Source organism: Sus scrofa, chromosome 14 (assembly GCF_054392235.1).
Source record: "Sus scrofa isolate SSC_HxYL_T2T_F1_AM1 chromosome 14, Sscrofa_HxYL_maternal_Yorkshire_Landrace_v2.0, whole genome shotgun sequence".
NCBI lineage: Eukaryota > Metazoa > Chordata > Mammalia > Artiodactyla > Suidae > Sus > Sus scrofa.
Genome location: NC_139396.1, coordinates 26,907,240 through 27,049,077, shown reverse-complemented (window position 1 = coordinate 27,049,077; position 141,838 = coordinate 26,907,240). Strand labels below are relative to the sequence as shown.

Sequence of the window (141,838 nt, the reverse complement as noted above, 5' to 3'; positions counted from 1 at the left end):
GAGAACTTTGTGGAACAGAGAGACGTCGCCAGCAGCTTGAAGCTGCGAGCAACGACCGGAGGCAGACACCCAGCGCTTCACATCCCGCCTGGGCCCTTCGCAGGACAGACAGTTGCCTCTCAGGGGCAGCCGAGACAGTCGTGCCCTCCACACTCGGCCCGGGTCTTTTCTTAATTTATTGTTCTTCTTTTCATTACTCAGATGAATTAATCACATCTGTTGTTGTATAATGATCATAACAATCCAATTTCACAGGATGTTCCCTTTAAAACCCAAGCACATCCCCCACCCCCCAAACTTTCTCCTCTGGAAACCATAATGTTTTCAGTATCTGTGAGTCAGCATCTGCTCTGCAAAGATGTTCATTCTGCCCTTTGTTCAGATTCCACATGTCCCTGAAAGCATTTGATGTTGGGGTCTCATTGGATGGCTGACCTCCCTTAGCATGCTAATTTCTGGGTCCATCCATGTTGCTAAAATGGCTGGTATGCCATTCATTTTAGTGGCCGAGTCACATTCTGTTGTGTGTATGGACCACATCTCCTTGATCCACTCCTCTGCCGATGGACACTTAGGTTGTTTCCATGTCTTGGCTATTGCAAAGAGTGCTGCGATGAACACCGGAGTACGGGTGTCTCTGCGAGTCATGGTTTTCTCTGGGTAGAGGCCCAGGAGTGGGATTGCTGGATCAAATGGTACTTCTAGGTTTCGTTTTCTGAGGCATCTCCATCCTGTTTTCAACAGTGGTTGCACCCGTTTACAATCCCACCAGCAGTGTCCTAGGGTTCCTTTTTCTCCACACCCTCTCCAACACTTACTGTTTGTAGACGTTTTGCTGGTGGCCGTTCTGGCTGGTGTAAGGTGGTACCTCATGGTGGTTTTGATGTGCATGTCTCGAAGGATGAGTGATGCTGAACATCTTTTCATGTGTTTTCTGGCCATCTGTATGTCTTCTTTGAGAACTGTCTGTTGAGATCTTCTTTCCCTGTTTGGAAGGGGTTGTTTGCTGTTTTGGTGTGGAGCTGCAGAAGGTGATTATAACCGTTAGAGAGGAACCCCTTGTCAGTTGATTCACTTGCAAAGGTTTTCTCCCATTCTGTGGGAAGTCTTTTCGTTTTGTTTAGGGTTTCCTTTGCTCTGAAGAAACTTTTAAGTTTGCTTAGGTCCCATTGGTATGTTTTGGTTCTTAGTGTCATTAGTCTAAAAGGTGCATCTGAGAAGATGTTGCTGTCGTTTATGTTGGGGAGTGTTTGGCCTATGTTTTCCTCTAGGCGTTGCAGAGTATCTGGTCGGCTCACTAGGTCTTTAATCCATTGGGAGCTTGTTTTTGTGTCTGGTGTTAGGGAGTGTTCTCATTTCATTCTTTTCCATGTGGCTGTCCCGTCTTCCCGGTACCCTTTGTGGAACTGGCGGTCTTTTGTCCGTTGCATAGTCTGGCCTCCTTTGTCATAGATGAGGTGGCTGTAGGTGTGGGGTGGGTTTCCTTCTGGGCTTTCCATCCTGTTCCACTGATGCATATTTCTGTCTTTGTGCAAGTAGCGTGCGGTTTTGAGGATTGTTGCTCTGTGGTATAGTCTGAATTCCAGGAGCCCGAATCCTCCAGCTCCCTTTCTCTTTTTCAGGATGTCTTTGGCTCTTCTGGGGCTTTTGTGCTTCCAATCTAACTTCAAAATGCTTTGTTCCGGTTCTGTGAAAAATGTCCTTGGTAATTGGATGGGGATTGCATTGACTCTGTAGCTTGCCTTAGGAAGTATAATCAGGTTGATAATATGAAGTCTTCCAATCCACAAGCATGGTATAGCTTTCCATGTATTTGTATCATCTTTGATTTCTTTCATCAGTGTCTTAATGTTTTCAGAGTACAGGTCTTTTGTCTCTTGAGGTAAGTTTCCTCCTAGGTATTCTATCCTTCTGGATGCAATGGTAAACGTGAATGCTCCCCTGATTTCTCTTTCTGCTCTTTCCTTGTTCGTGTATAGAAATGGCATCGATTTCTGTGCATTAATTTTGTATCCTGTGACTTTGCCAAATTCACAGATGAGCTCTCACAGTGTTCTGGGAGAGTCTTTAGGAGTCTCTAGGTATGGTATCATGTCGTCTGCAAACAGGGATAGTTTTACTTCTTCCTTTCCAATTTGGATTCCTCGTATTTCTTTTACTTCTCTGATTGCCATGGCTAGGACTTCCCAAACTATGTTGAGGAGTAGTGGTGAGTGCGGACATCCTTGTCTTGTTCCTGATCTCAGGGGGTATTCTTTCAGCTTTTCGCCATTGAGCATCATGTTCGCTGTGGGTTTGTCATCTACGGCCTTTATGATGTTGAGGTAGGTTCCTGCTATGCCCACTTTCTGAAGGGTTGTTATCAGAAACTTGGGTGTTGGATCTTGTCAAAGGCTTTTCCCGCATCTCTTGAGAGGATCATGTGGTTTGTCTTCTTCGGTTTGTTAATGTGGTGTATCACACCGATGGATTTGCGGATATTGAAGAACACGTGCGTCCTGGGGCTGAATCCCACTTGATCGTGATGTACAATCCTTGGAACGTATTGATGGATGCGGTTTGCTAGTATTTTGTTGAGGAGTGTTGCATCGATGTTCCTCAGTGAAATTGGCCTGTAGTTTTCTATTTTGTGGTGTCTCTGTCGGGTTTTGGTATCAGGGTGATGGTGGGCTTATAGAAGGAGTTTGAGAGTATCCCTTCCTCTGCAATTTTTGGAAATGGTTTCAGAAGGATAGGTGTTAGCTCCTCTCTACATGTTTGATAGCATTTGGCTGTGAAGCCATCTGGTCCTGGACTTTTGTTTGTTGGGCGCTTTGTAATAGCAGTTTCCATTTCAGTTCTTGTGATTTGTCCATTCATCCTTTTCACTGGAACTGGGCCACCTTTGGAGTTCCTGTCATAGCTCATCGGTTAACAAAGCTGACTGGTATCCAGAAGGAGTTGGGATTCATCCCTGGCCTCCCTCCGTGGGTTAAGGATCCGGTGTTGCCATGAACTGTGGTGTACGGCCCAGGCGGGGCTCAGATGTTACCCCCTGGGCAGGATAACCCTTCAGCTGTTCCTGCAGGAGGCTCAGCCCCTCATTAGGAGTCACCCCCCGGGCAGGGTGAACCTGGTGCTCCTCCTGCAGGAGGCCCAGGGCCTCATGAGAACTCACGAGCCCTGCAAGGAGAATCTGCCACCGCTCTGGAAGCTTCCCCAGACCCTGAGGAGAGGTTCCCTCTGCTGGTTGGAAACCTTTCCCAGGCCTCTGCAGGAGAACAAGGGCCCGAGGAGAATGCAGCAGCCCTGCAGGCAGAGCGTGCCCTGACGGTTCCAGCACCCCCTCTCCTGGGTCCTGGCCTGCCTGTGGCAGGAACCCCAGGCCACTTTAGAAAAGCAACTTCCCAAGGTCCCTTCAGCTGCTCGAAGGGCCCTCCCCATCAGCTCACCAAAAACCCCAGCCCCCTGCTCCCCCCCCCCGAAATGTCCTCTCCTTCCCCTTTCCTCATTTGTCTTTGGATGTCTGCTCAATTTCTGCTCCTCTTCCATATCGTTTATAGTATATTTGACTTTACGTTTGAAGCCTAAAAGTTGACCGATGAAGAAAAAATCAAACAAAAAAGTAGTTATGGTCAGGAAAGAAAAAAAAGCCACAATAAATCAAGTAAATCACAAGGAATTCAATCATTGAGCAGAAAGAAACGATGTTTTGGTGTGTCTTTTGTCTTTTGAGGGCCGAACCCTGAGCACGTGGATGTGGCCAGGCCAGGGGGTCCATCAGAGCCAGAGCTGCCGGGCTCCACCACAGCCACTGCAACAGGGGACCTGAGCCACGTCTGCGACCTACACCACAGCTCACGGCAGGGCCGGATCCTGAACCACGGAGCGAAGCTGCATCCTCTTGGATACCAGTCGGGGTTGTTACCACTGAGCCACGACGGCAACTCCCAGTGGATGATGACTTGGTCGGAGTCCTATGACACCCACAGCATCGTTTGATCCCCTCCACAAACCAGTGAGGCCAATAGCACAGGCTGTTTGGGTCCCTTTTGGTAATGAGAACTTTGCGGACTAGAGCGACGTCCCCGGCAGCTTGAAGCTGCGAGCAACGAGCGGAGGCAGACGAAGCCAGACTCCCAGGACGTCCCGTCCCACCTGGGCCCTTCGCAGGACAGACAGTTGCTTCTCAGGGGCAGCCGAGAGAGTCGGGACCTTCACCCTCGGCCCGGGATTAAAGGAATGGTCGCCAAAGCTTTGGCAGTCTTTTCCCCCTTGCAGGGTGAGGGAGGCCCGTCGAGGCCAGCCCCTGGTGTCCACGGAGCCCTCAGGCTGCTGGGCGCCCATGGGGGCCCAGGAGCGTGTCCGCTCACTGCGCACTGGGGAGTGTCCGTGCCGGGGCAGCCCAGGTGGGAGGTCCTACATGGTGGAATGTCCTGGGAGTTTGGAGTGGAGTTCTGTCCTAAGCCAAAACCTTGGTCGAGAACTAAGCCGCCCGAGTTTTCCAAGTCTTCCTCATGGCCAATAATTTTTCTATACTCTCCTGAGTTTGGGTGAGGTTTTTTTTTTTTTTGTTTGTTTGTTTGTTTTTTGCACTGGAGGGTCCACACCCACCGCATGTGGAAGTTCCCAGGAAGGAGTGGAATTGGAGCTACAGCTGCCAGCCACAGCCACAGCCACAGCCACAGCCACAGCCCCAGACATGTGGGATCTGAGGCACGACTTTGACCGACACCACAGCTCACGGCAATGCCCAAACCCTGCCCCCACTGAAGTGAGGCCAGGGCTCAAGCGTCCATCCTCACGCATCCTAGTCCCATTTGATTCTGCCCCACCAACAGGGGCATGACACCAGTCTATATTTAAAGTATCATACATGTACATACATACATATATGTATATATATGTATGTACACGGATATATGTATATATGTGTGTGTGTGTGTGTGTACATTCATACATACGTATATATATATATGTATATATATATATACATATATATATATATAGATAGAGAGAGAGAGATAGAGAGAGAGAGAGAGAGTTCTCAGCTGCATCTGGGGCATATGGAAGTGCCCGGCCAGGGATGGAATCTGAGCTGAACCTGTGACCTACACCACCATTGCTGAAATGCCAGATCCTGTCCCCACTGCACAGGGATGGAGATCCAATGGGTGCCTCCACAGACACGACGGGATCATGACCCCACTGAGCCCCAGTGGGAATTCCAGCCAATGTTTTTGGAAGGAAGCTCTTCCTATTAGGAAGGAGAATATGTGCATATGTCGAGGTGGAAAGTTCATTGCTATGAGGGGTTCCCGTTGGGGCTCAGTGGTAAGGACCCTGCCTAGTAGCCATGAGGACACAGGTGTGATGGCTGGCCTCACTCCGTGGGTGAAGGATCCGGCATTGCCGTGAGCTGTGGTGTAGGTCGCAGAGGAGGCTCGGATCCTGCACTGCTATGGAGGGGGTGGAGCGGGGGAGGCCAGCAGCTGCACCTCCGATGCCATCTAGGCCCGGGTACTTCCCCTATGCCACAGGGGTGGCTTTCAAATGCAAACAGAATTAAAGAGAGCTAATGCTTAGGAAATCCCTCATGGAGAACAAGGCAACTTTGGGGGTGTGCGTGTGTCTGGTGTTGTTTGTCTTTTCAGGGCTTCCCCCTCGGCATGTGCAGAGTCCTGTGCTAGAGGTCCTATTCCTAGTCGACATAGTTTTGGAAGTCCTAGCTAGCCGGGGCCCTCAGAGAAGCACAAGACACAAAAGGAATCCACATGGGAAAGGAAGAAGTCAAGGGATCCCTATCCGCACACGACATGATCCTATCCCCGCAGACCCCTCAAGACGCTCCCAGAAAACAGTGAAATCGCCTCAGTGAATGGGGCCAAGTCGCAGAAGGCACCATGAAGGCACAGAAATCAACTCCCTTTCTATACCCTGGGAACGAGAGCTCCCAGAGAGACATCGGAAAAACAATCCCATTTGCCGTCACCTCCCAAAGAATAGATGATTGAGGAAGAGACCTCCCTAGAGAGACGCAAGACCAGTCCTGGGAACCCCCCAAGAGGCTGATGCAAGCAATCCAAGAGGACACAAACCGATGGCAAGACACACCTTGCTCTTGGATTGCAAGAGCCTATAGCATCCCAAGGACCATGCTCCCCAAGGCAATGCGCAGAGTCACCGCCATCCCTGTCAAATGCCCAAGACCGCTGTTCACAGCACGAGACCATGGGGTTGGTGGGGGAGGGGAGCTGGAGCAGCCCAGAGGGACCCTGGGGGAGACATGGGGAAGGAGGAAGGCCCGTTGGGGGGACCCCAGGAAGTGACCTCACTTCCCTGGCGACAGAGGCCAATGGAACTTGGAACCTGGGGAGCCGGGCACCTACTGGTCCAGTCCAGGAGAGGACGGAGGAGGGATGGACTGGCTCTGCTGCATCCCGCTCTCCCGAGGCCGAGGCCGAGGCCGCAGGCGTCGTCACGGCAGAGATGGCCTCTGCCAAGCCTGCAGAACCTGGATGAGAACGCGAGGCGGACGCCTATGGGCCGTTGCCCGCAGGGACCCAGAGGTACCACCGGGAGAGGGAGCTCCAGCCAAGGGCAGGGACCTCTCGGAGCCCACACGGGAGCCCCAAGCCCCCTCCCTGGATGACTTTGTGCAGAGGCGCGTGGTGAGGGGTGGGCCCGCCTCAAGCAAGAGCCGGTTGACGCGGGCTTGGAGGCCTGCTGGGCACGGCCTGTCCACACCCCGGGACCTAGCTGGCTGGGGAGAAGCAGGGGGCTGAGGGGGGTAGGTGTGGAGTCAGGGCCAAGCCCTGCGTGCAAGCGGTACCCCCAGCCCTCCAGGGGGCTCTCGTTCCTCCCGGGTCAGGGGGGAGCCACTGGTGAGTGGCAGGGGTGTGGTGTTTGAGCAGGCAAGGCCTCCCCTGATCTGGGAGCAGAAGGTCAAGGGGGCAGAAGAAGCAGCGAGAAGCTCACAGCCCCACAGGGCTCTGACGCCTCGGGGCCGGGCCCTCTGACGCTCACTGTCATTGCAGAGTCCCCCACCCGAGACCCGCCAGGAACAGGGTGAGGAAGGCAGAAGGCCACCCGAGGAACCTCCACACAGACTGCTCCCCGGGGTCCTCTGCCGGGCTGGTGGGGAGCACAGGAGCGCCAGCTGTGGCCATGAAGACACCGTCCACATGAGCCTGACAACCCAGGAAGGCCTGGCCCCTCCTGAGGCCCAGCCTGAAGGTGAGAAGAGGGGGCCGGGGCTCTGGGCACGTGGGGGGAGCTGAGGTGTCGCCGCACAGCGGGGAGTCCCCAGAGGATGGTGTTGGGCCAGGAGCCAAGACAAAGGCACACGCCCCGCCTGCAGGAGAGCACAGCCAGCAGGTGCTGGCTGGGACCTGTCGGGAAGGCTCTGGGAAGACTGCTCTCCTTGGAAGAGCACATGGCAAGGCGGGCAGGCACCAAAGCTCTTCCTCTCTCACACCTCCAGCAGGAGACCTGGAATCCGAGGCCAAGACGCCAGCCGAGCCGAAAGACCCTGAAACAGCCCCCAGAGGAGGTCCAAGACCACAGGAGGACTCAGCACATGGGCAGGGAGGAAATGTAGCTCCTTCAGAGGGACACTCTTGTCCACATGGGGACTCACATCCCGGGGAGAAGGAACACTCTGCTCCTCTCCCATTAGGCCCAGCTCCTCCTGAGGAGTCACCACCCGGGCAGGGTGGAACCAAGGCGCCTCCTGCAGGAGGACCAGGCCCCCATAAAGACTCAACTCATGGGCAGGATCAAACTGCTGCTCCTCCAGAAGGAATTCAAGAGCCTCCTGAGGTCTCACCTCCCGGGCAGGATGAAAATCCTGCTCTTCCTCCTGGAGGACAAGGCTCTCAGGAGGACTCACGAGCCGGGAGGGATGAAAATCCTCCTCCTCCTGCTGGAGGACGAGGCTCTCATGAGGACTCACTAGCTGGCCGGGAGGAAAATGCTTCTCCTCCTCCTGGAGGACAAGGCTCTCAGGTGGACTCACCAGCCAGGCAGAATGAAACTCCTGCTCCTCCTCCTGGAGGCCAAGGCTCTCAGAAGGACTCCTCAGCCGGGAAGGATGAAAATCTGGTTAATCCTCCTGGAGGACGAGGCTCTCAGGATGTCTCACCAGCTGGGCAGGATGAACATTCTGCTCCTCCTACAGGAGGACAAGGCTCTCATGAGGACTCACCAGCCGGACCCAATGAAAATCCTGCTCCTCCTCCTGGAGGACAAGGATCTCAGGTGGACCCACCCGCCAGGCAGGATGAAAATCCTGCTCCTCCTCCTGGATTACGAGGCTCTCATGACGAGCCAACAGCCGTGCAGGATGAAAAACCTGCTCCTCCTCCTGGAGGACAAGGCTCTCAGGTGGATTCACCAGCCAGGCAGGATGTTAATCCTGCTCCACCTCCTGGAGGACGAGGCTCTCATGAGGACTCAGAAGCCAGGCAGGATGAACATCCTGCTCTTCCTCCTGGAAGACCAGACTCTCAGGAGGACTCACGAGCCGGGAAGGATGAAAATCTAGTTCCTCCTCCTGGAGGACGAGGCTCTCATGATGTCTCTACAGCCGGGCAGGTTGAACATCTTGCTCCTCCTACAGGAGGGCGAGGCACTCATGAAGACTCCCCAGCGGGGCAGATTGAATATCCTGCTCCTCCTCCAAGAAGACGAGGCGCTCATGACGTCTTACCAGCCGGGCAGGATGAACATGCTGCTCCTCCTACAGGAGGACGAGGCTCTCAGGAGGACTCCCCAGCCGGGCAGGTTGAAAATCCTGGTGCTCCTCCTGGAGGACGAGGCCCTCAGGAGGACTCACGGGACGGGAAGGATGAAAATCCTGCTCCTCCTCCTGGAGGGCGAGGCTCTCAGGAGGACTTACTAGCTGAGCCGGATGAACAACCTGCTCCTCCTCCAGGAGGACCAGGTTCTCAGGAGGACTCACGAGCCGGGAAGGATGAAAATCCTGTTCCTCCTCCTGGAGGACGAGGTTCTCATGATGTCTCGCCAGCCGGGCAGAATGAACATCCTGCTCCTCCTACAGAAGGACGATGCTCTCGGGAGAACTCTCCAGCCAGGCAGGATGCATATCCGGCTCCTCCAACAGGAGGACGAATCTCTCATGCAGACACACCAGCCCAGCAGGAGGAAAATCCTGCTTCTCCTGCGGTTGGACGAGGCTCTCAGGAGGACTCAGCAGCCTGGAAGGATGAAAAACCTCCTCCTCCTGGAGGACCAGGCTCTCAGGAGGACTCACTAGCTGGCCGGGAGGACAATGCTTCTCCTCCTCCTGGAGGACAAGGCTCTCAGGTGGACTCACCAGCCAGGCAGAATGAAAATCCTGCTCCTCCTCCTGGAGGCCAAGGCTCTCAGAAGGACTCCTCAGCCGGGAAGGATGAAAATCTGGTTAATCCTCCTGGAGGACGAGGCTCTCAGGATGTCTCACCAGCTGGGCAGGATGAACATTCTGCTCCTCCTACAGGAGGACAAGGCTCTCATGAGGACTCACCAGCCGGACCCAATGAAAATCCTGCTCCTCCTCCTGGAGGACAAGGATCTCAGGTGGACCCACCCGCCAGGCAGGATGAAAATCCTGCTCCTCCTCCTGGATTACGAGGCTCTCATGACGAGCCAACAGCCGTGCAGGATGAAAAACCTGCTCCTCCTCCTGGAGGACAAGGCTCTCAGGTGGATTCACCAGCCAGGCAGGATGTTAATCCTGCTCCACCTCCTGGAGGACGAGGCTCTCATGAGGACTCAGAAGCCAGGCAGGATGAACATCCTGCTCTTCCTCCTGGAAGACCAGACTCTCCGGAGGACTCACGAGCCGGGAAGGATGAAAATCTAGTTCCTCCTCCTGGAGGACGAGGCTCTCATGATGTCTCTACAGCCGGGCAGGTTGAACATCTTGCTCCTCCTACAGGAGGGCGAGGCACTCATGAAGACTCCCCAGCGGGGCAGATTGAATATCCTGCTCCTCCTCCAAGAAGACGAGGCACTCATGATGTCTTACCAGCCGGGCAGGATGAACATGCTGCTCCTCCTACAGGAGGACGAGGCTCTCAGGAGGACTCCCCAGCCAGGCAGGTTGAAAATCCTGGTGCTCCTCCTGGAGGACGAGGCCCTCAGGAGGACTCACGGGACGGGAAGGATGAAAATCCTGCTCCTCCTCCTGGAGGGCGAGGCTCTCAGGAGGACTTACTAGCTGAGCCGGATGAACAACCTGCTCCTCCTCCAGGAGGACCAGGTTCTCAGGAGGACTCACGAGCCGGGAAGGATGACAATCCTGTTCCTCCTCCTGGAGGACGAGGTTCTCATGATGTCTCGCCAGCCGGGCAGAATGAACATCCTGCTCCTCCTACAGAAGGACGATGCTCTCGGGAGAACTCTCCAGCCAGGCAGGATGCATATCCGGCTCCTCCAACAGGAGGACGAATCTCTCATGCAGACACACCAGCCCAGCAGGAGGAAAATCCTGCTTCTCCTGCGGTTGGACGAGGCTCTCAGGAGGACTCACCAGCCTGGAAGGATGAAAAACCTCCTCCTCCTGGAGGACCAGGCTCTCAGGAGGACTCACTAGCTGGCCGGGAGGAAAATGCTTCTCTTCCTCCTGGAGGACAAGGCTCTCAGGTGGACTCACCAGCCAGGCAGAATGAAAATCCTGCTCCTCCTCCTGGAGGCCAAGGCTCTCAGAAGGACTCCTCAGCCGGGAAGGATGAAAATCTGGTTAATCCTCCTGGAGGACGAGGCTCTCAGGATGTCTCACCAGCTGGGCAGGATGAACATTCTGCTCCTCCTACAGGAGGACAAGGCTCTCATGAGGACTCACCAGCCGGACCCAATGAAAATCCTGCTCCTCCTCCTGGAGGACAAGGATCTCAGGTGGACCCACCCGCCAGGCAGGATGAAAATCCTGCTCCTCCTCCTGGATTACGAGGCTCTCATGACGAGCCAACAGCCGTGCAGGATGAAAAACCTGCTCCTCCTCCTGGAGGACAAGGCTCTCAGGTGGATTCACCAGCCAGGCAGGATGTTAATCCTGCTCCACCTCCTGGAGGACGAGGCTCTCATGAGGACTCAGAAGCCAGGCAGGATGAACATCCTGCTCTTCCTCCTGGAAGACCAGACTCTCCGGAGGACTCACGAGCCGGGAAGGATGAAAATCTAGTTCCTCCTCCTGGAGGACGAGGCTCTCATGATGTCTCTACAGCCGGGCAGGTTGAACATCTTGCTCCTCCTACAGGAGGGCGAGGCACTCATGAAGACTCCCCAGCGGGGCAGATTGAATATCCTGCTCCTCCTCCAAGAAGACGAGGCGCTCATGATGTCTTACCAGCCGGGCAGGATGAACATGCTGCTCCTCCTACAGGAGGACGAGGCTCTCAGGAGGACTCCCCAGCCAGGCAGGTTGAAAATCCTGGTGCTCCTCCTGGAGGACGAGGCCCTCAGGAGGACTCACGGGACGGGAAGGATGAAAATCCTGCTCCTCCTCCTGGAGGGCGAGGCTCTCAGGAGGACTTACTAGCTGAGCCGGATGAACAACCTGCTCCTCCTCCAGGAGGACCAGGTTCTCAGGAGGACTCACGAGCCGGGAAGGATGAAAATCCTGTTCCTCCTCCTGGAGGACGAGGTTCTCATGATGTCTCGCCAGCCGGGCAGAATGAACATCCTGCTCCTCCTACAGAAGGACGATGCTCTCGGGAGAACTCTCCAGCCAGGCAGGATGCATATCCGGCTCCTCCAACAGGAGGACGAATCTCTCATGCAGACACACCAGCCCAGCAGGAGGAAAATCCTGCTTCTCCTGCGGTTGGACGAGGCTCTCAGGAGGACTCACCAGCCTGGAAGGATGAAAAACCTCCTCCTCCTGGAGGACCAGGCTCTCAGGAGGACTCACTAGCTGGCCGGGAGGAAAATGCTTCTCCTCCTCCTGGAGGACAAGGCTCTCAGGTGGACTCACCAGCCAGGCAGAATGAAAATCCTGCTCCTCCTCCTGGAGGCCAAGGCTCTCAGAAGGACTCCTCAGCCGGGAAGGATGAAAATCTGGTTAATCCTCCTGGAGGACGAGGCTCTCAGGATGTCTCACCAGCTGGGCAGGATGAACATTCTGCTCCTCCTACAGGAGGACAAGGCTCTCATGAGGACTCACCAGCCGGACCCAATGAAAATCCTGCTCCTCCTCCTGGAGGACAAGGATCTCAGGTGGACCCACCCGCCAGGCAGGATGAAAATCCTGCTCCTCCTCCTGGATTACGAGGCTCTCATGACGAGCCAACAGCCGTGCAGGATGAAAAACCTGCTCCTCCTCCTGGAGGACAAGGCTCTCAGGTGGATTCACCAGCCAGGCAGGATGTTAATCCTGCTCCACCTCCTGGAGGACGAGGCTCTCATGAGGACTCAGAAGCCAGGCAGGATGAACATCCTGCTCTTCCTCCTGGAAGACCAGACTCTCCGGAGGACTCACGAGCCGGGAAGGATGAAAATCTAGTTCCTCCTCCTGGAGGACGAGGCTCTCATGATGTCTCTACAGCCGGGCAGGTTGAACATCTTGCTCCTCCTACAGGAGGGCGAGGCACTCATGAAGACTCCCCAGCGGGGCAGATTGAATATCCTGCTCCTCCTCCAAGAAGACGAGGCGCTCATGACGTCTTACCAGCCGGGCAGGATGAACATGCTGCTCCTCCTACAGGAGGACGAGGCTCTCAGGAGGACTCCCCAGCCGGGCAGGTTGAAAATCCTGGTGCTCCTCCTGGAGGACGAGGCCCTCAGGAGGACTCACGGGACGGGAAGGATGAAAATCCTGCTCCTCCTCCTGGAGGGCGAGGCGCTCAGGAGGACTTACTAGCTGAGCCGGATGAACAACCTGCTCCTCCTCCAGGAGGACCAGGTTCTCAGGAGGACTCACGAGCCGGGAAGGATGACAATCCTGTTCCTCCTCCTGGAGGACGAGGTTCTCATGATGTCTCGCCAGCCGGGCAGAATGAACATCCTGCTCCTCCTACAGAAGGACGATGCTCTCGGGAGAACTCTCCAGCCAGGCAGGATGCATATCCGGCTCCTCCAACAGGAGGACGAATCTCTCATGCAGACACACCAGCCCAGCAGGAGGAAAATCCTGCTTCTCCTGCGGTTGGACGAGGCTCTCAGGAGGACTCAGCAGCCTGGAAGGATGAAAAACCTCCTCCTCCTGGAGGACCAGGCTCTCAGGAGGACTCACTAGCTGGCCGGGAGGAAAATGCTTCTCCTCCTCCTGGAGGACAAGGCTCTCAGGTGGACTCACCAGCCAGGCAGAATGAAAATCCTGCTCCTCCTCCTGGAGGCCAAGGCTCTCAGAAGGACTCCTCAGCCGGGAAGGATGAAAATCTGGTTAATCCTCCTGGAGGACGAGGCTCTCAGGATGTCTCACCAGCCGGGCAGGATGAACATTCTGCTCCTCCTACAGGAGGACAAGGCTCTCATGAGGACTCACCAGCCGGACCCAATGAAAATCCTGCTCCTCCTCCTGGAGGACAAGGATCTCAGGTGGACCCACCCGCCAGGCAGGATGAAAATCCTGCTCCTCCTCCTGGATTACGAGGCTCTCATGACGAGCCAACAGCCGTGCAGGATGAAAAACCTGCTCCTCCTCCTGGAGGACAAGGCTCTCAGGTGGATTCACCAGCCAGGCAGGATGTTAATCCTGCTCCACCTCCTGGAGGACGAGGCTCTCATGAGGACTCAGAAGCCAGGCAGGATGAACATCCTGCTCTTCCTCCTGGAAGACCAGACTCTCCGGAGGACTCACGAGCCGGGAAGGATGAAAATCTAGTTCCTCCTCCTGGAGGACGAGGCTCTCATGATGTCTCTACAGCCGGGCAGGTTGAACATCTTGCTCCTCCTACAGGAGGGCGAGGCACTCATGAAGACTCCCCAGCGGGGCAGATTGAATATCCTGCTCCTCCTCCAAGAAGACGAGGCGCTCATGAGGTCTTACCAGCCGGGCAGGATGAACATGCTGCTCCTCCTACAGGAGGACGAGGCTCTCAGGAGGACTCCCCAGCCGGGCAGGTTGAAAATCCTGGTGCTCCTCCTGGAGGACGAGGCCCTCAGGAGGACTCACGGGACGGGAAGGATGAAAATCCTGCTCCTCCTCCTGGAGGGCGAGGCGCTCAGGAGGACTTACTAGCTGAGCCGGATGAACAACCTGCTCCTCCTCCAGGAGGACCAGGTTCTCAGGAGGACTCACGAGCCGGGAAGGATGACAATCCTGTTCCTCCTCCTGGAGGACGAGGTTCTCATGATGTCTCGCCAGCCGGGCAGAATGAACATCCTGCTCCTCCTACAGAAGGACGATGCTCTCGGGAGAACTCTCCAGCCAGGCAGGATGCATATCCGGCTCCTCCAACAGGAGGACGAATCTCTCATGCAGACACACCAGCCCAGCAGGAGGAAAATCCTGCTTCTCCTGCGGTTGGACGAGGCTCTCAGGAGGACTCACCAGCCTGGAAGGATGAAAAACCTCCTCCTCCTGGAGGACCAGGCTCTCAGGAGGACTCACTAGCTGGCCGGGAGGAAAATGCTTCTCTTCCTCCTGGAGGACAAGGCTCTCAGGTGGACTCACCAGCCAGGCAGAATGAAAATCCTGCTCCTCCTCCTGGAGGCCAAGGCTCTCAGAAGGACTCCTCAGCCGGGAAGGATGAAAATCTGGTTAATCCTCCTGGAGGACGAGGCTCTCAGGATGTCTCACCAGCTGGGCAGGATGAACATTCTGCTCCTCCTACAGGAGGACAAGGCTCTCATGAGGACTCACCAGCCGGACCCAATGAAAATCCTGCTCCTCCTCCTGGAGGACAAGGATCTCAGGTGGACCCACCCGCCAGGCAGGATGAAAATCCTGCTCCTCCTCCTGGATTACGAGGCTCTCATGACGAGCCAACAGCCGTGCAGGATGAAAAACCTGCTCCTCCTCCTGGAGGACAAGGCTCTCAGGTGGATTCACCAGCCAGGCAGGATGTTAATCCTGCTCCACCTCCTGGAGGACGAGGCTCTCATGAGGACTCAGAAGCCAGGCAGGATGAACATCCTGCTCTTCCTCCTGGAAGACCAGACTCTCCGGAGGACTCACGAGCCGGGAAGGATGAAAATCTAGTTCCTCCTCCTGGAGGACGAGGCTCTCATGATGTCTCTACAGCCGGGCAGGTTGAACATCTTGCTCCTCCTACAGGAGGGCGAGGCACTCATGAAGACTCCCCAGCGGGGCAGATTGAATATCCTGCTCCTCCTCCAAGAAGACGAGGCGCTCATGACGTCTTACCAGCCGGGCAGGATGAACATGCTGCTCCTCCTACAGGAGGACAAGGCTCTCAGGAGGACTCCCCAGCCGGGCAGGTTGAAAATCCTGGTGCTCCTCCTGGAGGACGAGGCCCTCAGGAGGACTCACGGGACGGGAAGGATGAAAATCCTGCTCCTCCTCCTGGAGGGCGAGGCTCTCAGGAGGACTTACTAGCTGAGCCGGATGAACAACCTGCTCCTCCTCCAGGAGGACCAGGTTCTCAGGAGGACTCACGAGCCGGGAAGGATGAAAATCCTGTTCCTCCTCCTGGAGGACGAGGTTCTCATGATGTCTCGCCAGCCGGGCAGAATGAACATCCTGCTCCTCCTACAGAAGGACGATGCTCTCGGGAGAACTCTCCAGCCAGGCAGGATGCATATCCGGCTCCTCCAACAGGAGGACGAATCTCTCATGCAGACACACCAGCCCAGCAGGAGGAAAATCCTGCTTCTCCTGCGGTTGGACGAGGCTCTCAGGAGGACTCAGCAGCCTGGAAGGATGAAAAACCTCCTCCTCCTGGAGGACCAGGCTCTCAGGAGGACTCACTAGCTGGCCGGGAGGAAAATGCTTCTCCTCCTCCTGGAGGACAAGGCTCTCAGGTGGACTCACCAGCCAGGCAGAATGAAAATCCTGCTCCTCCTCCTGGAGGCCAAGGCTCTCAGAAGGACTCCTCAGCCGGGAAGGATGAAAATCTGGTTAATCCTCCTGGAGGACGAGGCTCTCAGGATGTCTCACCAGCCGGGCAGGATGAACATTCTGCTCCTCCTACAGGAGGACAAGGCTCTCATGAGGACTCACCAGCCGGACCCAATGAAAATCCTGCTCCTCCTCCTGGAGGACAAGGATCTCAGGTGGACCCACCCGCCAGGCAGGATGAAAATCCTGCTCCTCCTCCTGGATTACGAGGCTCTCATGACGAGCCAACAGCCGTGCAGGATGAAAAACCTGCTCCTCCTCCTGGAGGACAAGGCTCTCAGGTGGATTCACCAGCCAGGCAGGATGTTAATCCTGCTCCACCTCCTGGAGGACGAGGCTCTCATGAGGACTCAGAAGCCAGGCAGGATGAACATCCTGCTCTTCCTCCTGGAAGACCAGACTCTCTGGAGGACTCACGAGCTGGGAAGGATGAAAATCTAGTTCCTCCTCCTGGAGGACGAGGCTCTCATGATGTCTCTACAGCCGGGCAGGTTGAACATCTTGCTCCTCCTACAGGAGGGCGAGGCACTCATGAAGACTCCCCAGCGGGGCAGATTGAATATCCTGCTCCTCCTCCAAGAAGACGAGGCGCTCATGACGTCTTACCAGCCGGGCAGGATGAACATGCTGCTCCTCCTACAGGAGGACAAGGCTCTCAGGAGGACTCCCCAGCCGGGCAGGTTGAAAATCCTGGTGCTCCTCCTGGAGGACGAGGCCCTCAGGAGGACTCACGGGACGGGAAGGATGAAAATCCTGCTCCTCCTCCTGGAGGGCGAGGCTCTCAGGAGGACTTACTAGCTGAGCCGGATGAACAACCTGCTCCTCCTCCAGGAGGACCAGGTTCTCAGGAGGACTCACGAGCCGGGAAGGATGACAATCCTGTTCCTCCTCCTGGAGGACGAGGTTTTCATGATGTCTCGCCAGCCGGGCAGAATGAACATCCTGCTCCTCCTACAGAAGGACGATGCTCTCGGGAGAACTCTCCAGCCAGGCAGGATGCATATCCGGCTCCTCCAACAGGAGGACGAATCTCTCATGCAGACACACCAGCCCAGCAGGAGGAAAATCCTGCTTCTCCTGCGGTTGGACGAGGCTCTCAGGAGGACTCAGCAGCCTGGAAGGATGAAAAACCTCCTCCTCCTGGAGGACCAGGCTCTCAGGAGGACTCACTAGCTGGCCGGGAGGAAAATGCTTCTCCTCCTCCTGGAGGACAAGGCTCTCAGGTGGACTCACCAGCCAGGCAGAATGAAAATCCTGCTCCTCCTCCTGGAGGCCAAGGCTCTCAGAAGGACTCCTCAGCCGGGAAGGATGAAAATCTGGTTAATCCTCCTGGAGGACGAGGCTCTCAGGATGTCTCACCAGCCGGGCAGGATGAACATTCTGCTCCTCCTACAGGAGGACAAGGCTCTCATGAGGACTCACCAGCCGGACCCAATGAAAATCCTGCTCCTCCTCCTGGAGGACAAGGTTCTCAGGTGGACCCACCCGCCAGGCAGGATGAAAATCCTGCTCCTCCTCCTGGATTACGAGGCTCTCATGACGAGCCAACAGCCGTGCAGGATGAAAAACCTGCTCCTCCTCCTGGAGGACAAGGCTCTCAGGTGGACTCACCAGCCAGGCAGAATGAAAATCCTGCTCCTCCTCCTGGAGGCCAAGGCTCTCAGAAGGACTCCTCAGCCGGGAAGGATGAAAATCTGGTTAATCCTCCTGGAGGACGAGGCTCTCAGGATGTCTCACCAGCCGGGCAGGATGAACATTCTGCTCCTCCTACAGGAGGACAAGGCTCTCATGAGGACTCACCAGCCGGACCCAATGAAAATCCTGCTCCTCCTCCTGGAGGACAAGGTTCTCAGGTGGACCCACCCGCCAGGCAGGATGAAAATCCTGCTCCTCCTCCTGGATTACGAGGCTCTCATGACGAGCCAACAGCCGTGCAGGATGAAAAACCTGCTCCTCCTCCTGGAGGACAAGGCTCTCAGGTGGATTCACCAGCCAGGCAGGATGTTAATCCTGCTCCACCTCCTGGAGGACGAGGCTCTCATGAGGACTCAGAAGCCAGGCAGGATGAACATCCTGCTCTTCCTCCTGGAAGACCAGACTCTCTGGAGGACTCACGAGCCGGGAAGGATGAAAATCCTGTTCCTCCTCCTGGACGACGAGGCTCTCATGATGTCTCTACAGCCGGGCAGGATGAACATCTTGCTCCTCCTACAGGAGGGCGAGGCACTCATGAAGACTCCCCAGCGGGGCAGATTGAATATCCTGCTCCTCCTCCAAGAAGACGAGGCGCTCATGACGTCTTACCAGCCGGGCAGGATGAACATGCTGCTCCTCCTACAGGAGGACGAGGCTCTCAGGAGGACTCCCCAGCCGGGCAGGTTGAAAATCCTGGTGCTCCTCCTGGAGGACGAGGCCCTCAGGAGGACTCACGGGACGGGAAGGATGAAAATCCTGCTCCTCCTCCTGGAGGGCGAGGCGCTCAGGAGGACTTACTAGCTGAGCCGGATGAACAACCTGCTCCTCCTCCAGGAGGACCAGGTTCTCAGGAGGACTCACGAGCCGGGAAGGATGAAAATCCTGTTCCTCCTCCTGGAGGACGAGGTTCTCATGATGTCTCGCCAGCCGGGCAGAATGAACATCCTGCTCCTCCTACAGAAGGACGATGCTCTCGGGAGAACTCTCCAGCCAGGCAGGATGCATATCCGGCTCCTCCAACAGGAGGACGAATCTCTCATGCAGACACACCAGCCCAGCAGGAGGAAAATCCTGCTTCTCCTGCGGTTGGACGAGGCTCTCAGGAGGACTCACCAGCCTGGAAGGATGAAAAACCTCCTCCTCCTGGAGGACCAGGCTCTCAGGAGGACTCACTAGCTGGCCGGGAGGAAAATGCTTCTCTTCCTCCTGGAGGACAAGGCTCTCAGGTGGACTCACCAGCCAGGCAGAATGAAAATCCTGCTCCTCCTCCTGGAGGCCAAGGCTCTCAGAAGGACTCCTCAGCCGGGAAGGATGAAAATCTGGTTAATCCTCCTGGAGGACGAGGCTCTCAGGATGTCTCACCAGCCGGGCAGGATGAACATTCTGCTCCTCCTACAGGAGGACAAGGCTCTCATGAGGACTCACCAGCCGGACCCAATGAAAATCCTGCTCCTCCTCCTGGAGGACAAGGATCTCAGGTGGACCCACCCGCCAGGCAGGATGAAAATCCTGCTCCTCCTCCTGGATTACGAGGCTCTCATGACGAGCCAACAGCCGTGCAGGATGAAAAACCTGCTCCTCCTCCTGGAGGACAAGGCTCTCAGGTGGATTCACCAGCCAGGCAGGATGTTAATCCTGCTCCACCTCCTGGAGGACGAGGCTCTCATGAGGACTCAGAAGCCAGGCAGGATGAACATCCTGCTCTTCCTCCTGGAAGACCAGACTCTCTGGAGGACTCACGAGCCGGGAAGGATGAAAATCTAGTTCCTCCTCCTGGAGGACGAGGCTCTCATGATGTCTCTACAGCCGGGCAGGTTGAACATCTTGCTCCTCCTACAGGAGGGCGAGGCACTCATGAAGACTCCCCAGCGGGGCAGATTGAATATCCTGCTCCTCCTCCAAGAAGACGAGGCGCTCATGACGTCTTACCAGCCGGGCAGGATGAACATGCTGCTCCTCCTACAGGAGGACGAGGCTCTCAGGAGGACTCCCCAGCCGGGCAGGTTGAAAATCCTGGTGCTCCTCCTGGAGGACGAGGCCCTCAGGAGGACTCACGGGACGGGAAGGATGAAAATCCTGCTCCTCCTCCTGGAGGGCGAGGCTCTCAGGAGGACTTACTAGCTGAGCCGGATGAACAACCTGCTCCTCCTCCAGGAGGACCAGGTTCTCAGGAGGACTCACGAGCCGGGAAGGATGACAATCCTGTTCCTCCTCCTGGAGGACGAGGTTCTCATGATGTCTCGCCAGCCGGGCAGAATGAACATCCTGCTCCTCCTACAGAAGGACGATGCTCTCGGGAGAACTCTCCAGCCAGGCAGGATGCATATCCGGCTCCTCCAACAGGAGGACGAATCTCTCATGCAGACACACCAGCCCAGCAGGAGGAAAATCCTGCTTCTCCTGCGGTTGGACGAGGCTCTCAGGAGGACTCACCAGCCTGGAAGGATGAAAAACCTCCTCCTCCTGGAGGACCAGGCTCTCAGGAGGACTCACTAGCTGGCCGGGAGGAAAATGCTTCTCCTCCTCCTGGAGGACAAGGCTCTCAGGTGGACTCACCAGCCAGGCAGAATGAAAATCCTGCTCCTCCTCCTGGAGGCCAAGGCTCTCAGAAGGACTCCTCAGCCGGGAAGGATGAAAATCCGGTTAATCCTCCTGGAGGACGAGGCTCTCAGGATGTCTCACCAGCCGGGCAGGATGAACATTCTGCTCCTCCTACAGGAGGACAAGGCTCTCATGAGGACTCACCAGCCGGACCCAATGAAAATCCTGCTCCTCCTCCTGGAGGACAAGGATCTCAGGTGGACCCACCCGCCAGGCAGGATGAAAATCCTGCTCCTCCTCCTGGATTACGAGGCTCTCATGACGAGCCAACAGCCGTGCAGGATGAAAAACCTGCTCCTCCTCCTGGAGGACAAGGCTCTCAGGTGGATTCACCAGCCAGGCAGGATGTTAATCCTGCTCCACCTCCTGGAGGACGAGGCTCTCATGAGGACTCAGAAGCCAGGCAGGATGAACATCCTGCTCTTCCTCCTGGAAGACCAGACTCTCTGGAGGACTCACGAGCCGGGAAGGATGAAAATCTAGTTCCTCCTCCTGGAGGACGAGGCTCTCATGATGTCTCTACAGCCGGGCAGGTTGAACATCTTGCTCCTCCTACAGGAGGGCGAGGCACTCATGAAGACTCCCCAGCGGGGCAGATTGAATATCCTGCTCCTCCTCCAAGAAGACGAGGCGCTCATGATGTCTTACCAGCCGGGCAGGATGAACATGCTGCTCCTCCTACAGGAGGACGAGGCTCTCAGGAGGACTCCCCAGCCGGGGAGGTTGAAAATCCTGGTGCTCCTCCTGGAGGACGAGGCCCTCAGGAGGACTCACGGGACGGGAAGGATGAAAATCCTGCTCCTCTTCCTGGAGGGCGAGGCGCTCAGGAGGACTTACTAGCTGAGCCGGATGAACAACCTGCTCCTCCTCCAGGAGGACCAGGTTCTCAGGAGGACTCACGAGCCGGGAAGGATGAAAATCCTGTTCCTCCTCCTGGAGGACGAGGTTCTCATGATGTCTCGCCAGCCGGGCAGAATGAACATCCTGCTCCTCCTACAGAAGGACGATGCTCTCGGGAGAACTCTCCAGCCAGGCAGGATGCATATCCGGCTCCTCCAACAGGAGGACGAATCTCTCATGCAGACACACCAGCCCAGCAGGAGGAAAATCCTGCTTCTCCTGCGGTTGGACGAGGCTCTCAGGAGGACTCAGCAGCCTGGAAGGATGAAAAACCTCCTCCTCCTGGAGGACCAGGCTCTCAGGAGGACTCACTAGCTGGCCGGGAGGAAAATGCTTCTCCTCCTCCTGGAGGACAAGGCTCTCAGGTGGACTCACCAGCCAGGCAGAATGAAAATCCTGCTCCTCCTCCTGGAGGCCAAGGCTCTCAGAAGGACTCCTCAGCCGGGAAGGATGAAAATCTGGTTAATCCTCCTGGAGGACGAGGCTCTCAGGATGTCTCACCAGCCGGGCAGGATGAACATTCTGCTCCTCCTACAGGAGGACAAGGCTCTCATGAGGACTCACCAGCCGGACCCAATGAAAATCCTGCTCCTCCTCCTGGAGGACAAGGATCTCAGGTGGACCCACCCGCCAGGCAGGATGAAAATCCTGCTCCTCCTCCTGGATTACGAGGCTCTCATGACGAGCCAACAGCCGTGCAGGATGAAAAACCTGCTCCTCCTCCTGGAGGACAAGGCTCTCAGGTGGATTCACCAGCCAGGCAGGATGTTAATCCTGCTCCACCTCCTGGAGGACAAGGCTCTCAGGTGGATTCACCAGCCAGGCAGGATGTTAATCCTGCTCCACCTCCTGGAGGACGAGGCTCTCATGAGGACTCAGAAGCCAGGCAGGATGAACATCCTGCTCTTCCTCCTGGAAGACCAGACTCTCTGGAGGACTCACGAGCCGGGAAGGATGAAAATCTAGTTCCTCCTCCTGGAGGACGAGGCTCTCATGATGTCTCTACAGCCGGGCAGGTTGAACATCTTGCTCCTCCTACAGGAGGGCGAGGCACTCATGAAGACTCCCCAGCGGGGCAGATTGAATATCCTGCTCCTCCTCCAAGAAGACGAGGCGCTCATGATGTCTTACCAGCCGGGCAGGATGAACATGCTGCTCCTCCTACAGGAGGACGAGGCTCTCAGGAGGACTCCCCAGCCGGGGAGGTTGAAAATCCTGGTGCTCCTCCTGGAGGACGAGGCCCTCAGGAGGACTCACGGGACGGGAAGGATGAAAATCCTGCTCCTCCTCCTGGAGGGCGAGGCGCTCAGGAGGACTTACTAGCTGAGCTGGATGAACAACCTGCTCCTCCTCCAGGAGGACCAGGTTCTCAGGAGGACTCACGAGCCAGGAAGGATGACAATCCTGTTCCTCCTCCTGGAGGACGAGGTTCTCATGATGTCTCGCCAGCCGGGCAGAATGAACATCCTGCTCCTCCTACAGAAGGACGATGCTCTCGGGAGAACTCTCCAGCCAGGCAGGATGCATATCCGGCTCCTCCAACAGGAGGACGAATCTCTCATGCAGACACACCAGCCCAGCAGGAGGAAAATCCTGCTTCTCCTGCGGTTGGACGAGGCTCTCAGGAGGACTCACCAGCCTGGAAGGATGAAAAACCTCCTCCTCCTGGAGGACCAGGCTCTCAGGAGGACTCACTAGCTGGCCGGGAGGAAAATGCTTCTCCTCCTCCTGGAGGACAAGGCTCTCAGGTGGACTCACCAGCCAGGCAGAATGAAAATCCTGCTCCTCCTCCTGGAGGCCAAGGCTCTCAGAAGGACTCCTCAGCCGGGAAGGATGAAAATCTGGTTAATCCTCCTGGAGGACGAGGCTCTCAGGATGTCTCACCAGCCGGGCAGGATGAACATTCTGCTCCTCCTACAGGAGGACAAGGCTCTCATGAGGACTCACCAGCCGGACCCAATGAAAATCCTGCTCCTCCTCCTGGAGGACAAGGATCTCAGGTGGACCCACCCGCCAGGCAGGATGAAAATCCTGCTCCTCCTCCTGGATTACGAGGCTCTCATGACGAGCCAACAGCCGTGCAGGATGAAAAACCTGCTCCTCCTCCTGGAGGACAAGGCTCTCAGGTGGATTCACCAGCCAGACAGGCTGTTAATCCTGCTCCACCTCCTGGAGGACCAGGCTCTCAGGAGGACTCAGGTGGCGGGCAGGTTGAAAATCCGGCTAATCCTCCTGGAGGAAGAGGCTCTCATGAGGACTCACTTCCTGGGCAGCTTGAAAATCCTGCTCCTCCTCCAGGAGGACTAGGCTCTCATGTGGACTCACTTGCTGGGCAGGATGAAAATCCGGCTAATCCTTCTGGAGGACGAGGCTCTCCCGAGGACTCACTAGCTGGGCAGGATGAGAATCCTGCTAGTCCTCCAGAAGTCTCCCGTCCACTCGAACCCTCGCCAGCCCTGCAGGGGGCACTTGGCGCTGCTCTGGCCGAATTCCCGGACACTGATGTGCCTTTCCCTGTGCTAGATGGCAACGTTGCCCCGGCCTCTGCTGGGGACAAAGGGCCCGAGGGGCATTCAGCAGCCCTTTGGGGAGTGCCTGCCCTGACTGCTCCCGCACCCCCTGTACCAGGTCCTGGCCTGGCTCTTTCAAGAACCCTCGGCCCAGTTCCAAAACCACCTTCCCCAAGGTCCCCTCCGCCCCTGCCAGTGCCCTCCCCATCAGCTTCCCCCAAACCCCATCCCCTTGCTCCCCCTCCTGACATGGACTCTCCTTCCCCTCTCCTGATTTCTCTTTGGAGCTGTGTCCAATTTCTCTTTCTGATTCATGTCATTTATGCTATAGTTCACTGTGTGTTTTGAGCCTAGAGTTGTTAGAACCTTGAAACAAAATAACAATAAAAAAGGAAGTAGTTATTGATAGGGAAGTAATAAAAAGCCCAAATTAATAAATAACGCTATTTATTCTCAATCAATCATTGAGAAGAGAAAAGTGATTTGTGTGTGTGTGTCTTTTGTCCTTTGTCTTCTGTCTTTTGAGGGCTTCCCCCATGGCATATGGAGGTTTCCAGGCTAGGGGGTGGATTGGGTCCAGAGCTGCCGGCCTCCAGCACAGCCAGAGCAACAGGGGATCCAAGCCGCGTCTGGGACCCACACCACAGATCACGGCCACGCCGGATCCTTTCCCCTGGGAATGAGGCCAGGGATTGAACCCGCTGCCTCAGGGATACACGTCAGGGGCGAGACCTGCTGAGCCACGACGGGAACTCCGAGAGCCAGGAAACCATTGGAGGACCGTCCAAAAGTCAGCTGGATGGACGGCGGGGGCGGGGGTTTGTGCACTTGGGCACAGCAGCTGCCCTTTCACCAAGCGCAGGGTCGCATTCATTCTTGGATGTGGTTGCACAGTATCCAGATCATGCTGATTCCCAGAGCTGAGGAATGACAAGGTTGCCATGGTTTAAACATGCCCACCAAAGCAAACGGGCTCATTCCTCGGGTTGAGGGGCCCCATCCAGGTCCCATCTCGTTGCGTCGGGGCGGAGGGGCTTGCTCTCTCAACCTGTTTCTTCTGCAGCCGTCTTGTACCTGCCCTCATGCGGACAGGAGGAGAGGTTGCTTCAACCACCTCCCCAGGGAGCCAAACCGGCAGCAGGAGTTCAAGCCATCCGTGCACTCGAACACACATACAAGTGTGGGCACGGATCTGCTTCGAGCATATCATACCAAACTTGAAAGGTGAAAACAGTAGTTCCCCTCCTGGCGCAGTGGAAACGCATCCCACTATGACCCATGAGGTTGTGGGCTCGATCCCTGCCCTAATTCAGTGGGTTAAGGATCTGGCGTTGCCATGAGCTGTGGGTGGAGGTCGCAGAGGAGGTTTGGATCTTGTGAGGCTGTGGCTGGGGCATGGGCTGGGACTGTGGCCAGGAGCTGTAGCTCCGTCTCGACCCCTAGCATGCGAACCACCGATGCCCCGGGTGCGGTCTTCCAAAGCAAAACAGATAAAGAAAGAATGAAAGAAAGTAGAAAAGAAAAGAAAAAAAAAACAGTGAGAGAAATAGAAAAAAGGTAAGGAGTGCCTGTGGCGGCTCAGCAGAAATCAACCCACCTGGTATCCATGAGGATGCAAGTTGCATCCCCGCCTCACTCACTGGCTAAACGATCCAGTGCTGTTTAGCCCCCGAGCCTGGGAACTTCTATGTGCCTGGCCCTGTGGCCCTAAAAGGACAGACAGCAAAACGGAAAGTGACACCAGACAAAAAAGCAAGCAAGCAAGCAAGCGAGACTGCCAATACCTAATGGGAGGAGGGAGAGAGATGGCCCAGATCTCTGCCTCCCCAAACCCTGGGCCAGCAAGAGGGGCCACTCTAGCAGGTCCTGTGTGTCTCCTCCCCTGTGCGGGCTGTGGGATGGTGGCACGTCTGAGGGACAGCAAGGCTTTCCAGACCCCGATACAGGCTCTGTCCTCTAGCCAGGACCCAGGGATACCCCTTGGCAGTCCAGCTCATCCACGGCTGACAGGATGGACCCTTCCGGGCCTGTGACACTCATGGCTCCGGGAGGAGGCCAAACAGCGAGGCAAGGCCCCCAGCGGACGAGCGGGTGCTGAGCCGAGTGTGGAGGGTCAGGCAGGGGCAACGAAGGCATGGAGAAGGGCTCGACGAGATCCCGCAGGAGCCAAGGTCCCATGGAGGCCGAGGGGTCAGGGGCAACGTGGCAGGGCCGCCCGGGGGGAGCAGCCCTGGAAGAGGCCTGCTGAGGCGGGTGGCGAGGGGGCCGGCAGGGCTGGAAGGGCAGAAGGAGACCTTTGGGGACATGTGCTGCTGGGGGTGTGCCAGGCTCCTCTGGCCTGCCCCACATCTGGGTTTGGGCCCCTGAAGAAGGATGCCATCATCCCAAGGACCCGGTGAACTGGAACCCAAGCCTGGACCTGGCTTCTGTCCCCAGAGTGGCTCACGCCTTGTGTTGAAACAAAAGCAAGGAGGGTCAGAGTTCTCCGGAGGAGAGCATGATGTGGATGGGATTTGATTAGATGCTTGTGTATTGAGGGCTGCAACCTTGGCACAGGGAGGGTCCCAGGCAAGGGGTGGAATCGGGGCTACAGCTGCTGGCCTGGGCCACAGCCACAGCCACAGCCATGCAGGATTTGAGCCACATCTGCGATCCATACCACAGCTCAGTGTTCATTACACATTGAATGTACATATGTATATAAAATGTTTTTGGTTCTTACCTGTACCTGTTGAATATGAAGTTCCCGGCCAGGGATGGAATCTGAGCTGAACCTGTGACCTACACCACCATTGCTGAAATGCCAGATCCTGTCCCCACTGCACAGGGATGGAGATCCAACGGGTGCCTCCACAGACCCGACTGGATCATGACCCCACTGAGCCCAGGGGGAACTCCAGCCAATCTCTTGGAAAATAGATCTTCCTATTAGGAAAGAGAATATGTGTATACGTCCAGATGGAACATCCATCCTTATGAGGAGTTCCCGTTGGGGCTCAGTGGGAAGGAAACAGCCCAGGATCCATGAGGACACAGGTTTGATGGCTGGTCTCCCTCCATGGCTGAAGGAACCGGCATTGCCGTGAGCTGTGGTGTAGGTCGCAGACGAGGCTCCAATCCTGGATTACTATAGCTGTGGTGGCGGCCGGTAGCTGCAGCTGCAATGCCACGCCAACCTGGGAACTTCCATATGCCACAGGTGTGGCCCGAAAACACAAATACAAATGAAGAAAGCGAATTCTTAAGAAATCCATTTTGGAGAAAAATGAAACTTTGTGTTTGTGTGTGTGTGTGTCTCTTTTTTCTTTTGTCTGTTCAGGGCCGCTCCCTCGGCATGTGCACCCTCCTTTGCTAGAGGTCCTATGGCTAGTGGACATCGTTTTGGAAATCCTAGCTAGTCAGGGCCCTCCGAGTAGAAAAAGACAGAGAAGGGAGCCACACTGGAAAGGAAGAAGACAAGCCATCCCTATTTTTAGACGAGAGGATCCTATACCTAGAGCATCCTCAAGACGCACCCAGGAAATTGGTAGAGCTCATCAGTGAATTTTGTAAGGCCACAGGATACACGAGTACTACCGAGAAAGAGACTGCATTTCTATATACTAACAGTTAATGATCGGAGAGAGAAATTACAGGAGAATCCTGTTTACTGTTGCATTCCAAAGAATAAAATACTGAGGAATACACCTACTAGAGAGACAAGAGACCCATGCTCTGAAAACTCAAAGATGCTGATGCAATCAATCAAGGATGACACATAACGATGGAGAGACTCGCCATGCTCTTGGATTGGAAGATTCCACATGATCATAATTGCTATCCCACCCAAGCCCATCCGCAGACTCAATGCAATCCCTATCCACGGACCAAGGACATTTTTCACAGAACTTGAACAAAATATTGTACAGTTGGTTCGGTAGCACAAAAGCCCCAGAAGAGCCAAAGACATCCTGCAAAAGAGAAATGGAGCTGCAACAGTCAGGCTCCCTGAACTCAGACTCTACTACAAAGCAGCAATCCTCAAAACCGCACGCTGCTTCCACAGAGAAAGACATGTACATCAGTGGAACAGGATGGAAAGCCCACAAGGAAACCCCCCTCGCACCTACAGCCAACTCATCTGTGACAAAGGAGGCCAGACTACGCAGTGGACAAAAGACCGCCTGTTCAAGAAGGGGTGCCGGGAAGACGGGACAGCCCCATGGAAAAGAATGAAATGAGAACACTCCCTAACACCAGACACAAAAACAAGCTCCAAATGCATCAAAGACCTAGAGACACGACCAGACACTATAAAACACTTAGAGGAAAACATAGGCCAAACACTCCCCGACCTAAACGACAGCAACCTCTTCTCAGATCCACCTCTTAGCACTGACGATAAAAACAACAATACACCAATGGGACTTCAGGAGCCTCAAAAGTTCCTGCACAGCCACGGAAACCCCAAACCAAACAAAAAGACTTTCCCCGGATCGGGAGAAAATCTTGGCAAATGAATCGACCCACAAGGGATTCATCTCCAAAATTTATAAACACCGCCCACCACTCATACCAGAGCAACACAGCAACCCCTTCAAAAAATGGAAAGAAGATCTCAACAGCCAATTTTCCAAAGCAGACATATGGGGGCAAAAACAAACAAACAAACAAACAAACAAAACACCTGAAAAGATGTTCAACATCACTCACTGCTAGAGAAACGTGAATCAAAACCACCGTGAGGTACCACCTTACACCAGCCAGAACGGCCATCCTCAAAAGGTCTACAAACAATGAGTGTTGGAGAGGGTGTGGAGGAAAAGGAACCCTAGCACACTGTTGGGGGGAATGTCAATGGGTGCAACCGCTGTGGAAAACAGGATGCTGATGCCTCAGAAAGCGAAACATAGAACCACCACCCTTGGATCCAGCAATCCCACTCCTGGGCCTCTGTCCAGACAAAGCCATGACTCGCAAAGACACAGGTACGCCAGTGTTCATCGCAGCACTCTTTGCAACAGCCAAGACATGGAAACCACCCAAGTGTCCATCGACAGAGGAGTGGATCAAGAAGCTGTGGTACATACACACCATGGAACATTCCTCAGCCATTAAAAGGAAAGAAAGAAGGGCATTGGTAGCAACCAGGATGGACCGGGATATCATCGTGTTACGGGAAGTCATCAGACAATGAGACCCCAACATCCAAAGCTTTCCGTGACATGTGGACTCTAAAACAGGGCAGAAGGAACTTCTTTGCAGAACAGATCCTGACTCACAGACTTTCTAGAACTTATGTTTAACAAATGAGACAGTTTGTGGGGGTGCGTGGTTGCACTGAGCATTTAGGATGGACGAGCTCTACGAATTGGTTGTGATGATTGCTAGACACCTTCAAACGTAATAAAATTTCTTATGTATTTAAAAAATTAGTAGCAGCGCCTTTCCACCCCACCTGCCACAGGGGACCCTTGAAGATGATCAGGATTTGGGAGCTGACCAGAGGCACACAATTCCCACTTGTGGCCTGGTGATCTTATTTCAGCCACCCAACACCCCAGTCCAAGAAGGTGATGGCTGTTGTTAAGCCTATCTTTTTTCGGTTTCTTTTTAGGGCTGCACCTGTGACATATGGAAGTTCCCAGGCCAGGGGTCCCATTGGAGCTATATCAGCTGGCCTACACCACAGTTGCAGAATCACCAGATTCAAGGCAGGTCTGCCACATACACCTCAGCTCACGGCAATGGCAGATCCTTCACCCACTGAACGAGGCCAGGGATCTCGCCCAGGTCCTTATGGATGCTAGTCGGGTTTTTTCCCACTGAGCCACAAAGGCGAACTCCTCATTAAGCCTGTCTTAGGCGGACAAGTGAACCCAGGACCAGAGAAGTGACGTGACTTGCCCAAGGTAGCACAGTTGTCCGGGAAAAGTCCAAGACCTAGCCCCTCATCATTACGGGGGCTCATCCATGTGATTCTTGTAATTCTGGTTCATTCGCTTTTACTGCTGTGCAGTGTTCGCTGGGTGACTCTCCCAAGCTTATTTCTCCATTTGTCTGTGAAGGTACATCTCAATGTTTTCCACTGTCTTCATTGTAATTCTTGGGCACCTAAGCATCCGTTCATACAGGGAGATACCATCTCCTTCTGCCATGGGTGAGAGAATTTTTCTAAGACGTAACCGGAAGAATCGATTTGCTGGGTTGTGGAGCGTGTGCATCATTTACTTTACACAATAGAGCTAAATCACTCTTCCAGGGGATCTCTCGTCCAACTGTATGAGAGCACCTGTTGGTCCACCCACATTTGACATTGTCAGACTTAAACCTTTGTTCATTTTCCCATTTCGTGAGTATGAAACAGCATCTCCTTGCTGTTTGTGTTTCTTTTCAGTGGCGGTTGGTGAGGTTGAACATCTTTCATGTTGGCTAGCATTTGAGTTTCCTCTGTGAGTTGCCTGTCCATTTTCCTTGCCCATTTTCCCATTGGGTGTGGAGGGATTTCTTAGAGAGCGTGACGGCAAATTCCTTCTCAGTTGCACACTCGGCAACGGTCTAGTCTCAGCCCTTGGCATATCTCTTCATTTGCTCCTGGAGTCTCTTGATTTGAACAGGTCTTTTTATTTTTTGAATTTACATGAACCCATTCCCTTTTCCTGGGGGAAACCAAGGATTTCTAAGGGCCGGTGGTGGGAGAGAGAAAGGCTGTGGGTGCTTGTGGGAGGGGAGGTGTCTGCTGGGAATGAGGATGTGCGTGCGTCTGGGCTGGAAAGCTCTCAGGGCGGGTGGGAGCTGCGTGGTCCCAGACCCCCGTTAGAGGACGTGTCAGAGGCATGTGAGGGTGGTAGGTCCTCCCACCCGGGTGGCCATGTAGTTTTTCATTTGAACTGGGGCACTTTTGGAGTTCCTGTCATAGCTCATCGGTTAATGAAGCTGATTGGTATCCAGAAGGATGTGGGTTTCATCCCTGGCCTCCCTCCATGGATTAAGGATCCGAAGATGCCTTGAACTGTGGTTGACGTCGCAGGTGGGGCTCAGATGTCACCACCTGGGCAGGACAACCCTGCAGCTGCTCCTGCAGGAGGCCTGGGTCCTCATGAGGACTCACGAGCCCTGAGGGAGAACCTGCCACTGCTCTGGAGAATCCCCAGACACTGATGTGAGATTCCCTCTGCTGTTCGGAAACGTTACCCCAGCCTTTGCAGGAGAACATGGCCCTGAGCAGCATTCAGCAGCCATGCGGGGAGCTCCTGCCCTGACTGCTCCTGTACCCCCTATACTAGGTCCTAGACTGCCAATACCAAATTGGAGGAGGGAGAGAGATGGCCCAGATCTCTGCCTCCCCAAACCCTGGGCCTGAAAGCGGGGCCACTCTACCAGGTCCTGTGTGCCTCCTCTCCTGCGCGGGCTGAGGGGTGGTGGCATGGCTGAGGGACAGCGAGGCTTTCCGGACCCTGATACAGGCTCTGTCCTCCAGCCAGGACCCAGGGCTCCCCCTTGGCAGTCCAGCTCATCCACGGCTGACAGGATGGACCCTTCCGGGCCTGTGACACTCACGGCTCCGGGAGGAGGCCAAACAGCCAGGCAAGGCCCCCAGCGGACGAGCGGGTGCTGAGCCGAGTGTGGAGGGTCAGGCAGGGGCAACGAAGGCATGGAGAAGGGCTCGACGAGATCCCGCAGAAGCCAGGGTCCCATGGAGGCCGAGGGGGCGGGGGCAGCTTGGCATGACCCCCTGAGGAAAGCAGCCCTGGAAGAGGCCTGCTGAGGCGAGTGGCGCGGGGGCCGGCAGGCCTGGAAGAGCAGAAGGAGACCTTTGGGGGTGCGTGCTGCTGGGGGTGTGCCAGGCTCCCCTAGCCTGCCCCACATCTGTTTTTGGGTCCCCGAAGAGGGCTGCCGTCATCCCGAGGCCGCGGTGAGCTGGAGCGGGGCCCGAGTGGGAACCCAAGGCTGGACCTGGCTTCTGTCCCCTGAGTGGCTCGCCCCTTGTGTTGATACAAATGCAAAGTGGGTCGGAGTCACTCCAAAGGGAAGGATGATGTGGATGGGATTTGACCGGATGCTTGTTTATTGAGGGCCGCACCCATGGCACAGGGAGGGTCCCAGGCAAGGGGTGGAATGGGAGCTGCAGCTGCTGGCCTGCCCCACAGTCACAGCCACACCAGATCGGAGGTGCCTCTGCGACCTACACCACAGCTCACGGCAGGGCCGCATCCTTACCCATGGAGCGAAGCTGCATTCCCTCGGATCTGAGTCGGGGTTGTTACCGCTGAGCCACACAGGAACTCCCAGTGGATGACTCCGTGGTTGGAGTCCTGTTACACCCACAACTCGTTTGATCCCCTCCTCCAACCAGCGAGGTGTATAGTACAGGTAGTTTTGGTCCTTTTTGATAATGAGAACTTTGTGGAAAACAGAGACGTCCCCGGAAGCTTGAAGCTGTGAGCAACGACCGGAGGCAGACACCCAGCGGTTCACATCACGCCTGGGCCCTTTGCAGGACAGACAGTTGCCTCTCAGGGGCAGCCGAGACAGTCGTGCCCTCCACACTCGGCCCGGGTTTTTATAAAATTTATTGTTATTCTTTTCATTACTCAGATGAATTAATCACACCTGTTGTTGTATAATGATCATAACAATCCAGTTTCACAGGATGTCCCCTTTATAACCCAAGCACACCCCCCACCCCCCAAACTTTCTCCTCTGGAAACCGTAATGTTTTCAGTATCTGTGAGTCAGCATCTGCTCTGCAAAGAAGATCAGTCTGCCCTTTGTTCAGATTCCACGTGTCCCTGAAAGCATTTGATGTTGGGGTCTCATTGGATGGCTGACCTCCCTTAGCATGCTAATTTCTGGGGCCATCCATGTTGCTAAAATGGCTGGTATGCCATTCATTTTAGTGGCCGAGTCACATTCTGTTGTGTGTATGGACCACATCTCCTTGATCCACTCCTCTGTCGATGGACACTTAGGTTGTCTCCATGTCTTGGCTATTGCAAAGGGTGCTGCGATGAACACCGGAGTACGGGCGTCTCTGCGAGTCATGGTTTCCTCTGGGTAGAGGCCCAGGAGTGGGATTGCTGGATCAAATGGTACTTCTAGGTTTCGTTTTCTGAGGCATCTCCATCCTGTTTTCAACAGTGGTTGCACCCATTTACAATCCCACCAGCAGTGTCCTAGGGTTCCTTTTTCTCCACACCCTCTCCAACACTTACTGTTTGTAGACTTTTTGATGGTGGCCGTTCTGGCTGGTGTAAGGTGGTAGGTCATGGTGGTTTTGATGTGCATGTCTCGAAGGATGAGTGATGCTGAACATCTTTTCATGTGTTTTCTGGCCATCTGTATGTCTTCTTTGAGAACTGTCTGTTGAGATCTTCTTTCCCTGTTTGGAAGGGGTTGTTTGCTGTTTTGGTGTGGAGCTGCAGAAGGTGATTATAACCGTTAGGAGGAACCCCTTGTCAGTTGATTCACTTGCAGAGGTTTTCTCCCATTCTGTGGGAAGTCTTTTCATTTTCTTTAGGGTTTCCTTTGCTCTGAAGAAACTTTTAAGTTTGCTTAGGTCCCATTGGTATGTTTTGGTTCTTAGTGTCATTAGTCTAAGAGGTGCATCTGAGAAGATGTTGCTGTCGTTTATGTTGGGGAGTGTTTGGCCTATGTTTTCCTCTAGGCGTTGCAGAGTATCTGGTCGGCTCACTAGGTCTTTAATCCATTGGGAGCTTGTTTTTGTGTCTGGTGTTAGGGAGTGTTCTCATTTCATTCTTTTCCATGTGGCTGTCCCGTCTTCCAGGCACCCCTTGTGGAACAGGCGGTCTTTTGTCCGTTGCATAGTCTGGCCTCCTTTGTCATAGATGAGGTGGCTGTAGGTGCGAGGGGGGTTTCCTTCTGGGCTTTCCATCCTGTTCCACTGATGCATATTTCTGTCTTTGTGCAAGTAGCGTGCGGTTTTGAGGATTGTTGCTCTGTGGTATAGTCTGAAGTCCAGGAGCCCGAATCCTCCAGCTCCCTTTCTCTTTTTCAGGATGTCTTTGGCTCTTCTGGGGCTTTTGTGCTTCCAAACAAACTTCAAAATGCTTTGTTCCGGTTCTGTGAAAAATGTCCTTGGTAATTGGATGGGGATTGCATTGACTCTGTAGCTTGCCTTAGGAAGTATAATCAGGTTGATAATATGAAGTCTTCCAATCCACGAGCATGGTATAGCTTTCCATCTATTTGTATCATCTTTGATTTCTTTCATCAGTGTCTTAAAGTTTTCAGAGTACAGGTCTTTTGTCTCTTGAGGTAAGGTTCCTCCTAGGTATTCTATCCTTTGGGATGCAATGGTAAACATGAATGCTCCCCTGATTTCTCTTTCTGCTCTTTCCTTGTTCGTGTATAGAAATGGCATCGATTTCTGTGCATTAATTTTGTATCCTGTGACTTTGCCAAATTCACAGATGAGCTCTCACAGTGTTCTGGGAGAGTCTTTAGGAGTCTCTAGGTATGGTATCATGTCGTCTGCAAACAGGAATAGTTTTACTTCTTCCTTTCCAATTTGGATTCCTCGTATTTCTTTTCCTTCTCTGATTGCCATGGCTAGGACTTCCCAAACTATGTTGAGGAGTAGTGGTGAGTGCGGACATCCTTGTCTTGTTCCTGATCTCAGCGGGAATTCTTTCAGCTTTTCGCCATTGAGCATCATGTTCGCTGTGGGTTTGTCATCTACGGCCTTTATGATGTTGAGGTAGGTTCCTGCTATGCCCACTTTCTGAAGGGTTGTTATCAGAAACTTGGGTGTTGGATCTTGTCAAAGGCTTTTCCCGCATCTCTTGAGAGGATCATGTGGTTTGTCTTCTTCGGTTTGTTAATGTGGTGTATCACACCGATGGATTTGCGGATATTGAAGAACACGTGCGTCCTGGGGCTGAATCCCACTTGATCGTGATGTACAATCCTTGGAACGTATTGATGGATGCGGTTTGCTAGTATTTTGTTGAGGAGTGTTGCATCGATGTTCCTCAGTGAAATTGGCCTGTAGTTTTCTATTTTGTGGTGTCTCTGTCGGGTTTTGGTATCAGGGTGATGGTGGGCTTATAGAAGGAGTTTGAGAGTATCCCTTCCTCTGCAATTTTTGGAAATGGTTTCAGAAGGATAGGTGTTAGCTCCTCTCTACATGTTTGATAGCATTTGGCTGTGAAGCCATCTGGTCCTGGACTTTTGTTTGTTGGGCGCTTTGTAATAGCAGTTTCCATTTCAGTTCTTGTGATTTGTCCATTCATCCTTTTCACTGGAACTGGGCCACCTTTGGAGTTCCTGTCATAGCTCATCGGTTAACAAAGCTGACTGGTATCCAGAAGGAGTTGGGATTCATCCCTGGCCTCCCTCCGTGGGTTAAGGATCCGGTGTTGCCATGAACTGTGGTGTACGGCCCAGGCGGGGCTCAGATGTTACCCCCTGGGCAGGATAACCCTTCAGCTGTTCCTGCAGGAGGCTCAGCCCCTCATTAGGAGTCACCCCCCGGGCAGGGTGAACCTGGTGCTCCTCCTGCAGGAGGCCCAGGGCCTCATGAGAACTCACGAGCCCTGCAAGGAGAATCTGCCACCGCTCTGGAAGCTTCCCCAGACCCTGAGGAGAGGTTCCCTCTGCTGGTTGGAAACCTTTCCCAGGCCTCTGCAGGAGAACAAGGGCCCGAGGAGAATGCAGCAGCCCTGCAGGCAGAGCGTGCCCTGACGGTTCCAGCACCCCCTCTCCTGGGTCCTGGCCTGCCTGTGGCAGGAACCCCAGGCCACTTTAGAAAAGCAACTTCCCAAGGTCCCTTCGCTGCTCGAAGGGCCCTCCCCATCAGCTCACCAAAAACCCCAGCCCCCTGCTCCCCCCCCCCCCGAAATGTCCTCTCCTTCCCCTTTCCTCATTTGTCTTTGGATGTCTGCTCAATTTCTGCTCCTCTTCCATATCGTTTATAGTATATTTGACTTTACGTTTGAAGCCTAAAAGTTGACCGATGAAGAAAAAATCAAACAAAAAAGTAGTTATGGTCAGGAAAGAAAAAAAAGCCACAATAAATCAAGTAAATCACAAGGAATTCAATCATTGAGCAGAAAGAAACGATGTTTTGGTGTGTCTTTTGTCTTTTGAGGGCCGAACCCTGAGCACGTGGATGTGGCCAGGCCAGGGGCTCCATCAGAGACAGAGCTGCCGGGCTCCACCACAGCCACTGCAACAGGGGAACTGAACCACGTCTGCGACCTACACCACAGCTCACGGCAGGGCCGGATCCTGAACCACGGAGCGAAGCTGCATCCTCTTGGATCCCAGTCGGGGTTGTTACCACTGAGCCACGACGGCAACTCCCAGTGGATGATGACTTGGTCGGAGTCCTATGACACCCACAGCATCCCCTCCACAAACCAGTGAGGCCAATAGCACAGGCTGTTTGGGTCCCTTTTGGTAATGAGAAGTTTGCGGACTAGAGCGACGTCCCCGGCAGCTTGAAGCTGCGAGCAACGAGCGGAGGCAGACGAAGCCAGACTCCCAGGACGTCCCGTCCCACCTGGGCCCTTCGCAGGACAGACAGTTGCTTCTCAGGGGCAGCCGAGAGAGTCGGGACCTTCACCCTCGGCCCGGGATTAAAGGAATGGTCGCCAAAGCTTTGGCAGGCTTTTCCCCCTTGCAGGGTGAGGGAGGCCCGACGCGGCCTGCCCCTGGTGTCCACGGAGCCCTCAGGCTGCTGGGCTCCCATGGGGGCCCACGAGCGTGTCTGCTCACTGCGCACTGGGGAGTGTCCGAGCCGGGGCAGCCCAGGTGGGAGGTCCTACACGGTGGAAGGCCCTGGGAGTTTTGAGTGGAGGTCTGTCCTAAGCCAAAACCTCAGTCGAGAACTGAGCCGCCCGAGTTTGCCAAGTCTTCCTCATGGCCAATAGTTTTTCTCTAATCTCCTGAGTTTGGGTGAGGTTTTTTTTTGTTTGTTTGTTTGTTTGTTTGTTTTTTGCACTGGAGGGTCCACACCCACCGCATGTGCAAGTTCCCAAGAAGGGGTGGAATTGGAGCTACAGCTGCCAGCCAGAGCCACAGCCACAGCCATATCCCCAGCCAGAGCCACAGCCACAGCCACAGCCCCAGACATGTGGGATCCGAGGCACAACTTTGACCGACACCACAGCTCATGGCAATGCCCAAACCCTGACCCCCACGGAAGTGAGGCCAGGGCTCAAGCGTGCATCCTCACGCATCCTAGTCCCATTTGATTCTGCCCCACCAACAGGGGCATGACACCAGTCTATATTTAAAGTACCATACATGTACATACATACATATATGTATATATACGTATGTACACGGATATATATATATATATATATATATATATATATATATATAGAGAGAGAGAGAGAGAGAGAGAGAGAGAGAGTTCTCAGCTTCATCTGGGGCATATGGACGTTCCCGGCCAGGGATGGAATCTGAGCTGAACCTGTGACCTACACCACCATTGCTGAAATGCCAGATCCTGTCCCCACTGCACAGGGATGGAGATCCAATGGGTGCCTCCACAGACACGACTGGATCATGACCCCACTGAGCCCCAGTGGGAATTCCAGCCAATGTTTTTGGAAAGAAGCTCTTCCTATTAGGAAGGAAATTATGTGCATATGTAGAGGTGGAAAGTTCATTGCTATGAGGGGTGCCCGTTGGGGCTCAGTGGTAAGGACCCTGCCTAGTAGCCATGAGGACACAGGTGGGATGGCTGGCCTCACTCCGAGGGTGACGGATCCGGCATTGCCGTGAGCTGTGGTGTAGGTCGAGAGGAGGCAGGGATCCTGCATTGCTATGGCGGGGGTGGAGGTGGGGAGGCCAGCAGCTGCACCTCCGATGCCATCTAGGCCTGGGAACTTCCCCTGTGCCACAGGGGTAGCCTTCAAATGCAAACCGAATTAAAGAGAGCTAATGCTTAGGAAATCCGTCATGGAGAACAATGCAATTTGGGTGTGTGTGTGTGTCTGGTGTTGTTTGTCTTTTCAGGGCTTCCCCCTCGGCATGTGCAGAGTCCTGTGCTAGAGGTCCTATTCCTAGTCGACATAATTTTGGAAGTCCTAGCTAGCCAGGGCCCTCAGAGAAGCACAAGACACAAAAGGAATCCACATGGGAAAGGAAGAAGTCAAGGGATCCCTATCCGCACACGACATGATCCTATCCCCGCAGACCCCTCAAGACACTCCCAGAAAACGGTGAAAGCGCCTCAGTGAATGGGGCCAAGTCGCAGAAGGCACCATGAAGGCACAGAAATCAACTGCCTTTCTATACCCTGGGAACGAGAGCTCCCAGAGAGACATCGGGAAAACGATCCCATTTGCCGTCACCTCCCAAAAAATAGACGACTGAGGAAGAGACCTCCCTAGAGAGACGCAAGACCCATCCTGGGAAGCCCCCAAGAGGCTGATGCAAGCAATCCAAGAGGACACAAACCGATGGCAAGACACACCTTGCTCTTGGATTGCAAGAGCCTATAGTATCCCAAGGACCATGCTCCCCAAGGCAATCCGCAGAGTCACCGCCATCCCTGCCAAATGCCCAAGACCGCTGTTCACAGCACGAGACCATGGGGTTGGTGGGGGAGGGGAGCTGGAGCAGCCCAGAGGGACCCTGGGGGAGACATGGGGAAGGAGGAAGGCCCGTTGGGGGGACCCCAGGAAGTGACCTTACTTCCCTGGCGACAGAGGCCAACGGAACTTGGAACCTGGGGAGCCGGGCAGCTACTGGTCCAGTCCAGGAGAGGACGGAGGAGGGATGGACTGGCTCTGCTGCATCCCGCTCTCCTGAGGCCGAGGCCGAGGCCGCAGGCGTCGTCACGGCAGAGATGGCTTCTGCCAACCCTTAGAACCTGGATGAGAACGCGAGGCGGAAGCCTATGGGCCGTTGCCCGCAGGGACCCAGAGGTACCACCGGGAGAGGGAGCTCCAGCCAAGGGCAGGGACCTCTCGGAGCCCACACGGGAGCCCCAAGCCCCCTCCCTGGATGACTTTGTGCAGAGGCGCGTGGTGAGGGGTGGGCCCGCCTCAAGCAAGAGCCGGCTGACGCGGGCTTGGAGGCCTGAGGGGCAGGGCCTGTCCACACCCCGGGACCCAGCTGGCTGGGGAGAAGCAGGGGGCTGAGGGGGGTAGGTGTGGAGTCAGGGCCGAGCCCTGCGTGCAAGCGGTACCCCCAGCCCTCCAGGGGGCTCTCGTTCCTCCCAGGTCAGGAGGGAGCCACTGGTGAGTGGCAGGGGTGTGGTGTTTGAGCAGGCAAGGCCTCCCCTGATCTGGGAGCAGAAGGTCAAGGGGGCAGAAGAAGCAGCGAGAAGCTCACAGCCCCACAGGGCTCTGACACCTCGGGGCCGGCCCTCTGACGCTCACTGTCATTGCAGAGTCCTCCACCCGAGACCCCCCAGGAATGGGGTGAGGAAGGCAGAAGGCCACCCGAGGAACGTCCACACAGACGGCTCCCCGGGGTCCTCTGCCGGGCTGGTGGGGAGCACAGGAGCGCCAGCTGTGGCCATGAAGACACCGTCCACATGAGCCTGACAACCCTGGAAGGCCTGGCCCCCCCTGAGGCCCAGCCTGAAGGTGAGAAGAGGGGGCCGGGGCTCTGGGCACGTGGGGGGAGCTGAGGTGTGGGCCGCACAGTGGGGAGTCCCCAGACGATGTGTTGGGCCAGGAGCCAAGACGAAGGCACACGCCCCGCCTGCAGAAGAGCACAGCCAGCAGGTGCTGGCTGGGACCTCTCAGGAAGGCTCTGGGAAGACTGCTCTCCTTGGAAGAGCACATGGCAAGGTGGGCAGGCACCAAAGCTCTTCCTCTCTCACACCTCCAGCAGGAGACCTGGAATCCGAGGCCAAGACGCCAGCCGAGCGGAAAGACCCTGGAGCAAACCCAATAGGAGGTCCAGAACCACAGGAGGACTCAGCACCCGGCCAGGGAGGACCCGTAGCTCTTTCAGAGGGACACTCATGTCCTCATGGGGACTCACCTCCTGGGGAGGATGAACCCTCTGCTCCTCTCCCAAGAGGCCCAGCTCCTCTTGAGGAGCCACCACCCGGGCAGGGTGGAACCAAGGGGCCTCCTGCAGGAGGACGAGGCACCCATGAAGACTCAACTCATGGGCAGGATCAACCTGCTGCTCCTCTTGAAGGAAGACCAGAGCCTCAGGAGTTCTCACCTCCTGGGCAGGATGAAAATCCTGGTCTTCCTACAGGAGGACCAGGTCTCCATGAAGACTCAACTCATGGGCAGGATCAACCTGCTGCTCCTCCTGAAGGAAGACCAGAGCCTCATGAGGTCTCACCTCCCAGGCAGGATGAACATCCTGCTCTTCCTACAGGAGAACGATGCCCTCAGGAGGAATCACGAGCCGGGCAGGATGAAAATCCTGCTCCTCCTCCTGGGGGACGCGGCTCTCAGAAGGACTCCTCAGCCGGGAAGGATGAAAATCTGGTTAATCCTCCTGGAGGACGAGGCTCTCAGGATGTCTCACCAGCCGGGCAGGATGAACATTCTGCTCCTCCTACAGGAGGACAAGGCTCTCATGAGGACTCACCAGCCGGACCCAATGAAAATCCTGCTCCTCCTCCTGGAGGACAAGGCTCTCAGGTGGACTCACCAGCCAGGCAGGATGTTAATCCTGCTCCACCTCCTGGAGGACGAGGCTCTCATGAGGACTCAGAAGCCAGGCAGGATGAACATCCTGCTCTTCCTCCTGGAAGACCAGACTCTCCGGAGGACTCACGAGCCGGGAAGGATGAAAATCTAGTTCCTCCTCCTGGAGGACGAGGCTCTCATGATGTCTCTACAGCCGGGCAGGTTGAACATCTTGCTCCTCCTACAGGAGGGCGAGGCACTCATGAAGACTCCCCAGCGGGGCAGATTGAATATCCTGCTCCTCCTCCAAGAAGACGAGGCGCTCATGATGTCTTACCAGCCGGGCAGGATGAACATGCTGCTCCTCCTACAGGAGGACGAGGCTCTCAGGAGGACTCCCCAGCCGGGGAGGTTGAAAATCCTGGTGCTCCTCCTGGAGGACGAGGCCCTCAGGAGGACTCACGGGACGGGAAGGATGAAAATCCTGCTCCTCCTCCTGGAGGGCGAGGCGCTCAGGAGGACTTACTAGCTGAGCTGGATGAACAACCTGCTCCTCCTCCAGGAGGACCAGGTTCTCAGGAGGACTCACGAGCCAGGAAGGATGACAATCCTGTTCCTCCTCCTGGAGGACGAGGTTCTCATGATGTCTCGCCAGCCGGGCAGAATGAACATCCTGCTCCTCCTACAGAAGGACGATGCTCTCGGGAGAACTCTCCAGCCAGGCAGGATGCATATCCGGCTCCTCCAACAGGAGGACGAATCTCTCATGCAGACACACCAGCCCAGCAGGAGGAAAATCCTGCTTCTCCTGCGGTTGGACGAGGCTCTCAGGAGGACTCAGCAGCCTGGAAGGATGAAAAACCTCCTCCTCCTGGAGGACCAGGCTCTCAGGAGGACTCACTAGCTGGCTGGGAGGAAAATGCTTCTCCTCCTCCTGGAGGCCAAGGCTCTCAGGTGGACTCACCAGCCAGGCAGAATGAAAATCCTGCTCCTCCTCCTGGAGGCCAAGGCTCTCAGAAGGACTCCTCAGCCGGGAAGGATGAAAATCTGGTTAATCCTCCTGGAGGACGAGGCTCTCAGGATGTCTCACCAGCCGGGCAGGATGAACATTCTGCTCCTCCTACAGGAGGACGAGGCTCTCATGAGGACTCACCAGCCGGACCCAATGAAAATCCTGCTCCTCCTCCTGGAGGACAAGGATCTCAGGTGGACCCACCCGCCAGGCAGGATGAAAATCCTGCTCCTCCTCCTGGATTACGAGGCTCTCATGACGAGCCAACAGCCGTGCAGGATGAAAAACCTGCTCCTCCTCCTGGAGGACAAGGCTCTCAGGTGGATTCACCAGCCAGGCAGGATGTTAATCCTGCTCCACCTCCTGGAGGACGAGGCTCTCATGAGGACTCAGAAGCCAGGCAGGATGAACATCCTGCTCTTCCTCCTGGAAGACCAGACTCTCCGGAGGACTCACGAGCCGGGAAGGATGAAAATCTAGTTCCTCCTCCTGGAGGACGAGGCTCTCATGATGTCTCTACAGCCGGGCAGGTTGAACATCTTGCTCCTCCTACAGGAGGGCGAGGCACTCATGAAGACTCCCCAGCGGGGCAGATTGAATATCCTGCTCCTCCTCCAAGAAGACGAGGCACTCATGATGTCTTACCAGCCGGGCAGGATGAACATGCTGCTCCTCCTACAGGAGGACGAGGCCCTCAGGAGGACTCACGGGACGGGAAGGATGAAAATCCTGCTCCTCCTCCTGGAGGGCGAGGCGCTCAGGAGGACTTACTAGCTGAGCCGGATGAACAACCTGCTCCTCCTCCAGGAGGACCAGGTTCTCAGGAGGACTCACGAGCCGGGAAGGATGACAATCCTGTTCCTCCTCCTGGAGGACGAGGTTCTCATGATGTCTCGCCAGCCGGGCAGAATGAACATCCTGCTCCTCCTACAGAAGGACGATGCTCTCGGGAGAACTCTCCAGCCAGGCAGGATGCATATCCGGCTCCTCCAACAGGAGGACGAATCTCTCATGCAGACACACCAGCCCAGCAGGAGGAAAATCCTGCTTCTCCTGCGGTTGGACGAGGCTCTCAGGAGGACTCACCAGCCTGGAAGGATGAAAAACCTCCTCCTCCTGGAGGACCAGGCTCTCAGGAGGACTCACTAGCTGGCCGGGAGGAAAATGCTTCTCCTCCTCCTGGAGGCCAAGGCTCTCAGAAGGACTCATCAGCCGGGAAGGATGAAAATCTGGTTAATCCTCCTGGAGGACGAGGCTCTCAGGATGTCTCACCAGCCGGGCAGGATGAACATTCTGCTCCTCCTACAGGAGGACTAGGCTCTCATGTGGACTCACTTGCTGGGCAGGATGAAAATCCGGCTAATCCTTCTGGAGGACGAGGCTCTCCCGAGGACTCACTAGCTGGGCAGGATGAGAATCCTGCTAGTCCTCCAGAAGTCTCCCGTCCACTCGAACACTCGCCAGCCCTGCAGGGGGCACTTGGCGCTGCTCTGGCCGAATTCCCGGACACTGATGTGCCTTTCCCTGGGCTAGATGGCAACGTTGCCCCGGCCTCTGCTGGGGACAAAGGGCCCGAGGAGCATTCAGCAGCCCTTTGGGGAGTGCCTGCCCTGACTGCTCCCGCACCCCCTGTACCAGGTCCTGGCCTGGCTCTTTCAAGAACCCTCGGCCCAGTTCCAAATCCACCTTCCCCAAGGTCTCCTCCGCCCCTGCCAGTGCCCTCCCCATCAGCTTCCCCCAAACCCCATCCCCTTGCTCCCCCTCCTGACATGGACTCTCCTTCCCCTCTCCTGATTTCTCTTGGGAGATGTGTCCAATTTCTCTTTCTGATTCATGTCATTTATGCTCTAGTTCACTTTGTGTTTTGAGCCTAGAGTTGTTAGAACCTTGAAACAAAATAACAATAAAAAAAGGAAGTAGTTATTGATAGGGAAGTAATAAAAAGCACAAAATAATAAATAACGCTATTTATTCTCAATCAATCATTGAGAAGAGAAAAGTGATTTGTGCGTGTGTGTCTTTTGTCCTTTGTCTTCTGTCTTTTGAGGGCTTCCCCCATGGCATATGGAGGTTCCCAGGCTAGGGGGTAGATCGGGGCCAGAGCTGCCGGCCTCCAGCACAGCCAGAGCAACAGGGGATCCAAGCCGCGTCTGGGACCCACACCACAGATCACGGCCACGCCGGATCCTTTCCCCTTGGAGTGAGGCCAGGGATTGAACCCGCTTCCTCATGGATACACGTCAGGGGCGAGACCTGCTGAGCCACCACGGGAATGCCAAGAGCCAGGAAACCATTGGAGGACCGTCCAAAGTCAGCTTAATTGACAGTGGGGCGGGGCGTTGTGCACTTCTGGGCAGTATCTGCCCTTTCACAAAGCGCAGGGTCGCATTCATTCTCAGATGTGGTTGCACAGTATCCAGATCATGCTGATGCCCAGAGCTGAGGAATGACAAGGTTGCCATGGTTTAAACATGCCCACCAAAGCAAACGGGCTCATTCCTCGGGTTGAGGGGCCCCATCCAGGTCCCATCTCGTTGCGTCGGGGCGGAGAGGCTTGCTCTCTCAACCTGTTTCTTCTGCAGCCGTCTTGTACCTGCCCTCATGCGGACAGGAGGAGAGGTTGCTTCAACCACCTCCCCAGGGAGCCAAACCGGCAGCAGGAGTTCAAGCCATCCATGCACTCAAACACACATACAAGTGTGGGCACCGATCTGCTTCGAGCATATCATACCAAACTTGAAAGGTGAAAACAGGAGTTCCCCTCCTGGCGCAGTGGAAACGCATCCCACTATGACCCATGAGGTTGTGGGCTCGATTTCTGCCCTAATTCAGTGGGTTAAGGATCTGGCGTTGCCATGAGCTGTGGGTGGAGGTCGCAGAGGAGGTTTGGATCTTGTGAGGCTGTGGCTGGGGCATGGACTGGGACTGTGGCCATGAGCTGTAGCTCCGTCTCGACCCCTAGCATGCGAACCGCCGATGCCCCGGGTGCGGTCCTCCAAAGCAAAACAGATAAAGAAAGAATGAAACAAAGTAGAAAACAAAAGAAAAAAAAAACAGTGAGAGAAATAGAAAAAAGCTAAGGAGTGCCTGTGGAGGCTCAGCAGAAATCAACCCACCTGGTATCCATGAGGATGCAAATTGCATCCCTGCCTCACTCACTGGCTAAACGATCCAGTGCTGATTAGCCCCCGAGCCTGGGAACGTCTATGTGCCTGGCCCTCTGGCTCTAAAAGGACAGACAGCAAGACGGAAAGTGACACCAGACAACAAAGCAAGCAAGCAAGCAAGCGAGACTGCCAATACCAAATGGGAGGAGGGAGAGAGATGGCCCAGATCTCTGCCTCCACAAACCTTGGGCCGGAAAGTGGGGCCACTCTAGCAGGTCCTGTGTGCCTCCTCCCCTGCGCGGGCTGTGGGATGGTGGCACGGCTGAGGGACAGCGAGGCTTTCCGGACCCTGATACAGCCTCTGTCCTCCAGCCAGGACCCAGGGCTCCCCCTTGGCAGTCCAGCTCATCCACGGCTGACAGGATGGACCCTTCCGGGCCTGTGACACTCACGGCTCCGGGAGGAGGCCAAACAGCCAGGCAAGGCCCCCAGCGGACGAGCGGGTGCTGAGCCGAGTGGGGAGGGTCAGGCAGGGGCAACGAAGGCATGGAGAAGGGCTCGACAAGATCCCGCAGGAGCCAGGGTCCCATGGAGGCCGAGGGGGCAGGGGCAACATGGCAGGGCCACCCGGGGGGAGCAGCCCTGGAAGAGGCATGCTGAGGCGGGTGGCGAGGGGGCCGGCAGGCCTGGAAGGGCAGAAGGAGACCTTTGCGGTCTCGCTTGTAGTATACTTGACTTTACGTTTGAAGCCTACAAGTTGACCCTTGAAACTAAAAATCAAACAATAAAGTAGTTCTTGTTAGGAAAGAAAAAAAAGCCACAATAAATCAAGTAAATCACAAGGAATTCAATCATTGAGCAGAAAGAAACTATGTTTTGGTGTGTCTTTTGTCTTTTGAGGGCCGAACCCTGAGCAGGTGGATGTGGCCAGGCCAGGGGGTCCATCAGAGCCAGAGCTGCCGGGCTCCACCACAGCCACTGCATCAGGGGAACCGAGCCACGTCTGCGACCTACACCACAGCTCACGGCAGGGCCGGATCCTGAACCACGGAGCGAAGCTGCATCCTCTTGGATCCCAGTCGGGGTTGTTACCACTGAGCCACGACGGCAACTCCCAGTGGATGATGACTTGGTCGGAGTCCTGTGACACCCACAGCATCGTTTGATCCCCTCCACAAACCAGTGAGGCCAATAGCACCGGCTGTTTGGGTCCCTTTTGGTAATGAGAAGTTTGCGGACTAGAGCGACGTCCCCGGCAGCTTGAAGCTGCGAGCAACGAGCGGAGGCAGACGAAGCCAGACTCCCAGGACGTCCCGTCCCACCTGGGCCCTTCGCAGGACAGACAGTTGCTTCTCAGGGGCAGCCGAGAGAGTCGGGACCTTCACCCTCGGCCCGGGATTAAAGGAATGGTCGCCAAAGCTTTGGCAGGCTTTTCCCCCTTGCAGGGTGAGGGAGGCCTGTCGAGGCCTGCTCCTGGTGTCCACGGAGCCCTCAGGCTGCTGGGCACCCATGGGGGCCTGGGAGCGTCAGCTCACTGCGCACTGGGGAGTGTCCGTGCCAGGGCAGCCCAGGTGGGAGGTCCTACATGGTGGAATGTCCTGGGAATTTTGAGTGGAGGTCTGTCCTAAGCCAAAACCTCAGTCGAGAACTGAGCCGCCCGAGATTTCCAAGTCTTCCTCCTGGCCAATAATTTTTCTATTCTCTCCTGAGTTTGGGTGAGGTTTTTTTTTTGTTTGTTTGTTTGTTTGTTTTTTGCACTGGAGGGTCCACACCCACCGCATGTGGAAGTTCCCAGGAAGGGGTGGATTTGGAGCTACAGCTGCCAGCCAGAGCCACAGCCACAGCCAGAGCCACAGCCACAGCCACAGCCACAGCCCCAGCCCCAGACATGTGGGATCCGAGGCATGACTTTGACCGACACCACAGCTCACGGCAATGCCCAAACCCTGACCCCCACTGAAGTGAGGCCAGGGCTCAAGCGTCCATCCTCACGCATCCTAGTCCCATTTGATTCTGCCCCACCAAGAGGGGCATGACACAGGTCTATATATAAAGTATCATACATGTACATACATACATATATGTATATATATGTATGTACACAGATATATGTATATATATGTGAGTGTGTGTGTACATTCATACATACATTCATATATATATATATATATATATATATATATATAGAGAGAGAGAGAGAGAGAGAGAGAGAGAGAGAGAGATAGAGAGAGAGAGAGAGAGAGGGAGAGAGAGAGAGAGTTCTCAGCTGCATCTGGGTCATATGGAAGTTCCCGGCCAGGGATGGAATCTGAGCTGAACCTGTGACCTGCACCACCATTGCTGAAATGCCAGATCCTGTCGCCACTGCACAGGGATGGAGATCCAATGGGTGCCTCCACAGACACGACTGGATCATGACCCCACTGAGCCCCAGTGGGAATTCCAGCCAATGTTTTTGGAAAGAAGCTCTTCCTATTAGGAAGGAAAATATGTGCATATGTCGAGGTGGAAAGTTCATTGCTATGAGGGGTGCCCGTTGGGGCTCAGTGGTAAGGACCCTGCCTAGTAGCCATGAGGACACAGGTGTGATGGCTGGCCTCACTCCGTGGGTGAAGGATCCGGCATTGCCGTGAGCTGTGGTGTAGGTCGCAGAGGAGGCTCGGATCCTGCATTGCTATGGCGGGGGTGGAGCGGGGGAGGCCAGCAGCTGCACCTCAGATGCCATCTAGGCCCGCTTACTTCCACTATGCCACAGGGGTAGCTTTCAAATGCAAACAGAATTAAAGAGAGCTAATGCTTAGGAAATCCGTCATGGAGAACAAGGCAACTTTGGGTGTGTGCGTGTGTCTGGTGTTGTTTGTCTTTTCAGGGCTTCCCCCTCGGCATGTGCAGAGTCCTGTGCTAGAGGTCCTATTCCCAATCGACATAGTTTTGGAAGTCCTAGCTAGCCAGGGCCCTCAGAGAAGCACAAGACACAAAAGGAATCCTCATGGGAAAGGAAGAAGTCAAGGGATCCCTATCCGCACACGACATGATCCTATCCCCGCAGACCCTTCAAGACGCTCCCAGAAAACGGTGAAAGCGCCTCAGTGAATGGGGCCAAGTCGCAGGAGGCACCATGAAGGCACAGAAATCAACTGCCTTTCTATACCCTGGGAACGAGAGCTCCCAGAGAGACATCGGGAAAACGATCCCATTTGCCGTCACCTCCCAAAGAATAGACGACTGAGGAAGAGACCTCCCTAGAGAGACGCAAGACCCGTCCTGGGAATCCCCAAAGAGGCTTATGCAAGCAATCCAAGAGGACACAAACCGATGGCAAGACACACCTTGCTCTTGGATTGCAAGAGCCTAGAGTATCCCAAGGACCATGCTCCCCAAGGCAATCCGCAGAGTCACCGCCATCCCTGTCAAATGCCCAAGACCGCTGTTCACAGCACGAGACCATGGGGTTGGTGGGGGAGGGGAGCTGGAGCAGCCCAGAGGGACCCTGGGGGAGACATGGGGAAGGAGGAAGGCCAGTTGAGGGGGACCCCAGGAAGTGACCTTACTTCCCTGGCGACAGAGGCCAACGGAACTTGGAAGCTGGGGAGCCGGGCACCTACTGGTCCAGTCCAGGAGAGGACGGAGGAGGGATGGACTGGCTCTGCTGCATCCCGCTCTCCCGAGGCCGAGGCCGAGGCCGCAGGCGTCGTCACGGCAGAGATGGCCTCTGCCAAGCCTGCAGAACCTGGATGAGAACGCGAGGCGGACGCCTATGGGCCGTTGCCCGCAGGGACCCAGAGGTACCACCGGGAGAGGGAGCTCCAGCCAAGGGCAGGGACCTCTCTGATCCCACACGGGAGCCCCAAGCCCCCTCCCTGGATGACTTTGTGCAGAGGCGGGTGGTGAGGGGTGGGCCCACCTCAAGCAAGAGCCAGCTGACGCGGGCTTGGAGGCCTGATGGGCAGGGCTTGTCCACACCACGGGACCCAGCTGGCTGGGGAGAAGCAGGGGGCTGAGGGGGGTAGGTGTGGAGTCAGGGCCGAGCCCTGTGTGCAAGCGGTACCCCCAGCCCTCCAGGGGGCTCTCGTTCCTCCCGGGTCAGGAGGGAGCCACTGGTGAGTGGCAGGGGTGTGGTGTTTGAGCAGGCAAGGCCTCCCCTGATCTGGGAGCAGAAGGTCAAGGGGGCAGAAGAAGCAGCGAGAAGCTCACAGCCCCACAGGGCTCTGACGCCTCGGGGCCGGGCCCTCTGACGCTCACTGTCATTGCAGAGTCCCCCACCCGAGACCCGCCAGGAACAGGGTGAGGAAGGCAGAAGGCCACCCGAGGAACCTCCACACAGACTGCTCCCCGGGGTCCTCTGCCGGGCTGGTGGGGAGCGCAGGAGCGCCAGCTGTGGCCATGAAGACACCGTCCACATGAGCCTGACAACCCTGGAAGGCCTGGCCCCCCCTGAGGCCCAGCCTGAAGGTGAGAAGAGGGGGCCGGGGCTCTGGGCACGTGGGGGGAGCTGAGGTGTGGGCCGCACAGCAGGGACTCCCCAGACAATGGTGTTGGGCCAGGAGCCAAGACGAAGGCACACGCCCCGCCTGCAGGAGAGCAGAGCCAGCAGGTGCTGGCCGGGACCGGTCGGGAAGGCTCTGGGAAGACTGCTCTCCTTGGAAGAGCACATGGCAAGGCGGGCAGGCACCAAAGCTCTTCCTCTCTCACACCTCCAGCAGGAGACCTGGCATCAGAGGCCAAGACCCCAGCCGAGCGGAAAGACCCTGGAGCAGCCCCCAGAGGAGGTCCAGAACCACAGGACTCAGCACCCGGCCAGGGAGGACCCGTAGCTCCTTCAGAGGGACACTCATGTCCTCATGGGGACTCACCCCCCGGGGAGGATGAACCCTCTGCTCCTCTCCCAAGAGGCCCAGCTCCTCTTGAGGAGCCACCACCCAGGCAGGGTGGAACCAAGGCGCCTCCTGCAGGAGGACCAGGCCCCCATAAAGACTCAACTCATGGGCAGGATCAACCTGCTGCTCCTCCTGAAGGAAGACCAGAGCCTCATGAGGTCTCACATCCCGGGCAGGATGAAAATCCGGCTCTTCCTACAGGAGGACGAGGCTCTCAGGAGAACTCTCCAGTCGGGCAGGATGAACATCCTGAACCTCCTCCTGGAGGACGAGGCTCTCAGAAGGACTCTTCAGCCGGGAAGGATGAAAATCTGGATAATCCTCCTGGACGTCGAGGCTCTCAGGATGTCTCACCAGCCGGGCAGGATGAACATTCTGCTCCTCCTCCTAGAGGACAAGGCTCTCAGGAGGACTCAGAAGCTGGGCAGGATGAAAATCCAGCTCCTCCTCCTGGAGGACAAGGATCTCAGGTGGACCCACCTGCCAGGCAGGATGAAAACCCTGCTCCTCCTCCTGGATTACGAGGCTCTCAGGAGGACTCAGCAGCTGTGCAGGATGAAAAACCTGCTCCTCCTCCTATAGGACGAGGCTCTCAGGAGGACTTACTAGCTGAGCCAGATGAAAAATCTGCTCCTCCTCCTGGCGAACCAGGTTCTCAGGAGGAATCAACAGCTGGGCAGGTTGAATATCTGGCTCCTCCTAAAGGAGCACGAGGCTCTCATGCAGACGCACTGGCCCTGCAGGATGAATACCCTTCTCCTCTTCCTGGAGGACGAGGCTCTCATGAGGACTCATCCCCGGGCCAGATGTTAATCCTGCTCCTCCTCCTGGAGGACGAGGCTCTCAGGAGGACTCACCAGCTGGGCGGGATGACAATGCTTCTCCTCCTCCTGGAGAACGAGGCTCTCAGAAGGACTCATCAGCCGGGAAGGATGAAAATCTGGATAATCCTCCTGGAGGACGAGGCTCTCAGGAGGACTCACATGGCGGGCAGGATGAAATTCCTGCTCCTCCTCCTGGAGGACAAGGCTCTCAGGAGGACTCAGCAGCCGTGCAGGTTGAAAATCCTGCTCCTCCTCCAGGAGGACGAGGCTCTCAAGAGGACGCACTAGCTGGGCAGGATGAGAATCCTGCTAGTCCTCCAGAAGTCTCCCGTCCACTCGAACACTCACCAACCCTGCAGGGGGCACTTGGCGCTGCTCTGGCCGAATTCCCGGACACTGATGTGCCTTTCCCTGGGCTAGATGGCAACGTTGCCCCGGCCTCTGCTGGGGACAAAGGGCCCGAGGAGCATTCAGCAGCCCTTTGGGGAGTGCCTGCCCTGACTGCTCCCGCACCCCCTGTACCAGGTCCTGGCCTGGCTCTTTCAAGAACCCTCGGCCCAGTTCCAAATCCACCTTCCCCAAGGTCTCCTCCGCCCCTGCCAGTGCCCTCCCCATCAGCTTCCCCCAAACCCCATCCCCTTGCTCCCCCTCCTGACATGGACTCTCCTTCCCCTCTCCTGATTTCTCTTGGGAGATGTGTCCAATTTCTCTTTCTGATTCATGTCATTTATGCTCTAGTTCACTTTGTGTTTTGAGCCTAGAGTTGTTAGAACCTTGAAACAAAATAACAATAAAAAAAGGAAGTAGTTATTGATAGGGAAGTAATAAAAAGCACAAATTAATAAATAACGCTATTTATTCTCAATCAATCATTGAGAAGCGAGAAGTGATTTGTGTGTGTGTGTCTTTTGTCCTTTGTCTTCTGTCTTTTGAGGGCTTCCCCCATGGCATATGGAGGTTCCCAGGCTAGGGGGTGGATCGGGGCCAGAGCTGCCGGCCTCCAGCACAGCCAGAGCAACAGGGGATCCAAGCCGTGTCTGGGACCCACACCACAGATCACGGCCACGCCGGATCCTTTCCCCTTGGAATGAGGCCAGGGATCGAACCCGCTGCCTCAGGGATACACGTCAGGGGCGAGACCTGCTGAGCCACGACGGGAACTCCGCGAGCCAGGAAACCATTGGAGGACCGTCCAAAGTCAGCTGAATTGACAGTGGGGCGGGGCGTTGTGCACTTCTGGGCAGTATCTGCCCTTTCACCAAGTGCAGGGTCGCATTCATTCTTGGATGTGGTTGCACAGTATCCAGATCATGCTGATTCCCAGAGCTGAGGAATGACAAGGTTGCCATGGTTTAAACATGCCCACCAAAGCAAACGGGCTCATTCCTCGGGTTGAGGGGCCCCATCCAGGTCCCATCTCGTTGCGCTGGGGCGGAGGGGCTTGCTCTCTCAACCTGTTTCTTCTGCAGCCGTCTTGTACCTGCCCTCATGCGGACAGGAGGAGAGGTTGCTTCAACCACCTCCCCAGGGAGCCAAACCGGCAGCAGGAGTTCAAGCCATCCGTGCACTCGAACACACATACAAGTGTGGGCACGGATCTGCTTAGAGCGTTTCACATCAAACTTGAAAGGTGAGAAAAGGACGTCCCATCCTGGCACAGCAGAAAAAAATCCCACTAGGACGCATGAGTTTGCATGCTTGATCCCTGGCCTCCCTCAGTGGGTTAAGGATCTGGCATTGCCATGAGCTGTGGTGGAGCTTGAAGAGGAGGCTTGGATCCTGCGTGGCTGTGGCTGGGGCAGGGACTGTGGCAGGCAGCTGCAGTTCCACCTGGACCCCTTCTCTGGGAACCACCATATGCCCTGGGTGAGGCCCTCCAAGGCAAAACAGAAAAAGAAAGAATGAAAGAATGTAAGAAAAGAAACAAAACAGTGAGAGAAATAGAACAAAGATAAGGAGAGCCTGTTGTGGCTCGGCAGAAATCAACCCACCTGGTCATCCCGAGGACCCGGTGAGCTGGAGCGGGGCCCGAGCGGGAACCCAAGGCTGGACCTGGCTTCAGCCCCGAGGGTGGCTCGCCCCTTGCATTGAAACAAAAGCAAAGTGGGTCGGAGTCACTCTGAAGGGAAGGATGATGTGGATGGGATTTGACTGGATGCTTGTGTACTGAGGGCCGCACCCGTGGCACAGGGAGCGTCCCAGGCAAGGGATGGAATCGGAGCTGCAGCTGCTGTCCTGCGCCAGAGCCACAGCCACAGCCACAGCCATGCGGGATCCGAGGCACCTCTGCCACCCACACCACAGCTCATGGCAATGCCCGATCCCCGACCCCCACTGAAGGGAGGCCCGGGGATCGAACCTGCATCCTCACTCGGCCTAGTCCCATTTGATTCTCCTGCACCACCACGGGTTGCCACCAGTCTTTGTTTAGTTTGGTATACATTATATCTACACATGTCTCTACAATTTTTTCTCTGTCTCAGCTGTACATGGGGCATGTGGAATTTTCTGGCCAGGGGTTGAATCCGAGCCGCACCTGTGACCTACACCACGGCTGACGAAATGCCTGATCCTTTCCCCACCGCACAGGCCTGGAGAGCCAACTGGTGCCTCCACAGACATGACTGGAGCATGAACCCACTGAGCCCCAGTGGGAGCTCCAGCCAATCTTTTTCTCTCTGGAAAGTAGAACTTCCTATTAGGAAGGAGACGATGTGTACAAGTCGAGCTGGAAAGTTCATTCTTTTTGTTTTTGTTTCTTCATTTGTTTTCTCAATTTTTATTATACACAAAACCCCCAAACACCACCAAGCTCAAAGACATGTGTAAAAGCATTGTATCTTTAGAAAGGCCAGAAGACATGATCAGAATAAAATGACTTTGAAAACAATGTAAATATGTCTGTTGTCTTCAAAATTGGTTTGGGTTGTTGCTCATTCACTAAGACTGTGCTTTCCAAACGTTAACATGCATAACATCACCTGGAGATCTTATTCAAATATAGATCGGGATCCAGGGGTTTGCCTGGCGCCACCTTATCTGTTGGATTCCTTACTTGATTTTATCTTATTTTCTTTATTTATTTTTGAGGATGTGAGGAGCTTGCTTATTGATTCATTGACAGCAGCTACATTTGGCTTCAAAATTTCCTAGTAGCTTTTCTTTTTTTTCAATTTTTATTTTTCGTACAGAATAAACAACATATACTTAAACACAGTTACATTCACACAGATTATTATATCATGGATCTGAAGAAACAGATTCGGTGATTCCCTCTGGAGACGTGGATTAGAAAATATGCTGAGACAAATAGGAAAGTTCTATACTTGATCCCATTTTGTGTGGCTTTCACCTTTACTATTTAGTATTATCTCTTACATTTCAGTTTTTCTTTAAATATTCGCATTATATTAAAATTGTGTATATTGTGCAACTACAATTTATACAGAAGAAAGCCTTATACACCATTAAATATTTTATACAGCATAATTAAAAGCATGACCGCCGGAGGCCAGCTCTGGCGGCCAGGGAGTGTGCACTTCCCGATCGGAGAGGGACAGGTGTCGGTGAATGTACAATACGGAGACAGCCTCTTTGTCCCTTCTTTTTTTTTTTTTTCCTGTCTTTTTGCTATTTCTTTGGGCCACTCCCATGGCATATGGAGGTTCCCAGGCTAGGGGTCCGATTGGAGCTGTAGCCACTGTCCTACGCCAGAGCCACAGCATCGCGGGATCCAAGCCGCATCTCCAACCTACACCACAGCTCACGGAAACGCCGGATCATTAACCCACTGAGCAAGGGCAGGGACCGAACCCACAACCTAATGGTTCCTAGTCGGATTCGTTAACCACTGCGCCACGACGGGAACTCCTCTTTGTCCCTTCTTTCAGGGCGCTGGACTGCTCAAATTTTATTGGCATAAGTGGTTGATTATATAGACAGCTTTTTGCTAAAGATTACATCACAGTGTTAAAAGTACATTGGTCAACTCTTACATGGTATAGCAGCCATACATCATGTTTTAACATCTTTGTTTTAACTAAACTTAGTGGGTACAATTTGGGGCAATTAGCTACAATACATCATGTTTAAAGATCTCTATCTTTTTTTGTTTGTTTGTTTTTGCTATTTCTTTGGGCTACTTCCACGGCATATGGAGGTTCCTAGGCTAGGGGTCCAGTCGGAGCTGTAGCTGCTGGCCTACCCAGAACCACAGCAACGCGGGATCCGAGGCGCGTCTGCAACCTACACCACAGCTCACGGCAATGCCGGATCTTAACCCGCTGAGCAAGGCCAGGGATCGAACCAGCAACCTCATGGTTCCTAGTCAGATTCGTTAACCACTGCGCCACGACGGGAACTCCCTAACGATCTCCTTCTTAACTGAACTTAGTGAGTACAATTTAAGGGCAATTAGGTACAACACATCATGGAAAGGAGGAGACAGTACAAATCATCCCATGGCCAGCCAGTCTTTACAATTTGAAGAGTTCACAGACGCAAGAATTTGGCATTCACAAATCTTGTTTGTAGACTGGTGCTTATCTTTAAAGCGTTATGGCAGGGAGACAGTGTAAGAAAATATACACCAACTTAACAAGATATCACTTAAACCTTCTCTAACTCATAGCTAGGTGTCTTTTGGTCAAGAATAATATATGTCTAACTTCCATGAACCTCATTAGAATCCTAACTCTCAAGTTTACTGTATAACTAATTCATAGATAAACACTATGTTTTAACTAAGTTGGATTTAAATAGGGGAAAGTCCTTCAGGATGAAATTCTTATTATATTATTGTTGTGATTCTGTTAAATCACAAATCACCACAGGAAAATAAGACTGGGAAAGAAGAATAATAAGTAAATAACCAGGAAAGACTGAGGAAAACTGAAGAGCAAGTGCATAACAGAAAAGACTAAGTCATCCATGGAACAATCCCCACTCAGCAACACAAAATGGAAATTATTTCCTGGGAAATTTCGTTTTCCACCTATGTCTGCAGGCGAGCCTTATTGTCTTCTGGGGCCTGTCCTCGGAATTGTGCCGTGCAAGCAGGCATCCCCTTGTTTAGGAGCCTGCCCTCAGAATTGTACCCTTCAGACAGGCCCCTTTTCCTGATTAGGAGCTTGTCCTCGGAACTGCACCGTTCAGGCAGGCCTCTTTTTTTGATTAGGAGACTGCCCTCGGAGTTGCACCGTTCAGGCAAGCTCCCTTCCTCGGCTTCTTGGATCTTCTCGGCTCCCCGCACATGACTTAACTGGTCAAAATAACAAAAATACTACACCCTCTGAAAATCAGTAAAATATACAATGCATACTTTGGTTACAAAACAGAGTAATTATATCAATGTATCCTCACAATTTGTTACATCTTATTGATTCTTCAATATAGGCGATATGCCATTCTAGGTGATGTGATCAACAAGACATTACAGACCTTGCATTGTACCGTGAAGGGAGATGGTTCTTAATAATAACATTGTAGAACTGTATTATTGCATTGTACAGTGGCATTATTTAATTATAATTAGCATAAATTCTTTGATGGAGAGGAAATCAGAATCAGACGTAAGAAGACTTCGGCATTCCACGAATGATGTCAAATGACCCCCTGCATGGGGGATTATGCACTTCTTTACTATGAGATATATTTCTTGCCAGAGATGCCTTGTTTGTGTCTCAACTGTAGGTTTTTGGTTTGCAGGTATTCTCAAGTTTTGATATGAGAGTCTATATGTATGTGAGATTGTTTTAAGTTGTTGTTCTCTTCATTGCAAGTTCATCTCCAGCGTCCTGCATTTGCACCCACCTCTTCTCCTGAGTTCTGATTTGGGTGGTATAATTGCGCATGGATGATTTCGTATCTTTGCTGTATACATACCTTGACCGGTGAGCCTTGTCCTTTGTGGTAGGTTTGTTTCCTGTTGCTGCCTTTTCTTTTCAGCCCAGAGAAGTTCCTTTAGTATTTGCTGTGAGGCCCGTTTAGTGTTGCTGAATTCTCTCTGCTTTTGCTTATCTGTGAAGGTTTTGCTTTCTCCTTCAAATCTGAATGAGAGCCTTGCTGGGTAGAGTCATCTTGGTTGGAGGGTTTTCCTTTCATCAGGTTAAGTCTATCATGCCCCTCCCTTCTGGCCTGCAGAGTTTCTGCTGAAAAACCTGCCGAGAATAACCTTATCAGGGTTCCCTTGTGTGTGACTTGGTTCTTTTCCCTAGCTGCTTTCAAGATTTTCTCCTTGTCTTTAATTTCGGTCAGTTTGATCAATATGTGTCTCAGTGTATTCCTCCTTGGGTCTGTTTTATATGGTGCTTGTTGTGCTTGCTGGATTTGAGTGAGTGGTTCCTTTCCCATGTGAGGGACGTTTTTGGCTATTATCTCTTGCAATATGTTTTCTGTCCCCTTCTCTCCCTCTTGTCCTTCTGGCACCCCTATAATATGGATGTGGGTGCGTTTAACGTTGTCCCAGAGTCCTCTGAGACTCTCTTCATTTGTTGTCAAACTTTTTTCTCTTCTGCTCCACATCTGTAATTTCCACTAATCTGTCCTCCACCTCGCTTATTCGTTCTTCTGCCTCCTGTATATTCTGCTGTTGGCTGCCTCCTGTGAATTTTTTACTTCAGTGATTGCATTTTGCATCTCTTCTTGGTTAAGTTTGATATCTTGTATCTCTTTGCTCAGTCTTTCCTGTAAGTTATCCATCGCTGCCTCCAGTTTATTTCCAATGTCTTGCATCATCTTCAGCATCAACAGTCTGAAGTCTTTTTCCTGGAGGCTGAGCATCTCCTCATCACTAAGCTGAATTTCTGGGGTTTTTCCTTTCTTCCTCATCTGAGTTATAGTTCTCTGTCTTTTCATTTTTATAGGTTGTTGGTGTGGTGACCTTTTTACCGATTATAGGAGTGGTAGCCTCTCTTACTTCTGGTGTTTGCCCCCCTTGTGGCTGAAGTGGGTATGGGGGCTTGCTGCAGGCTTGCTGATGGGAGGGGCTGAGGCCTGCCCACTGGTAGGTGGAGGGGATTCTCATCCCTCTGGTGGGTGGGGCTTAGTCTGTGGATGGGATGAGAGGCGGCTGTGTGCCTGAGGGGTCTTTAGGGAGCCTGTTTACCGAGGGGCGGGGCTGTGATGCCCCCTGGATTGTTCTTTGCCCTGGGGCTTCTCAGGCTGACGGATGGGTGGGGCCAGATATTCCCAAAATGACCACCTCCAGAGAAAGGCAGCTGCTGAATATTCCTGAGAGCTTTGCCTTCCATGTCCTTCCCTCACAACAAGGCACATTCACCCCTGTTTTCCCAGGATGTCCTCCAAGAACTGCAGTCAGGTTTGACCCAGATGCTTATAGAGACCTCACTCTGCCTTGCGACTCAGTGCACATGAAAGTCCGTGTGTGCCTTTTACAAATGGGGTCTCCATTTCCCCCAGTCCTGTGGAGCTCCTGCACACAGGCCCCACTGGCCTTCAATGCCAGATACAACTGGGGCCTCTCTCCTAGTGCTAGATCCCTGCACGTGAGGGGTTGAGGTGGGGCTCAGATCTCTCATGCCTGTCAGTGAGTCTCTCTCTGTGAACCAGTTATTTCTCAGTCTGTGGAGCTTCCCACCCGGGAGGTATGGGGTTGTTTATATCGTGAAATCGCCCCTCTTAGCTCTTTGTGTGGCCTCCTCTTTTCTTCTGGAGTAGGGGATCTTTTTTAAGGTTTCCGGTCCATTTGAGTGGAGATTGCTCAGCCATTAGTTGTGAACGCTGTTGTTTTTAAGAGAGAAGTAGAACTCCAGTCCTATACTGCCATCTTAATCCAGAATCAGAAAGTTCACTCCTATGAGGAGTTCCCCTTGGGGCTCAGTGGTAAGGAACCTGCCTAGTATCCCTAAGGACACAGGTGTGATGGCTGGCCGCTCTCCGTGGGTGAAGGATCAGGCATTGTCGTGAGCTGTGGTGTAGGTTGGAGACGAGGCTTGGATACTGCATTTCTGTGGCTGGGGTGGAGGTCGGCAGCTGCAGCTTTGAATCCACCCCGGCCTGGGAAATTCCCATATGCCAAAGGTATGGTGCTAAAACACAAATACAAATAAAGAAAGCAAATTCTTAAGAAATCCATTTTGGAGAAAAATGAAACTTTGTGTTTGTGTGTGTGTGTGTCTCTTTTTTCTTTTGTCTGTTCAGGGCCGCACCCTCAGCATGTGCACCCTCCTTTGCTAGAGGTCCTATGGCTAGTTGACATCGTTTTGGAAATCCTAGCTAGTCAGGGCCCTCCGAGTAGAAAAAGACAGAGAAGGAAGCCACACTGGAAAGGAAGAAGACAAGCCATCCCTATTTTTAGACGAGAGGATCCTATACCTGGAGCATCCTCAAGACGCTCCCAGGAAACTGGTAGAGCTCATCAGTGAATTTTGTAAGGCCACAGGATACACCAGTACTACCGAGAAATAGACTGCATTTCTACATACGAACAACGAGTGACCAGAGAGAGAAATTACGGGAGAATCCTGTTTACTGTTGCATCCCAAAGAATAAAATACTGAGGAATACACCTACTAGAGAGACAAGAGACCCATGCTCTGAAAACTCAAAGATGCTGATGCAAGCAATCAAGGATGACACATATCGATGGAGAGACTCGCCATGCTCTTGGATTGGAAGATTCCACATGATCATAATTGCTATCCTACCCAAGCGCATCCGCAGACTCAATGCAATCCCTATCCACGGACCAAGGACATTTTTCACAGAACTTGAACAAAATATTGTACAGTTGGTTCGGTAGCACAAAAGCCCCAGAAGAGCCAAAGACATCCTGAAAAAGAGAAATGGAGCTGCAACAGTCAGGCTCCCTGAACTCAGACTATACTACAAAGCAGCAATCCTCAAAACCGCACGCTGCTTCCACAGAGACAGACATGTACATCAGTGGAACAGGATGGAAAGCCCAGAAGGAAACCCCCCTCGCACCTACAGCCAACTCATCTGTGACAAAGGAGGCCAGACTATGCAGTGGACAAAAGACCGCCTGTTCAAGAAGGGGTGCTGGGAAGACGGGACAGCCGCATGGAAAAGAATGAAATGAGAACACTCCCTAACACCAGACACACAAACAAGCTCCAAATGCATCAAAGACCTAGAGACACGACCAGACACTATAAAACGCTTAGAGGAAAACATAGGCCAAACACTCCCCGACCTAAACGACAGCAACCTCTTCTCAGATCCACCTCTTAGAGCACTGACGATGAAAACAGCAATACACCAATGGGACTCAAGGAGCCTCAAAAGTTTCTGCACAGCAACGGAAACCCCAAACCAAACAAAAAGACTTTCCCCGGAATGGGAGAAAATCTTTGCAATGAATCGACCCACAAGGGATTCATCTCCAAAATTTATAAACACCGCCCACCACTCCATACCAGAGCAACACAGCAACCCCTTCAAAAAATGGAAAGAAGATCTCAACAGCCAATTTTCCAAAGCAGACATATGGGGGCAAAAACAAACAAACAAACAAACAAACAAACAAACAAAACACCTGAAAAGATGTTCAACATCACTCACTGCTAGAGAAACGTGAATCAAAACCACCGTAAGGTACCACCTTACACCAGCCAGAACGGCCATCCTCAAAAGGTCTACAAACAATGAGTGTTGGAGAGGGTGTGGAGGAAAAGGAACCCTAGGACACTGTTGGTGGGAATGTCAATGGGTGCAACCGCTGTGGAAAACAGGATGCTGATGCCTCAGAAAGCGAAACATAGAACCACCACCCTTGGATCCAGCAATCCCACTCCTGGGCCTCTATCCAGAGAAAACCATGACTCGCAAAGACACAGGTACGCCAGTGTTCATCGCAGCACTCTTTGCAATAGCCAAGACATGGAAACCACCCAAGTGTCCATCGACAGAGGAGTGGGTCAAGAAGCTGTGCTACATACACACCATGGAACATTCCTCAGCCATTGAAAGGAAAGAAAGAAGGGCATTGGTAGCAACCTGGATGGACCTGGAAATCATCGTGTTACGGGAAGTCATCAGACAATGAGACCCCAACATCCAAAGCTTTCCGTGACATGTGGACTCTAAAACAGGGCAGAAGGAACTTCTTTGCAGAACAGATCCTGACTCACAGACTTTGCAAAACTTACGGTTTCCACATGACAGAATGGTGGTGGTGCGGGGATGTACTGAGCGTTTGGGATGGATGAGCTCCACAATTTGGTTTGATGATTGTTGGACACCTAGAAATGTAATAAAATTCATTAAGTTTTTGTTTACCAAAGGAAGATACAGCCCCTTTCAACCCCTCAGACCGGAGGCCCTGCCATAGGGGAGCCTTGAAGATGATCAGGATTTGGGAGCTGACCAGAGGCACACAATTCCCACTTGTCCCCTGGTGATCTTATTTTTTCAGCCACCCAACACCCCAGTCCATGAAGGTGATGGCTGTTGTTAAGCCTATCTTTTTTCGGTTTCTTCTTAGGGCTGCACCTGTGACATATGGAAGTTCCCAGGCCAGGGGTCCAATCGGAGCTACAGCAGCTGGCCTACACTTCAGCAGCAGAATCACCAGACTCAAGGCAGCTCTGTGACCTACACCACAGCTCACAGCAATGGTAGATCCTTAACCCACTGAGCGAGGCCAATGCTCAATCTCTGACCCCCACTGAAACGATGCCAGGGCTCATCGTGCATTCTCACACATCCTAGTCCCATTTGATTCCGCCCCACCAACAGGGGAATGACACCAGTCCGCATTTAGAGTATCATACATGAACATACATACATACAAATATATATATATATATACACACACACGCACACATGGATATAATTGTGTGTGTGTGTTTGTGTGTGTGTGTGTGTGTATTGTGTTCTCAGCTGCAACTGGGGCATAGGGAAGTTCCCGGCCAGGGATGGAATCTGAGCTGAACCTGTGACCTACTCCACCATTGCTGAAATGCCAGATCCGTTCCCCACTGCACAGGGCTGAAGATACAACAGGTGCCTCCACAGACACGACTGGATCATGACCCCACTGAGCCACAGTGGAAATTCCAGCAAATCCTTTTGGAAAGACGATCTTCCTATTAGGAGGGAGAATATGTGTATAAGTCGAGGTGGAAAGTTCATTGCTATGAGGGGTTCCCGTTGGGGCTCAGTGGTAAGGACCCTGCCTAGTAGCCATGAGGACACAGGTGTGATGGCTGGCCTCACTCTGTGGGTGAAGGATCCGGCATAGCCGTGAGCTGTGGTGTAGGTCGCAGAGGAGGCTCGGATCCTGCATTCCTATGGCGGGGGAGGGGGGAGGCCAGCTGTTGCAGCTCCGATGCCATCTAGGCCTGGGCACTTCCCCTATACCACAGGGGTGGCCTTCCAATGCAAACAGAATTAGAGAAAGCTAATGCTTAGGAAATCTGTAATGGAGAACAATGCAACTGTGGGTGTGTGCGTGTGTCTGGTGTTGTTTGTCTTTTCAGGGCTTCCCCCTTGGCATGTGCAGAGTCCTGTGCTAGAGGTCCTATTCCTAGTCGACATAGTTTTGGAAGTCCTAGCTAGCCAGGGCCCTCAGAGAAGCACAAGACACAAAAGGAATCCACATGGGAAAGGAAGAAGTCAAGTGATCCCTATCCGCACACGACATGATCCTATCCCCGCAGACCCCTCAAGACGCTCCCAGAAAACGGTGAAAGCGCCTCAGTGAATGGGGCCAAGTCGCAGGAGGCACCATGAAGGCACAGAAACCGAATGTCTTTCTATACCCTGGGAATGAGTGCTCGGAGAGAGACATCGGGGAAACGATCCCATTTGCCGTCACCTCCCAAAAAATAGACGACTGAGGAAGAGACCTCCCTAGAGAGACGCAAGACCCATCCTGGGAACCCCCCAAGATGCTGATGCAAGCAATCCAAGAGGACACAAACCGATGGCAAGACACACCTTGCTCTTGGATTGCAAGAGCCTGTAGTATCCCAAGGACCATGCTCCCCAAGGCAATGCGCAGAGTCACCGCCATCCCTGTCAAATGCCCAAGACCGCTGTTCACAGCACGAGACCATGGGGTTGGTGGGGGAGGGGAGCTGGAGCAGCCCAGAGGGACCCTGGGGGAGGCATGGGGAAGGAGGAAGGCCCGTTGGGGGGACCCCAGGAAGTGACCTCACTTCCCTGGCGACAGAGGCCAACGGAACTTGGAAGCTGGGGAGCCGGGCACCTACTGGTCCAGTCCAGGAGAGGACGGAGGAGGGATGGACTGGCTCTGCTGTATCCCGCTCTCCCGAGGCCGAGGCCGAGGCCGCAGGCGTCGTCACAGCACAGATGGCCTCTGCCAAGCCTGCAGAACCTGGATGAGAACGCGAGGCGGACGCCTATGGGCCGTTGCCCGCAGGGACCCAGAGGTACCACCGGGAGAGGGAGCTCCAGCCAAGGGCAGGGACCTCTCGGAGCCCACACGGGAGCCCCAAGCCCCCTCCCTGGATGACTTTGTGCAGAGGCGGGTGGTGAGGGGTGGGCCCGCCTCAAGCAAGAGCCGGCTGACGCGGGCTTGGAGGCCTGCTGGGAAGCGCTTGTACCCCGGGACCCAGCTGGCTAGGGAGAAGCAGGGGGCTGCGGGGGGTAGGTGTGGAGTCAGGGCCGAGCCCTGCGTGCAAGCGGTACCCCCAGCCCTCCAGGGGGCTCTCGTTCCTCCCGGGTCAGGGGGGAGCCACTGGTGAGTGGCAGGGGTGTGGTGTTTGAGCAGGCAAGGCCTCCCCTGATCTGGGAGCAGAAGGTCAAGGGGGCAGAAGAAGCAGCGAGAAGCTCACAGCCCCACAGGGCTCTGACGCCTCGGGGCCGGGCCCTCTGATGCTCACTGTCATTGCAGAGTCCCCCACCCGAGACCCCCCAGGAACGGGGTGAGGAAGGCAGAAGGCCACCCGAGGAACGTCCACACAGACTGCTCCCCGGGGTCCTCTGCCGGGCTGGTGGGGAGCGCAGGAGCGCCAGCTGTGGCCATGAAGACACCGTCCACATGAGCCTGACAACCCAGGAAGGCCTGGCCCCCCCTGAGGCCCAGCCTGAAGGTGAGAAGAGGGGGCCGGGGCTCTGGGCGCGGTGGGGGTGCTGAGGTGTGGGCCGCACAGCGGGGAGTCCCCAGACGATGGTGTTGGGCCAGGAGCCAAGACGAAGGCACACGCCCCGCCTGCAGGAGAGCAGAGCCAGCAGGTGCTGGCCGGGACCGGTCGGGAAGGCTCTGGGAAGACTGCTCTCCTTGGAAGAGCACATGGCAAGGCGGGCAGGCACCAAAGCTCTTCCTCCCTCACCCCTCCAGCAGGAGACCTGGCATCAGAGGCCAAGACGCCAGCCGAGCGGAAAGACCCTGGAGCAGCCCCCAGAGGAGGTCCAGAACCACAGGAGGACTCAGCACCCGGGCAGGGAGGACCTGTAGCTCTTTCAGAGGGACACTCACGTCCTCATGGGGACTCACCTCCCGGGGAGGATGAACCCTCTGCTCCTCTCCCAAGAGGCCCAGCTCCTCTTGAGGAGCCACCACCCGGGCAGGGTGGAACCAAGGCGCCTCCTGCAGGAGGGCCAGGCCCCCATGAAGACTCAACTCATGGGCAGGATCAACCTGCTGCTCCTCCTGAAGGAAGACCAGAGCCTCCTGAGGTCTCACCTCCCGGGCAGGATGTAAATCCGGCTCTTCCTACAGGAGGACGAGGCTCTCAGGAGAACTCTCCAGTCGGGCAGGATGAAAATCTGGCCCCTCCAACAGGAGGACGAGGCTCTCATGCAGAAACACAAGCCCAGCAGGATGAAAATCCTGCTCCTCCTCCAGGAGTCTCAGGGCCACAGGAACACTCCCCAGCCGTGCAGGGGGCATCTGGTGTGGGTCTGGCCGCATCCCCAGACACTGATGTGCCTTTCCCTGTGCTGGACGGCATCGTTGCCCCGGCCTCTGCCAGCAACAACGGGCCCGAGGAGCATTCAGCAGCCCTTTTGGGAGCACCTGCCGTGACTGCTCCCACACCCTCTGGACTACGTCCTGGCCTGGCTCTTTCAAGAACCCTCAGTCTGGTTCCAAAACCACCTTCCCCATGGTCCCCTTTAGTCCTGCCAGTGCCCTCCCCATCAGCTCCCCCAAAATCCCATCCCCCTGCTCCCCTTCCTGACATGCACTCTCCTTCCCCTCTCCTGATTTCTCTTTGGAGGTGTGTCCAATTGCTCTTCCTCTTTCATATCATTTATAGTATAGTTCACTCCGTGTTTTGAGCCTAGAAATTTTAGAACGTTGAAACAAAATAAGAATAAAAAAAAATAAAGTAGTTATTGATTAGGGAAGTAATCAAAAGCACAAATTAACAAATAAAGCTAATTATTATGAATCAATCCTTGAGACGAAAGAAAAGATTTTTTCTGTGTGTCTTTTGTCTTTTGTCTTCTGTCTTTTGAGGGCTTCCCCCACGGCATGTGGAGGTTCCCAGGCTAGGGGGTGGATCGGGGCCAGAGCTGCCGGCCTCCAGCACAGCCAGAGCAACAGGGGATCCAAGCCGTGTCTGGGACCCACACCACAGCTCATGGCCACGCCGGATCCTTTCCCCTTGGAATGAGGCCAGGGATGGAACCCGCTTTCTCAGGGATTTGTGTCAGGTGCCTGAACTGCTGAGCCACGACGGGAACTCCGAGAGCCAGGAAACCGTTGGAGGCCCATCCAAAAGTCAGCTGAATGGACAGCAGAGGCGGGGAGGTTGTGCACTTGGGCACAGCAGCTGCCCTTTCACCAAGCGCAGGGTCGCATTCATTCTTGGATGTGGTTGCACAGTATCCAGATCATGCTGCTTCCCAGAGCTGAGGAATGACAAGGTTGCCATGGTTTAAACATGCCCACCAAAGCAAACGGGCTCATTCCTCGGGTTGAGGGGCCCCATCCAGATCTCATCTCGTTGCGCTGGGGAGGAGGGACTTGCTCTCTCAACCTGTTTCTTCTGCAGCCATCTTGTACCTGCCCTCACGTGGACAGGAGGAGAGATTGCTTCAACCACCTCCCCAGGGAGCAAAACCAGCAGCAGAAGTTCAAGGCACCGGTGCACTCGCACGCACATACACGTGTGGGCACGGACTTGCTTAGAGCGTTTCACATCAAACTTGAAAGGTGAAAACAGGAGTTCCCTTCATGGTGCAGTGGAAACGAATCCCACTAGGGCCCATGAGGTTGCGAGCTCGATCCCTTGCCTCATTCTATGGGTTAAGGATCTGGCATTGCCGTGAGTTGTGGTGGAGGTTGCAGAGGAGGCTTGGATCCTGCGTGGCTGGGGCTGGGGCTAGGGCTGTGGGAGGCAGCTGCAGCTCCAACTGGACCCCTAGCCTGGGAATCACCATATGGCCCGGGTGTAGCCCTCCAAAGCAAAGCAGAAAAAGAAAGAACGAAAGAATGTAAGAAAAGAAACAAAACAGTGAGAGAAATAGAACAAAGATAAGGAGAGCCTGTTGTGGCTCGGCAGAAATCAACCCACCCGGTATCCATGAGGATGCAAGTTGCATTCCCGACCTCACCAACTGGCTAAATGATCCAGTGCTGATCTGTCTCCTAGCCTGGGAACTTCTATGTGCCTTGCACTGTGGCCTTAAAGAGACAGGCAGCAAGACAGAAAGTCACACCAAACGAAGAAGCAAGCAAGCAAGCAAGCAAGGCAGCCAACCAAATGGGAGGAGGGAGAGAGATGGCCCAGACCGCTCCCTCTCCAAACCCTGGGCCAACAAGCGGGGCCACTCTAGCAGGTCCTGTGTGTCTCCTCCCCTGCAGGGGCTGTGGGATGGTGGCATGGCTGAGGGACAGCGAGGCTTTCCGGACCCTGATACAGGCTCTGTCCTCCAGCCAGGACCCAGGGCTCCCCCTTGGCAGTCCAGCTCATCCACGGCTGACAGGATGGACCCTTCCGTGCCTGTGAAATTCACGGCTCCGGGAGGAGGCCAAACAGCCAGACAAGGCCCCCAGCGGACGAGCGGGTGCTGAGCCGAGTGGGGAGGGTCAGGCAGGGGCAACGAAGGCATGGAGAAGGGCTCGACGAGATCCCGCAGGAGCCAGGGTCCCATGGAGGCCGAGGGGGCAGGGGCAACGTGGCAGGGCCGCCCGGGGGAGCAGCCCTGGAAGAGGCCTGCTGAGGCGGGTGGTGAGGGTGCTGGCAGAGCTGGAAGCGCTGAAGGAGACCTTTGGGGGCATGTGCTGCCGGGGGTGTGCCAGGCTCCTCTGGCCTGCCCCACATTTGGCTTTGGGCCCCTGAAGAGGGATGCCATCATCCCAAGGACCCGGTGAGCTGGAACCCAAGCCTGGACCTGGCTTCTGTCCCCAGAGTGGCTCGCGCCTTGTGTTGAAACAAAAGCAAAGAGGGTCAGAGTCACTCCGAAGGAGAGCATGATGTGGATGGGATTTGATTGGATGCTTGTGTATTGAGGGCTGCAACCTTGGCACAGGGAGGGTCCCAGGCAAGGGGTGGAATCGGGGCTACAGCTGCTGGCCTGGGCCACAGCCACAGCCACAGCCACAGCCATGCAGCATTTGAGCCACATCTGCGATCCATACCACAGCTCACGGCAATGTATGTTATACATTATATGTACATATGTATGTAAAATATGTTTTTGGTGCTTACCGGTACCTGTTGAATATGGAAATTCACAGCTAGGGATGGAATCTGAGCTGAACCTGTGACCTACACCACCATTGCTGAAATGCCAGATCCTGTCCCCACTGCACAGGGATGGAGATCCAATGGGTGCCTCCACAGACACGACTGGATCATGACCCCACTGAGCCCAGGGGGAACTCCAGGCAATCTCTTGGTAAATAGATCTTCCTATTAGGAAAGAGAATATGTGTATACGTCCAGATGGAACGTCCATCCTTATGAGCAGTCACCGCTGGGGCTCTGTGGGAAGGAAACAGCCCAGGATCCATGAGGACACAGGTTTGATGGCTGGTCTCGCTCCATGGCTGAAGGAACCGGCATTGCCGTGAGCTGTGGTGTAGGTCGCAGACGAGGCTCCAATCCTGGATTGCTATAGCTGTGGTGGTGGCCGGTAGCTGCAGCTGCAATGCCACGCCAACCTGGGAACTTCCATATGCCACAGGTGTGGCCTGAAAACACAAATACAAATGAAGAAAGCGAATTCTTAAGAAATCCATTTTGGAGAAAAATGAAACTTTGTGTTTGTGTGTGTGTGTGTGTCTTTTTTCTTTTGTCTGTTCAGGGCCGCACCCTCAGCATGTGCACCCTCCTTTGCTAGAGGTCCTATGGCTAGTTGACATCGTTTTGGAAATCCTAGCTAGTCAGGGCCCTCCGAGTAGAAAAAGACAGAGAAGGAAGCCACACTGGAAAGGAAGAAGACACGCCATCCCTATTTTGAGACGAGAGGATCCTATACCTAGAGCATCCTCAAGACACTCCCAGGAAACTGGTAGAGCTCATCAGTGAATTTGGTAAGGCCACAGGATACACGAGTACTACCGAGAAATAGACTGCATTTCTATATACCAACAACGAATGACCGGAGAGAGAAATTACGGGAGAATCCTGTTTACTGTTGCATCCCAAAGAATAAAATACTGAGGAATACACCTACTAGAGAGACAAGAGACCCATGCTCTGAAAACTCAAAGATGCTGATGCAATCAATCAAGGATGACACATAACGATGGAGAGACTCGCCATGCTCTTGGATTGGAAGATTCCACATGATCATAATTGCTATCCCACCCAAGCCCATCCGCAGACTCAATGCAATCCCTATCCACGGACCAAGGACATTTTTCACAGAACTTGAACAAAATATTGTACAGTTGGTTCGGTAGCACAAAAGCCCCAGAAGAGCCAAAGACATCCTGCAAAAGAGAAATGGATCTGCAACAGTCAGGCTCCCTGAACTCAGACTCTACTACAAAGCAGCAATCCTCAAAACCCCATGCTGCTTCAACAAAGACAGACATGTACATCAGTGGAACAGGATGGAAAGCCCAGAAGGAAACCCCCCTCGCACCTACAGCCAACTCATCTGTGACAAAGGAGACCAGACTATGCAGTGGACAAAAGACCGCCTGTTCAAGAAGGGGTGCCGGGAAGACGGGACAGCCGCATGGAAAAGAATGAAATGAGAACACTCCCTAACACCAGACACACAAACAAGCTCCAAATGCATCAAAGACCTAGAGACACGACCAGACACTATAAAACGCTTAGAGGAAAACATAGGCCAAACACTCCCCGACCTAAACGACAGCAACATCTTCTCAGATCCACCTCTTAGAGCACTGATGATAAAAACAGCAATACACCAATGGGACTTAAGGAGCCTCAAAAGTTTCTGCACAGCAACGGAAACCCCAAACCAAACAAAAAGACTTCCCCCGGAAAGGGAGAAAATCTTTGCAAATGAATCGACCCACAAGGGATTCATCTCCAAAATTTATAAACACCGCCCACCACTCCATACCAGAGCAACACAGCAACCCCTTCAAAAAATGGAAAGAAGATCTCAACAGCCAATTTTCCAAAGCAGACATAGTGGGGCAAAAAAACAAACAAACAAACAAACAAAACACCTGAAAAGATGTTCAACATCACTCACTGCTAGAGAAACGTGAATCAAAACCACCGTGAGGTACCACCTTACACCAGCCAGAACGGCCATCCTCAAAAGGTCTACAAACAATGAGTGTTGGAGAGGGTGTGGAGGAAAAGGAACCCTAGGACACTGTTGGTGGGAATGTCAATGGGTGCAACCGCTGTGGAAAACAGGATGCTGATGCCTCAGAAAGCGATACATAGAACCACCACCCTTGGATCCAGCAATCCCACTCCTGGGCCTCTGTCCAGACAAAACCATGACTCGCAAAGACACAGGTACGCCAGTGTTCATCGCAGCACTCTTTGCAATAGCCAAGACATGGAAACCACCCAAGTGTCCATCGACAGAGGAGTGGATCAAGAAGCTGTGCTACATACACACCATGGAACATTCCTCAGCCATTAAAAGGAAAGAAAGAAGGGCATTGGTAGCAACCTGGATGGACCTGGAAAGCATCGTGTTACGTGAAGTCATCAGACAATGAGACCCCAACATCCAAAGCTTTCCGTGACATGTGGACTCTAAAACAGGGCAGAAGGAACTTCTTTGCAGAACAGATCCTGACTCACAGACTTTGTAGAACTTATGTTTAAGAAATGAGACAGTTTCTGGGGGTGGGGTGTTGCACTGAGCGTTTCGGATGGACGAGCTCTACGAATTGGTTGTGATAATTGCTAGACACCTTGAAATGTAATAAAATTTCTTCTGTATTTAAAAAATTAGTAGCAGGGCCTTTCAACCTCACCTGCCACAGGGGACCCTTGAAGATGATCAGGATTTGGGAGCTGACCAGAGGCACACAATTCCCACTTGTGGCCTGGTGATCTTATTTCAGCCACCCAACACCCCAGTCCATGAAGGTGATGGCTGTTGTTAAGCCTATCTTTTTTCGGTTTCTTCTTAGGGCTGCACCTGTGACATATGGAAGTTCCCAGGCCAGGGGTCCCATTGGAGCTATATCAGCTGCCTACACCACAGTTGCAGAATCACCAGATTCAAGGCAGGTCTGCCACATACACCTCAGCTCATGGCAATAGCAGATCCTTAACCCACTGAACGAGGCCATGGCTCGTGCCCAGGTCCTTATGGATGCTAGTCGGGTTTTCTCCCACTGAGCCACAAAGGGGAACTCCTCATTAAGCCTGTCTTAGGCGGACAAGTGAACCGAGGACAATTGAAGTGACGTGACTTGCCCAAGGTAGCACAGTTGTCCGGGAAAAGTCCAAGACCTAGCCCCTCATCATTACAGGGGCTCATCCATGTGATTCTTGTAATTCTGGTTCATTCGCTTTTACTGCTGTGCAGTGTTCGCTGGGTGACACTCCCAAGCTTATTTCTCCATTTGTCTGTGAAAGGACATCTCGATGTTTTCCACTGTCTTCATTGTAATTCTTGGGCACCTAAGCATCCGTTCATACAGGGAGATACCATCTCCTTCTGCCATGGGTGAGAGAATTTTTCTAAGACGGAACCGGAAGAATCGATGTGCTGGGTTGTGGAGCGTGTGCATCATTTACTTTACACAATAGAGCTAAATCACTCTTCCAGGGGATCTCTCCTCCAACTGTATGAGAGCACCTGTTGGTCCACCCACATTTGACATTGTCAGACTTAAACCTTTGTTTATTTTCCCATTTCGAGAGTATGAAACAGCATCTCCTTGCTGTTTGTGTTTCTTTTCAGTGGCGGTTGGTGAGGTTGAACATCTTTCATGTTGGCTAGCGTTTGAGTTTCCTCTGTGAGTTGCCTGTCCATTTTCCTTGCCCATTTTCCCATTGGGTGTGGAGGGATTTCTTAGAGAGCGTGACGGCAAATTCCTTCTCAGTTGCACACTCGGCAACGATCTAGTCTCAGCCCTTGGCATATCTCTTCATTTGCTCCTGGAGTCTCTTGATTTGAACAGGTCTTTTTATTTTTTGAATTTAAATGAACCCTTTCCCTTTTCCTGGGGGAAACCAAGGATTTCTAAGGGCCGGTGGTGGGAGAGAGAAAGGCTGTGGGTGCTTGTGGGAGGGGAGGTGTCTGCTGGGAATGAGGATGTGCGTGCGTCTGGGCTGGAAAGCTCTCAGGGCGGGTGGGAGCTGCGTGGTCCCAGACCCCCGTTAGAGGACGTGTCAGAGGCATGTGAGGGTGGTAGGTCCTCCCACCCGGGTGGCCATGTAGTTTTTCATTTGAACTGGGGCACTTTTGGAGTTCCTGTCATAGCTCATCAGTTAACGAAGCTGATTGGTATCCAGAAGGATGTGGGTTTCATCCCTGGCCTCCCTCCATGGATTAAGGATCCGAAGATGCCTTGAACTGTGGTTGACGTCGCAGGTGGGGCTCAGATGTCACCACCTGGGCAGGACAACCCTGCAGCTGCTCCTGCAGGAGGCCTGGGTCCTCATGAGGACTCACGAGCCCTGCAGGGAGAACCTGCCACTGCTCTGGCAGAATCCCCAGACACTGATGTGAGATTCCCTCTGCTGTTCGGAAACGTTTCCCCAGCCTTTGCAGGAGAACAAGTGCCCGAGGAGAATGCAGCAGCTGTGCAGGTAGAGCCTGTCCTGACTGCTCCCGCACCCCCTGTACCAGGTTCTGGCCTGGCTCTTCCAAGAGCCCCAGGCCCGTTTCCAAAACCACCTTCCCCAAGGTCCCCTCTGCCCGTGCCAATGCCTCCCCATCAGCTCCCCGAACACCCCATCCCCTTGCTCCCCCTTCTGACAGGGACTCTCCTTCCCCTCTCCCGATTTCTCTTTGGAGGTGTGTCCAATTGCTCTTCCTTTTTCATATCATTTATAGTATTATTTTACTTTATGTTTTGAGCCTAGAGTTTTGAGAACGATGAAACAAAATAAAAAAAGGTAGTTATTGATATGGAAGTAATAAAAAGCACAAACTAATAAGTAATGCTAATTATTATCCGTCAGTCATTGAGAAGAGAGAAATGATTTTTTTTGTGTGTCTTTTGTCCTTTCTCTTCTGTCTTTTGAGGGCTTCCCCCATGGCATATGGAGGTTCCCAGGCTAGGGGGTGGATCGGGGCCAGAGCTGCCGGCCTCCAGCACAGCCAGAGCAACAGGGGATCCAAGCCGCGTCTGGGGCCCACTCCACACCTTCCGGCCACGCCGGATCCTTTCCCCTTGGAGTGAGGCCAGAGATCGAACCCACTTCCTCAGGTTTATGCTCTGGGTCCATGAACCGCTGAGCAATGACGGAAACTCCACGAGGCAGGAAACCATTGGAGGACCGTCCAAAAGTCAGCTGGATTGACGGCGGGGGCGGGGAGGTTGTGCACTTCTGGGCAGTATCTGCCCTTTCACCAAGTGCAGGGTCGCATTCATTCTCAGATGTGGTTGCACAGTATCCAGATCATGCTGATGCCCAGAGCTGAGGAATGACAAGGTTGCCATGGTTTAAACATGCCCACCAAAGCAAACGGGCTCATTCCTCGGGTTGAGGGGCCCCATCCAGGTCCCATCTCGTTGCGCTGGGGCGGAGGGGCTTGCTCTCTCAACCTGTTTCTTCTGCAGCCATCTTGTACCTGCCCTCATGCGGACAGGAGGAGAGGTTGCTTCAACCACCTCCCCAGGGAGCCAAACCGGCAGCAGGAGTTCAAGCCATCCATGCACTCGAACACACATACAAGTGTGGGCACGGATCTGCTTTGAGCATATCATACCAAACTTGAAAGGTGAAAACAGGAGTTCCCCTCCTGGCGCAGTGGAAACACATCCCACTACGACCCATGAGGTTGTGGGCTCGATCCCTGCCCTAATTCAGTGGGTTAAGGATCTGGCGTTGCCATGAGCTGTGGGTGGAGCCCGCAGAGGAGGCTTCGATCCTGTGTGGCTGGGGCTGGGGCTGGGGTTGGGGACTGGGGCCAGTAGCTGTAGCTCCGTCTCGACCCCTAGCCTGGAAACCGCCATATGCCCCGGGAGCAGCCCTCCAAAGCCAAACAGATAAAGAAAGAATGAAAGAATGTAGAAAAGGAAAAAAAAAAAAAAAAGCCAGTGAGAGAAATAGAAAAAAGGTAAGGAGTGCCTGTGGCGGCTCAGCAGAAATCAACCCACCTGGTATCCATGAGGATGCAAGTTGCATCCCCGCCTCACTCACTGACTAAACCATCCAGTGCTGATTAGCCCCCGAGCCTGGGAACGTCTATGTGCCTGGCCCTGTGGCCCTAAAAGGACAGACAGCAAGACGGAAAGTGACACCAAACAAAAAAGCAAGCAAGCAAGCAAGCGAGACTGCCAATACCAAATGGGAGGAGGGAGAGAGATGGCCCAGATCTCTGCCTCCCCAAACCCTGGGCCCGAAAGCGGGGCCACTCTAGCAGGTCCTGTATGCCTCCTCCCCTGCGCGGGCTGTGGGGTGGTGGCACGGCTGAGGGACAGCGAGGCTTTCCAGACCCTGATACAGCCTCTGTCCTCCAGCCAGGACCCAGGGCTCCCCCTTGGCAGTCCAGCTGACCCACGGCTGACAGGATGGACCCTTCCGGGCCTGTGACACTCACGGCTCCGGGAGGAGGCCAAACAGCCAGGCAAGGCCCCCAGCGGACGAGCGGGTGCTGAGCCGAGTGTGGAGGGTCAGGCAGGGGCAACAAAGGCATGGAGAAGGGCTCGACGAGATCCCGCCGGAGCCAGGCTCCCATGGAGGCCGAGAGCGCAGGGGCAGCCTGGCAGGGCCGCCCGGGGGGAGCAGCCCTGGAAGAGGCCTGCTGAGGCGGGTGGCGATGGGGCCGGTGGGCCTGGCAGGGCAGAAGGAGACCTTTGGGGGTGCGTGCTGCTGGGGGTGTGCCAGGCTCCTCTAGCCTGCCTCACATCTGGGTTTGGGCCCCCGAAGAGGGCTGCCAATATTCCAAGGACTCGGTGAGCTGGAGCGCGGCCCGAGCAGGAACCCAAGGCTGGACCTGGCTTCTGTCCCCAGAGTGGCTCGCCCCTTGCGTTGAAACTAATGCAAAGTGGGTCGGAGTCACTCCAAAGGGAAGGATGATGTGGATGGGATTTGACTGGATGCTTGTGTATTGAGGGCCACACCCGTGGCACAGGGAGCGTCCCAGGCAATGGGTGGAATTGGACCTGCAGCTGCTAGCCTGCCCCACAGTCACAGCCACACCAGATCGGAGGTGCCTCTGCGACCTACACCACAGCTCACGGCAGGGCCGCATCCTTACCCGTGGAGCGAAGCCGCATTCCCTCGCATCTGAGTCGGGGTTGTTACCGCTGAGCCACACAGGAACTCCCAGTGGATGACTCCGTGGTTGGAGTCCTGTTACACCCACAACATCGTTTGATCCCCTCCACCAACCAGCGAGGTCTATAGTACAGGTCGTTTTGGTCCCTTTTGATAATGAGAACTTCGTGGAACAGAGAGACGTCCCCGGCAGCTTGAAGCTGCGAGCAACGACCGGAGGCAGACACCCAGCGCTTCACATCCCGCCTGGGCCCTTTGCAGGACAGACAGTTGCCTCTCAGGGGCAGCCGAGACAGTCGTGCCCTCCACACTCGGCCTGGGTTTTTAAAAAATTTATTGTTATTTTTTCATTACTCAGATGAATTAATCACATCTGTTGTATAATGATCATAACAATCCAATTTCACAGGATGTCCCCTTTAAAACCCAAGCACATCCCCCACCCCCCAAACTTTCTCCTCTGGAAACCGTAATATTTTCAGTATCTGTGAGTCAGCCTCTGCTCTGCAAAGAAGATCAGTCTGCCCTTTGTTCAGATTCCACGTGTCCCTGAAAGCATTTGATGTTGGGGTCTCATTGGATGGCTGACCTCCCTTAGCATGCTAATTTCTGGGTCCATCCATGTTGCTAAAATGGCTGGTATGTCATTCATTTTAGTGGCCGAGTCACATTCTGTTGTGTGTATGGACCACATCTCCTTGATCCACTCCTCTGTCGATGGACACTTAGGTTGTCTCCATGTCTCGGCTATTGCAAAGAGTGCTGCGATGAACACCGGAGTACGGGTGTCTCTGCGAGTCATGGTTTCCTCTGGGTAGAGGCCCAGGAGTGGGATTGCTGGATCAAATGGTACTTCTAGGTTTCATTTTCTGAGGCATCTCCATCCTGTTTTCAACAGTGGTTGCACCCATTTACAATCCCACCAGCAGTGTCCTAGGGTTCCTTTTTCTCCACACCCTCTCCAACACTTACTGTTTGTAGACGTTTTGATGGTGGCCGTTCTGGCTGGTGTAAGGTGGTAGGTCATGGTGGTTTTGATGTGCATGTCTCGAAGGATGAGTGATGCTGAACATCTTTTCATGTGTTTTCTGGCCATCTGTATGTCTTCTTTGAGAACTGTCTGTTGAGATCTTCTTTCCCTGTTTGGAAGGGGTTGTTTGCTGTTTTGGTGTGGAGCTGCAGAAGGTGATTATAACCGTTAGAGAGGAACCCCTTGTCAGTTGATTCACTTGCAAAGGTTTTCTCCCATTCTGTGGGAAGTCTTTTCGTTTTGTTTAGGGTTTCCTTTGCTCTGAAGAAACTTTTAAGTTTGCTTAGGTCCCATTGGTATGTTTTGGTTCTTAGTGTCATTAGTCTAAGAGGTGCATCTGAGAAGATGTTGCTGTCGTTTATGTCGGGGAGTGTTTGGCCTATGTTTTCCTCTAGGCGTTGCAGAGTATCTGGTCGGCTCACTAGGTCTTTAATCCATTGGGAGCTTGTTTTTGTGTCTGGTGTTAGGGAGTGTTCTCATTTCATTCTTTTCCATGCGGCTGTCCCGTCTTCCCGGCACCCCTTGTGGAACAGGCTGTCTTTTGTCCATTGCATAGTCTGGCCTCCTTTGTCATAGATGAGGTGGCTGTAGGTGTGGGGTGGGTTTCCTTCTGGGCTTTCCATCCTGTTCCACTGATGCATATTTCTGTCTTTGTGCAAGTAGCATGCGGTTTTGAGGATTGTTGCTCTGTGGTATAGTCTGAAGTCCAGGAGCCCGAATCCTCCAGCTCCCTTTCTCTTTTTCAGGATGTCTTTGGCTCTTCTGGGGCTTTTGTGCTTCCAAACAAACTTCAAAATGCTTTGTTCTGGTTCTGTGAAAAATGTCCTTGGTAATTGGATGGGGATTGCATTGACTCTGTAGCTTGCCTTAGGAAGTATAATCAGGTTGATAATATGAAGTCTTCCAATCCACGAGCATGGTATAGCTTTCCATCTATTTGTATCATCTTTGATTTCTTTCATCAGTGTCTTAAAGTTTTCAGAGTACAGGTCTTTTGTCTCTTGAGGTAAGGTTCCTCCTAGGTATTCTATCCTTCTGGATGCAATGGTAAACGTGAATGCTCCCCCGATTTCTCTTTCTGCTCTTTCCTTGTTCGTGTATAGAAATGGCATCGATTTCTGTGCATTAATTTTGTATCCTGTGACTTTGCCAGATTCACAGATGAGCTCTCACAGTGTTCTGGGAGAGTCTTTAGGAGTCTCTAGGTATGGTATCATGTCGTCTGCAAATAGGGATAGTTTTACTTCTTCCTTTCCAATTTGGATTCCTCGTATTTCTTTTCCTTCTCTGATTGCCATGGCTAGGACTTCCCAAACTATGTTGAGGAGTAGTGGTGAGTGCGGACATCCTTGTCTTGTTCCTGATCTCAGCGGGAATTCTTTCAGCTTTTCGCCATTGAGCATCATGTTCGCTGTGGGTTTGTCATCTACGGCCTTTATGATGTTGAGGTAGGTTCCTGCTATGCCCACTTTCTGAAGGGTTGTTATCAGAAACTTGGGTGTTGGATCTTGCCAAAGGCTTTTCCCGCATCTCTTGAGAGGATCATGTGGTTTGTCTTCTTCGGTTTGTTAATGTGGTGTATCACACCGATGGATTTGCAGATATTGAAGAACACGTGCGTCCTGGGGCTGAATCCCACTTGATCGTGATGTACAATCCTTGGAACGTATTGATGGATGCGGTTTGCTAGTATTTTGTTGAGGAGTTTTGCATCGATGTTCCTCAGTGAAATTGGCCTGTAGTTTTCTATTTTGTGGTGTCTCTGTCGGGTTTTGGTATCAGGGTGATGGTGGGCTTATAGAAGGAGTTTGAGAGTATCCCTTCCTCTGCAATTTTTGGAAATAGTTTCAGAAGGATAGGTGTTAGCTCCTCTCTACATGTTTGATAGCATTTGGCTGTGAAGCCATCTGGTCCTGGACTTTTGTTTGTTGGGCGCTTTGTAATAGCAGTTTCCATTTCAGTTCATGTGATTTGTCCATTCATCCTTTTCACTGGAACTGGGACACTTTTGGAGTTCCTGTCATAGCTCATAGGTTAACGAAGCTGACTGGTATCCAGAAGGAGTTGGGATTCATCCCTGGCCTCCCTCCGAGGGTTAAGGATCCGGTGTTGCCATGAACTGTGGTGTACGGCCCAGGCGGGGCTCAAATGTCACCCCCTGGGCAGGATAACCCTGCAGCTGCTCCTGCAGGAGGCTCAGCCCCTCATGAGGAGTCACCCCCTAGGCAGGGTGAACCTGGTGCTCCTCCTGCAGGAGGCCCAGGGCCTCATGAGGACTCACGAGCCCTGCAAGGAGAATCTGCCACCGCTCTGGCAGCTTCCCCAGACCCTGAGGAGAGGTTCCCTCTGCTGGTTGGTAACCTTTCCCAGGCCTCTGCAGGAGAACAAGGGCCCGAGGAGAATGCAGCAGCCCTGCAGGCAGAGCGTGCCCTGACGGTTCCAGCACCCCCTCTACTGGGTCCTGGCCTGGCTGTGCCAGGAACCTCAGGCCACTTTAGAAAAGCAACTTCCCCAAGGTCCCTTCAGCTGCTCGAAGGGCCCTCCCCCTCAGCTCACCAAAAACCGCATTCCCCTGCTACCCCCCCGAAATGTCCTCTCCTTCCCCTCTCCTCATTTGTCTTTGGATGTCTGCTCAACTTCTGCTCCTCTTCCATATCGTTTATACTATATTTCACTTTACGTTTGAAGCCTAAAAGTTGCCCGATGAAGAAAAAATCAAACAATAATGTAGTTATGGTCAGGAAAGAAAAAAAAGCCACAATAAATCAAGTAAATCACAAGGAATTCAATCATTGAGCAGAAGGAAACGATGTTTTGGTGTGTCTTTTGTCTTTTGAGGGCCGAACCCTGAGCACGTGGATGTGGCCAGGCCAGGGGCTCCATCAGAGCCAGAGCTGCCAGGCTCAACCACAGCCACTGCAACAGGGGACCTGAGCCACGTCTGCGACCTACACCACAGCTCACGGCAGGGCCGGATCCTGAACCACGGAGCGAAGCTGCATCCTCTTGGATCCCAGTCGGGGTTGTTACCACTGAGCCACGACGGCAACTCCCAGTGGATGATGACTTGGTCGGAGTCCTATGACACCCACAGCATCGTTTGATCCCCTCCACAAACCAGTGAGGCCAATAGCACAGGCTGTTTGGGTCCCTTTTGGTAATGAGAACTTTGCGGACTAGAGCGACGTCCCCGGCAGCTTGAAGCTGCGAGCAACGAGCGGAGGCAGACGAAGCCAGACTCCCAGGACGTCCCGTCCCACCTGGGCCCTTCGCAGGACAGACAGTTGCTTCTCAGGGGCAGCCGAGAGAGTCGGGACCTTCACCCTCGGCCCGGGATTAAAGGAATGGTCGCCAAAGCTTTGGCAGGCTTTTCCCCCTTGCAGGGTGAGGGAGGCCCGTCGAGGCCAGTCCCTGGTGTCCACGGAGCCCTCAGGCTGCTGGGCTCCCATGGGGGCCCACGAGCGTGTCTGCTCACTGCGCACTGGGGAGTGTCCGTGCCGGGGCAGCCCAGGTGGGAGGTCCTACACGGTGGAAGGCCCTGGGAGTTTGGTGTGGAGGTCTGTCCTAAGCCAAAACCTCAGTCGAGAACTGAGCCGCCCGAGTTTGCCAAGTCTTCCTCATGGCCAATAGTTTTTCTATACTCTCCTGAGTTTTAGTGAGTTTTTTTTTTTTTTGCACTGGAGTGTCCACACCCACCGCATGTGGAAGTTCCCAGGAAGGGGTGGAATTGGAGCTACAGCTGAAATCCACAGCCACAGCCACAGCCGCAGACATGTGGGATCCGAGGCACGACTGTGACCGACACCACAGCTCATGTCAATGCCCAAACCCCGACCCCCACTGAAGTGAGGCCAGGGCTCAAGCGTCCATCCTCACGCATCCTAGTCCCATTTGATTCTGCCCCACCAACAGGGGCATGACACCAGTCTATATTTAAAGTATCATACATGTACATATATACATATATGTATATATATGTATGTACACAGATATATGTATATATGTTTGTGCGTGTGTACATTCATACATACGTGTATATATATATATATATATATATATATATATATATATAGAGAGAGAGAGAGAGAGAGAGAGAGAGAGAGAGAGAGAGTGAGAGAGAGAGTTCTCAGCTGCATCTGGGGTACATGGAAGTTCCTGGCCAGGGATGGAATCTGAGCTGAACCTGTGACCTACACCACCATTGCTGAAATGCCAGATCCTGTCCCCACTGCACAGGGATGGAGGTCCAATGGGTGCCTCCACAGACACGACTGGATCATGACCCCACTGAGCCCCAGTGGGAATTCCAGCCAATGTTTTTGGAAAGAAGCTCTTCCTATTAGGAAGGAGAATATGTGCATATGTCGAGGTAGAAAGTTCATTGCTATGAGGGGTTCCCGTTGGGGCTCAGTGGTAAGGACCCTGCCTAGTAGCCATGAGGACACAGGTGTGATGGCTGGCCTCACTCCGTGGGTGAAGAATCTGGCATTGCCGTGAGCTGTGGTGTAGGTCGCAGAGGAGGCTCGGATCCTGCATTGCTATGGCGCAGGGGAGAGGGGGAGGCCAGCAGCTGCAGCTCCGATGCCATCTAGGCCTGGGTACTTCCCCTGTGCCACAGAGGTAACCTTCAAATGCAAACCAAATTAAAGGGAGCTAATGCTTAGGAATTCCGTCATGGAGAACAATGCAACTTTGGGTGTGTGCGTGTGTCTGGTGTTGTTTGTCTTTTCAGGGCTTCCCCCTCGGCATGTGCAGAGTCGTGTGCTGGAGGTCCTATTCCTAGTCGACATAGTTTTGGAAGTCCTAGCTAGCCAGGGCCCTCAGAGAAGCACAAGACACAAAAGGAATCCACATGGGAAAGGAAGAAGTCAAGGGATCCCTATCCGCACACGACATGATCCTATCCCCGCAGACCCCTCAAGACACTCCCAGAAATCGGTGAAAGCGCCTCAGTGAATGGGGCCAAGTCGCAGGAGGCACCATGAAGGCACAGAAATCAACTGCCTTTCTATACCCTGGGAATGAGTGCTCCGAGAGAGACATCGAGAAAACGATCCCATTTGCCGTCACCTCCCAAAGAATAGACGACTGAGGAAGAGACCTCCCTAGAGAGACGCAAGACCTGTCCTGGGAACCCCCCAAGAGGCTGATGCAAGCAATCCAAGAGGACACAAACCGATGACAAGACACACCTTGCTCTTGGACTGCAAGAGCCTATAGTATCCCAAGGACCATGCCCAACAAGGCAATCGGCAGAGTCACCGCCATCCCTGCCAAATGCCCAAGACCGCTGTTCACAGCACGAGACCATGGGGTTGGTGGGGGAGGGGAGCTGGAGCAGCCCAGAGGGACCCTGGGGGAGACATGGGGAAGGAGGAAGGCCCGTTACCCCAGGAAGTGACCTCACTTCCCTGGCGACAGAGGCCAATGGAACTTGGAACCTGGGGAGCCGGGCACTTACTGGTCCAGTCCAGGAGAGGACGGAGGAGGGATGGACTGGCTCTGCTGCATCCCGCTCTCCCGAGGCCGAGGCCGAGGCCGCAGGCGTCGTCACGGCAGAGATGGCCTCTGCCAAGCCTGCAGAACCTGGATGAGAACGCGAGGCGGACGCCTATGGGCCGTTGCCCGCAGGGACCCAGAGGTACCACCGGGAGAGGGAGCTCCAGCCAAGGGCAGGGACCTCTCGGAGCCCACACGGGTGCCCCAAGCCCCCTCCCTGGATGACTTTGTGCAGAGGCGGGTGGTGAGGGGTGGGCCCACCTCAAGCAAGAGCCGGCTGATGTGGGCTTGGAGGCCTGCTGGGCAGGGCCTGTCCACACCCCGGGACCCAACTGGCTGGGGAGAAGCAGGGGGCTGCGGGGGGTAGGTGTGGAGTCAGGGCCGAGCCCTGCGTGCAAGCGGTACCCCCAGCCCTCCAGGGGGCTCTCGTTCCTCCCGGGTCAGGGGGGAGCCACTGGTGTGTGGCAGGGGTGTGGTGTTTGAGCAGGCAAGGCCTCCCCTGATCTGGGAGCAGAAGGTCAAGGGGGCAGAAGAAGCAGCGAGAAGCTCACAGCCCCACAGGGCTCTGACGCCTCGGGGCCGGGCCCTCTGACGCTCACTGTCATTGCAGAGTCCCCCACCCGAGACCCGCCAGGAACAGGGTGAGGAAGGCAGAAGGCCACCCGAGGAACCTCCACACAGACTGCTCCCCGGGGTCCTCTGCCGGGCTGGTGGGGAGCACAGGAGCGCCAGCTGTGGCCATGAAGACACCGTCCACATGAGCCTGACAACCCAGGAAGGCCTGGCCCCTCCTGAGGCCCAGCCTGAAGGTGAGAAGAGGGGGCCGGGGCTCTGGGCGCAGTGGGGGGAGCTGAGGTGTGGGCCGCACAGCGGGGAGTCCCCAGAGGATGGTGTTGGGCCAGGAGCCAAGACAAAGGCACACGCCCCGCCTGCAGGAGAGCAGAGCCAGCAGGTGCTGGCCGGGACCGGTCGGGACGGCTCTGGGAAGACTGCTCTCCTTGGAAGAGCCCATGGCAAGGCGGGCAGGCACCAAAGCGCTTCCTCTCTCACACCTCCAGCAGGAGACCTGGAATCCGAGGCCAAGACCCCAGCCAAGCCGAAAGCCCCTGGAACAGCCCCCAGAGGAGGTCCAAGACCACAGGAGGACTCAGCACCTGGGCAGGGAGGAAATGTAGCTCTTTCAGAGGGACAATCATGTCCTCATGGGGACTCACCCCCCGGGGAGGATGAACCCTCTGCTCCTCTCCCAAGAGGCCCAGCTCCTCTTGAGGAGTCACCACCTGGGCAGGGTGGAACCAAGGCGCCTCCTGCAGCAGGACCAGGCCCCCATGAAAACTCAACTCATGGGCAGGATCAACCTGCTGCTCCTCCTGAAGGAAGACCAGAGCCTCCTGAGGTCTCACCTCCCGGGCAGGATGAAAATCCGGCTCCTCCTACAGGAGGAAGAGGCTCTCCGGAGGACTCAGCTGCCTTGCAGGATAAAAATCCTGCTCCTCCTCCTGGAGGACGAGGCTCTCAGGAGGACTCACAAGCCAGGAGGGATGAAAATCCTGCTCCTCCTCCTGGAGGACAAGGCTCTCAGGTGGACTCACCAGCCAGGCAGAATGAAAATCCTGCTCCTCCTCCTGGAGGCCAAGGCTCTCAGAAGGACTCCTCAGCCGGGAAGGATGAAAATCTGGTAGATCCTCCTGGAGGACGAGGCTCTCAGGATGTCTCACCAGCTGGGCAGGATGAACATTTTGCTCCTCCTACAGGAGGACAAGGCTCTCATGAGGACTCACCAGCCGGGAAGCATGAAAATCTAGTTCCTCCTCCTGGAGTACGAGGCTCTCATGAGGAGTCAGAAGCCAGGCAGGATGAACATCCTGCTCTTCCTCCTGGAAGACCAGACTCTCAGGAGGACTCACGAGCCGGGAAGGATGAAAATCTAGTTCCTCCTCCTGGAGAACGAGGCTCTCATGATGTCTCTACAGCCGGGCAGGTTGAACATCTTGCTCCCCCTACAGGAGGGCGAGGCACTCATGAAGACTCCCCAGCGGGGCAGATTGAATATCCTGCTCCTCCTCCAAGAAGACGAGGCTCTCATGATGTCTTACCAGCCGGGCAGGATGAACATGCTGCTCCTCCTACAGGAGGACGAGGCCCTCAGGAAGACTCACGGGACGGGAAGGATGAAAATCCTGCTCCTCCTCCTGGAGGGCGAGGCTCTCAGGAGGACTTACTAGCTGAGCCGGATGAACAACCTGCTCCTCCTCCACGAGGACCAGGTTCTCAGGAGGACTCACTAGCCGGGAAGGATGACAATCCTGTTCCTCCTCCTGGAGGACGAGGTTCTCATGATGTCTCGCCAGCCGGGCAGAATGAACATCCTGCTCCTCCTACAGAAGGACGATGCTCTCGGGAGAACTCTCCAGCCAGGCAGGATGCATATCCGGCTCCTCCAACAGGAGGACGAATCTCTCATGCAGACACACCAGCCCAGCAGGAGGAAAATCCTGCTTCTCCTGCGGTTGGACGAGGCTCTCAGGAGGACTCAGCAGCCTGGAAGGATGAAAAACCTCCTCCTCCTGGAGGACCAGGCTCTCAGGAGGACTCACTAGCTGGCCGGGAGGAAAATGCTTCTCCTCCTCCTGGAGGACAAGGCTCTCAGGTGGACTCACCAGCCAGGCAGAATGAAAATCGTACTCCTCCTCCTGGAGGCCAAGGCCCTCAGAAGGACTTATCAGCTGGGAAGGATGAAAATCTGGAAAATCCTCCTGGAGGACGATGCTCTCTGGAGGCATCACCAGCTGGGCAGGATGAAAATGCTGCTCCTCCTCCTGGAGGACCAGGCTCTCAGGAGGACTCACGTGGCGGGCAGGTTGAAAATCCGGCTAATCCTCCTGGAGGACGAGGCTCTCATGAGGACTCACTTGCTGGGCAGCTTGAAAATCCTGCTCCTCCTCCAGGAGGACGAGGCTCTCAAGAGGACTCACTTGCTGGGCAGGATGAAAATCCGGCTAATCCTTCTGGAGGACGAGGCTCTCCCGAGGACTCACTAGCTGGGCAGGATGAGAATCCTGCTAGTCTTCCAGAAGTCTCCCGTCCACTCAAACACTCACCAGCCCTGCAGGGGGCACTTGGCGCTGCTCTGGCCGATTTCCCGGACACTGATGTGCCTTTCCCTGTGCTAGATGGCAACGTTGTCCCGGCCTCTGCTGGGGACAAAGGGCCCGAGGAGCATTCAGCAGCCCTTTTGGGAGTGCCTGCCCTGACTACTCCCGCACCCCCTGTACGAGGTCCTGGCCTGGCTCTTTCAAGAACCCTCGGCCCAGTTCCAAAACCACCTTCCCCAAGGTCCCCTCCGCCCCTGCCAGTGCCCTCCCCATCAGCTTCCCCCAAACCCCATCCCCTTGCTCCCCCTCCTGACATGGACGCTCCTTCCCCTCTCCTGATTTCTCTTTGGAGATGTGTCCAATTTCTCTTTCTGACTCATGTCATTTATGCTATAGTTCACTTTGTGTTTTGAGCCTAGAGTTGTTAGAACCTTGAAGCAAAATAACAATAAAAAAAGGAAGTAGTTATTGATAGGGAAGTAATAAAAAGCCCAAATTAATAAATAACGCTATTTATTCTCAATCAATCATTGAGAAGCGAGAAGTGATTTGTGTGTGTGTGTCTTTTGTCCTTTGTCTTCTGTCTTTTGAGGGATCCCCCATGGCATATGGAGGTTCCCAGGCTAGGGGGTGGATCGGGGCCAGAGCTGCCGGCCTCCAGCACAGCCAGAGCAACAGGGGATCCAAGCCGCGTCTGGGACCCACACCACACCTCCCGGCCACGCCGGATCCTTTCCCCTGGGAATGAGGCCAGGGATTGAACCCGCTGCCTCAGGGATACACGTCAGGGGCGAGACCTGCTGAGCCACGACGGGAACTCCGAGAGCCAGGAAACCATTGGAGGACCGTCCAAAAGTCAGCTGGATGGACGGCGGGGGCGGGGGGGGGGGTTGTGCACTTGTGCACAGCAGCTGCCCTTTCACCAAGCGCAGGGTCGCATTCATTCTTGGATGTGGTTGCACAGTATCCAGATCATGCTGATTCCCAGAGCTGAGGAATGACAAGGTTGCCATGGTTTAAACATGCCCACCAAAGCAAACGGGCTCATTCCTCGGGTTGAGGGGCCCCATCCAGGTCCCATCTCGTTGCGTCGGGGCGGAGGGGCTAGCTCTCTCAACCTGTTTCTCCTGCAGCCGTCTTGTACCTGCCCTCATGCGGACAGGAGGAGAGGTTGCTTCAACCACCTCCCCAGGGAGCCAAACCGGCAGCAGGAGTTCAAGCCATCCGTGCACTCGAACACACATACAAGTGTGGGCACGGATCTGCTTAGAGCATATCATACCAAACTTGAAAGGTGAAAACAGGAGTTCCCCTCCTGGCGCAGTGGAAACGCATCCCACTACGACCCATGAGGTTGTGGGCTCGATCCCTGCCCTAATTCAGTGGGTTAAGGATCTGGCGTTGCCATGAGCTGTGGGTGGAGGTCACAGAGGAGGTTTGGATCTTGTGAGGCTGTGGCTGGGGCATGGGCTGGGACTGTGGCCAGGAGCTGTAGCTCCGTCTCGACCCCTAGCATGCGAACCGCCGATGCCCCGGGTGCGGTCCTCCAAAGCAAAACAGATAAAGAAAGAATGAAAGAAAGTAGAAAAGAAAAGAAAAAAAACCAGTGAGAGAAATAGAAAAAAGCTAAGGAGTGTCTGTCGCGGCTCAGCAGAAATCAACCCACCTGGTATCCATGAGGATGCAAGTTGCATCCCCGCCTCACTCACTGGCTAAACGATCCAGTGCTGATTAGCCCCCGAGCCTGGGAACGACTATGTCCCTGGCCCTGTGCCCTAAAAGGACAGACAGCAAGACGGAAAGTGACACCAGACAACAAAGCAAGCAAGCAAGCAAGCGAGACTGCCAATACCAAATGGGAGGAGGGAGAGAGATGGCCCAGATCTCTGCCTCCCCAAACCCTGGGCCCGAAAGCGGGGCCACTCTAGCAGGTCCTGTGTGCCTCCTCCCTGGCAGGGGTTGTGGGGTGGTGGCACGGCTGAGGGATAGCGAGGCTTTCCGGACCCTGATACAGCCTCTGTCCTCCAGCCAGGACCCAGGGCTCCCCCTTGGCAGTCCAGCTCATCCACGGCTGACAGGATGGACCCTTCCGGGCCTGTGACACCCACGGCTCCGGGAGGAGGCCAAACAGCCAGGCAAGGCCCCCAGCGGACGAGCGGGTGCTGAGCCGAGTGTGGAGGGTCAGGCAGGGGCAACGAAGGCATGGAGAAGGGCTCGACGAGATCCCGCAGGAGCCAGGCTCCCATGGAGGCCGAGGGGGCAGGGGCAACTTGGCAGGGCCGCCCGGGGGGAGCAGCCCTGGAAGAGGCCTGCTTAGGCGGGTGGTGAGGGGGCTGGCAGGCCTGGAAGCGCAGAAGGAGACCTTTGCGGTCTCGCTTGTAGTATACTTGACTTTACGTTTGAAGCCTACAAGTTGACCCTTGAAACTAAAAATCAAACAATAAAGTAGTTCTTGTTAGGAAAGAAAAAAAAGCCACAATAAATCAAGTAAATCACAAGGAATTCAATCATTGAGCAGAAAGAAACGATGTTTTGGTGTGTCTTTTGTCTTTTGAGGGCCGAACCCTGAGCACGTGGATGTGGCCAGGCCAGGGGCTCCATCAGAGACAGAGCTGCCGGGCTCCACCACAGCCACTGCAACAGGGGAACTGAACCACGTCTGCGACCTACACCACAGCTCACGGCAGGGCCGGATCCTGAACCACGGAGCGAAGCTGCATCCTCTTGGATCCCAGTCGGGGTTGTTACCACTGAGCCACGACGGCAACTCCCAGTGGATGATGACTTGGTCGGAGTCCTATGACACCCACAGCATCGTTTGATCCCCTCCACAAACCAGTGAGGCCAATAGCACAGGCTGTTTGGGTCCCTTTTGGTAATGAGATCTTTGCGGACTAGAGCGACGTCCCCGGCAGCTTGAAGCTGCGAGCAACGAGCGGAGGCAGACGAAGCCAGACTCCCAGGACGTCCCGTCCCACCTGGGCCCTTCGCAGGACAGACAGTTGCTTCTCAGGGGCAGCCGAGAGAGTCGGGACCTTCACCCTCGGCCCGGGATTAAAGGAATGGTCGCCAAAGCTTTGGCAGGCTTTTCCCCCTTGCAGGGTGAGGGAGGCCCGTCGAGGCCAGCCCCTGGTGTCCACGGAGCCCTCAGGCTGCTGGGCTCCCATGGGGGCCCACGAGCGTGTCTGCTCACTGCGCACTGGGGAGTGTCCGTGCCGGGGCAGCCCAGGTGGGAGGTCCTACACGGTGGAAGGTCCTGGGAGTTTGGTGTGGAGGTCTGTCCTAAGCCAAAACCTCAGTCGAGAACTGAGCCGCCCGAGTTTGCCAAGACTTCCTCATGGCCAAGAGTTTTTCTATACTCTCCTGAGTTTGGGTGAGGTTTTTATTTTTGGTATTTTGTTTTTTGGTTTTTTTTTTTTTTTTTTTTTTTTTGTACTGGAGGGTCCACACCCACCGCATGTGGAAGTTCCCAGGAAGGGGTGGAATTGGAGCTACAGCTTCCAGCCACAGCCAGAGCCCCAGCCACAGCCACAGCCCCAGCCCCAGACATGTGGGATCCGAGGCACGACTTTGACCGACACCACAGCTCACGGCAATGCCCAAACCCTGATCCCCACGGAAGTGAGGCCAGGGCTCAAGCGTCCATCCTCACGCATCCTAGTCCCATTTGATTCTGCCCCACCAACAGGGGCATGACACCAGTCTATATTTAAAGTATCATACATGTACATACATACATATATGTATATATGTGTACACGGATATATGAATATCTATGTGTGTGTGGGTATATATATGTATATATATATATATAGGGAGAGAGAGAGAGAGAGAGAGCGTTCTCAGCTGCATCTGGGTCATATGGACGTTCCTGGCCAGGGATGGAATCTGAGCTGAACCTGTGACCTACACCACCATTGCTGAAATGCCAGATCCTATCCCCACTGCACAGGGATGGAGATCCAATGGGTGCCTCCACAGACACGACTGGATCATGACCCCACTGAGCCCCAGTGGGAATTCCAGCCAATGTTTTTGGAAAGAAGCTCTTCCTATTAGGAAGGAGAATATGTGCATATGTCGAGGTGGAAAGTTCATTGCTATGAGGGGTGCCCGTTGAGGCTCAGTGGTAAGGACCCTGCCTAGTAGCCATGAGGACACAGGTGTGATGGCTGGCCTCACTCCGTGGGTGAAGGATCCGGCATTGCCGTGAGCTGTGGTGTAGGTCGCAGAGGAGGCTCGGATCCTGCATTGCTATGGCGGGGGGGGGGGGCGGAGGCCAGCAGCTGCACCTCCGATGCCATCCAGGCCTGGGTACTTCCCCTATGCCACAGGGGTGGCCTTCAAATGCAAACAGAATTAAAGAGAGCTAATGCTTAGGAAATCCGGCATGGAGAACAATGCAACTGTGGGTGTGTGCGTGTGTCTGGTGTTGTTTGTCTTTTCAGAGCTTCCCCCTCGGCATGTGCAGAGTCCTGTGCTAGGGGTCCTATTCCTAGTCGACATAGTTTTGGAAGTCCTAGCTAGCCAGGGACCTCAGAGATGCACAAGACACAAAAGGAATCCACATGGGAAAGGAAGAAGTCAAGGGATCCCTATCCGCACACGACATGATCCTATCCCCGCAGACCCCTCAAGACGCTCCCAGAAAACGGTGAAAACGCCTCAGTGAATGGGGCCAAGTCGCAGAAGGCACCATGAAGGCACAGAAATCAACTGCCTTTCCATACCCTGAGAACGAGAGCTCCCAGAGAGACATCGGGGAAACGATCCCATTTGCCGTCACCTCCCAAAGAATAGACGACTGAGGAAGAGACCTCCCTAGAGAGAGGCAAGACCCGTCCTGGGAACCCCCCCAAGAGGCTGATGCAAGCAATCCAAGAGGACACAAACCGATGGCAAGATACACCTTGCTCTTGGATTGCAAGAGCCTATAGTATCCCAAGGACCATGCTCCCCAAGGCAATCCGCAGAGTCACCGCCATCCCTGTCAAATGCCCAAGACCGCTGTTCACAGCACGAGACCATGGGGTTGGTGGGGGAGGGGAGCTGGAGCAGCCCAGAGGGACCCTGGGGGAGGCATGGGGAAGGAGGAAGGCCAGTTGGGGGGACCCCAGGAAGTGACCTCACTTCCCTGGCGACAGAGGCCAACGGAACTTGGAACCTGAGGAGCCAGGCACCTACTGGTCCAGTCCAGGAGAGGACGGAGGAGGGATGGACTGGCTCTGCTGCATCCCGCTCTCCCGAGGCCGAGGCCGAGGCCGCAGGCGTCGTCACGGCAGAGATGGCCTCTGCCAAGCCTGCAGAACCTGGATGAGAACGCGAGGCGGACGCCTATGGGCCGTTGCCCGCAGGGACCCAGAGGTAACACCGGGAGAGGGAGCTCCAGCCAAGGGCAGGGACCTCTCGGAGCCCACACGGGAGCCCCAAGCGCCCTCCCTGGATGACTTTGTGCAGAGGCGGGTGGTGAGGGGTGGGCCCGCCTCAAGCAAGAGCCGGCTGACGCGGGCTTGGAGGCCTGCTGGGCAGGGCCTGTCCACACCCCAGGACCCAGCTGGCTGGGGAGAAGCAGGGGGCTGAGGCGGGTAGCTGTGGAGTCAGGGCCGAGCCCTGCATGCAAGCGGTACCCCCAGCCCTCCAGGGGGCTCTCGTTCCTCCCGGGTCAGGGGGGAGCCACTGGTGTGTGGCAGGGGTGTGGTGTTTGAGCAGGCAAGGCCTCCCCTGATCTGGGAGCAGAAGGTCAAGGGGGCAGAAGAAGCAGCGAGAAGCTCACAGCCCCACAGGGCTCTGACGCCTCGGGGCCGGGCCCTCTGACGCTCACTGTCATTGCAGAGTCCCCCACCCGAGACCCGCCAGGAGCTGGGTGAGGAAGGCAGAAGGCCTCCCGAGGAACCTCCTCGCTGGCCGCTCCCCGGGGTCCTCTGCCGGGCTGGTGGGGAGCACAGGAGCGCCAGCTGTGGCCATGAAGACACTGTCCACATGAGCCTGACAACCCTGGAAGGCCTGGCCCCCCCTGAGGCCCAGCCTGAAGGTGAGAAGAGGGGGCCGGGGCTCTGGGCACGTGGGGGGAGCTGAGGTGTGGGCCGCACAGCGGGGAGTCCCCAGACGATGGTGTTGGGCCAGGAGCCAAGACAAAGGCACACGCCCCGCCTGCAGGAGAGCACAGCCAGCAGGTGCTGGCCGGGACCGGTCGGGAAGGCTCTGGGAAGACTGCTCTCCTTGGAAGAGCACATGGCAAGGCGGGCAGGCACCAAAGCTCTTCCTCTCTCACACCTCCAGCAGGAGACCTGGCATCAGAGGCCAAGACCCCAGCCGAGCAGAAAGACCCTGGAGCAGCCCCCAGAGGAGGTCCAAGACCACAGGAGGACTCAGCACCCGGGCAGGGAGGACCTGTAGCTCTTTCAGAGGGACACTCATGTCCTCATGGGGACTCACATCCCGGGGAGAATGAACCCTCTGCTCCTCTCCCAAGAGGCCCAACTCCTCTTGAGGAGCCACCACCCGGGCAGGGTGGAACCAAGGCGCCTCCTGCAGGAGGACCAGGCCCCCAGGAAGACTCAGCTCATGGGCAGGCTCAACCTGCTGCTCCTCCGGATGGAGGACCAGAGCCTCATGACCTCTCACCTCCCGGGCAGGATGAAAATCTGGCTCCTCCTCCAGGAGGACGAGGCTCTCAGGAGGCCTCACCTCTCGGGCAGGATGAAGATCCTGCTCCTCCTCCAGGAGGCTCAGGTCCACAGGAACACTCCCCAGCCCTGCAGGGGGCATCTGGTGTGGGTCTGGCCGCACCGCCAGACACTGATGTGCCTTTCCCTGTGCTGGACGGCATCGTTGCCCCGGCCTCTGCCGGCAACAAAGGGCCCGAGGAGCATTCAGCAGCCCTTTTGGGAGCACCTGCCCTGACTGCTCCCGCACCCTCTGGACTAGGTCCTGGCCTGGCTCTTTCAAGAACCCTCAGTCTGGTTCCAAAACCACTTTCCCCATGGTCCCCTTCAGTCCTGCCAGTGCCCTCCCCATCAGCTCCCCCAAAATCCCATCCCCCTGCTCCCCTTCCTGACATGCACTCTCCTTCCCCTCTCCTGATTTCTCTTTGGAGGTGTGTCCAATTCCTCTTCCTGTTTCATATCCTTTATAGTATATTTCACACTGTGTTTTGAGCCTAGAAATTTTAGAACGTTGAAACAAAATAAAAATAAAAAAATAAAGTAGTTATTGATTAGGGAAATAATCAAAAGCACAAGTTAACAAATAAAGCTAATTATTATGAATCAATCCTTGAGAAGAGAGAAATGATTTTTTGTGTGTGTCATTTGTCCTTTGTCCTCTGTCTTTTGAGGGCTTCCCCCACGGCATGTGGAGGTTCCCAGGCTAGGGGGTGGATCGGGGCCAGAGCTGCCGGCCTCCAGCACAGCCAGAGCAACAGGGGATCCAAGCCGCGTCTGGGACCCACACCACAGATCACGGCCACGCCGGATTCTTTCCCCTCGGAGTGAGGCCAGGGATGGAACCCGCTTCCTCAGGGATTTGCGTCAGGTGCGTGAACTGCTGAGCCACAACAGGAACTCCGAGAGCCAGGAAACCGTTGGAGGCCCGTCCAAAAGTCAGCTGAATTGACAGCAGAGGCGGGGAGGGTGTACACTTGTGCACAGCAGCTGCCCTTTCACCAAGCGCAGGGTCGCATTCATTCTTCGATATGGTTGCACAGTATCCAGATCATGCTGCTTCCCAGAGCTGAGGAATGACAAGGTTGCCATGGTTTAAACATGCCCACCAAAGCAAACGGGCTCATTCCTCGGGTTGAGGGGCCCCATCCAGGTCTCATCTCGTTGCGCTGGGGCGGAGGGACTTGCTCTCTCAACCTGTTTCTTCTGCAGCCGTCTTGTACCTGCCCTCACGTGGACAGGAGGAGAGGTTGCTTCAACCACCTCCCCAGGGAGCAAAACCAGCAGCAGAAGTACAAGGCACCCGTGCACTCGAACGCACATAGACGTGTGGGCACGGATCTGCTTAGAGCGTTTCACATGAAACTTGAAAGGTGAAAACAGGAGTTCCCATCATGGTGCAGTGGAAACGAATCCCACTAGGACCCATGAGGTTGCGGGCTCGATCCCTGGCCTCGTTCGTGGGTTAAGGATCTGGCATTGCCGTGAGCTGTGGTGGAGCTTGAAGAGGAGGCTTGGATCCTGCGTGGCTGGGGCTGGGGCTGGGGCTAGGGCTGTGGCAGGCAGCTGCAGCTGCAACTGGACCCCTAGCCTGGGAACCACCATATGCCCCGGGTGCAGCCCTCCAAAGCAAAACAGAAAAAGAAAGAACGAAAGAATGTAAGAAAAGAAACAAAACAGTGAGAGAAATAGAACAAAGATAAGGAGAGCCTGTTGTGGCTCGGCAGAAATCAACCCACCTGGTATCCATGAGGATGCAAGTTGCATCCCCGGCCTCACGCACTGGCTAAACGATCCAGTGTTCATCTGTCTCCTAGCCTGGGAACTTCTATGTGCATTGCCCTGTGGCCCTAAAGAGACAGACAGCAAGACAGAAAGTCACACCAAACGAAGAAGCAAGCAAGCAAGCAAGCAAGCGAGGCAGCCAAAACCAAATGGGAGGAGGGAGAGAGATGGCCCAGACCGCTCCCTCTCCAAACCCTGGGCCAGCAAGCGGGGCCACTCTAGCAGGTCCTGTGTGTCTCCTCCCCTGCAGGGGTTGTGGGGTGGTGGCACGGCTGAGGGACAGCGAGGCTTTCCGGACCCTGATACAGCCTCTGTCCTCCAGCCAGGACCCAGGGCTCCCCCTTGGCAGTCCAGCTCATCCACGGCTGACAGGTTGGACTCTTCTGGGCCTGTGACACTCACGGCTCCTGGAGGAGGCCAAACAGCCAGGCAAGGCCCCCAGCGGACGAGCGGGTGCTGAGCCGAGTGGGGAGGGTCAGGCAGGGGCAACGAAGGCATGGAGAAGGGCTCGACGAGATCCCGCAGGAGCCAGGGTCCCATGGAGGCCGAGGGGGCAGGGGCAACGTGGCAGGGCCGCCCGGGGGAGCAGCCCTGGAAGAGGCCTGCTGAGGCGGGTGGCGAGGTGGCCGGCAGGGCTGGAAGCGCAGAAGGAGACCTTTGGGGGCACGTGGTGTCGGGGGTGTGCCAGGCTCCTCTGGCCTGCCCCACATCTGGCTTTGGGCCCCTGAAGAGGGATGCCATCATCCCAAGGACCCGGTGAGCTGGAACCCAAGCCTGGACCTGGCTTCTGTCCCCAGAGTGGCTCGCGCCTTGTGTTGAAACAAAAGCAAGGAGGGTCAGAGTCACTCCGAAGGAGAGCATGATGTGGATGGGATTTGATTGGATGCTTGTGTATTGAGGGCTGCAACCTTGGCACAGGGAGGGTCCCAGGCAAGGGGTGGAATCGGGGCTATAGCCGCTGGCCTGGGCCACAGCCACAGCCACAGCCATGCAGGATTTGAGCCACATCTGAGATACATACCACAGCTCAGTGTTTATTACACATTGAATGTACATATGTATATAAAATTTTTTTTGGTTCTTACCTGTACCTGTTGAATATGGAAATTCACAGCCAGGAGGGATGGAATCTGATCTGAACCTATGACCTACACCACCATTGCTGAAATGCCAGATCCTGTCCCCACTGCACAGGGATTGAGATCCTACGGGTGCCTCCACAGACACGACTGGATCATGACCCCACTGAGCCCCAGGGGGAACTCCAGCCAATCTCTTGGAAAATAGATCTTCCTATTAGGAAAGAGAATATGTGTATACGTCCAGATGGAACGTCCATCCTTATGAGGAGTTCCCGTTGGGGCTCAGTGGGAAGGAAACAGCCCAGGATCCATGAGGACACAGGTTTGATGGCTGGTCTCGCTCCATGGCTGAAGGAACCGGCATGGCCGTGAGCTGTGGTGTAGGTCGCAGACGAGGCTCCAATCCTGGATTGCTATAGCTGTGGTGGCGGCCGGTAGCTGCAGCTGCAATGCCACGCCAACCTGGGAACTTCCATATGCCACAGGTGAGGCCCGAAAACACAAATACAAATGAAGAAAGCGAATTCTTAAGAAATCCATTTTGGAGAAAAATGAAACTTTGTGTTTGTGTGTGTGTGTGTCTCTTTTTTCTTTTGTCTGTTCAGGGCCGCACCCTCGGCATGTGCACCCTCCTTTGCTAGAGGTCCTATGGCTAGTGGACATCGTTTTGGAAATCCTAGCTAGTCAGGGCCCTCCGAGTAGAAAAAGACAGAGAAGGAAGCCACACTGGAAAGGAAGAAGACAAGCCATCCCTATTTTGAGATGAGAGGATCCTATACCTAGAGCATCCTCAGGACACTCCCAGGAAACTGGTAGAGCTCATCAGTGAATTTGGTAAGGCCACAGGATACACGAGTACTACCGAGAAAGAGACTGCATTTCTATATACCAACAACGAATGACCGGAGAGAGAAATTACGGGAGAATCCTGTTTACTGTTGCATCCCAAAGAATAAAATACTGAGGAATACACCTACTAGAGAGACAAGAGACCCATGCTCTGAAAACTCAAAGATGCTGATGCAAGAAATCAAGGATGACACATATCGATGGAGAGACTCGCCATGCTCTTGGATTGGAAGATTCCACATGATCATAATTGCTATCCTACCCAAGCCCATCCGCAGACTCAATGCAATCCCTATCCACGGACCAAGGACATTTTTCACAGAACTTGAACAAAATATTGTGAAGTTGGTTCGGTAGCACAAAAGCCCCAGAAGAGCCAAAGACATCCTGAAAAAGAGAAATGGAGCTGCAACAGTCAGGCTCCCTGAACTCAGACTATACCATAAAGCAGCAATCCTCAAAACCGCACGCTGCTTCCACAGAGAAAGACATGTACATCAGTGGAACAGGATGGAAAGCCCAGAAGGAAACCCCCCTCGCACCTACAGCCAACTCATCTGTGTGACAAAGGAGGCCAGACTACGCAGTGGACAAAAGACTGCCTGTTCAAGAAGGGGTGCCGGGAAGACGGGACAGCCCCATGGAAAAGAATGAAATGAGAACACTCCCTAACACCAGACACAAAAACAAGCTCCAAATGCATCAAAGACCTAGAGACACGACCAGACACTATAAAACGCTTAGAGGAAAACATAGGCCAAACACTCCCCGACCTAAACGACAGCAACCTCTTCTCAGATCCACCTCTTAGAGCACTGATGATAAAAACAAAAAATACACCAATGGGACTCAAGGAGCCTCAAAAGTTTCTGCACAGCAACGGAAACCCCAAACCAAACAAAAAGACTTCCCCCGGAACGGGAGAAAATCTTTGCAAAAGAATCGCCACACAAGGGATTCATCTCCAAAATTTATAAACACCGCCCACCACTCCATACCAGCGCAACACGGTAACCCCTTCAAAGAGTGGAAAGAAGATCTCAACAGCCAATTTTCCAAAGCAGACATATGGGGGCAAAAACAAAACAAAACAAAACGAAACACCTGAAAAGATGTTCAACATCACTCACTGTTAGAGAAACATGAATCAAAACCACCGTGAGGTACCACCTTACACCAGCCAGAACGGCCATCCTCAAAAGGTCTACAAACAATGAGTGTTGGAGAGGGTGTGGAGGAAAAGGAACCCTAGGACACTGTTGGTGGGAATGTCAATGGGTGCAACCGCTGTGGAAAACAGGATGCTGATGCCTCAGAAAGCGATACATAGAACCACCACCCTTGGATCCAGCAATCCCACTCCTGGGCCTCTATCCAGAGAAAACCATGCCTCGCAAAGACACAGGTACGCCAGTGTTCATCGCAGCACTCTTTGCAATAGCCAAGACATGGAAACCACCCAAGTGTCCATCGACAGAGGAGTGGATCAAGAAGCTGTGCTACATACACACCATGGAACATTCCTCAGCCATTAAAAGGAAAGAAAGAAGGGCATTGGTAGCAACCTGGATGGACCTGGAAATCATCGTGTTACGGGAAGTCATCAGACAATGAGACCCCAACATCAAAAGCTTTCCGTGACATGTGGACTCTAAAACAGGGCAGAAGGAACTCCTTTGCAGAAGAGATCCTGACTCACAGACTTTGCAAAACTTACAGTTTCCACATGAGAGAGTGGTGGTGGTGCGGGGATGCACTGAGGGTTTGGGATGGATGAGCTCCACAATTTGGTTGTGATGATTGTTGGACACCTAGAAATGTAATAAAATTCATTAAGTTTTTGTTTACCAAAAGGAAGAAGCAGCCCCTTTCAATCCCACAGAACCGAGGCCCTGCCATAAGGGACCCTTGAAGATGATCAGGATTTGGGAGCTGACCAGAGGCACACAATTCCCACTTGTGCCCTGGTGATCTTATTTCAGCCACCCAACACCCCAGTCCATGAAGGTGATGGCTGTTGTTAAGCCTATCTTTTTTCGGTTTCTTTTTAGGGCTGCACCTGTGACATATGGAAGTTCCCAGGCCAGGGGTCCAATCGGAGCTACAGCAGCTGGCCTACACTTCAGCAGCAGAATTACCAGATTCAAGGCAGCTCTGTGACCTACACCACAGCTCATGGCAATAGCACATCCTTCACCCACTGAGCGAGGCCAGGGATCGAGCCCAGGTCCTTATAGATGTTAGTCGGTTTTTTATCCCACTGAGCCACAAAGGGGAACTCCTCATTAAGCCTGTCTTAGACAGACAAGTGAACCGAGGCCCAGAGAAGTGACATGACTTGCCCAAGGAGGCACAGTTGTCTGGGAAAAGTCCATGACCTAGCGCCTCATCATTACGGGGGCTCATCCATGTGATTCTTGTAATTCTGGTTCATTTGCTTTTACTGCTGTGCAGTGTTCGCTGGGTGACTCTCCCAACCTTATTTCTCCATTTGTCTGTGAAAGGACATCTCGATGTTTTCCACTGTCTTCACTGTAATTCTTGGGCACCTAAGCATCCGTTCATACAGGGAGATACCATCTCCTTCTGCCATGGGTGAGAGAATTTTTCTAAGACGTAACCGGAAGAATCGATTTGCTGGGATGTGGAGCGTGTGCATCGTTTACTTTACACAATAGAGCTAAATGACTCTTCCAGGGGATCTCTCGTCCAACTGTATGAGAGCACCTGTTGGTCCACCCACATTTGACATTGTCAGACTTAAACCTTTTTCATTTTCCCATTTCGTGAGTATGAAACAGCATCTCCTTGCTGTTTGAGTTTCTTTTCAGTGGCGGTTGGTGAGGTTGAACATCTTTCATGTTGGCTAGCGTTTGAGTTTCCTCTGTGAGTTGCCTGTCCATTTTCCTTGCCCATTTTCCCATTGGGTGTGGAGGGATTTCTTAGAGAGCGTGACGGCAAATTCCTTCTCAGTTGCACACTCGGCAACGTTCTAGTCTCAGCCCTTGGCATATCTCTTCATTTGCTCCTGGAGTCTCTTGATTTGAACAGGTCTTTTTATTTTTTGAATTTACATGAACCCATTCCCTTTTCCTGGGGGAAACCAAGGATTTCTAAGGGCCGGTGGTGGAAGAGAGAAAGGCTGTGGGTGCTTGTGGGAGGGGAGGTGTCTGCTGGGAATGAGGATGTGCGTGCGTCTGGGCTGGAAAGCTCTCAGGGCGGGTGGGAGCTGTGTGGTCCCAGACCCCCGTTAGAGGACGTGTCAGAGGCATGTGAGGGTGGTAGGTCCTCCCACCCGTGTGACCATGTAGTTTTTCATTTAAACTGGGGCACTTTTGGAGTTCCTGTCATAGCTCATCGGTTAACGAAGCTGATTGGTATCCAGAAGGATGTGGGTTTCATCCCTGGCCTCCCTCCATGGGTTAAGGATCCGAAGATGCCTTGAACTGTGGTTGATGTCGCAGGTGGGGCTCAGATGTCACCACCTGGGCAGGACAACCCTGCAGCTGCTCCTGCAGGAGGCCTGGGTCCTCATGAGGACTCACGAGCCCTGCAGGGAGAACCTGCCACTGCTCTGGCAGAATCCCCAGACACTGATGTGAGATTCCCTCTGCTAGTCAGAAACGTTTCCCCAGCCATTGCAGGAGAACAAGGGCCCGAGGAGAATGCAGCAGCTGTGCAGGTAGAGCCTGCCCTGACTGCTCCCGCACACCCTGTACCAGGGTCTGGCCTGGCTCTTCCAAGAGCCCCAGGCCCGTTTCCAAAACCACCTTCCCCAAGGTCCCCTCTGCCCCTGCCAATGCCTCCCCATCAGCTCCCCGAACACCCCATCCCCTTGCTCCCCCTTCTGACAGGGACTCTCCTTCCCCTCTCCAGATTTCTCTTTGGAGGTGTGTCCAATTGCTCTTCCTTTTTCATATGATTTATAGTATTATTTTACTTTATGTTTTGAGCCTAGAGTTTTGAGAACGATGAAACAAAATAAAAAAAAGGTAGTTATTGATAGAGAAGTAATAAAAAGCACAAACTAATAAGTAAGGCTAATTATTATCAGTCAATCATTGAGAAGAGAGAAATGATTTTTTGTGTGTGTCTTTTGTCCTTTGTCTTCTGTCTTTTGAGGGCTGCCCCCAAGGCATATGGAGGTTCCCAGGCTAGGGGGTGGATTGGGGCCAGAGCTGCGGGCCTCCAGCACAGCCAGAGCAACAGGGGATCCAAGCCGCGTCTGGGACCCACACCACAGATCACGGCCACGCCGGATCCTTTCCCTTTGGAGTGAGTTCAGGGATTGAACCCACTTCCTCAGGGATATGCTCCGGGTCCATGAACCGCTGAGCCATGACGGAAACTCCGCGAGCCAGGAAACCATTGGAGGACCGTCCAAAGTCAGCTGAATTGATGGTGGGGGTGGGGAGGTTGTGCACTTCTGGGCAGTATCTGCCCTTTCACCAAGCGCAGGGTCGCATTCATTCTTGGATGTGGTTGCACAGTATCCAGATCATGCTGATTCCCAGAGCTGAGGAATGACAAGGTTGCCATGGTTTAAACATGCCCACCAAAGCAAACGGGCTCATTCCTCGGGTTGAGGGGCCCCATCCAGGTCCCATCTCGTTGCACTGGGGCGGAGGGGCTTGCTCTCTCAACCTGTTTCTTCTGCAGCCGTCTTGTACCTGCCCTCATGCGGACAGGAGGAGAGGTTGCTTCAACCACCTCCCCAGGGAGCCAAACCGGCAGCAGGAGTTCAAGCCATCCGTGCACTCGAACACACATACAAGTGTGGGCACGGATCTGCTTAGAGCATATCATACCAAACTTGAAAGGTGAAAACAGGAGTTCCCCTCCTGGTGCAGTGGAAACACATCCCACTACGACCCATGAGGTTGTGGGCTCGATCCCTGCCCTAATTCAGTGGGTTAAGGATCTGGCGATGCCATGAGCTGTGAGTGGAGCTCGCAGTGGAGGCTTGGATCTTGCGTGGCTGGGGCTGGGGCATGGGCTGGGACTGTGGCCAGTAGCTGTAGCTCCGTCTCGACCCCTAGCCTGGGAACCGCCATATGCCCCGGAAGCAGCCCTCCAAAGCAAAACAGATAAAGAAAGAATGAAAGAAAGTAGAAAAGAAAAGAAAAAAAAAAAACCAGTGAGAGAAATAGAAAAAAGCTAAGGAGTGCCTGTGGCGGCTCAGCAGAAATCAACCCACCTGGTATCCATGAGGATGCAAGTTGCATCCCCGGCCTCGCTCACTGGCTAAACCATCCAGTGCTGATTAGCCCCCGAGCCCGGGACCTTCTATGTCCCTGGCCCTGTGGCCCTAAAAGGACAGAAAGCAAGACGGAAAGTGACACCAAACAAAAAAGCAAGCAAGCAAGCAAGCGAGACTGCCAATACCAAATGGGAGGAGGGAGAGAGATGGCCCAGATCTCTGCCTCCACAAACCTTGGGCCGGAAAGTGGGGCCACTCTAGCAGGTCCTGTGTGCCTCCTCCCCTGCGCGGGCTGTGGGATGGTGGCACGGCTGAGGGACAGCGAGGCTTTCCGGACCCTGATACAGCCTCTGTCCTCCAGCCAGGACCCAGGGCTCCCCCTTGGCAGTCCAGCTCATCCACGGCTGACAGGATGGACCCTTCCGGGCCTGTGACCCTCACGGCTCCGGGAGGAGGCCAAACAGCCAGGCAAGGCCCCCAGCGGACGAGCGGGTGCTGAGCCGAGTGTGGAGGGTCAGATAGGAGCAACGAAGTCATGGAGAAGGGCACGACGAGATCCCGCCGGAGCAAGGGTCCCATGGAGGCCGTGAGCGTGGGGCAACTTGGCAGGACCGTCCGAGGAAAGTAGCCCTGGAAGAGGCCTGCTGAGGCGGGTGGCGAGGGCCCGGTAGGCCTGGAAGGGCAGAAGGAGACCTTTGGGGGTGCGTGCTGCTGGGGGTGGGCCGGTCCCCTCTAGCCTGCCCCACATCTGGGTTTGGACCCCCGAAGAGGGCTGCCGACATTCCAAGGACTCGGTGAGCTGGAGCGCGGCCCGAGCAGGAACCCAATGCTGGACCTGGCTTCTGTCCTCAGACTGGCTCGCCCCTTGCGTTGAAACAAAGGCAAAGTGGGTCGGAGTCACTCCGAAGGGAAGGATGATGTGGATGGGATTTGATTGGATGCTTGTGTATTGAGGGCCACACCCGTGGCACAGGGAGGGTCCCAGGCAAGGGGTGGAATGGGAGCTGCAGCTGCTGGCCTGCCCCACAGTCACAGCCACACCAGATCGGAGGTGCCTCTGTGACCTACACCACAGCTCACGTCGAAGCCGCATTCCCTCGGATCTGAGTCGGGGTTGTTACCGCTGAGCCACACAGGAACTCCCAGTGGATGACTCCGTGGTTGGAGTCCTGTTACACCCACAACATCGTCTGATCCCCTCCACCAACCAGCGAGGTCTATAGTACAGGTCGTTTTGGTCCCTTTTGATAATGAGAACTTTGTGGAACAGAGAGACGTCGCCAGCAGCTTGAAGCTGCGAGCAACGACCGGAGGCAGACACCCAGCGCTTCACATCCCGCCTGGGCCCTTCGCAGGACAGACAGTTGCCTCTCAGGGGCAGCCGAGACAGTCGTGCCCTCCACACTCGGCCCGGGTCTTTTCTTAATTTATTGTTCTTCTTTTCATTACTCAGATGAATTAATCACATCTGTTGTTGTATAATGATCATAACAATCCAATTTCACAGGATGTCCCCTTTAAAACCCAAGCACATCCCCCACCCCCCAAACTTTCTCCTCTGGAAACCGTAATGTTTTCAGTATCTGTGAGTCAGCATCTGCTCTGCAAAGATGTTCATTCTGCCCTTTGTTCAGATTCCACATGTCCCTGAAAGCATTTGATGCTGGGGTCTCATTGGATGGCTGACCTCCCTTAGCATGCTAATTTCTGGGTCCATCCATGTTGCTAAAATGGCTGGTATGTCATTCATTTTAGTGGCCGAGTCACATTCTGTTGTGTGTATGGACCACATCTCCTTGATCCACTCCTCTGCCGATGGACACTTAGGTTGTTTCCATGTCTTGGCTATTGCAAAGAGTGCTGCGATGAACACCGGAGTACGGGTGTCTCTGCGAGTCATGGTTTTCTCTGGGTAGAGGCCCAGGAGTGGGATTGCTGGATCAAATGGTACTTCTAGGTTTCGTTTTCTGAGGCATCTCCATCCTGTTTTCAACAGTGGTTGCACCCATTTACAATCCCACCAGCAGTGTCCTAGGGTTCCTTTTTCTCCACACCCTCTCCAACACTTACTGTTTGTAGACGTTTTGATGGTGGCCGTTCTGGCTGGTGTAAGGTGGTAGGTCATGGTGGTTTTGATGTGCATGTCTCGAAGGATGAGTGATGCTGAACATCTTTTCATGTGTTTTCTGGCCATCTGTATGTCTTCTTTGAGAACTGTCTGTTGAGATCTTCTTTCCCTGTTTGGAAGGGGTTGTTTGCTGTTTTGGTGTGGAGCTGCAGAAGGTGATTATAACCGTTAGAGAGGAACCCCTTGTCAGTTGATTCACTTGCAAAGGTTTTCTCCCATTCTGTGGGAAGTCTTTTCGTTTTGTTTAGGGTTTCCTTTGCTCTGAAGAAACTTTTAAGTTTGCTTAGGTCCCATTGGTATGTTTTGGTTCTTAGTGTCATTAGTCTAAGAGGTGCATCTGAGAAGATGTTGCTGTCGTTTATGTTGGGGAGTGTTTGGCCTATGTTTTCCTCTAGGCGTTGCAGAGTATCTGGTCGGCTCACTAGGTCTTTAATCCATTGGGAGCTTGTTTTTGTGTCTGGTGTTAGGGAGTGTTCTCATTTCATTCTTTTCCATGTGGCTGTCCCGTCTTCCAGGCACCCCTTGTGGAACTGGCGGTCTTTTGTCCGTTGCATAGTCTGGCCTCCTTTGTCATAGATGAGGTGGCTGTAGGTGTGGGGTGGGTTTCCTTCTGGGCTTTCCATCCTGTTCCACTGATGCATATTTCTGTCTTTGTGCAAGTAGCGTGCGGTTTTGAGGATTGTTGCTCTGTGGTATAGTCTGAATTCCAGGAGCTCGAATCCTCCAGCTCCCTTTCTCTTTTTCAGGATGTCTTTGGCTCTTCTGGGGCTTTTGTGCTTCCAATCTAACTTCAAAATGTTTTGTTCAGGTTCTGTGAAAAATGTCCTTGGTAATTGGATGGGGATTGCATTGACTCTGTAGCTTGCCTTAGGAAGTATAATCAGGTTGATAATATGAAGTCTTCCAATCCACAAGCATGGTATAGCTTTCCATGTATTTGTATCATCTTTGATTTCTTTCATCAGTGTCTTAAAGTTTTCAGAGTACAGGTCTTTTGTCTCTTGAGGTAAGTTTCCTCCTAGGTATTCTATCCTTCTGGATGCAATGGTAAACGTGAATGCTCCCCTGATTTCTCTTTCTGCTCTTTCCTTGTTCGTGTATAGAAATGGCATCGATTTCTGTGCATTAATTTTGTATCCTGTGACTTTGCCAAATTCACAGATGAGCTCTCACAGTGTTCTGGGAGAGTCTTTAGGAGTCTCTAGGTATGGTATCATGTCGTCTGCAAATAGGGATAGTTTTACTTCTTCCTTTCCCATTTGGATTCCTCGTATTTCTTTTCCTTCTCTGATTGCCATGGCTAGGACTTCCCAAACTATGTTGAGGAGTAGTGGTGAGTGCGGACATCCTTGTCTTATTCCTGATCTCAGGGGGTATTCTTTCAGCTTTTCGCCATTGAGCATCATGTTCGCTGTGGGTTTGTCATCTACGGCCTTTATGATGTTGAGGTAGGTTCCTGCTATGCCCACTTTCTGAAGGGTTGTTATCAGAAACTTGGGTGTTGGATCTTGTCAAAGGCTTTTCCCGCATCTCTTGAGAGGATCATGTGGTTTGTCTTCTTCGGTTTGTTAATGTGGTGTATCACACCGATGGATTTGCGGATATTGAAGAACACGTGCGTCCTGGGGCTGAATCCCACTTGATCGTGATGTACAATCCTTGGAACGTATTGATGGATGCGGTTTGCTAGTATTTTGTTGAGGAGTGTTGCATCGATGTTCCTCAGTGAAATTGGCCTGTAGTTTTCTATTTTGTGGTGTCTCTGTCGGGTTTTGGTATCAGGGTGATGGTGGGCTTATAGAAGGAGTTTGAGAGTATCCCTTCCTCTGCAATTTTTGGAAATAGTTTCAGAAGGATAGGTGTTAGCTCCTCTCTACATGTTTGATAGCATTTGGCTGTGAAGCCATCTGGTCCTGGACTTTTGTTTGTTGGGCGCTTTGTAATAGCAGTTTCCATTTCAGTTCTTGTGATTTGTCCATTCATCCTTTTCACTGGAACTGGGCCACCTTTGGAGTTCCTGTCATAGCTCATCGGTTAACAAAGCTGACTGGTATCCAGAAGGAGTTGGGATTCATCCCTGGCCTCCCTCCATGGGTTAAGGATCCGGTGTTGCCATGAACTGTGGTGTACGGCCCAGGCGGGGCTCAGATGTTACCCCCTGGGCAGGATAACCCTTCAGCTGTTCCTGCAGGAGGCTCAGCCCCTCATTAGGAGTCACCCCCCGGGCAGGGTGAACCTGGTGCTCCTCCTGCAGGAGGCCCAGGGCCTCATGAGAACTCACGAGCCCTGCAAGGAGAATCTGCCACCGCTCTGGAAGCTTCCCCAGACCCTGAGGAGAGGTTCCCTCTGCTGGTTGGAAACCTTTCCCAGGCCTCTGCAGGAGAACAAGGGCCCGAGGAGAATGCAGCAGCCCAGCAGGCAGAGCCTGCCCTGACGGTCCCAGCACCCCCTCTCCTGGGTCCTGGCCTGCCTGTGGCAGGAACCCCAGGCCACTTTAGAAAAGCAACTTCCCAAGGTCCCTTCGCTGCTCGAAGGGCCCTCCCCATCAGCTCACCAAAAACCCCAGCCCCCTGCTCCCCCCCCCGAAATGTCCTCTCCTTCCCCTTTCCTCATTTGTCTTTGGATGTCTGCTCAATTTCTGCTCCTCTTCCATATCGTTTATAGTATATTTGACTTTACGTTTGAAGCCTAAAAGTTGACCGATGAAGAAAAAATCAAACAAAAAAGTAGTTATGGTCAGGAAAGAAAAAAAAGCCACAATAAATCAAGTAAATCACAAGGAATTCAATCATTGAGCAGAAAGAAACGATGTTTTGGTGTGTCTTTTGTCTTTTGAGGGCCGAACCCTGAGCACGTGGATGTGGCCAGGCCAGGGGCTCCATCAGAGACAGAGCTGCCGGGCTCCACCACAGCCACTGCAACAGGGGAACTGAGCCACGTCTGCAACCTACACAACAGCTCACGGCAGGGCCGGATCCTGAACCACGGAGCGAAGCTGCATCCTCTTGGATCCCAGTCGGGGTTGTTACCACTGAGCCACAACGGGAACTCCCAGTGGATGATGACTTGGTCGGAGTCCTATGACACCCACAGCATCGTTTGATCCCCTCCACAAACCAGTGAGGCCAATAGCACAGGCTGTTTGGGTCCCTTTTGGTAATGAGATCTTTGCGGACTAGAGCGACGTCCCCGGCAGCTTGAAGCTGCGAGCAACGAGCGGAGGCAGACGAAGCCAGACTCCCAGGACGTCCCGTCCCACCTGGGCCCTTCGCAGGACAGACAGTTGCTTCTCAGGGGCAGCCGAGAGAGTCGGGACCTTCACCCTCGGCCCGGGATTAAAGGAATGGTCGCCAAAGCTTTGGCAGGCTTTTCCCCCTTGCAGGGTGAGGGAGGCCCGTCGAGGCCTGCCCCTGGTGTCCACGGAGCCCTCAGGCTGCTGGGCGCCCATGGGGGCCCACGAGGGTGTCTGCTCACTGCGCACTGGGGAGTGTCCGAGCCGGGGCAGCCCAGGTGGGAGGTCCTACACGGTGGAAGGCCCTGGGAGTTTGGAGTGGAGGTCTGTCCTAAGCCAAAACCTCAGTCGAGAACTGAGCCGCCCGAGATTTCCAAGTCTTCCTCATGGCCAATAGTTTTTCTCTAATCTCCTGAGTTTGGGTGGGTGAGGTTTTTTTTTTTTTGTTTGTTTGTTTGTTTGTTTTTTGCACTGGAGGGTCCACACCCACCGCATGTGGAAGTTCCCAGGAAGGGGTGGAATTGGAGCTACAGCTGCCAGCCAGAGCCACAGCCACAGCCATATCCCCAGCCAGAGCCACAACCACAGCCACAGCCCCAGACATGTGGGATCCGAGGCACAACTTTGACCGACACCACAGCTCATGGCAATGCCCAAACCCTGACCCCCACGGAAGTGAGGCCAGGGCTCAAGCGTGCATCCTCACGCATCCTAGTCCCATTTGATTCTGCCCCACCAACAGGGGCATGACACCAGTCTATATTTAAAGTATCATACATGTACATACATACATATATGTATATATACGTATGTACACGGATATATATATATATATATATATATATATATATATATATATACAGAGAGAGAGAGAGAGAGAGAGAGAGTTCTCAGCTTCATCTGGGTCATATGGACGTTCCCGGCCAGGGATGGAATCTGAGCTGAACCTGTGACCTACACCACCATTGCTGAAATGCCATATCCTGTCCCCACTGCACAGGGATAGAGATCCAGTGGGTGCCTCCACAGACACGACTGGATCATGACCCCACTGAGCCCCAGTGGGAATTCCAGCCAATGTTTTGGAAAGAAGCTCTTCCTATTAGGAAGGAAAATATGTGCATATGTCGAGGTGGAAAGTTCATTGCTATGAGGGGTGCCCGTTGGGGCTCAGTGGTAAGGACCCTGCCTAGTAGCCATGAGGACACAGGTGTGATGGCTGGCCTCACTCCGAGGGTGAAGGTTCCGGCATTGCCGTGAGCTGTGGTGTAGGTCGAGAGGAGGCACGGATCCTGCATTGCTATGGCGGGGGTGGAGGTGGGGAGGCCAGCAGCTGCACCTCCGATGCCATCTAGGCCTGGGAACTTCCCCTGTGCCACAGGGGTAGCCTTCAAATGCAAACCGAATTAAAGAGAGCTAATGCTTAGGAAATCCGTCATGGAGAACAATGCAATTTGGGTGTGTGTGTGTGTCTGGTGTTGTTTGTCTTTTCAGGGCTTCCCCCTCGGCATGTGCAGAGTCCTGTGCTAGAGGTCCTATTCCTAGTCGACATAGTTTTGGAAGTCCTAGCTAGCCAGGGCCCTCAGAGAAGCACAAGACACAAAAGGAATCCACATGGGAAAGGAAGAAGTCAAGGGATCACTATCCGCACACGACATGATCCTATCCCCGCAGACCCCTCAAGACGCTCCCAGAAAACGGTGAAAGCGCCTCAGTGAATGGGGCCAAGTCGCAGGAGGCACCATGAAGGCACAGAAATCAACTGCCTTTCTATACCCTGAGAACGAGAGCTCCCAGAGAGACATCGGGAAAACGATCCCATTTGCCGTCACCTCCCAAAGAATAGACGACTGAGGAAGAGACCTCCCTAGAGAGACGCAAGACCCATCCTGGGAAGCCCCCAAGAGGCTGATGCAAGCAATCCAAGAGGACACAAACCGATGGCAAGACACACCTTGCTCTTGGATTGCAAGAGCCTAGAGTATCTCAAGGACCATGCTCCCCAAGGCAATCCGCAGAGTCACCGCCATCCCTGTCAAATGCCCAAGACCGCTGTTCACAGCACGAGACCATGGGGTTGGTGGGGGAGGGGAGCTGGAGCAGCCCAGAGGGACCCTGGGGGAGACATGGGGAAGGAGGAAGGCCAGTTGAGGGGGACCCCAGGAAGTGACCTCACTTCCCTGGCGACAGAGGCCAACGGAACTTGGAAGCTGGGGAGCCGGGCACCTACTGGTCCAGTCCAGGAGAGGACGGAGGAGGGATGGACTGGCTCTGCTGTATCCCGCTCTCCCGAGGCCGAGGCCGAGGCCGCAGGCATCGTCACGGCAGAGATGGCCTCTGCCAAGCCTGCAGAACCTGGATGAGAACGCGAGGCGGACGCCTATGGGCCGTTGCCCGCAGGGACCCAGAGGTAACACCGGGAGAGGGAGCTCCAGCCAAGGGCAGGGACCTCTCGGAGCCCACACGGGAGCCCCAAGCCCCCTCCCTGGATGACTTTGTGCAGAGGCGGGTGGTGAGGGGTGGGCCCGCCTCAAGCAAGAGCCGGCTGACGCGGGCTTGGAGGCCTGCTGGGCAGGGCCTGTCCACACCCCGGGACCCAGCTGGCTGGGGAGAAGCAGGGGGCTGAGGGGGGTAGGTGTGGAGTCAGGGCCGAGCCCTGCATGCAAGCGGTACCCCCAGCCCTCCAGGGGGCTCTCGTTCCTCCCAGGTCAGGAGGGAGCCACTGGTGAGTGGCAGGGGTGTGGTGTTTGAGCAGGCAAGGCCTCCCCTGATCTGGGAGCAGAAGGTCAAGGGGGCAGAAGAAGCAGCGAGAAGCTCACAGCCCCACAGGGCTCTGACGCCTCGGGGCCGGGCCCTCTGACGCTCACTGTCATTGCAGAGTCCCCCACCCAAGACCCCCCAGGAATGGGGTGAGGAAGGCAGAAGGCCACCCGAGGAACCTCCACACAGACTGCTCCCCGGGGTCCTCTGCCGGGCTGGTGGGGAGCACAGGAGCGCCAGCTGTGGCCATGAAGACACCGTCCACATGAGCCTGACAACCCTGGAAGGCCTGGCACCCCCTGAGGCCCAGCCTGAAGGTGAGAAGAGGGGGCCGGGGCTCTGGGCACGTGGGGGGAGCTGAGGTGTGGGCCGCACAGTGGGGAGTCCCCAGACGATGTGTTGGGCCAGGAGCCAAGACGAAGGCACACGCCCCGCCTGCAGAAGAGCACAGCCAGCAGGTGCTGGCTGGGACCTCTCAGGAAGGCTCTGGGAAGACTGCTCTCCTTGGAAGAGCACATGGCAAGGCGGGCAGGCACCAAAGCTCTTCCTCTCTCACACCTCCAGCAGGAGACCTGGAATCCGAGGCCAAGACGCCAGCCGAGCGGAAAGACCCTGGAGCAACCCCAATAGGAGGTCCAGAACCAAAGGAGGACTCAGCACCCGGCCAGGGAGGACCCGTAGCTCTTTCAGAGGGACACTCATGTCCTCATGGGGACTCAACTCCTGGGGAGGATGAACCCTCTACTCCTCTCCCAAGAGGCCCAGCTCCTCTTGAGGAGCCACCACCCGGGCAGGGTGGAACCAAGGCGCCTCCTGCAGGAGGACCAGGCACCCATGAAGACTCAACTCATGGGCAGGATCAACCTGCTGCTCCTCTTGAAGGAAGACCAGAGCCTCAGGAGGTCTCACCTCCTGGGCAGGATGAAAATCCTGGTCTTCCTACAGGAGGACCAGGTCTCCATGAAGACTCAACTCATGGGCAGGATCAACCTGCTGCTCCTCTTGAAGGAAGACCAGAGCCTCATGAGGTCTCACCTCCCAGGCAGGATGAACATCCTGCTCTTCCTACAGGAGAACGATGCCCTCAGGAGGAATCACGAGCCGGGCAGGATGAAAATCCTGCACCTCCTCCTGGAGGCCAAGGCTCTCAGAAGGACTCCTCAGCCAGGAAGGATGAAAATCTGGTTAATCCTCCTGGAGGACGAGGCTCTCAGGATGTCTCACCAGCCGGGCAGGATGAACATTCTGCTCCTCCTCCTGGATTACGAGGCTCTCATGACGAGCCAACAGCCGTGCAGGATGAAAAACCTGCTCCTCCTCCTGGAGGACAAGGCTCTCAGGTGGATTCACCAGCCAGGCAGGATGTTAATCCTGCTCCACCTCCTGGAGGACGAGGCTCTCATGAGGACTCAGAAGCCAGGCAGGATGAACATCCTGCTCTTCCTCCTGGAAGACCAGACTCTCAGGAGGACTCACGAGCCGGGAAGGATGAAAATCTAGTTCCTCCTCCTGGAGGACGAGGCTCTCATGATGTCTCTACAGCCGGGCAGGATGAACATGCTGCTCCTCCTACAGGAGAACGAGGCTCTCAGGAGGACTCCCCAGCCGGGCAGGTTGAAAATCCTGGTGCTCCTCCTGGAGGACGAGGCCCTCAGGAGGACTCACGGGATGGGAAGGATGAAAATCCTGCTCCTCCTCCTGGAGGGCGAGGCTCTCAGGAGGACTTACTAGCTGAGCCGGATGAAAAACCTGCTCCTCCTCCAGGAGGACCAGGTTCTCAGGAGGACTCACGAGCCGGGAAGGATGACAATCCTGTTCCTCCTCCTGGAGGACGAGGTTCTCATGATGTCTCGCCAGCCGGGCAGAATGAACATCCTGCTCCTCCTACAGAAGGACGATGCTCTCGGGAGAACTCTCCAGCCAGGCAGGATGCATATCCGGCTCCTCCAACAGGAGGACGAATCTCTCATGCAGACACACCAGCCCAGCAGGAGGAAAATCCTGCTTCTCCTGCGGTTGGACGAGGCTCTCAGGAGGACTCACCAGCCTGGAAGGATGAAAAACCTCCTCCTCCTGGAGGACCAGGCTCTCAGGAGGACTCACTAGCTGGCCGGGAGGAAAATGCTTCTCCTCCTCCTGGAGGACAAGGCTCTCAGGTGGACTCACCAGCCAGGCAGAATGAAAATCCTGCTCCTCCTCCTGGAGGCCAAGGCTCTCAGGTGGACTCACCAGCCAGGCAGAATGAAAATCTGGTTAATCCTCCTGGAGGACGAGGCTCTCAGGATGTCTCACCAGCCGGGCAGGATGAACATTCTGCTCCTCCTACAGGAGGACAAGGCTCTCATGAGGACTCACCAGCCGGACCCAATGAAAATCCTGCTCCTCCTCCTGGAGGACAAGGATCTCAGGTGGACCCACCCGCCAGGCAGGATGAAAATCCTGCTCCTCCTCCTGGATTACGAGGCTCTCATGACGAGCCAACAGCCGTGCAGGATGAAAAACCTGCTCCTCCTCCTGGAGGACAAGGCTCTCAGGTGGATTCACCAGCCAGGCAGGATGTAAATCCTGCTCCACCTCCTGGAGGACGAGGCTCTCATGAGGACTCAGAAGCCAGGCAGGATGAACATCCTGCTCTTCCTCCTGGAAGACCAGACTCTCAGGAGGACTCACGAGCCGGGAAGGATGAAAATCTAGTTCCTCCTCCTGGAGGACGAGGCTCTCATGATGTCTCTACAGCCGGGCAGGTTGAACATCTTGCTCCTCCTACAGGAGGGCGAGGCACTCATGAAGACTCCCCAGCGGGGCAGATTGAATATCCTGCTCCTCCTCCAAGAAGACGAGGCTCTCATGATGTCTTACCAGCCGGGCAGGATGAACATGCTGCTCCTCCTACAGGAGGACGAGGCCCTCAGGAGGACTCACGGGACGGGAAGGATGAAAATCCTGCTCCTCCTCCTGGAGGGCGAGGCTCTCAGGAGGACTTACTAGCTGAGCCGGATGAACAACCTGCTCCTCCTCCAGGAGGACCAGGTTCTCAGGAGGACTCACGAGCCGGGAAGGATGACAATCCTGTTCCTCCTCCTGGAGGACGAGGTTCTCATGATGTCTCGCCAGCCGGGCAGAATGAACATCCTGCTCCTCCTACAGAAGGACGATGCTCTCGGGAGAACTCTCCAGCCAGGCAGGATGCATATCCGGCTCCTCCAACAGGAGGACGAATCTCTCATGCAGACACACCAGCCCAGCAGGAGGAAAATCCTGCTTCTCCTGCGGTTGGACGAGGCTCTCAGGAGGACTCACCAGCCTGGAAGGATGAAAAACCTCCTCCTCCTGGAGGACCAGGCTCTCAGGAGGACTCACTAGCTGGCCGGGAGGAAAATGCTTCTCCTCCTCCTGGAGGCCAAGGCTCTCAGGTGGACTCACCAGCCAGGCAGAATGAAAATCCTGCTCCTCCTCCTGGAGGCCAAGGCTCTCAGAAGGACTCCTCAGCCGGGAAGGATGAAAATCTGGTTAATCCTCCTGGAGGACGAGGCTCTCAGGATGTCTCACCAGCCGGGCAGGATGAACATTCTGCTCCTCCTACAGGAGGACGAGGCTCTCATGAGGACTCACCAGCCGGACCCAATGAAAATCCTGCTCCTCCTCCTGGAGGACAAGGATCTCAGGTGGACCCACCCGCCAGGCAGGATGAAAATCCTGCTCCTCCTCCTGGATTATGAGGCTCTCATGACGAGCCAACAGCCGTGCAGGATGAAAAACCTGCTCCTCCTCCTGGAGGACAAGGCTCTCAGGTGGATTCACCAGCCAGGCAGGATGTAAATCCTGCTCCACCTCCTGGAGGACGAGGCTCTCATGAGGACTCAGAAGCCAGGCAGGATGAACATCCTGCTCTTCCTCCTGGAAGACCAGACTCTCAGGAGGACTCACGAGCCGGGAAGGATGAAAATCTAGTTCCTCCTCCTGGAGGACGAGGCTCTCATGATGTCTCTACAGCCGGGCAGGTTGAACATCTTGCTCCTCCTACAGGAGGGCGAGGCACTCATGAAGACTCTCCAGCGGGGCAGATTGAATATCCTGCTCCTCCTCCAAGAAGACGAGGCTCTCATGATGTCTTACCAGCCGGGCAGGATGAACATGCTGCTCCTCCTACAGGAGGACGAGGCTCTCAGGAGGACTCCCCAGCCGGGCAGGTTGAAAATCCTGGTGCTCCTCCTGGAGGACGAGGCCCTCAGGAGGACTCACGGGATGGGAAGGATGAAAATCCTGCTCCTCCTCCTGGAGGGCGAAGCTCTCAGGAGGACTTACTAGCGGAGCCGGATGAACAACCTGCTCCTCCTCCAGGAGGACCAGGTTCTCAGGAGGACTCACGAGCCGGGAAGGATGACAATCCTGTTCCTCCTCCTGGAGGACGAGGTTCTCATGGTGTCTCGCCAGCCGGGCAGAATGAACATCCTGCTCCTCCTACAGAAGGACGATGCTCTCGGGAGAACTCTCCAGCCAGGCAGGATGCATATCCGGCTCCTCCAACAGGAGGACGAATCTCTCATGCAGACACACCAGCCCAGCAGGAGGAAAATCCTGCTTCTCCTGCGGTTGGACGAGGCTCTCAGGAGGACTCACCAGCCTGGAAGGATGAAAAACCTCCTCCTCCTGGAGGACCAGGCTCTCAGGAGGACTCACTAGCTGGCCGGGAGGAAAATGCTTCTCCTCCTCCTGGAGGACAAGGCTCTCAGGTGGACTCACCAGCCAGGCAGAATGAAAATCCTGCTCCTCCTCCTGGAGGCCAAGGCTCTCAGGTGGACTCACCAGCCAGGCAGAATGAAAATCCTGCTCCTCCTCCTGGAGGCCAAGGCTCTCAGAAGGACTCCTCAGCCGGGAAGGATGAAAATCTGGTTAATCCTCCTGGAGGACGAGGCTCTCAGGATGTCTCACCAGCCGGGCAGGATGAACATTCTGCTCCTCCTACAGGAGGACGAGGCTCTCATGAGGACTCACCAGCCGGACCCAATGAAAATCCTGCTCCTCCTCCTGGAGGACAAGGATCTCAGGTGGACCCACCCGCCAGGCAGGATGAAAATCCTGCTCCTCCTCCTGGATTACGAGGCTCTCATGACGAGCCAACAGCCGTGCAGGATGAAAAACCTGCTCCTCCTCCTGGAGGACAAGGCTCTCAGGTGGATTCACCAGCCAGGCAGGATGTTAATCCTGCTCCACCTCCTGGAGGACGAGGCTCTCATGAGGACTCAGAAGCCAGGCAGGATGAACATCCTGCTCTTCCTCCTGGAAGACCAGACTCTCAGGAGGACTCACGAGCCGGGAAGGATGAAAATCTAGTTCCTCCTCCTGGAGGACGAGGCTCTCATGATGTCTCTACAGCCGGGCAGGTTGAACATCTTGCTCCTCCTACAGGAGGGCGAGGCACTCATGAAGACTCCCCAGCGGGGCAGATTGAATATCCTGCTCCTCCTCCAAGAAGACGAGGCTCTCATGATGTCTTACCAGCCGGGCAGGATGAACATGCTGCTCCTCCTACAGGAGGACGAGGCTCTCAGGAGGACTCCCCAGCCGGGCAGGTTGAAAATCCTGGTGCTCCTCCTGGAGGACGAGGCCCTCAGGAGGACTCACGGGACGGGAAGGATGAAAATCCTGCTCCTCCTCCTGGAGGGCGAGGCTCTCAGGAGGACTTACTAGCGGAGCCGGATGAACAACCTGCTCCTCCTCCAGGAGGACCAGGTTCTCAGGAGGACTCACGAGCCGGGAAGGATGACAATCCTGTTCCTCCTCCTGGAGGACGAGGTTCTCATGGTGTCTCGCCAGCCGGGCAGAATGAACATCCTGCTCCTCCTACAGAAGGACGATGCTCTCGGGAGAACTCTCCAGCCAGGCAGGATGCATATCCGGCTCCTCCAACAGGAGGACGAATCTCTCATGCAGACACACCAGCCCAGCAGGAGGAAAATCCTGCTTCTCCTGCGGTTGGACGAGGCTCTCAGGAGGACTCACCAGCCTGGAAGGATGAAAAACCTCCTCCTCCTGGAGGACCAGGCTCTCAGGAGGACTCACTAGCTGGCCGGGAGGAAAATGCTTCTCCTCCTCCTGGAGGACAAGGCTCTCAGGTGGACTCACCAGCCAGGCAGAATGAAAATCCTGCTCCTCCTCCTGGAGGCCAAGGCTCTCAGAAGGACTCCTCAGCCGGGAAGGATGAAAATCTGGTTAATCCTCCTGGAGGACGAGGCTCTCAGGATGTCTCACCAGCCGGGCAGGATGAACATTCTGCTCCTCCTACAGGAGGACGAGGCTCTCATGAGGACTCACCAGCCGGACCCAATGAAAATCCTGCTCCTCCTCCTGGAGGACAAGGATCTCAGGTGGACCCACCCGCCAGGCAGGATGAAAATCCTGCTCCTCCTCCTGGATTACGAGGCTCTCATGACGAGCCAACAGCCGTGCAGGATGAAAAACCTGCTCCTCCTCCTGGAGGACAAGGCTCTCAGGTGGATTCACCAGCCAGGCAGGATGTTAATCCTGCTCCACCTCCTGGAGGACGAGGCTCTCATGAGGACTCAGAAGCCAGGCAGGATGAACATCCTGCTCTTCCTCCTGGAAGACCAGACTCTCAGGAGGACTCACGAGCCGGGAAGGATGAAAATCTAGTTCCTCCTCCTGGAGGACGAGGCTCTCATGATGTCTCTACAGCCGGGCAGGTTGAACATCTTGCTCCTCCTACAGGAGGGCGAGGCACTCATGAAGACTCCCCAGCGGGGCAGATTGAATATCCTGCTCCTCCTCCAAGAAGACGAGGCTCTCATGATGTCTTACCAGCCGGGCAGGATGAACATGCTGCTCCTCCTACAGGAGGACGAGGCTCTCAGGAGGACTCCCCAGCCGGGCAGGTTGAAAATCCTGGTGCTCCTCCTGGAGGACGAGGCCCTCAGGAGGACTCACGGGACGGGAAGGATGAAAATCCTGCTCCTCCTCCTGGAGGGCGAGGCTCTCAGGAGGACTTACTAGCGGAGCCGGATGAACAACCTGCTCCTCCTCCAGGAGGACCAGGTTCTCAGGAGGACTCACGAGCCGGGAAGGATGACAATCCTGTTCCTCCTCCTGGAGGACGAGGTTCTCATGGTGTCTCGCCAGCCGGGCAGAATGAACATCCTGCTCCTCCTACAGAAGGACGATGCTCTCGGGAGAACTCTCCAGCCAGGCAGGATGCATATCCGGCTCCTCCAACAGGAGGACGAATCTCTCATGCAGACACACCAGCCCAGCAGGAGGAAAATCCTGCTTCTCCTGCGGTTGGACGAGGCTCTCAGGAGGACTCACCAGCCTGGAAGGATGAAAAACCTCCTCCTCCTGGAGGACCAGGCTCTCAGGAGGACTCACTAGCTGGCCGGGAGGAAAATGCTTCTCCTCCTCCTGGAGGACAAGGCTCTCAGGTGGACTCACCAGCCAGGCAGAATGAAAATCCTGCTCCTCCTCCTGGAGGCCAAGGCTCTCAGAAGGACTCCTCAGCCGGGAAGGATGAAAATCTGGTTAATCCTCCTGGAGGACGAGGCTCTCAGGATGTCTCACCAGCCGGGCAGGATGAACATTCTGCTCCTCCTACAGGAGGACGAGGCTCTCATGAGGACTCACCAGCCGGACCCAATGAAAATCCTGCTCCTCCTCCTGGAGGACAAGGATCTCAGGTGGACCCACCCGCCAGGCAGGATGAAAATCCTGCTCCTCCTCCTGGATTACGAGGCTCTCATGACGAGCCAACAGCCGTGCAGGATGAAAAACCTGCTCCTCCTCCTGGAGGACAAGGCTCTCAGGTGGATTCACCAGCCAGGCAGGATGTTAATCCTGCTCCACCTCCTGGAGGACGAGGCTCTCATGAGGACTCAGAAGCCAGGCAGGATGAACATCCTGCTCTTCCTCCTGGAAGACCAGACTCTCAGGAGGACTCACGAGCCGGGAAGGATGAAAATCTAGTTCCTCCTCCTGGAGGACGAGGCTCTCATGATGTCTCTACAGCCGGGCAGGTTGAACATCTTGCTCCTCCTACAGGAGGGCGAGGCACTCATGAAGACTCCCCAGCGGGGCAGATTGAATATCCTGCTCCTCCTCCAAGAAGACGAGGCTCTCATGATGTCTTACCAGCCGGGCAGGATGAACATGCTGCTCCTCCTACAGGAGGACGAGGCTCTCAGGAGGACTCCCCAGCCGGGCAGGTTGAAAATCCTGGTGCTCCTCCTGGAGGACGAGGCCCTCAGGAGGACTCACGGGACGGGAAGGATGAAAATCCTGCTCCTCCTCCTGGAGGGCGAGGCTCTCAGGAGGACTTACTAGCGGAGCCGGATGAACAACCTGCTCCTCCTCCAGGAGGACCAGGTTCTCAGGAGGACTCACGAGCCGGGAAGGATGACAATCCTGTTCCTCCTCCTGGAGGACGAGGTTCTCATGGTGTCTCGCCAGCCGGGCAGAATGAACATCCTGCTCCTCCTACAGAAGGACGATGCTCTCGGGAGAACTCTCCAGCCAGGCAGGATGCATATCCGGCTCCTCCAACAGGAGGACGAATCTCTCATGCAGACACACCAGCCCAGCAGGAGGAAAATCCTGCTTCTCCTGCGGTTGGACGAGGCTCTCAGGAGGACTCACCAGCCTGGAAGGATGAAAAACCTCCTCCTCCTGGAGGACCAGGCTCTCAGGAGGACTCACTAGCTGGCCGGGAGGAAAATGCTTCTCCTCCTCCTGGAGGACAAGGCTCTCAGGTGGACTCACCAGCCAGGCAGAATGAAAATCCTGCTCCTCCTCCTGGAGGCCAAGGCTCTCAGGTGGACTCACCAGCCAGGCAGAATGAAAATCCTGCTCCTCCTCCTGGAGGCCAAGGCTCTCAGAAGGACTCCTCAGCCGGGAAGGATGAAAATCTGGTTAATCCTCCTGGAGGACGAGGCTCTCAGGATGTCTCACCAGCCGGGCAGGATGAACATTCTGCTCCTCCTACAGGAGGACGAGGCTCTCATGAGGACTCACCAGCCGGACCCAATGAAAATCCTGCTCCTCCTCCTGGAGGACAAGGATCTCAGGTGGACCCACCCGCCAGGCAGGATGAAAATCCTGCTCCTCCTCCTGGATTACGAGGCTCTCATGACGAGCCAACAGCCGTGCAGGATGAAAAACCTGCTCCTCCTCCTGGAGGACAAGGCTCTCAGGTGGATTCACCAGCCAGGCAGGATGTTAATCCTGCTCCACCTCCTGGAGGACGAGGCTCTCATGAGGACTCAGAAGCCAGGCAGGATGAACATCCTGCTCTTCCTCCTGGAAGACCAGACTCTCAGGAGGACTCACGAGCCGGGAAGGATGAAAATCTAGTTCCTCCTCCTGGAGGACGAGGCTCTCATGATGTCTCTACAGCCGGGCAGGTTGAACATCTTGCTCCTCCTACAGGAGGGCGAGGCACTCATGAAGACTCCCCAGCGGGGCAGATTGAATATCCTGCTCCTCCTCCAAGAAGACGAGGCTCTCATGATGTCTTACCAGCCGGGCAGGATGAACATGCTGCTCCTCCTACAGGAGGACGAGGCTCTCAGGAGGACTCCCCAGCCGGGCAGGTTGAAAATCCTGGTGCTCCTCCTGGAGGACGAGGCCCTCAGGAGGACTCACGGGACGGGAAGGATGAAAATCCTGCTCCTCCTCCTGGAGGGCGAGGCTCTCAGGAGGACTTACTAGCGGAGCCGGATGAACAACCTGCTCCTCCTCCAGGAGGACCAGGTTCTCAGGAGGACTCACGAGCCGGGAAGGATGACAATCCTGTTCCTCCTCCTGGAGGACGAGGTTCTCATGGTGTCTCGCCAGCCGGGCAGAATGAACATCCTGCTCCTCCTACAGAAGGACGATGCTCTCGGGAGAACTCTCCAGCCAGGCAGGATGCATATCCGGCTCCTCCAACAGGAGGACGAATCTCTCATGCAGACACACCAGCCCAGCAGGAGGAAAATCCTGCTTCTCCTGCGGTTGGACGAGGCTCTCAGGAGGACTCACCAGCCTGGAAGGATGAAAAACCTCCTCCTCCTGGAGGACCAGGCTCTCAGGAGGACTCACTAGCTGGCCGGGAGGAAAATGCTTCTCCTCCTCCTGGAGGACAAGGCTCTCAGGTGGACTCACCAGCCAGGCAGAATGAAAATCCTGCTCCTCCTCCTGGAGGCCAAGGCTCTCAGGTGGACTCACCAGCCAGGCAGAATGAAAATCCTGCTCCTCCTCCTGGAGGCCAAGGCTCTCAGAAGGACTCCTCAGCCGGGAAGGATGAAAATCTGGTTAATCCTCCTGGAGGACGAGGCTCTCAGGATGTCTCACCAGCCGGGCAGGATGAACATTCTGCTCCTCCTACAGGAGGACGAGGCTCTCATGAGGACTCACCAGCCGGACCCAATGAAAATCCTGCTCCTCCTCCTGGAGGACAAGGATCTCAGGTGGACCCACCCGCCAGGCAGGATGAAAATCCTGCTCCTCCTCCTGGATTACGAGGCTCTCATGACGAGCCAACAGCCGTGCAGGATGAAAAACCTGCTCCTCCTCCTGGAGGACAAGGCTCTCAGGTGGATTCACCAGCCAGGCAGGATGTTAATCCTGCTCCACCTCCTGGAGGACGAGGCTCTCATGAGGACTCAGAAGCCAGGCAGGATGAACATCCTGCTCTTCCTCCTGGAAGACCAGACTCTCAGGAGGACTCACGAGCCGGGAAGGATGAAAATCTAGTTCCTCCTCCTGGAGGACGAGGCTCTCATGATGTCTCTACAGCCGGGCAGGTTGAACATCTTGCTCCTCCTACAGGAGGGCGAGGCACTCATGAAGACTCCCCAGCGGGGCAGATTGAATATCCTGCTCCTCCTCCAAGAAGACGAGGCTCTCATGATGTCTTACCAGCCGGGCAGGATGAACATGCTGCTCCTCCTACAGGAGGACGAGGCTCTCAGGAGGACTCCCCAGCCGGGCAGGTTGAAAATCCTGGTGCTCCTCCTGGAGGACGAGGCCCTCAGGAGGACTCACGGGACGGGAAGGATGAAAATCCTGCTCCTCCTCCTGGAGGGCGAGGCTCTCAGGAGGACTTACTAGCGGAGCCGGATGAACAACCTGCTCCTCCTCCAGGAGGACCAGGTTCTCAGGAGGACTCACGAGCCGGGAAGGATGACAATCCTGTTCCTCCTCCTGGAGGACGAGGTTCTCATGATGTCTCGCCAGCCGGGCAGAATGAACATCCTGCTCCTCCTACAGAAGGACGATGCTCTCGGGAGAACTCTCCAGCCAGGCAGGATGCATATCCGGCTCCTCCAACAGGAGGACGAATCTCTCATGCAGACACACCAGCCCAGCAGGAGGAAAATCCTGCTTCTCCTGCGGTTGGACGAGGCTCTCAGGAGGACTCACCAGCCTGGAAGGATGAAAAACCTCCTCCTCCTGGAGGACCAGGCTCTCAGGAGGACTCACTAGCTGGCCGGGAGGAAAATGCTTCTCCTCCTCCTGGAGGACAAGGCTCTCAGGTGGACTCACCAGCCAGGCAGAATGAAAATCCTGCTCCTCCTCCTGGAGGCCAAGGCTCTCAGAAGGACTCCTCAGCCGGGAAGGATGAAAATCTGGTTAATCCTCCTGGAGGACGAGGCTCTCAGGATGTCTCACCAGCCGGGCAGGATGAACATTCTGCTCCTCCTACAGGAGGACGAGGCTCTCATGAGGACTCACCAGCCGGACCCAATGAAAATCCTGCTCCTCCTCCTGGAGGACAAGGATCTCAGGTGGACCCACCCGCCAGGCAGGATGAAAATCCTGCTCCTCCTCCTGGATTACGAGGCTCTCATGACGAGCCAACAGCCGTGCAGGATGAAAAACCTGCTCCTCCTCCTGGAGGACAAGGCTCTCAGGTGGATTCACCAGCCAGGCAGGATGTAAATCCTGCTCCACCTCCTGGAGGACGAGGCTCTCATGAGGACTCAGAAGCCAGGCAGGATGAACATCCTGCTCTTCCTCCTGGAAGACCAGACTCTCAGGAGGACTCACGAGCCGGGAAGGATGAAAATCTAGTTCCTCCTCCTGGAGGACGAGGCTCTCATGATGTCTCTACAGCCGGGCAGGTTGAACATCTTGCTCCTCCTACAGGAGGGCGAGGCACTCATGAAGACTCTCCAGCGGGGCAGATTGAATATCCTGCTCCTCCTCCAAGAAGACGAGGCTCTCATGATGTCTTACCAGCCGGGCAGGATGAACATGCTGCTCCTCCTACACGAGGACGAGGCTCTCAGGAGGACTCCCCAGCCGGGCAGGTTGAAAATCCTGGTGCTCCTCCTGGAGGACGAGGCCCTCAGGAGGACTCACGGGACGGGAAGGATGAAAATCCTGCTCCTCCTCCTGAAGGGCGAGGCTCTCAGGAGGACTTACTAGCGGAGCCGGATGAACAACCTGCTCCTCCTCCAGGAGGACCAGGTTCTCAGGAGGACTCACGAGCCGGGAAGGATGACAATCCTGTTCCTCCTCCTGGAGGACGAGGTTCTCATGGTGTCTCGCCAGCCGGGCAGAATGAACATCCTGCTCCTCCTACAGAAGGACGATGCTCTCGGGAGAACTCTCCAGCCAGGCAGGATGCATATCCGGCTCCTCCAACAGGAGGACGAATCTCTCATGCAGACACACCAGCCCAGCAGGAGGAAAATCCTGCTTCTCCTGCGGTTGGACGAGGCTCTCAGGAGGACTCACCAGCCTGGAAGGATGAAAAACCTCCTCCTCCTGGAGGACCAGGCTCTCAGGAGGACTCACTAGCTGGCCGGGAGGAAAATGCTTCTCCTCCTCCTGGAGGACAAGGCTCTCAGGTGGACTCACCAGCCAGGCAGAATGAAAATCCTGCTCCTCCTCCTGGAGGCCAAGGCTCTCAGGTGGACTCACCAGCCAGGCAGAATGAAAATCCTGCTCCTCCTCCTGGAGGCCAAGGCTCTCAGAAGGACTCCTCAGCCGGGAAGGATGAAAATCTGGTTAATCCTCCTGGAGGACGAGGCTCTCAGGATGTCTCACCAGCCGGGCAGGATGAACATTCTGCTCCTCCTACAGGAGGACGAGGCTCTCATGAGGACTCACCAGCCGGACCCAATGAAAATCCTGCTCCTCCTCCTGGAGGACAAGGATCTCAGGTGGACCCACCCGCCAGGCAGGATGAAAATCCTGCTCCTCCTCCTGGATTACGAGGCTCTCATGACGAGCCAACAGCCGTGCAGGATGAAAAACCTGCTCCTCCTCCTGGAGGACAAGGCTCTCAGGTGGATTCACCAGCCAGGCAGGATGTTAATCCTGCTCCACCTCCTGGAGGACGAGGCTCTCATGAGGACTCAGAAGCCAGGCAGGATGAACATCCTGCTCTTCCTCCTGGAAGACCAGACTCTCAGGAGGACTCACGAGCCGGGAAGGATGAAAATCTAGTTCCTCCTCCTGGAGGACGAGGCTCTCATGATGTCTCTACAGCCGGGCAGGTTGAACATCTTGCTCCTCCTACAGGAGGGCGAGGCACTCATGAAGACTCCCCAGCGGGGCAGATTGAATATCCTGCTCCTCCTCCAAGAAGACGAGGCTCTCATGATGTCTTACCAGCCGGGCAGGATGAACATGCTGCTCCTCCTACAGGAGGACGAGGCTCTCAGGAGGACTCCCCAGCCGGGCAGGTTGAAAATCCTGGTGTTCCTCCTGGAGGACGAGGCCCTCAGGAGGACTCACGGGACGGGAAGGATGAAAATCCTGCTCCTCCTCCTGGAGGGCGAGGCTCTCAGGAGGACTTACTAGCGGAGCCGGATGAACAACCTGCTCCTCCTCCAGGAGGACCAGGTTCTCAGGAGGACTCACGAGCCGGGAAGGATGACAATCCTGTTCCTCCTCCTGGAGGACGAGGTTCTCATGATGTCTCGCCAGCCGGGCAGAATGAACATCCTGCTCCTCCTACAGAAGGACGATGCTCTCAGGAGAACTCTCCAGCCAGGCAGGATGCATATCCGGCTCCTCCAACAGGAGGACGAATCTCTCATGCAGACACACCAGCCCAGCAGGAGGAAAATCCTGCTTCTCCTGCGGTTGGACGAGGCTCTCAGGAGGACTCACCAGCCTGGAAGGATGAAAAACCTCCTCCTCCTGGAGGACCAGGCTCTCAGGAGGACTCACTAGCTGGCCGGGAGGAAAATGCTTCTCCTCCTCCTGGAGGACAAGGCTCTCATGTGGACTCACCAGCCAGGCAGAATGAAAATCCTGCTCCTCCTCCTGGAGGCCAAGGCTCTCAGGTGGACTCACCAGCCAGGCAGAATGAAAATCTGGTTAATCCTCCTGGAGGACGAGGCTCTCAGGATGTCTCACCAGCCGGGCAGGATGAACATTCTGCTCCTCCTACAGGAGGACGAGGCTCTCATGAGGACTCACCAGCCGGACCCAATGAAAATCCTGCTCCTCCTCCTGGAGGACAAGGATCTCAGGTGGACCCACCCGCCAGGCAGGATGAAAATCCTGCTCCTCCTCCTGGATTACGAGGCTCTCATGACGAGCCAACAGCCGTGCAGGATGAAAAACCTGCTCCTCCTCCTGGAGGACAAGGCTCTCAGGTGGATTCACCAGCCAGGCAGGATGTAAATCCTGCTCCACCTCCTGGAGGACGAGGCTCTCATGAGGACTCAGAAGCCAGGCAGGATGAACATCCTGCTCTTCCTCCTGGAAGACCAGACTCTCAGGAGGACTCACGAGCCGGGAAGGATGAAAATCTAGTTCCTCCTCCTGGAGGACGAGGCTCTCATGATGTCTCTACAGCCGGGCAGGTTGAACATCTTGCTCCTCCTACAGGAGGGCGAGGCTCTCATGAAGACTCCCCAGCGGGGCAGATTGAATATCCTGCTCCTCCTCCAAGAAGACGAGGCTCTCATGATGTCTTACCAGCCGGGCAGGATGAACATGCTGCTCCTCCTACAGGAGGACGAGGCTCTCAGGAGGACTCCCCAGCCGGGCAGGTTGAAAATCCTGGTGCTCCTCCTGGAGGACGAGGCCCTCAGGAGGACTCACGGGACGGGAAGGATGAAAATCCTGCTCCTCCTCCTGGAGGGCGAGGCTCTCAGGAGGACTTACTAGCTGAGCCGGATGAACAACCTGCTCCTCCTCCAGGAGGACCAGGTTCTCAGGAGGACTCACGAGCCGGGAAGGATGACAATCCTGTTCCTCCTCCTGGAGGACGAGGTTCTCATGATGTCTCGCCAGCCGGGCAGAATGAACATCCTGCTCCTCCTACAGAAGGACGATGCTCTCGGGAGAACTCTCCAGCCAGGCAGGATGCATATCCGGCTCCTCCAACAGGAGGACGAATCTCTCATGCAGACACACCAGCCCAGCAGGAGGAAAATCCTGCTTCTCCTGCGGTTGGACGAGGCTCTCAGGAGGACTCACCAGCCTGGAAGGATGAAAAACCTCCTCCTCCTGGAGGACCAGGCTCTCAGGAGGACTCACTAGCTGGCCGGGAGGAAAATGCTTCTCCTCCTCCTGGAGGACAAGGCTCTCAGGTGGACTCACCAGCCAGGCAGAATGAAAATCCTGCTCCTCCTCCTGGAGGCCAAGGCCCTCAGAAGGACTCCTCAGCCGGGAAGGATGAAAATCTGGTTAATCCTCCTGGAGGACGAGGCTCTCAGGATGTCTCACCAGCCGGGCAGGATGAACATTCTGCTCCTCCTACAGGAGGACGAGGCTCTCATGAGGACTCACCAGCCGGACCCAATGAAAATCCTGCTCCTCCTCCTGGAGGACAAGGATCTCAGGTGGACCCACCCGCCAGGCAGGATGAAAATCCTGCTCCTCCTCCTGGATTACGAGGCTCTCATGACGAGCCAACAGCCGTGCAGGATGAAAAACCTGCTCCTCCTCCTGGAGGACAAGGCTCTCAGGTGGATTCACCAGCCAGGCAGGATTTAAATCCTGCTCCACCTCCTGGAGGACGAGGCTCTCATGATGTCTCTACAGCCAGGCAGGTTGAACATCTTGCTCCTCCTACAGGAGGGCGAGGCACTCATGAAGACTCCCCAGCGGGGCAGATTGAATATCCTGCTCCTCCTCCAAGAAGACGAGGCTCTCATGATGTCTTACCAGCCGGGCAGGATGAACATGCTGCTCCTCCTACAGGAGGACGAGGCTCTCATGTGGACTCACTTGCTGGGCAGGATGAAAATCCGGCTAATCCTTCTGGAGGACGAGGCTCTCCCGAGGACTCACTAGCTGGGCAGGATGAGAATCCTGCTGGTCCTCCAGAAGTCTCCCGTCCACTCGAACACTCGCCAGCCCTGCAGGGGGCACTTGGCGCTGCTCTGGCCGAATTCCCGGACACTGATGTGCCTTTCCCTGTGCTAGATGGCAACGTTGTCCCGGCCTCTGCTGGGGACAAAGGGCCCGAGGAGCATTCAGCAGCCCTTTGGGGAGTGCCTGCCCTGACTGCTCCCGCACCCCCTGTACCAGGTCCTGGCCTGGCTCTTTCAAGAACCCTCGGCCCAGTTCCAAAACCACCTTCCCCAAGGTCCCCTCCGCCCCTGCCAGTGCCCTCCCCATCAGCTTCCCCCAAACCCCATCCCCTTGCTCCCCCTCCTGACATGGACTCTCCTTCCCCTCTCCTGATTTCTCTTTGGAGATGTGTCCAATTTCTCTTTCTGACTCATGTCATTTATGCTATAGTTCACTTTGTGTTTTGAGCCTAGAGTTGTTAGAACCTTGAAACAAAATAACAATAAAAAAAGGAAGTAGTTATTGATAGGGAAGTAATAAAAAGCACAAATTAATAAATAACGCTATTTATTCTCAATCAATCATTGAGAAGCGAGAAGTGATTTGTGTGTGTGTGTCTTTTGTCCTTTGTCTTCTGTCTTTTGAGGGCTTCCCCCATGGCATATGGAGGTTCCCAGGCTAGGGGGTGGATCGGGGCCAGAGCTGCCGGCCTCCAGCACAGCCAGAGCAACAGGGGATCCAAGCCGCGTCTGGGACCCACACCACAGCTCACGGCCACGCCGGATCCTTTCCCCTTGGAATGAGGCCAGGGATTGAACCCGCTGCCTCAGGGATACACGTCAGGGGCGAGACCTGCTGAGCCACGACGGGAACTCCGAGAGCCAGGAAACCATTGGAGGACCGTCCAAAGTCAGCTGGATTGACGGCGGGGGTGGGGGGTTGTGCACTTGTGCACAGCAGCTGCCCTTTCACCAAGTGCAGGGTCGCATTCATTCTTGGATGTGGTTGCACAGTATCCAGATCATGCTGATTCCCAGAGCTGAGGAATGACAAGGTTGCCATGGTTTAAACATGCCCACCAAAGCAAACGGGCTCATTCCTCGGGTTGAGGGGCCCCATCCAGGTCCCATCTCGTTGCGCTGGGGCGGAGGGGCTTGCTCTCTCAACCTGTTTCTTCTGCAGCCGTCTTGTACCTGCCCTCAAGTGGACAGGAGGAGAGGAAGCCTCGACCACTTCCCCAATGAGCCAAACTGGCAGCAGGACTTCACGTCAACCATGCACTGGAACACACATACCAGTGTGGGCACGGACTTGCTTAGAGCGTTTCACATCAAACTTGAAAGTTGAGAAAAGGAGGTCCCATCGTGGCACAGTTGAAAAAATCCCACTAGGACGCATGAGTTTGCATGCTTGATCCCTGGCCTCCCTCAGTGGGTTAAGGATCTGGCATTGCCGTGAGCTGTGGTGGAGCTTGAAGAGGAGGCTTGGATCCTGCGTGGCTGTGGCTGGGGCAGGGACTGTGGCAGGCAGCTGCAGTTCCACCTGGACCCCTTCTCTGGGAACCACCATATGCCCCGGGTGAGGCCCTCCAAAGCAAAACAGAAAAAGAAAGAATGAAAGAATGTAAGAAAAGAAACAAAACAGTGAGAGAAATAGAACAACGATAAGGAGAGCCTGTTGTGGCTCGGCAGAAATCAACCCACCTGGTCATCCCGAGGACCCGGTGAGCTGGAGCGGGGCCCGAGCGGGAACCCAAGGCTGGACCTGGCTTCAGCCCCGAGGGTGGCTCGCCCCTTGCATTGAAACAAAAGCAAAGAGGGTCGGAGTCACTCTGAAGGGAAGGATGATGTGGATGGGATTTGACTGGATGCTTGTGTACTGAGGGCCGCACCCGTGGCACAGGGAGCGTCCCAGGCAAGGGGTGGAATCGGAGCTGCAGCTGCTGTCCTGCGCCAGAGCCACAGCCACAGCCACAGCCATGCGGGATCCGAGGCACCTCTGCCACCCACACCACAGCTCATGGCAATGCCCGATCCCCGACCCCCACTGAAGGGAGGCCCGGGGATCGAACCTGCATCCTCACTCGGCCTAGTCCCATTTGATTCTCCTGCACCACCACGGGTTGCCACCAGTCTTTGTTTAGTTTGGTATACATTATATCTACACATGTCTCTACAATTTTTTCTCTGTCTCAGCTGTACATGGGGCATGTGGAATTTTCTGGCCAGGGGTTGAATCCGAGCCGCACCTGTGACCTACACCACGGCTGACGAAATGCCTGATCCTTTCCCCACCGCACAGGCCTGGAGAGCCAACTGGTGCCTCCACAGACATGACTGGAGCATGAACCCACTGAGCCCCAGTGGGAGCTCCAGCCAATCTTTTTCTCTCTGGAAAGTAGAAGTTCCTATTAGGAAGGAGACTATGTGTACACGTCGAGCTGGAAAGTTCATTCTTTTTGTTTTTGTTTCTTCATTTGTTTTCTCAATTTTTATTATACACAAAACCCCCAAACACCACCAAGCTCAAAGACATGTGTAAAAGCATTGTATCTTTAGAAAGGCCAGAAGACATGATCAGAATAAAATGACTTTGAAAACATTGTAAATATGTCTGTTGGCTTCAAAATTGGTTTGGGTTGTTGCTCATTCACTAAGACTGTGCTTTCCAAACGTTAACATGCATAACATCACCTGGAGATCTTATTCAAATATAGATTGGGATCCAGGGGTTTGCCTGGCGCCACCTTATCTGTTGGATTCCTTACTTGATTTTATCTTATTTTCTTTATTCATTTTTGAGGATGTGAGGAGCTTGCTTATTGATTCATTGACAGCAGCTACATTTGGCTTCAAAATTTCCTAATAGCTTTTCTTTTTTTTCAATGTTTATTTTTCGTACAGAATAAACAACATATACTTAAACACAATTACATTCACACAGATTATTATATCATGGATCTGAAGAAACAGATTTGGTGATTCCCTCTGGAGAAGTGGATTAGAAAATATGCTGAGACAAATAGGGAAGTTCTATACTTGATCCCATTTTGTGTGGCTTTCACCTTTACTATTTAGTATTATCTCTTACATTTCAGTTTTTCTTTAAATATTCGCATTATATTAAAATTGTGTATATTGTGCAACTACAATTTATACAGAAGAAAGCCTTATACACCATTAAATATTTTATACAGCATAATTAAAAGCATGACCGCCGGAGGCCAGCTCTGGCGGCCAGGGAGTGTGCACTTCCCGATCGGAGAGGGACAGGTGTCGGTGAATGTACAATACGGAGACAGCCTCTTTGTCCCTTCTTTTTTTTTTTTTCTGTCTTTTTGATATTTCTTTGGGCCACTCCCATGGCATATGGAGGTTCCCAGGCTAGGGGTCCAATTGGAGCTGTAGCCACTGTCCTACGCCAGAGCCACAGCATCGCGGGATCCAAGCCGCATCTCCAACCTACACCACAGCTCACGGAAACGCCGGATCATTAACCCACTGAGCAAGGGCAGGGACCGAACCCACAACCTCATGGTTCCTAGTCGGATTCGTTAACCACTGCGCCACGACGGGAACTCCTCTTTGTCCCTTCTTTCAGGGCGCTGGACTGCTCAAATTTTATTGGCATAAGTGGTTGATTATATAGACAGCTTTTTGCTAAAGATTACATCACAGTGTTAAAAGTACATTGGTCAACTCTTACATGGTATAGCAACCATACATCATGTTTTAAGATCTTTGTTTTAACTAAACTTAGTGGGTACAATTTGGGGCAATTAGCTACAATACATCATGTTTAAAGATCTCTATCTTTTTTTGTTTGTTTGTTTTTGCTATTTCTTTGGGCTACTTCCACGGCATATGGAGGTTCCTAGGCTAGGGGTCCAGTCGGAGCTGTAGCTGCTGGCCTACCCAGAACCACAGCAACGCGGGATCCGAGGCGCGTCTGCAACCTACACCACAGCTCACGGCAATGCCGGATCTTAACCCGCTGAGCAAGGCCAGGGATCGAACCAGCAACCTCATGGTTCCTAGTCAGATTCGTTAACCACTGCGCCACGACGGGAACTCCCTAACGATCTCCTTCTTAACTGAACTTAGTGAGTACAATTTAAGGGCAATTAGGTACAACACATCATGGAAAGGAGGAGACAGTACAAATCATCCCATGGCCAGCCAGTCTTTACAATTTGAAGAGTTCACAGACGCAAGAATTTGGCATTCACAAATCTTGTTTGTAGACTGGTGCTTATCTTTAAAGCGTTATGGCAGGGAGACAGTGTAAGAAAATATACACCAACTTAACAAGATATCACTTAAACCTTCTCTAACTCATAGCTAGGTGTCTTTTGGTCAAGAATAATATATGTCTAACTTCCATGAACCTCATTAGAATCCTAACTCTCAAGTTTACTGTATAACTAATTCATAGATAAACACTATGTTTTAACTAAGTTGGATTTAAATAGGGGAAAGTCCTTCAGGATGAAATTCTTATTATATTATTGTTGTGATTCTGTTAAATCACAAATCACCACAGGAAAATAAGAATGGGAAAGAAGAATAATAAGTAAATAACCAGGAAGGGCTGAGGAAAACTGAAGAGCAAGTGCATAACAGAAAAGACTAAGTCATCCATGGAACAATCCCCACTCAGCAACACAAAATGGAAATTATTTCCTGGGAAATTTCGTTTTCCACCTATGTCTGCAGGCGAGCCTTATTGTCTTCTGGGGCCTGTCCTCGGAATAGTGCCGTGCAAGCAGGCATCCCCTTGTTTAGGAGCCTGCCCTCAGAATTGTACCCTTCAGACAGGCCCCTTTTCCTGATTAGGAGCTTGTCCTCGGAACGGCACCGTTCAGGCAGGCCTCTTTGTTTGATTAGGAGACTGCCCTCGGAGTTGCACCGTTCAGGCAAGCTCCCTTCCTCGGCTTCTTGGATCTTCTCGGCTCCCCGCACATGACTTAACTGGTCAAAATAACAAAAATACTACACCCTCTGAAAATAAGTAAAATATACAATGCATACTTTGGTTACAAAACAGAGTAATTATATCAATGTATCCTCACAATTTGTTACATCTTATTGATTCTTCAATATAGGCGATATGCCATTTAGGTGATGTGATCAACAAGACATTACAGACCTTGCATTGTACCATGAAGGGAGATGGTTCTTAATAATAACATTGTAGAACTGTATTATTGCATTGTACAGTGGCATTATTTAATTATAATTAGCATAAATTCTTTGATGGAGAGGAAATCAGAATCAGACGTAAGAAGACTTCGGCATTCCACGAATGATGTCAAATGACCCCCTGCATGGTGGGTTATGCACTTCTTTACTATGAGATATATTTCTTGCCAGAGATGCCTTGTTTGTGTCTCAACTGTAGGTTTTTGGTTTGCAGGTATTCTCAAGTTTTGATATGAGAGTCTATATGTATGTGAGATTGTTTTAAGTTGTTGTTCTCTTCATTGCAAGTTCATCTCCAGTGTCTCCTGCATTTGCACCCACCTCTTCTCCTGAGTTCTGATTTGGGTGGTATAATTGCGCATGGATGATTTCGTATCTTTGCTGTATACATACCTTGACCGGTGAGCCTTGTCCTTTGTGGTAGGTTTGTTTCCTGTTGCTGCCTTTTCTTTTCAGCCCAGAGAAGTTCCTTTAGTATTTGCTGTGAGGCCGGTTTAGTGTTGCTGAATTCTCTCTGCTTTTGCTTATCTGTGAAGGTTTTGCTTTCTCCTTCAAATCTGAATGAGAGCCTTGCTGGGTAGAGTCATCTTGGTTGGAGGGTTTTCCTTTCATCACGTTAAGTCTATCATGCCCCTCCCTTCTGGCCTGCAGAGTTTCTGCTGAAAAACCTGCCGATAATAACCTTATCAGGGTTCCCTTGTGTGTGACTTGGTTCTTTTCCCTAGCTGCTTTCAAGATTTTCTCCTTGTCTTTAATTTCGGTCAGTTTGATCAATATGTGTCTCAGTGTATTCCTCCTTGGGTTTGTTTTATATGGTGCTTGTTGTGCTTGCTGGATTTGAGTGAGTGGTTCCTTTCCCATGTGAGGGACGTTTTTGGCTATTATCTCTTGCAATATGTTTTCTGTCCCCTTCTCTCCCTCTTGTCCTTCTGGCACCCCTATAATATGGATGTGGGTGCGTTTAACGTTGTCCCAGAGTCCTCTGAGACTCTCTTCATTTGTTGTCAAACTTTTTTCTCTTCTGCTCCACATCTGTAATTTCCACTAATCTGTCCTCCACCTCGCTTATTCGTTCTTCTGCCTCCTGTATATTCTGCTGTTGGCTGCCTCCTGTGAATTTTTTACTTCAGTGATTGCATTTTGCATCTCTTCTTGGTTAAGTTTGATATCTTGTATCTCTTTGCTCAGTCTTTCCTGTAAGTTATCCATCGCTGCCTCCAGTTTATTTCCAATGTCTTGCATCATCTTCAGCATCAACAGTCTGAAGTCTTTTTCCTGGAGGCTGAGCATCTCCTCATCACTAAGCTGAATTTCTGGGGTTTTTCCTTTCTTCCTCATCTGAGTTATAGTTCTCTGTCTTTTCATTTTTATAGGTTGTTGGTGTGGTGACCTTTTTACCGATTATAGGAGTGGTAGCCTCTCTTACTTCTGGTGTTTGCCCCCCTTGTGGCTGAAGTGGGTATGGGGGCTTGCTGCAGGCTTGCTGATGGGAGGGGCTGAGGCCTGCCCACTGGTAGGTGGAGGGGATTCTCATCCCTCTGGTGGGTGGGGCTTAGTCTGTGGATGGGATGAGAGGCGGCTGTGTGCCTGAGGGGTCTTTAGGGAGCCTGTTTACCGAGGGGCGGGGCTGTGATGCCCCCTGGATTGTTCTTTGCCCTGGGGCTTCTCAGGCTGACGGATGGGTGGGGCCAGATATTCCCAACATGGCCACCTCCAGAGAAAGGCAGCTGCTGAATATTCCTGAGAGCTTTGCCTTCCATGTCCTTCCCTCACAACAAGGCACATTCACCCCTGTTTTCCCAGGATGTCCTCCAAGAACTGCAGTCAGGTTTGACCCAGATGCTTATAGAGACCTCACTCTGCCTTGCGACTCAGTGCACATGAAAGTCCGTGTGTGCCTTTTACAAATGGGGTCTCCATTTCCCCCAGTCCTGTGGAGCTCCTGCACACAGGCCCCACTGGCCTTCAATGCCAGATACAACTGGGGCCTCTCTCCCAGTGCTAGATCCCTGCACGTGAGGGTTTGAGGTGGGGCTCAGATCTCTCATGCCTGTCGGTGAGTCTCTCTCTGTGAACCAGTTATTTCTCAGTCTGTGGAGCTTCCCACCCGGGCGGTATGGGGTTGTTTATATCGTGAAATCGCCCCTCTTAGCTCTTTGTGTGGCCTCCTCTTTTCTTCTGGAGTAGGGGATCTTTTTTAAGGTTTCCGGTCCATTTGAGTGGAGATTGCTCAGCCATTAGTTATGAACGCTGTTGTTTTTAAGAGAGAAGTAGAACTCCAGTCCTATTCTGCCATCTTAATCCAGAATCAGAAAGTTCACTCCTATGAGGAGTTCCCCTTGGGGCTCAGTGGTAAGGAACCTGCCTAGTATCCCTAAGGACACAGGTGTGATGGCTGGCCGCTCTCCGTGGGTGAAGGATCAGGCATTGTCGTGAGCTGTGGTGTAGGTTGGAGACGAGGCTTGGATACTGCATTGCTGTGGCTGGGGTGGAGGTTGGCAGCTGCAGCTTTGAATCCACTCCGGCCTGGGAAATGCCCATATGCCAAAGGTATGGTGCTAAAACACAAATACAAATAAAGAAAGCAAATTCTTAAGAAATCCATTTTGGAGAAAAATGAAACTTTGTGTTTGTGTGTGTGTGTGTCTCTTTTTTCTTTTGTCTGTTCAGGGCCGCACCCTCGGCATGTGCACCCTCCTTTGCTAGAGGTCCTATGGCTAGTTGACATCGTTTTGGAAATCCTAGCTAGTCAGGGCCCTCCGAGTAGAAAAAGACAGAGAAGGAAGCCACACTGGAAAGGAAGAAGACAAGCCATCCCTATTTTTAGACGAGAGGATCCTATACCTGGAGCATCCTCAAGACGCTCCCAGGAAACTGGTAGAGCTCATCAGTGAATTTGGTAAGGCCACAGGATACACCAGTACTACCGAGAAATAGACTGCATTTCTACATACGAACAACGAGTGACCAGAGAGAGAAATTACGGGAGAATCCTGTTTACTGTTGCATCCCAAAGAATAAAATACTGAGGAATACACCTACTAGAGAGACAAGAGACCCATGCTCTGAAAACTCAAAGATGCTGATGCAAGCAATCAAGGATGACACATATCGATGGAGAGACTCGCCATGCTCTTGGATTGGAAGATTCCACATGATCATAATTGCTATCCTACCCAAGTGCATCCGCAGACTCAATGCAATCCCTATCCACGGACCAAGGACATTTTTCACAGAACTTGAACAAAATATTGTAAAGTGTGTTCGGTAGCACAAAAGCCCCAGAAGAGCCAAAGACATCCTGAAAAAGAGAAATGGAGCTGCAACAGTCAGGCTCCCTGAACTCAGACTATACCAAAAAGCAGCAATCCTCAAAACCGCACGCTGCTTCCACAGAGACAGACATGTACATCAGTGGAACAGGATGGAAAGCCCAGAAGGAAACCCCCCTCGCACCTACAGCCAACTCATCTGTGTGACAAAGGAGGCCAGACTATGCAGTGGACAAAAGACCGCCTGTTCAAGAAGGGGTGCCGGGAAGACGGGACAGCCGCATGGAAAAGAATGAAATGAGAACACTCCCTAACACCAGACACAAAAACAAGCTCCAAATGCATCAAAGACCTAGAGACACGACCAGACACTATAAAACGCTTAGAGGAAAACATAGGCCAAACACTCCCCGACCTAAACGACAGCAACCTCTTCTCAGATCCACCTCTTAGAGCACTGACGATAAAAACAGCAATACACCAATGGGACTCAAGGAGCCTCAAAAGTTTCTGCACAGCAACGGAAACCCCAAACCAAACAAAAAGACTTTCCCCGGAATGGGAGAAAATCTTTGCAATGAATCGACCCACAAGGGATTCATCTCCAAAATTTATAAACACCGCCCACCACTCCATACCAGAGCAACACAGCAACCCCTTCAAAAAATGGAAAGAAGATCTCAACAGCCAATTTTCCAAAGCAGACATATGGGGGCAAAAACAAACAAACAAACACACAAACAAACAAAACACCTGAAAAGATGTTCAACATCACTCACTGCTAGAGAAACGTGAATCAAAACCACCGTGAGGTACCACCTTACACCAGCCAGAATGGCCATCCTCAAAAGGTCTACAAACAATGAGTGTTGGAGAGGGTGTGGAGGAAAAGGAACCCTAGGACACTGTTGGGGGGAATGTCAATGGGTGCAACCGCTGTGGAAAACAGGATGCTGATGCCTCAGAAAGCGAAACATAGAACCACCACCCTTGGATCCAGCAATCCCACTCCTGGGCCTCTATCCAGAGAAAACCATGCCTTGCAAAGACACAGGTACGCCAGTGTTCATCGCAGCACTCTTTGCAACAGCCAAGACATGGAAACCACCCAAGTGTCCATCGACAGAGGAGTGGATCAAGAAGCTGTGGTACATACACACCATGGAACATTCCTCAGCCATTGAAAGGAAAGAAAGAAGGGCATTGGTAGCAACCTGGATGGACCTGGAAATCATCGTGTTACGGGAAGTCATCAGACAATGAGACCCCAACATCCAAAGCTTTCCGTGACATGTGGACTCTAAAACAGGGCAGAAGGAACTTCTTTGCAGAACAGATCCTGACTCACAGACTTTGCAAAACTTACGGTTTCCACATGAGAGAATGGTGGTGGTGCGGGGATGCACTGAGGGTTTGGGATGGATGAGCTCCACAATTTGGTTGTGATGATTGTTGGACACCTAGAAATGTAATAAAATTCATTAAGATTTTGTTTACCAAAGGAAGATACAGCCCCTTTCAACCCCTCAGACCGGAGGCCCTGCCATAGGGGACCCTTGAAGATGATCAGGATTTGGGAGCTGACCAGAGGCACACAATTCCCACTTGTGCCCTGGTGATCTTATTTTTTCAGCCACCCAACACCCCAGTCCATGAAGGTGATGGCTGTTGTTAAGCCTATCTTTTTTCGGTTTCTTCTTAGGGCTGCATCTGTGACATATGGAAGTTCCCAGGCCAGGGGTCCAATCGGAGCTACAGCAGCTGGCCTACACTTCAGCAGCAGAATCACCAGACTCAAGGCAGCTCTGTGACCTACACCACAGCTCACAGCAATGGTAGATCCTTAACCCACTGAGCGAGGCCAATGCTCAATCTCTGACCCCCACTGAAACGATGCCAGGGCTCATCGTGCATCCTCACACATCCTAGTCCCATTTGATTCCGCCCCACCAACAGGGGAATGACACCAGTCCGCATTTAGAGTATCATACATGAACATACATACATACAAATATATATATATATATATACACACACGCACACATGAATATAATTGTGTGTGTGTGTGTGTGTGTGTGTGTGTGTATTGTGTTCTCAGCTGCAACTGGGGCATAGGGAAGTTCCCGGCCAGGGATGGAATCTGAGCTGAACCTGTGACCTACACCACCATTGCTGAAATGCCAGATCCTGTCCCCACTGCACAGGGCTGGAGATCCAACAGGTGCCTCCACAGACACGACTGGATCATGACCCCACTGAGCCACAGTGGAAATTCCAGCCAATCTTTTTGGAAAGACGATCTTCCTATTAGGAGGGAGAATATGTGTATAAGTCGAGGTGGAAAGTTCATTGCTATGAGGGGTTCCCGTTGGGGCTCAGTGGTAAGGACCCTGCCTAGTAGCCATGAGGACAAAGGTGTGATGGCTGGCCTCACTCCGTGGGTGAAGGATCCGGCATTGCCGTGAGCTGTGGTGTAGGTCACAGAGGAGGCTCGGATCCTGCATTGCTATGGCGGGGGAGGGGGGAGGCCAGCTGTTGCAGCTCCGATGCCATCTAGGCCTGGGCACTTCCCCTATACCACAGGGGTGGCCTTCCAATGCAAACAGAATTAGAGAAAGCTAATGCTTAGGAAATCCATCATGGAGAACAATGCAACTGTGGGTGTGTGCGTGTGTCTGGTGTTGTTTGTCTTTTCAGGGCTTCCCCCTCGGCATGTGCAGAGTCCTGTGCTAGAGGTCCTATTCCTAGTCGACATAGTTTTGGAAGTCCTAGCTAGCCAGGGCCCTCAGAGAAGCACAAGACACAAAAGGAATCCACATGGGAAAGGAAGAAGTCAAGGGATCCCTATCTGCACACGACATGATCCTATCCCCGCAGACCCCTCAAGACGCTCCCAGAAAACGGTGAAAGCGCCTCAGTGAATGGGGCCAAGTCGCAGGAGGCACCATGAAGGCACAGAAATCAACTGCCTTTCTATACCCTGAGAACGAGAGCTCCCAGAGAGACATCGGGAAAACGATCCCATTTGCCGTCACCTCCCAAAAAATAGACGACTGAGGAAGAGACCTCCCTAGAGAGACACAAGACCCATCCTGGGAACCCCCCAAGATGCTGATGCAAGCAATCCAAGAGGACACAAACCGATGGCAAGACACACCTTGCTCTTGGATTGCAAGAGCCTATAGTATCCCAAGGACCATGCTCCCCAAGGCAATGCGCAGAGTCACCGCCATCCCTGTCAAATGCCCAAGACCGCTGTTCACAGCACCAGACCATGGGGTTGGTGGGGGAGGGGAGCTGGAGCAGCCCAGAGGGACCCTGGGGGAGGCATGGGGAAGGAGGAAGGCCCGTTGGGGGGACCCCAGGAAGTGACCTCACTTCCCTGGCGACAGAGGCCAACGGAACTTGGAAGCTGGGGAGCCGGGCACCTACTGGTCCAGTCCAGGAGAGGACGGAGGAGGGATGGACTGGCTCTGCTGCATCCCGCTCTCCCGAGGCCGAGGCCGCAGGCGTCGTCACGGCAGAGATGGCCTCTGCCAAGCCTGCAGAACCTGGATGAGAACGCGAGGCGGACGCCTATGGGCCGTTGCCTGCAGGGACCCAGAGGTAACACCGGGAGAGAGAGCTCCAGCCAAGGGCAGGGACCTCTCGGAGCCCACACGGGAGCCCCAAGCCCCCTCCCTGGATGACTTTGTGCAGAGGCGGGTGGTGAGGGGTGGGCCCGCCTCAAGCAAGAGCCAGCTGACGCGGGCTTGGAGGCCTGCTGGGCAGGGCCTGTCCACACCCCGGGACCCAGCTGGCTGGGGAGAAGCAGGGGGCTGAGGGGGGTAGGTGTGGAGTCAGGGCCGAGCCCTGCGTGCAAGCGGTACCCCCAGCCCTCCAGGGGGCTCTCGTTCCTCCCGGGTCAGGGGGGAGCCACTGGTGTGTGGCAGGGGTGTGGTGTTTGAGCAGGCAAGGCCTCCCCTGATCTGGGAGCAGAAGGTCAAGGGGGCAGAAGAAGCAGCGAGAAGCTCACAGCCCCACAGGGCTCTGACGCCTCGGGGCCGGGCCCTCTGATGCTCACTGTCATTGCAGAGTCCCCCACCTGAGACCCGCCAGGAACAGGGTGAGGAAGGCAGAAGGCCACCCGAGGAACCTCCACACAGACTGCTCCCCGGGGTCCTCTGCCGGGCTGGTGGGGAGCGCAGGAGCGCCAGCTGTGGCCATGAAGACACCGTCCACATGAGCCTGACAACCCAGGAAGGCCTGGCCCCCCCTGAGGCCCAGCCTGAAGGTGAGAAGAGGGGTCCGGGGCTCTGGGCGCGGTGGGGGTGCTGAGGTGTGGGCCGCACAGCAGGGACTCCCCAGAGGATGGTGTTGGGCCAGGAGCCAAGACAAAGGCACACGCCCCGCCTGCAGGAGAGCACAGCCAGCAGGTGCTGGCCGGGACCGGTCGGGAAGGCTCTGGGAAGACTGCTCTCCTTGGAAGAGCACATGGCAAGGCGGGCAGGCACCAAAGCTCTTCCTCTCTCACACCTCCAGCAGGAGACCTGGCATCAGAGGCCAAGACCCCAGCCGAGCGGAAAGACCCTGGAGCAGCCCCCAGAGGAGGTCCAGAACCACAGGAGGACTCAGTGCCCGGGCAGGGAGGACCTGTAGCTCCTTCAGAGGGACACTCACGTCCTCATGGGGACTCACCCCCCGGGGAGAATGAACCCTCTGCTCCTCTCCCAAGAGGCCCAGCTCCTCTTGAGGACTCACCACCCGGGCAGGGTGGAACCAAGGCGCCTCCTGCAGGAGGACCAGGCCCCCATGAAGACTCAGCTCATGGGCAGGATCAACCTGCTGCTCCTCCTGAAGGAAGACCAGAGCCTCCTGAGGTCTCACCTCCCGGGCAGGATGAAAATCCGGCTCCTCCTCCAGGAGGACGAGGCTCTCAGGAGAACTCTCCAGTCGGGCAGGATGAAAATCCGGCCCCTCCAACAGGAGGACGAGGCTCTCATGCAGAAACACAAGCCCAGCAGGATGAAAATCCTGCTCCTCCTCCAGGAGTCTCAGGGCCACAGGAACACTCCCCAGCCCTGCAGTGGGCATCTGGTGTGGGTCTGGCCGCATCCCCAGACACTGATGTGCCTTTCCCTGTGCTGGACGGCATCGTTGCCCCGGCCTCTGCCAGCAACAATGGGCCCGAGGAGCATTTAGCAGCCCTTTTGGGAGCACCTGCCCTGACTGCTCCCGCACCCTCTGGACTACGTCCTGGCCTGGCTCTTTCAAGAACCCTCAGTCTGGTTCCAAAACCACCTTCCCCATGGTCCCCTTTAGTCCTGCCAGTGCCCTCCCCATCAGCTCCCCCAAAATCCCATCCCCCTGCTCCCCTTCCTGACATGGACTCTCCTTCCCCTCTCCTGATTTCTCTTTGGAGGTGTGTCCAATTGCTCTTCCTCTTTCATATCATTTATAGTATAGTTCACTCCGTGTTTTGAGCCTAGAAATTTTAGAACGTTGAAACAAAATAAGAATAAAAAAAAATAAAGTAGTTATTGATTAGGGAAGTAATCAAAAGCACAAATTAACAAATAAAGCTAATTATTATGAATCAATCCTTGAGACGAAAGAAAAGATTTTTTCTGTGTGTCTTTTGTCTTTTGTCTTCTGTCTTTTGAGGGCTTCCCCCACGGCATGTGGAGGTTCCCAGGCTAGGGGGTGGATCGGGGCCAGAGCTGCCGGCCTCCAGCACAGCCAGAGCAACAGGGGATCCAAGCCGCGTCTGGGACCCACACCACAGCTCATGGCCACGCCGGATCCTTTCCCCTTGGAATGAGGCCAGGGATGGAACCCGCTTTCTCAGGGATTTGTGTCAGGTGCCTGAACTGCTGAGCCACGACGGGAACTCCGAGAGCCAGGAAACCGTTGGAGGCCCGTCCAAAAGTCAGCTGAACTGACAGCAGAGGCGGGGAGGTTGTGCACTTGTGCACAGCAGCTGCCCTTTCACCAAGCGCAGGGTCGCATTCATTCTTGGATGTGGTTGCACAGTATCCAGATCATGCTGATTCCCAGAGCTGAGGAATGACAAGGTTGCCATGGTTTAAACATGCCCACCAAAGCAAACGGGCTCATTCCTCGGGTTGAGGGGCCCCGTCCAGGTCCCATCTCGTTGCGCTGGGGCGGAGGGGCTTGCTCTCTCAACCTGTTTCTTCTGAAGCCGTCTTGTACCTGCCCTCATGCGGACAGGAGGAGAGATTGCTTCAACCACCTCCCCAGGGAGCAAAACCAGCAGCAGAAGTTCAAGGCACCGGTGCACTCGCACGCACATACATGTGTGGGCACGGACTTGCTTAGAGCGTTTCACATCAAACTTGAAAGCTGAAAACAGGAGTTCCCTTCATGGTACAGTGGAAACGAATCCCACTAGGGCCCATGAGGTTGCGAGCTCGATCCCTTGCCTCATTCTGTGGGTTAAGGATCTGGCATTGCCGTGAGCTGTGGTGGAGGTTGCAGAGGAGGCTTGGATCCTGCGTGGCTGGGACTGGGGCATGGGCTGTGGGAGGCAGCTGCAGCTCCAACTGGACCCCTAGCCTGGGAATCACCATATGGCCCGGGTGTAGCCCTCCAAAGCAAAGCAGAAAAAGAAAGAACGAAAGAATGTAAGAAAAGAAACAAAACAGTGAGAGAAATAGAACAAAGATAAGGAGAGCCTGTTGTGGTTCGGCAGAAATCAACCCACCTGGTATCCTTGAGGATGCAAGTTGCATTCCCGACCTCACCCACTGGCTAAATGATCCAGTGCTGATCTGTCTCCTAGCCTGGGAACTTCTATGTGCCTTGCCCTGTGGCCCTAAAGAGACAGACAGCAAGACAGAAAGTCACACCAAACGAAGAAGCAAGCAAGCAAGCAAGCAAGCAAGCAAGCAAGCAAGGCAGCCAATACCAAATGGGAGGAGGGAGAGAGATGGCCCAGACCGCTCCCTCTCCAAACCCTGGGCCAGCAAGCGGGGCCACTCTAGCAGGTCCTGTGTGTCTCCTCCCCTGCAGGGGCTGTGGGTTGGTGGCATGGCTGAGGGACAGCGAGGCTTTCCGGACCCTGATACAGGCTCTGTCCTCCAGCCAGGACCCAGGGCTCCCCCTTGGCAGTCCAGCTCATCCACGGCTGACAGGATGGACCCTTCCAGGCCTGTGACACTCAGGGCTCCGGGAGGAGGCCAAACAGCCAGGCAAGGCCCCCAGCGGACGAGCGGGTGCTGAGCCGAGTGTGGAGGGTCAGGCAGGGGCAACGAAGGCATGGAGAAGGGCTCGACGAGATCCCTCAGGAGCCAAGGTCCCATGGAGGCCGAGGGGGCAGGGGCAACGTGGCAGGGCCGCCCGGGGGGAGCAGCCCTGGAAGAGGCCTGCTGAGGCGGGTGGCGAGGGGGCCGGCAGGCCTGGAAGCGCAGAAGGAGACCTTTGCGGTCTCGCTTGTAGTATACTTGACTTTACGTTTGAAGCCTACAAGTTGACCCTTGAAACTAAAAATCAAACAATAAAGTAGTTCTTGTTAGGAAAGAAAAAAAAGCCACAATAAATCAAGTAAATCACAAGGAATTCAATCATTGAGCAGAAAGAAACGATGTTTTGGTGTGTCTTTTGTCTTTTGAGGGCCGAACCCTGAGCACGTGGATGTGGCCAGGCCAGGGGCTCCATCAGAGCCAGAGCTGCCGGGCTCCACCACAGCCACTGCAACAGGGGACCTGAGCCACGTCTGCGACCTACACCTCAGCTCACGGCAGGGCCGGATCCTGAACCACGGAGCGAAGCTGCATCCTCTTGGATCCCAGTCGGGGTTGTTACCACTGAGCCACGACGGCAACTCCCAGTGGATGATGACTTGGTCGGAGTCCTATGACACCCACAGCATCGTTTGATCCCCTCCACAAACCAGTGAGGCCAATAGCACAGGCTGTTTGGGTCCCTTTTGGTAATGAGAACTTTGCGGACTAGAGCGACGTCCCCGGCAGCTTGAAGCTGCGAGCAACGAGCGGAGGCAGACGAAGCCAGACTCCCAGGACGTCCCGTCCCACCTGGGCCCTTCGCAGGACAGACAGTTGCTTCTCAGGGGCAGCCGAGAGAGTCGGGACCTTCACCCTCGGCCCGGGATTAAAGGAATGGTCGCCAAAGCTTTGGCAGGCTTTTCCCCCTTGCAGGGTGAGGGAGGCCCGTCGAGGCCAGCCCCTGGTGTCCACGGAGCCCTCAGGCTGCTGGGCTCCCATGGGGGCCCACGAGCGTGTCTGCTCACTGCGCACTGGGGAGTGTCCATGCCGGGGCAGCCCAGGTGGGAGGTCCTACACGGTGGAAGGCCCTGGGAGTTTGGAGTGGAGGTCTGACTAAGCCAAAACCTCAGTCGAGAACTGAGCCGCCCGAGTTTTCCAAGTCTTCCTCATGGCCAATAGTTTTTCTATAATCTCCGGAGTTTGGGTGAGGTTTTTTTTGTTTGTTTGTTGGTTTGTTTGTTTTTTGCACTGGAGGGTCCACACCCACCGCATGTGCAAGTTCCCAGGAAGGGGTGGAATTGGAGCTACAGCTGCAAGCCACAGCCACAGCCACAGCCACAGCCACAGCCCCAGCCCCAGACATGTGGGATCCGAGGCACGACTTTGACCGACACCACAGCTCACGGCAATGCCCAAACCCTGACCCCCACTGAAGTGAGGCCAGGGCTCAAGCGTCCATCCTCACGCATCCTAGTCCCATTTGATTCTGCCCCACCAACAGGGGCATGACACCAGTCTATATTTAAAGTATCATACATGTACATACATACATATATGTATATATATATGTATGTACACGGATATATGTATATGTGTGTGTGTGTGTGTACATTCATACATACGTATATATATATATATATATATATATATATATATAGAGAGAGAGAGAGAGAGAGAGAGAGGGAGAGAGAGAGAGAGTTCTCAGCTGCATCTGGGGCATATGGAAGTTCCCGGCCAGGGATGGAATCTGAGCTGAACCTGTGACCTACACCATCATTGCTGAAATGCCAGATCCTGTCCCCACTGCACAGGGATGGAGATCCAATGGGTGCCTCCACAGACACGACTGGATCATGAACCCACTGAGCCCCAGTGGGAATTCCAGCCAATGTTTTTGGAAAGAAGCTCTTCCTATTAGGAGGGAGAATATGTGTATAAGTCGAGGTGGAAAGTTCATTGCTATGAGGGGTTCCCGTTGGGGCTCAGTGGTAAGGACACTGCCTAGTAGCCATGAGGACACAGGTGTGATGGCTGGCCTCACTCCGTGGGTGAAGGATCCGGCATTGCCGTGAGCTGTGGTGTAGGTCGCAGAGAAGGCTCGGATCCTGCATTGCTATGGCGGGGGGGAGGGGGGGGGGAGGCCAGCAGCTGTAGCTGCGATGCCATCCAGGGGTGGCCTTCAAATGCAAACAGAATTAAAGAGAGCTAATGCTTAGGAAATCCGTCATGGAGAACAATGCAACTGTGGGTGTGTGCGTGTGTCTTGTGTTGTTTGTCTTTTCAGGGCTTCCCCCCTCGGCATGTGCAGAGTCCTGGGCTAGAGTCGCAGGAGGCACCATGAAGGCACAGAAATCAACTGCCTTTCTATACCCTGAGAACGAGAGCTCCCAGAGAGACATCGGGAAAACGATCCCATTTGCCGGCACCTCCCAAAGAATAGACGACTGAGGAAGAGACCTCCCTAGAGAGACGCAAGACCTGTCCTGGGAACCCCCCAAGAGGCTGATGTAAGCAATCCAAGAGGACACAAACTGATGGCAAGACACACCTTGCTCTTGGATTGCAAGAGCCTATAGTATCCCAAGGACCATGCTCCCCAAGGCAGTCCGCAGAGTCACCGCCATCCCTGTCAAATGCCCAAGACCGCTGTTCACAGCACCAGACCATGGGGTTGGTGGGGGAGGGGAGCTGGAGCAGCCCAGAGGGACCCTGGGGGAGACATGGG

At 54.4% G+C, this 141,838-nt stretch overlaps 2 protein-coding genes across 2 annotated transcripts; both read left to right on the top strand.

Moving 5' to 3' along the window:
- The first annotated feature begins 6,380 nt into the window (after positions 1-6,380).
- Positions 6,381-24,164, top strand: LOC146396435 (uncharacterized). Its single transcript, XM_084996795.1, has 9 exons — positions 6,381-6,548; positions 7,017-7,215; positions 7,466-7,986; positions 9,244-9,507; positions 10,766-11,004; positions 11,884-12,147; positions 15,293-15,586; positions 21,683-22,060; positions 23,507-24,164. Exons 1-6 carry the CDS (start codon positions 6,399-6,401, stop codon positions 11,894-11,896), a joined length of 1,386 nt encoding a protein of 461 aa, XP_084852921.1. The 5' UTR covers positions 6,381-6,398; the 3' UTR covers positions 11,897-12,147; positions 15,293-15,586; positions 21,683-22,060; positions 23,507-24,164.
- Positions 24,165-48,002: 23,838 nt separating this feature from the next.
- Positions 48,003-106,153, top strand: LOC146396434 (uncharacterized). Its single transcript, XM_084995941.1, has 10 exons — positions 48,003-48,175; positions 48,644-48,842; positions 49,091-50,295; positions 77,129-77,226; positions 78,258-78,385; positions 86,367-86,439; positions 86,570-86,697; positions 89,301-89,331; positions 104,557-104,730; positions 106,081-106,153. Exons 1-10 carry the CDS (start codon positions 48,026-48,028, stop codon positions 106,151-106,153), a joined length of 2,259 nt encoding a protein of 752 aa, XP_084852067.1. The 5' UTR covers positions 48,003-48,025.
- Positions 106,154-141,838: the final 35,685 nt, after the last annotated feature.

Coding starts and splice junctions, on each gene's coding strand:
- LOC146396435 (XM_084996795.1), top strand. CDS start 6,399: ATGGACTGGCTCTGCTGCATCCCGCTCTCCCGAGGCCGAGGCCGAGGC. Junction 6,549..7,016: donor TTGCCCGCAGGGACCCAGAG/GTACCACCGGGA, acceptor CTGTCATTGCAG/AGTCCCCCACCCGAGACCCG. Junction 9,508..10,765: donor GCTCTCATGAGGACTCACCA/GCCGGACCCAAT, acceptor ATGTCTCACCAG/CTGGGCAGGATGAACATTCT.
- LOC146396434 (XM_084995941.1), top strand. CDS start 48,026: ATGGACTGGCTCTGCTGCATCCCGCTCTCCCGAGGCCGAGGCCGAGGC. Junction 77,227..78,257: donor AGGAGAGGTTCCCTCTGCTG/GTTGGTAACCTT, acceptor TCCCCCTTGCAG/GGTGAGGGAGGCCCGTCGAG. Junction 104,731..106,080: donor CCTGGGAGTTTGGAGTGGAG/GTCTGTCCTAAG, acceptor CTATCCCCGCAG/ACCCCTCAAGACGCTCCCAG.